A 118,249-nucleotide genomic window follows, 5' to 3' on the forward strand; every position below is an offset into this window, starting at 1 on the left:
GAGGGGACATGGGGATGGTGAGGGGGCACGCGACGGTGAGGGAGAAGGGAACGGTGAGGGGAGAATGGGACGGTGAGGGGACACGGGAGTGGTGAGGGGACACGGGAGTGGTGAGGGGAGAAGGGGTTTCTGAGGGGATATGGGGGGGGTGAGGGAACATGGGGATGGTGAGGGGGCACGGCGACGGTGAGAGGACACGGCGACGGTGGGGGGACAAGGGGGTGGTGAGGGGAGAAGGGGCTGGTGAGGGGATACGGGGGGGGTGAGGGGACATGGGGATGGTGAGGGGGCACGGCGACGGTGAGAGGAGAAGGGGACGGTGAGGGGACACGGGGGGGTGAGGGGATAAGGGGTTGGTGATAGGAGAAGGGGGTGGTGAGGTGACATTGGGATGGTGAGGGGAGAAAGGGGTGGTGAGGGGAAACGGGGCTGGTGAGGGGACACAGGGGTTGTGAGGGGAGAAAGGGGTGCTGAGGGGACACGAGGTGTGTGAGGGGACACGGGGGTGGTGAGGGGAGAAGGGGATGGTCAGGGGACACGGGGGTGGTGAGGGGATACGGGGGTGGTGAGGGGAGATGGGAGTGGTGAGAGGAGAAGGGGATGTTGAGGGGACACGGGGATGGTGAGGGGACACCAGGATGGTGAGGGGAGAAGGGGATGGTGATGGGAGAAGGAGTTGCTGAGGGGACACGGGGGGGATGAGGGGACACGGGGAGGGTGAGGGGAGAAGGGGGTGGTGAGGGCAGAAGGGGGTGGTGAGGGGAGAAGGGGGTGGTGAGGGTACACGGGGGTGGTGACGAGAGAAAGGGATGGTTTGGGGAGAAGGGGATGCTGAGGGGAGAAGGGGATGGTAAGGGGAGAAGGGGAAGGTGAGAAGACACGGGGAGGGTGAGGAGATACGGGGGTTGTGAGGAGAGAAGGGGGTGGTGATGGGAGAAGAGGTTTCTGAGGGGACACGGGGGCGGTGAGGGGACACGGGGGTGGTGAGGGGAGAAGGCGATGGTGAGGGGACACGGGGACAGTGAGTGGACACGGGGGTTGTTAGGGGACACGGGGGTGGTGAGGGGAGAAGAGGTTTCTGAGAGGACACCGGGGGGGGTGAAGGGATACAGGGGCGGTGAGGGGACATGGGGGTGGTGAGGGGAGAAGGAGTTGCTGAGGGGACATGGGGCTGGTGAGGGGACACGGGGGGGTGAGGGGAGAAGGAGTTGCTGAGGGGACATGGGGCTGGTGAGGGGACACGGGGGGGGTGATTGGATAGGGGGGTGGTGAGGGGAGAAGGGGGTGGTGAGGGGACACGGGGGGGTTGAGGGGAAAAGGCGATGGTGAGGGGACCAGGAGGTGGTGAGGGGACATGGGAGGGGTGAGTGGACACGGGGACGGTGAGGGGAGGAGGGGATGGTGAGGGGAGAAAGGGATGGTAAGGGGACACGGGGGTGGTGAGGGGACACGGGGATGTTGAGGGGAGAATGGGATTGTGAGGGGACACGGGGGTGGTGAGGGTAGAAGGGGACGGTGAGGCGACACCGGTATGGTGAGAGGATAAGGGGATGGTGAGGGGAGAACGGGATGGTTAGGGGACACGGGGGTGGTGAGGGGAGAAGGGGATATTGAGGGGACATGGGGCTGGTGAGGGGACGGGGGGGGGTGAGGGGAGAAGAGGATGGTGAGGGGAGAAGTGGATGGTGAGGGGAGAAGGGGATGGTGTGGGGACACGGGAATGGTGAGAGGAGAAGAAAAATGCTTTTCCCAAGTGCCTTCGGGTGACATGGGACGGTGAGGGTGGGGGGCACCCACAGGGGAGGGGGCACCCCAGGAGCACCCATGGGTGGGGAGGGGGTGGGGTGGGACAGGACACCCATCAGAGTCCAGAGATGTATAAAGAGAGTTATTAATTAGAAGCCCCTAATTATCAACCCAGATGCTGATTTCTCCTCGGGGTTGGGGGGGCCATGGAGGGGAAGGGGGGGAGTCCCCAAAGTGGAGGGTCTTCAAGGTGGGTGTCACAAGGAAGGGGGTCCCCAAAGTGGTGGGTGTCCCCAGGGGAGGGGTCCCCAAAGTGGGAGTTCTTAAGGTGGGAGGGGTCCCCAAAGTTGAGGGGGATGTCTCCAAGGTGGAAGGGGGGGGGGGGTCACTGAATGGGAGGGTGTCCTTAAGGTGAGGGGTCCCCAAAGTGAAGGGAGGCGTCCCCAAAGTGGGAGTCCTTGAGGTGGGGGGGGTCCCCAAGGTGGGTGTCACTAAGGTGGGGGTGTCCCCAAAGTAGGGAGGGAGGGTCCCCAGGGTGAGAGGGGATCCCCAAGATGGGTGTCCCCAGGGGGAGGGGAGGTCCTCAAGGTGGGTCACCGAGGTGGGGGGGGTCCCCAAGGCGCAGGGGGTCCCCGAGGTGGATGTCACAGGGTGAGGGGGGTCCCGGGGTGGGGGGACCCCCAGCGCTACCTCCCAGCTCTGCTCACTGCCAGGCGTGGGGGGGAGGGGGCACAGGGGGAGAGTGGGGGGTGACACCGGTGTGTGGGGGGGGTCCCCCAGGGCCGGGAGGGGTCCCCACTTCCTCTGTTCCCATTTAACCCTTCACCCCCTCAGCTTTTGTATTTCCCCTCTCTCTTTTTCCCCTTTTTCCCCCTTTTTTTCCGTTTCAGCCTTTTATTTATTATGAAGCCGACTCCGAGCATCTCCCCGAGCCCCCCCACCCCCGCGGCTGTGGGACCCTCCCCGCGCGTGGGCCGGGGGCGTGGGGGGGGGGGGGATCCAGATTGGGGGGAGGGGTCCAGAGGCACCACCCCCCCGCCCCTCCCCCCACGGCGTGTGAATAAAAAGCGTCTGGCTGGTGCTGCTCGTTCCCTCTGGAGCCCGTCAGTGGGGGGCTACGGGGGGCTATATGGGCTATGGGGGGCTATATGGGCTATAAGGGGGCTATGGGGGGCTGTAGGGGCTATGCTGAGGCTATGGGGGGCTACCAAGATACTATGGGGGCTATGAGGAGGCTATGGGGGGCTATGAAGGGTCTATGGGGGGCTATGAGGGGGATATGAGGAGGCTATGGGGGGCTATGAAGGGGTTATAGGGGATATGAAGCGGCTATATGGGCTATGGGGGGCTATATGGGCTATAAGGGGCTATAGGGGCTATGAGGATGCTATGGGGGCTATGGGAGCTATGAGGGGTTTATAGGGGCTATGAAGAGACCCCCCCAAAAAGGCCCTAAATGGACCCAGGGCAGAGCCTGGATGGATCCCAGACAAACCCCCCCCTCCCCAAAAGGCTCTAAATGGACCCAGGACACAACCTGGATGGATCCCAGCCCAGAAACAAAACAGATCCAGGATAAACCCCCCCAAAAAGACCCTAAATGGAGCCAGGACACAACCTGGATGGATCCCAGCCCAGAGACAAAATAGATCCCGGACAACCCTCCCCCCAAAAGACCCTAAATGGAAACAGGGCAGAGCCTGGATGGATCCCAGACAACCCCCCCCCCCCTCCCCAAAAGGCTCTAAATGGACCCAGGACACAACCTGGATGGATCCCAGCCCAGAGACAAAACGGATCCTGGACAAAACCCCCACAGAAAGACTCTAAATGGACCCAGGGCAGAGCCTGGATGACCCCTGGATGGATCCCAGATGGCCCCTGGATGGGTCCCAGCCAGATCCCATTTGGCCCTTGCACCTGCTTTGGGATTTTGAGGCTTTTCCCCTTTTTTTCTGCAGCTTTTCCTCGATGACACCAAAGTGAAGAACTTCATCACTTGCTTCAAAGGTACTGGGATCCCCCCAAAAGCCCCCCAAATCCTCCCCCTCAAAAATGACCCCTCAAAATGCCCCCAAAAACCAAAATCCCCCCAAAATTATCCCCCAGATCCTCTCTGACCCCTTCCAAAGACCCAAATCCCACCCTAAAACCCCCACAAATAAGCCTCCCAAATCCTCCCAAAAAACCAAACCCCAACTCCCCCCGACCTCAAAAGCCCCCAAATCCCAACAATCCCCCTCAAATCCCCCCAGAGCATCCCAAAACCTCCCAAATCCCCCCCAAAAAGCCTCCAAATTCTCTCCAACCCCCCCAAAAAAGTCAAAATCCACCCAAACCCCCCAAAATATCCCCCCAAACAATCCCCAAAGTCTCCAAATCCCCTCAAATCACCCCAAAAAACACAAAAGCCCCCCAGAAACCCCCAAATCCTCTCCAGCCCCCCCAAAATAAATCCCCCGAAAATCCCCAAAGCCCCCAAATCCCCCCCAAAAAACACCAAATCCCCTCCAACTCTCTCCAAAAGCAATCAAAATCCCCCCAACCCCCCCAAATCTCCTCAGAACCCCTCCAAAAAACCAAATCACCCCAAAATCCCTCCTCCCCATCACCATTCAGTAGCGTTTTAGCCTTAATTAGGGTCTTTAATTAGAGACTCATCTTTATTTGGGGTCTCATCTGTATTGGGGGGGCTGTGGAGTGGGGAGAAGATACTCTCATCCCCTTCATTGCCTTTGTAGGTGCCAAAACATCCTCCTCTCAACCTAATTTGCATATTAATCACCGCCTTAATTAACCACTTCCTGCCCTTAATTGCTCCCAGGCACTTGGTAACACTGATCCCTACTCACCCCCCCGTCCCCCAAACCTCCCTCAGCCCCTTCAAATCGCTTTCCCATTAAGGAACACCCCCCTTTCTCCGGTGTTAATTAGGGGAGGGTTAATTAACGAGGGTGTGAGGTTAATTAACGTTGCCTTCCTCACTCACCTGGAGCTGAACCCCGGCAGCCTCTATGGGAGGGTTCATTATGGAGAATTGGGGGTTAGTTAGGAGGGTTGGGGTTAATTAGGAGGGTGGGAGTTAATTAGGAGGTTTAGGGGTTAATTAGTGGGGTTACTTAGGGTCCATCCTGGCAGGTATCACCTTCCTCTTCCTCACTCCCTTAGCAGTGGTTGTTCTGAGCAGCTTTAATCATGAGAGGACTGAGGGTTGGAGGTTAATTAGGAGGGTTGGAGGTTAAATTAGGAGGGTTGGGGTTAATTAAGAGCACTGGGGGTTAATTGTGGGAAGGGGTTATCCCAGCAGACGTTGCCTTTCTCATCTTCTTCTTCCTCACCCTCCCTTAGAATCGCAGTGGTTGTTTTGAGGGGGTTAACCATGGGGGGACTGGGGGTTAGTTAGGGGCGTTGGAGGTTAATTAGGGGGATTGGAGGTTAATTAGGAGCACAGGGAGTTAATTCAGGGAAGGGGTTAATGATGGTTTATCCCAGCAGACGTTGCCTTCCTCCTCATTTTCTTCTTCCTCACCCTCCCTTAGAACCGCAGTTGTTCCAAGGGGGTTAATCATGGGGACACTGGGGGTTAGTTAGGGGGGGCTGGAGGTTAATTAGGAGGGTTAGGTTAATTAGGAGCACACAGAGTTAATTGTGGGAAGGGGTTAATGATGGTTTATCCCAGCAGACGTTGCCTTCCTCCTCCTCTTCTTCCTCACCCTCCCTTCGCAGCCCCGCAGCGGCCGTTCCCAGCGGGCTAACCACGAGCGGCGATGCGGCTTAATTAAAAGGGGGGGCTGTTAATTAAGGAGAGGCGCGGGTTAATGAGGGTCCATCCCGGCAGACGTGACCTTCCTCACGTTCTTCTTCACGCGGCTGGAGCGGAACCGCAGCGGCCGCTACGAGCGCGAATTCCCGTTCGTGTCCCGCTGCGGCGCGGAGCGCAACCTCCTGCGCTGCGAGCACAGACCCATCGTCTTCACCCGCCTCCTGCCCCCGGACGCCTCCTCCTCAGCCTCCTCCTGCTCCCGCCGCGCCGTGCTGTCGTTCTGCGGCGGCGGGGAGCGGCTGGCCGTGCCGCTCCGGCCCGAGGCGCTGGTGATGCTGCCGGAGAACGGGCGCTTGTACCACCCGGCGCCGGGCCGGGCGGGGGGCGCGGGGCCGGTGCGCTCGGCGCTGGCTCTGGAGTGGGGGTCCCGCTTGGAGTACGAGCAGGGGCCGGAGCAGCCCCCGACTCACTTTTGGTGGGAGGGGAAGAGGTATCGGCTCACGGCGGAGCTGGTGGAGCTGCTGCGGGGAGGGGAAGGGGCGGGGGAGGCGGAGAGCGGCGGGGCCGCGGGGCGGGGGTGAGGCTTGGAGGGGGTGGGAAGGGGCATTGCATGGCCCCGGGCGAGGAGGAGGAGGAGGCGGCAGAGCTGGTGTTCAGCCACACCGTGTGGCTGATGCTGTGGTGAGGTGGGCGTTGCCGGTGCCAGGGATGTGGGTGTTGTGTGTGGGTCCCCCCACTGTGATATTAAAGGTCTCTGGCAATTGAAATGAGCCTAGAGGTGATGGGTGCCACTGCAGCAGTGTGGGTGCAGCTGTGGAGAGGTTGGTGCTGCTATGGTGAGGTTGGTGCAGCTGTGGTGGGTGACACGGTGCTACTGCCACAGTGTGGGTGTCCCCACGGGTGCTGCCACGCTGACAGTGTTGCTGCCACACTGTGGGTGCCACTGTGGTGATGTTGGCTGGTGTGTAGAGGGAAGGGAAGTTCTTCAGAGGGATGTGGCCATGGGCTGAGGTTGCCCGAGGGCAAGGAGCCAGCAGCGTGCCCAAGGGGGCAAGAAGGCCAGTGGCAGCCTGGCTGGGCTGAGCAGTGGGGTGGCAGCAGCCCCAGGGCAGGGATTGTCCCCTGTGCTGGGCCCTGGGGAGGCTGCAGCTCCAGGGCTGTGCTCAGTGCTGGGCCCCTCACTCACTGCCACAGGGACACTGAGGGGCTGCAGGGAGAGAAGATGCACTGGGAAGCTCTGGGCTAAATGAGGGTACCTGAGGCAAAGGTTCAGTCTGCAGAGAACGAGGCTCAGAGGAGACCTGATCACTCTGACTCCCTGGCTGTGGCTGAGAGGGTCGGTCTCTGCTCCCAAGTTAAAAGCTACAGGCCAAGAGGAAAGGGGCTCAGGGTGCCCCAGGGGAGGTTGAGGCTGGAGCTGAGGCAGAACTGTTTCCCTGAGAGGGGTGTCAGCCCCTGTGCCAGGCTGCCCAGGGAGCTGGGGGAGTGCCCAGCCCTGGAGGGGTCCCAGAGCCGTGGGGCTGAGGTGCTTGAGGGCCGTGGCTCAGTGGTGCCTGTGGCACTGTGGGGTCAGGGTTGGACTCCAGCAGCTCAAAGGGCTTTTCCATCTGTAATGATTCTCTGGTCAGTGCCCTGTGTGCCAGAACAGCAGCCAGCTCTCTCCTTGGTCCATTAAAAGCAGAAGAGCTCCATCCCCTCCGCTGAGCTCTGCCACTTCCTCCTGCCAAGCATCCCAGGAGGGGTTGGCTTTAATGAACTCACCATAACCGAGTGGCACAGCCCAGAGCCCGGCACAGCGCCCCGAGGTGAAGCTTCCCTGGGGGGGGGATGCTACAAGCTGAAGTAGTCGATGGCTCCGTAGCGCTGGAGGCTGGTCGCCCACACGGCGTCTGCTCTACCCGCGCTCGCCAGCAGCCGGCACAGCTCCGCCGGGAAACCCTCCTCCCCCTGCGTGGGGGTGTGGTGGCCGGAGCCCCGCGGCGGCTGCGAGTAGCCCACGAGGCGCAGGTCGGGCAGGGCCGGGCAGGGCCGGGCCAGGCCGCCCAGCGCCGCCGCGCTCAGGGGGGTGCCGAGGAGACCGAGGCAGCGCAGGCGGCGGCAGCGGCGCAGCGCCGGCAGCAGCAGCTCCAGCTCCGCGTCCCCCAGCTGACACTCCAGCAGCTCCAGCTGCAGCAGCGAGCACGAAGCGGCTTCCAGCGGCGTCCGCAAGGGTTGCAGGAGGCTGGGGGACGTGAGGTTGTGGCCGCTCAGGTCCAGCTGGAGCAGGGAGGGCGCGTGGAGGCTCGAGGACAGGAAGATGAGGTCGGAGGGGAGCAGGCAGCAGAAGGCCAGCGCCAGACTCTCCAGGGGAGTCTGCAGCTCGCTGGGAGGACAGGATGGGGTGGCAGAGTGGGGAACCCCCAAAGCACCCCCAAACCACCACGAGGCTCCCCCACCTCCAAATCCCCTGAGGCCTTCCCCAAACCAGCCACAGACCCCTAAAACCCTGAGGCTGCCCAAATTCCACCCCCAGGATCCCCCAAAATCCCTCAGCTCCCCCAAAGTCTCCCCCAACCCCCGTGAGGTATCCCCAAACCTCCTGAGACCAGCCCCCTGAGCTGAGGCAGAGCTGCTCTGGGACTCCATCTCCTCATAAGTGTAGACAGTTGCACAGTGCCAAACTGGGCAACTCCCCTAAAACCCCCTGAGCCAAGGCAGAGCTGCTGTGGGACTCCATCCCCTCTTAAATCTTTGCCCACAGGGTGTAGACAGTTCCCCAATGCCAAACCCCAACCCCAAAACACCCTGAGGCTGCCCAAAACATCTTCAGGCACCCCAAACCCCTCTTTTATGCCTCCCCTGAGCCGAGGCAGAGCTGCTGTGGGACTCCATCCCCTCTTAAATCTTTGCCCAAGGGGCAAATGCCAAACCTTCCAAACCTTCCCCCCAAAACACCCTGAGCCCCCCCAAAACCCCCTGAGACCAGCCCCCTGAGGTGAGGCACAGCTGCTGTGGGACTCCCATCTCCTCTTAAATCTTTGCCCACGGGGCAAATGCCAAACCTTCCCCCCAAAACCCCCTGAGACCAGCCCCCTGAGCTGAGGCAGAGCTGCTGTGGGACTCCATCCCCTCTTAAATCTTTGCTCACAGGGCAAATGCCAAACCTTCCAAACCCTCTCCCCAAAACCCCCTGAGACCAACCCCTGAGGTAGTGCAGAGCTACTGTTGGACTCCAGCCCCTCTTAAATCTGCCCCCACAGGGTGTGGGTGATGCCCCAATGCCACCCACCCCCCCCACACACACACATTCCCTCCCGCTGCAGCGTGTGAAGGTTTTGGAGTCCCTCCCCCAGCGGGCAGCTTACCCCAGGAGCTGCCTGAGTCTCCCAGAAAGCCTGGAGGAGTACAAATCGAGTTCCTTGAGGGCAGGCAGGGCCCGGAGGTGAGCGGCCAAGCAGCGGATGCCGGCGTCCGTGCCCGGGGGCCGTGCGGCGCACGTCCACGTTGCTGTAGGGCAGCTTGAGGCTGCGCAGCGCGGGGAAGCGGCTGAGGTGAGGCAGCACTGCGCACAGCCCCGCCAGCCCCAGGTTGTTGAAGCGTGAAACAACTCTGCAGACGGCGGCAGGCTCCAGGGAGTCCAGCAGGGAGACGACGGTGGAGACGGAGAGCTCCTCGGCGTGGAAGTCGCGGCAGAGCAGGCGCAGGGGGGTGCAGGGCGAGCGGAGGGTGGCGCGCAGCAATAGGCGCGTAGCAATAGGGCACCCCTAAGCCAGCCCCCATCAATAGGGCATCCTATAGCACCCCTAACCCAGCCCCCATCAATAGGGCATCCTATAGCACCCCTAACCCAGCCCCCATCAATAGGGCATCTTAGAGCACCCCTAAGCCAGCTCCCATCAATAGGGCATCCTATAGCACCCCTAACCCAGCCCCCATCAATAGGGCATCTTAGAGCACCCCTAACCCAGCTCTTTATCTATAGGGCATCCTATAGCACCTCTAATCCAGCCCCCCATCAATAGGGCACCCCACAGCACCCCTAGATCTGCACCTCATCAATTGGGTACCCCTAACCCAGCCCTCTCTCAATAGGACATCCCATAGCACTCCTAACCCTATCCCCCATTAATAGGGCACCCTATAGCACTCCTAACCCAGCTCCCCATCAATAGGGAACTCCAGGGCAGGACCCCTCTTAATGAGGGGTACCCCCAGCACCCCATAAAGGAAGCCTACAGCAGGATCTCCAACACCCCCCTTCCCTCCCTGGGCCCCCCTGTGCTGCCCTCACACCCCTCGACCCCCCTCAGCTGCCTTCACCCCCCCTCGATCCCCAGGGTCCCCTTCAGCTGCCCTCACCCCCCCCAATCCCCGGGGTCCCCTTCATCTGCCCTCAATCCCCCAGTCCCTGGGGACCCCTTCAGCTGCCCTCACGCCCCCCAATCCCCGAGGCCCCCCTCAGCTGCCCTCACGCCCCCCAATCCCCGGGATCCCCCTCAGCTGCCCTCACGCCCCCAGTCCCCGGGGACCCCTCAGCTCCCCTCACGCCCCCCCAATCCCCGGGATCCCCCTCAGCTGCCCTCACGCCCCCCCAATCCCCGGGATCCCCCTCAGCTGCCCTCACCCCCCACAATCCCCGGGGTCCCCCTCAGCTGCCCTCACGCCCCCAATCCCCGGGATCCCCCTCAGCTGCCCTCACGCCCCCAATCCCCGGGATCCCCCTCAGCTGCCCTCACCCCCCACAATCCCGGGGGACCCCTCAGCTGCCCTCACGCCCCCCAGTCCCCGGGGACCCCTCAGCTCACCTCACGCCCCCAATCCCGGGGGACCCCTCAGCTGCCCTCACGCCCCCAATCCCGGGGGACCCCTCAGCTGCCCTCACGCCCCCCAGTCCCCGGGGACCCCTCAGCTGCCCTCACGCCCCCAATCCCGGGGGACCCCTCAGCTGCCCTCACGCCCCCCAGTCCCCGGGGACCCCTCAGCTGCCCTCACGCCCCCAATCCCGGGATCCCCCTCAGCTGCCCTCACGCCCCCAATCCCGGGGGACCCCTCAGCTGCCCTCATGCCCCCAATCCCGGGGGACCCCTAAGCTGCCCTCACGCCCCCCAGTCCCCGGGGACCCCTCAGCTCACCTCCCGCCCCCAGTCCCCGGGGACCCCTCAGCTCACCTCCCGCCCGCCGCCCCGCTCCCGCCGGGCCCCTCACGGCCGCGCTTCCAGGCATGCGCACTGCACCCCGGCACCGCCCCTCCGCCAATCAGAGCGAGAGTTTCACCACGGAAGGCGGGCCCGGCGTCGTTACTAGGTGCCGCCTGCCATCCTCGCCCGCCCATTGGCTGCCGCCGTGTCTGTCATCGCTTCCTCCCTTCTTATTGGCTGAAGGGCGGCGGCAGCGGGAAGTTCGATCTGAGCCCCAGACGCTGCGGTCCCTGCGCGGCTCCGGGAGGTCTCGGATCGCCCCGGGCCGGGGAACGGCCCCGCTCCGCACGCCATGGAGCGGCAGCGGGAGGTCAAGGCCCTGCTGAAGAGCTGGGAAGCGGCTTTTGTCCGGGAGCAGCGGAGGAAGCCCGGCCAGGTGCCCGCTGCGGGGGGCGGGGATGGGGAGGGGCGGCGGGGCAAAGTGGGGTTTTAATGGGGTTCTGAGGGGAAAGGTGGAGTTTTGAGAGGAAAAGTGAGGGGTTTTGTGAATTTCTGAGGAGCAAGTGGGAATTGGGAGGAGCTTGGAGGGGAAAAGTGGGGTTTTGGTGGAGTGTTGAGGGGAAAAGTAGGGGTTTGGTGGATTTCTGAGATACAAGTGAGATTTTAGTGGAGCTCTGAGGGGAAAAGTGGGGGTTTTGTGGAGTGTTGAGAAGAAAAGGGGTTTTAGTGGAGTTCTGAGTGAACAAGTGGCGATTTGGAGGATTTTTGAGGGTAAAAGTAAGTTTTTGATGTGGTTCTGAGGGGAAAAATGGATTTTGGCAGAGTTTTGAGGGCAAAAGTGGAGGGTTTGTGGACTTCTGAGGAACAAGTGGGAATTTGGAGGAGCTTTGAGGGTATAAATGAAGTTTTGGTGGAGTTTTCAGATGAAAAGTGGAGTTTTGGTGGAGTGTTGAGGGAAAAAGTGGGGTTTTGGTAGAGCTTGGAGTGAAAAAGTGGGGGGTTGGTGGGTTTTTGAGGGTAAAAGTGGGGTTTTGGTGGGGTTTTGAGGGGAAAATGGGTTTTTTGTAGAGTTTTAAGGAGAAAAGAGTGGGATTGGTGGTCTGCTGAGGGGGAACAGTGGAGATTGGTGGGGTTCTGAGGGGAAAAGTGCAGGCTTGGTGGAGTCTGGAGTGGAAAAGTGGAGGTTCGGTGGGGTTTTGAGGGCGAAATTGGGTTTTTGATGGGGTTCTGAGGGGAAAAGTGGAGTTTTGGTGGAGTTTTCAGATGAAAAGTGGGGTTTTTTGTGGAGTGTTGAGAAGAACAGTGGGTTTTACTGGAGTTTGGAGTGAAAAAGTGGGGATTTGATGAATTTTTGAGAGTAAAAGTAGGTTTTCGGTGTGGATCTGAGGTGAAAATGAGTTTTTGTGGGGTTTTAAGGGGAAAAGTAAGGTTCTGGTGGAGTGTTGAGGGCAAAAGTGGGGTTTTGGTGAGATTCTGAGAGGAAAGAATTGGGTTTTGATGGTGTTGTGGGGAGAAAGTGGGATTGTGGTGTAGTCTTGAGAGGAAAACTGGGTTTTGGCAGAGTTTTGAGGGCAAAAGTGGGGGATTTGTGGACTTCTGAGGAACAAGTGGGAATTAGGAGGAACTTTGAGGGGGAAAGTGAAGTTTTGGTGGAGTGTTGAGGGAAAAAGTGGGGTTTTGGTGGAGCTTGGAGTTAAAATTGGCTGTTCAATGGGTTTTTGAGGGCGAAAGTGGATTTTTGATGGGATTCTGAGGGGGAAAATGGATTTTTTGGTGGAGTTTTAAGTGGAAAAGTGGAGGTTTGAGAAGAAAAGTGGGGATTTGGTGGACTTAAGAGGAACAAGTGGGATTTTGGAGGAGCTTTGAGGGGAAAAGTGGAGTTTTGGTGGGGTTTTTAGATTAAAAGTGTGGGTTTGGTGTATTTTTAAGGGCAAATGTGGGATTTTGTGGACTTTGGAGTGGTAAGGTGTGGGTTTGGTGGATATTTGGGGCAAAAGCGGGGTGTCTTGTGGTTCTGAGGGAAAAAGAGAGGGTTTGGTGGTCCACTGAAAGGAAAATGAGTTTTTGTGGAGTTTTAAGGGGAAAAGTGGGGTTTTGGTGGGGTTTTAAGATGAAAAATGCAGTTTTGGTGGAGTTTTCAGATGAAAAGTGGAGTTTTGGCTGCCCTCACGCCCCCCCAATCTCCGGGGTCCCCTTCAGCTGCCCACACCCCCCCCAATCCCTGAGGCCCCCCTCAGCTGCCCTCACGCCCCCCCAATCCCGGGGATCCCCCTCAGCTGCCCTCACGCCCCCCCAATCCCTGAGGCCCCCCTCAGCTGCCCTCAACCCCACAATCCCCGGGGACCCCTCAGCTGCCCTCACGCCCCCCAGTCCTCGGGGACCCCTCAGCTGCCCTCACGCCCCCCCAATCCCTGAGGCCCCCCTCAGCTGCCCTCACCCCCCACAATCCCCGGGGACCCCTCAGCTGCCCTCACGCCCCCCAATCTCAGGGATCCCCTTCAGCTGCCCTCAAGCCCCCCCAATCCCCCGGGACCCCTCAGCTGCCCTCACCCCCCACAATCCCCGGGGACCCCTCAGCTGCCCTCACGCCCCCCAATCTCCGGGATCCCCTTCAGCTGCCCTCACGCCCCCCCAATCCCCCGGGACCCCTCAGCTGCCCTCACCCCCCACAATCCCCGGGGACCCCTCAGCTGCCCTCACGCCCCCCAGTCCCCGGGGACCCCTCAGCTCACCTCCCGCCCGCCGCCCCGCTCCCGCCGGGCCCCTCACGGCCGCGCTTCCAGGCATGCGCACTGCACCCCGGCACCGCCCCTCCGCCAATCAGAGCGAGAGTTTCACCACGGAAGGCGGGCCCGGCGTCGTTACTAGGTGCCGCCTGCCATCCTCGCCCGCCCATTGGCTGCCGCCGTGTCTGTCATCGCTTCCTCCCTTCTTATTGGCTGAAGGGCGGCGGCAGCGGGAAGTTCGATCTGAGCCCCAGACGCTGCGGTCCCTGCGCGGCTCCGGGAGGTCTCGGATCGCCCCGGGCCGGGGAACGGCCCCGCTCCGCACGCCATGGAGCGGCAGCGGGAGGTCAAGGCCCTGCTGAAGAGCTGGGAAGCGGCTTTTGTCCGGGAGCAGCGGAGGAAGCCCGGCCAGGTGCCCGCTGCGGGGGGCGGGGATGGGGAGGGGCGGCGGGGCAAAGTGGGGTTTTAATGGGGTTCTGAGGGGAAAGGTGGAGTTTTGAGAGGAAAAGTGAGGGGTTTTGTGAATTTCTGAGGAGCAAGTGGGAATTGGGAGGAGCTTGGAGGGGAAAAGTGGGGTTTTGGTGGAGTGTTGAGGGGAAAAGTGGGGGTTTGGTGGACTTGTGAGATACAAATGGGATTTGAGTGGAGCTCTGAGGGGAAAAGTGGGGGTTTTGTGGAGTGTTGAGAAGAAAAGGGGTTTTAGTGGAGTTCTGAGTGAACAAGTGGCGATTTGGAGGATTTTTGAGTCTAAAGGTAAGTTTTTGGTGCGGTTCTGAGGGGAAAAATGGGTTTGGGCAGAGTTTTGAGGGCAACAGTGGGTTTTACTGGAGTTTTGAGGGGAAAAGTGGGGGTTTGGTGGAGGTTTGAGGGGAAAAGTGTTTTACTGTGGGGTTCTGAGGGGAATAAAGGTTTTTGTAGAGCTTTAAGGAGAAAAGAGTGGGGTTGGTTGTCTGCTGAGGGGGAACAGTGGAGATTGGTGGGGTTCTGAGGGGAAAAGTGCGGGCTTGGTGGAGTCTGGAGTGGAAAGGTGGAGGTTCGGTGGGGTTTTGAGGGTGAAAGTGGGGTTTTGATGGGGTTCTGAGGGGAAAAGTGGAGTTTTGGTGGAGTGTTGAGGGGAAAAGTGGGGGTTTGGTGGATTTCTGAGATACAAGTGGGATTTGAGTGGAGCTCTGAGGGGAAAAGTGGGGGTTTTGTGGAGTGTTGAGAAGAAAAGGGGTTTTAGTGGAGTTCTGAGTGAACAAGTGGCGATTTGGAGGATTTTTGAGTCTAAAGGTAAGTTTTTGGTGCGGTTCTGAGGGGAAAAATGGGTTTGGGCAGAGTTTTGAGGGCAACAGTGGGTTTTACTGGAGTTTTGAGGGGAAAAGTGGGGGTTTGGTGGGGTTTTGAGGGGAAAAGTGTTTTACTGTGGGGTTCTGAGGGGAATAAAGGTTTTTGTAGAGCTTTAAGGAGAAAAGAGTGCGGTTGGTGGTCTGCTGAGGGGGAACAGTGGAGATTGGTGGGGTTCTGAGGGGAAAAGTGGGGGTTTGGTGGAGTTTTGACGGGAAAAGTGGAGTTTTGGTGGAGTGTTGAGGGGAAAAGTGGTTTTTTTTTGTGGAGCGTTGAGAAGAACAGTGGGTTTTACTGGAGTTTGGAATGAAAAAGTGGGGGTTTTGGTGGAGTGTTGAGGGGAAAAGGGGTTTTAGTGGAGTTTGGAGTGAAAAAGTGGCGATTTGGTGGATTTTTGAGGGTAAAAGTAGGTTTTTGGTGTGGTTCTGAGGGGAAAAATGGGTTTTGGTGGAGTTTTAAGGAGAAAAGAGTGGGGTTGGTTGTCTGGTGAGGGGGAACAGTGGAGATTGGTGGGGTTCTGAGGGGAAAAGTGCGGGCTTGGTGGAGTCTGGAGTTGAAAAGTGGAGGTTCGGTGGGGTTTTGAGGGCGAAATTGGGTTTTTGATGGGGTTCTGAGGGGAAAAGTGGAGTTTTGGTGGAGTTTTGAGAGGAAAAGAGGGGAGTTTGTGAATTTCTGAGGAACAAGTGGGAATTGGGAGGAGCTTGGAGGGGAAAAGTGGGGTTTTGGTGGAGTGTTGAGGGGAAAAGTAGGGGTTTGGTGGATTTCTGAGATACAAGTGAGATTTTAGTGGAGCTCTGAGGGGAAAAGTGGGGGTTTTGTGGAGTGTTGAGAAGAAAAGGGGTTTTAGTGGAGTTCTGAGTGAACAAGTGGCGATTTGGAGGATTTTTGAGGGTAAAAGTAAGTTTTTGATGTGGTTCTGAGGGGAAAAATGGATTTTGGCAGAGTTTTGAGGGCAAAAGTGGAGGGTTTGTGGACTTCTGAGGAACAAGTGGGAATTTGGAGGAGCTTTGAGGGTATAAATGAAGTTTTGGTGGAGTTTTCAGATGAAAAGTGGAGTTTTGGTGGAGTGTTGAGGGAAAAAGTGGGGTTTTGGTAGAGCTTGGAGTGAAAAAGTGGGGGGTTGGTGGGTTTTTGAGGGTAAAAGTGGGGTTTTGGTGGGGTTTTGAGGGGAAAATGGGTTTTTTGTAGAGTTTTAAGGAGAAAAGAGTGGGATTGGTGGTCTGCTGAGGGGGAACAGTGGAGATTGGTGGGGTTCTGAGGGGAAAAGTGCAGGCTTGGTGGAGTCTGGAGTGGAAAAGTGGAGGTTCGGTGGGGTTTTGAGGGCGAAATTGGGTTTTTGATGGGGTTCTGAGGGGAAAAGTGGAGTTTTGGTGGAGTTTTCAGATGAAAAGTGGGGTTTTTTGTGGAGTGTTGAGAAGAACAGTGGGTTTTACTGGAGTTTGGAGTGAAAAAGTGGGGATTTGATGAATTTTTGAGAGTAAAAGTAGGTTTTCGGTGTGGATCTGAGGTGAAAATGAGTTTTTGTGGGGTTTTAAGGGGAAAAGTAAGGTTCTGGTGGAGTGTTGAGGGCAAAAGTGGGGTTTTGGTGAGATTCTGAGAGGAAAGAATTGGGTTTTGATGGTGTTGTGGGGAGAAAGTGGGATTGTGGTGTAGTCTTGAGAGGAAAACTGGGTTTTGGCAGAGTTTTGAGGGCAAAAGTGGGGGATTTGTGGACTTCTGAGGAACAAGTGGGAATTAGGAGGAACTTTGAGGGGGAAAGTGAAGTTTTGGTGGAGTGTTGAGGGAAAAAGTGGGGTTTTGGTGGAGCTTGGAGTTAAAATTGGCTGTTCAATGGGTTTTTGAGGGCGAAAGTGGATTTTTGATGGGATTCTGAGGGGGAAAATGGATTTTTTGGTGGAGTTTTAAGTGGAAAAGTGGAGGTTTGAGAAGAAAAGTGGGGATTTGGTGGACTTAAGAGGAACAAGTGGGATTTTGGAGGAGCTTTGAGGGGAAAAGTGGAGTTTTGGTGGGGTTTTTAGATTAAAAGTGTGGGTTTGGTGTATTTTTAAGGGCAAATGTGGGATTTTGTGGACTTTGGAGTGGTAAGGTGTGGGTTTGGTGGATATTTGGGGCAAAAGCGGGGTGTCTTGTGGTTCTGAGGGAAAAAGAGAGGGTTTGGTGGTCCACTGAAAGGAAAATGAGTTTTTGTGGAGTTTTAAGGGGAAAAGTGGGGTTTTGGTGGGGTTTTAAGATGAAAAATGCAGTTTTGGTGGAGTTTTCAGATGAAAAGTGGAGTTTTGGCTGCCCTCACGCCCCCCCAATCTCCGGGGTCCCCTTCAGCTGCCCACACCCCCCCCAATCCCTGGGGTCCCCTTCAGCTGCCCTCACGCCCCCCCAATCCCCGGGATCCCCCTCAGCTACCCACACACTCCCCCAATCCCTGAGGCCCCCCTCAGCTGCCCTCACGCCCCCCCAATCCCCGGGGACCCCTCAGCTGCCCTCACGCCCCCCCAATCCCCGGGGACCCCTCAGCTCCCCTCACGCCCCCCAATCCCCGGGGACCCCTCAGCTCCCCTCACGCCCCCCAATCCCCGGGGTCCTCCTCAGCTGCCCTCACGCCCCCCACAATCCCCGGGGACCCCTCAGCTCCCCTCACGCCCCCAATCCCGGGGGACCCCTCAGCTGCCCTCACGCCCCCCAATCCCCGGGATCCCCTTCAGCTGCCCTCACGCCCCCCAGTCCCCGGGGACCCCTCAGCTGCCCTCACGCCCCCCAGTCCCCGGGGACCCCTCAGCTGCCCTCACGCCCCCCAGTCCCCGGGGACCCCTCAGCTGCCCTCACGCCCCCCAATCCCCGGGGACCCCTCAGCTCACCTCCCGCCCGCCGCCCCGCTCCCGCCGGGCCCCTCACGGCCGCGCTTCCAGGCATGCGCACTGCACCCCGGCACCGCCCCTCCGCCAATCAGAGCGAGAGTTTCACCACGGAAGGCGGGCCCGGCGTCGTTACTAGGTGCCGCCTGCCATCCTCGCCCGCCCATTGGCTGCCGCCGTGTCTGTCATCGCTTCCTCCCTTCTTATTGGCTGAAGGGCGGCGGCAGCGGGAAGTTCGATCTGAGCCCCAGACGCTGCGGTCCCTGCGCGGCTCCGGGAGGTGGAGTTTTCAGATGAAAAGTGGAGTTTTGGTGGAGTGTTGAGTGGAAAAGTGTGGTTTTAGTGGACCTTGGAGTGAAAAAGTGGAGATTTGGTGGGTTTTTGAGGGCAAAAGTGCGTTTTTTGTGGGATTCTGAGGAGAAAAAGGTTTTTTTGTAGAGTTTTAAGGAGAAAAGAGGGACGTTGGAGTTCTGCTGAGTTGGAAAAGATGCAGATTGGTGGGGTTCTGAGGCACCAGTGGGATTTTGGGGGAGCTTGGAGGGGAAAAGTGGAGTTTTGTTGGTGTTTTCAGATGACAAGTGTGCTTTTAGTGGATTTTGGAGTGAAAAAGTGGGGGGTTGGTGGATATTTGAGGGCAAAGGTGGGTTTTTGATGGGGTTCTGAGGGGAAGATGGGTTTTTGTGGAGTGTTGAGGGGAAAAGTGGTGCTTTGGTGGGGTTCTGACGAAAAAGTTGGGCTTTGGTGTAGTTTTGAGGGGAAAAGTGAGCTTTTTGTGAGTTTTGAAGGGAAATGTTGGGGTTTGGTGGAGTTTTAAGGGGGAAAAAGTGGGATTTTGGTGGAGTTCTGAGGGGAAAATTGGGGAGGTGATTTGAGGGAAAAAAAGTAGTGTTTTTGTGGTGGTGTTTGGACAAAAAGATAGAATATTGGGGTTTTGGTGGTGAAATCTCTACCAGGAGGCTGCAGTGAGCTGGAGGTCGGTCTCTGCTCCCAGCTAGTGAGTGACAGGCCAAGAGGAAAGGGGCTCAGGGTGCCCCAGGGGAGGCTGAGGCTGGAGCTGAGGCAGAACTGTTTCCCTGAGAGGGGTGTCAGCCCCTGTGCCAGGCTGCCCGGGAGCTGGGGGAGTGCCCAGCCCTGGAGGGACCCCAAAGCCCTGGAGCTGAGGTGCTGAGGGCTGTGGGTCAGTGGTGGCCGTGGCAGGGTGAGGGCTCAGGGCTGGGCTCCAGCAGCTCAAAGGGCTTTTCTAACTCAAATGATTCTGTGGTTTGCTACCTGCAGCTGTGGCATCATCACAGATGCCAGTCCTGGGTCGCTCAGCACCATCTGCTGCCACGGCCTCCGCGGCCGCTACGTCACCGTCACCATCCTGGGCCGGGAGGAGCAGTTCACTCTCTGTGAGGTCGAGGTCTACACTGTCCACCCCGAGCCATGACGGGCTTTTAAGGGGGACAAGGTGAGGAGTTTCCCCCCTGGCACCAGGACCCTCTGACATCAGATGCCCCTGGAGGCTCCCTGTCGTCAGAACCACCCTAATAAACATCCCCACGGGGCCTCTTTGTACATCACCATCCCCATCCCATAGGCTCCAGAGGACCATGGCATCACCATCCCCACCCCGTGGGCTCCACAGGACCATGGCATCACCATCCCCACCCCGTGGGCTCCACAGAACCATGGCATCACCATCCCCACCCCGTGGGCTCCACAGGACCATGGCATCACCATCCCCATCCCATAGGCTCCAGAGGACCATGGCATCACCATCCCAACCCCACGGGACCTCCAGCCTCTTTCCATCACCACCCTTGAGGCCCATGGGGTTCCACCATCCTCATCCCCACTCTGTGGCTCCCCAGGACCTGTGGTGGCCACCTTGGGGTGGGGGTGGCCGTGGGAGGTCACTCACTCGCCCGTGAAGCCTTTGGAGATGGAGTGGAAGGAGGTGAGTTCCACCGAGTCCAGGTAGGGCGGCCCCATCTCTGTCAGCACCTTCCTGAAGGAGTGGAAGGCCGAACCCTCAGCATACACGTTGTCCTGGTACACCTGGAGGAGGGGGGAAACTGGTGGGGTTACCTAGATGTTGGGGTCCACCTCACATACCCCCCGAGTCTGAGGGTCCCACTCACCTCGTCAGCCATGAGGAAGAGCCTCTCCTCGAAGGCGAATTTGATGACGGCCTCAATGCACTGACGGCTCTGGACCTGCCCTGGGAGGGGGGAGAAGGGGGGAGGTTGGCATAGCGGAGTGGGGGGGTCCAGTCCCACTCCCACCATGGGTTTGGGGGGCCCAGTCCTGCTCCTGATGGGTTTTGGGGGGCTCAATCCCTTTTCCTGATAGGTTTGGGGGCCCAGTCTTGCTCCCTATGGGTTTGGGGTATGGGCTCAGCCCCACTCCTGATGGGTTTTAGGGGACTCAGTCTAGTTTCCCATGGGTATGGGGGGGCTTAGACCCCCTCTCCTGATAGGTTTGGGGGACCCAAACTGCCTCCCTATAGATTTGGGAGGAGAGTCATCCCCACTCCTGATGGGTTTGGGGGGGCTTAGCCCCTGCTCCTGATGGGTTTTGGGGCCTTCACCCCACTCCTGATGGATTTGAGGGGACTCAGTCCCACTTCCTATGGCTTTTGGAGGGTCTCAACCCAGTTCTTGGGTATGTTTTGGAGGTCTTAGTAGGACCAGTAAAGCACTGGGGGTCTCAGAATGGGACTGGGAGGGCACTGGGAGCTCACAGCCCTGGTACCAGAAGTCCCATCCCAACCTCAGGGTCCCATCCCAGCCCCAGGGTCCTATCCCCAGTGTCCCATCCCAGTCCCAGGATCCCATCCCATCCCTGATATCCCACCCCTGGGGTCCAATCCCACCCCTGGGGTCCCATCCCAGTCTCATCCCACCCCTGGAGTCCCATCCCAGTCCTATCCCGTCCCACCCCTGGGGTCCCATCCCACCCCTGGGGTCCCATCCCATCCTGTCCCATCCCATCCCACCCCACCCCTGGGGTCCCATCCCACCCCTGGAGACTCATCCCATCCCTGTGGTCCCATCCCATCCCTGGGGTCCCATCCCATCCCACCCCTGGGGTCCCATCCCATCCCACCCCTGGGGTCCCATCCCATCCTGTCCCATCCCATCCCACCCCACCCCTGGGGTCCCATCCCACCCCTGGAGACTCATCCCATCCCTGTGGTCCCATCCCATCCCACCCCTGGGGTCCCATCCCATCCCACCCCTGGGGTCCCATCCCACCCCACCCCTGGTTTCCCATCCAGTCCCATCCCACCCCTGGGGTCCCATCCCATCCCACCCCTGGGGTCCCATCCCATCCCACCCCTGGGGTCCCATCCCAACCCTGGTTTCCCATCCAGTCCCATCCCATCCCACCCCTGGGGTCCCATCCCACCCCTGGGGTCCCATCCCACCCCTGGGGTCCCATCCCATCCCACCCCTGGGGTCCCATCCCACCCCTGGGGACTCATCCCATCCCACCCCTGGTGTCCCATCACATCCCAACCCTGGGGTCCCATCCAGTCCCATCCCATCCCACCCCTGGGGTCCCATCCCATCCCAACCCTGGGGTCCCAACCAGTCCCATCCCATCCCACCCCTGGAGACTCATCCCATCCCTGGGGTCCCATCCCATCCCATCCCTGGGGTCCCAACCAGTCCCATCCCATCCCACCCCTGGGGTCCCATCCCACCCCTGGCACCCCATCCCACCCCTGGGATCCCATCCAGTCCCATTCCAATCCTGGGGTCCCATCCCACCCCTGAACTTCAATCCTCGGGGTCCCATCCAAACCTCAGGGTCCCATCCCACCCCTGGGGTCCCACACCTGGGGTCGCATTCCATCCCCGGATGGGACGCCAGGGGTCGGATGGGACCCTAGGGGTGAGATGGCACTGGATGGGACCCCAGGGGTGGGATGGGATGGGACCCCAGGGGTGGCATGGGATGGGTCCCTAGGGGTGGGATGGGATGGATCCCATCTCATCCCACCCCTGGGGTCCCATCCCACCCCTGGGGTCCCATCTCACCCCTGGGGACTCATCCCACCCCTGGAGACTCATCCCACCCCTGGGGTCCCATCCCATCCTGTCCCATCCCACCCCACCCCTGGGGTCCCATCCCACCCCTGGAGACTCATCCCACCCCTGGGATCCCAACCAGTCCCATCCCATCCCAAACCTGGGGTCCCATCCCAACCCGGCGCCCCATCCCACCCCTGGGGCCCCATCCCATCCAATCCCACCCCTGGGGACTCATCCCAACCCTGGGGTCCCATCCAGTCCCATGCCATCCCACCCCTGGGGACCCATCACATCCCATCCCACCCCTGGGGTCCCATCCCATCCCACCCCTGGGGACTCATCCCAGCCCTGGGGTCCCATCCCATCCCATCCCACCCCTGGGGTCCCATCCCATCCCACCCCTGGTTTCCCATCCAGTCCCATCCCATCCCACCCCTAGGGTCCCAACCGATCCCACCCCTGGGGTCCGATCCCAACCCTGGGGTCCCAGCCAGTCCCATCCCATCCCATCCCTGGGTTCCCATCCCATCCCACCCCTGGGGTCCCAACCAGTCCCATCCCAAACCTGGGGCCCCATCCCACCCCTGAGGCCCCATCCCATCCCTAGGGTCCCATCCCACCCCTGGGGCCCCATCCCACCCCTGGGGCCCCATCCCATCCCACCCTTGGGGTCCCATCCCATCCCACCCTTGGGGTCCCATCCCATCCCACCCCTGGGGTCCCAACCAGTCCCATCCCATCCCAAACCTGGGGTCCCATCCCATCCCACCCCTGGGGACTCATCCCAACCCTGGGGTCCCATCCAGTCCCATGCCATCCCACCCCTGGGGTCCCATCCCATCCCACCCCTGGGGACTCATCCCAGCCCTGGGGTCCCATCACATCCCATCCCACCCCTGGGGACTCATCCCAGCCCTGGGGTCCCATCCCATCCCAGCCCTGGGGTCCCATCCCATCCCACCCCTGGGGACTTATCCCACCCCTGGGGTCCCATGCAGTCCCATCCCACCCCTGGGGTCCCATCCCACCCCTGGGGTCCCATCCTACCCCTGGGGACTCATCCCTTCCCACCCCTGGTTTCCCATCACATCCCATCCCACCCCTAGGGTCCCATCCCCTCCCAACCCTTGGGTCCCAGCCAGTCCCATCCCACCCCTGGGGTCCCATCCCATCCCACCCCTGGGGACTCATCCCAGCCCTGGGGTCCCATCCCATCCCATCCCACCCCTGGGGTCCCATCCCATCCCACCCCTGGTTTCCCATCCAGTCCCATCCCATCCCACCCCTAGGGTCCCAACCGATCCCACCCCTGGGGTCCGATCCCAACCCTGGGGTCCCAGCCAGTCCCATCCCATCCCATCCCTGGGTTCCCATCCCATCCCACCCCTGGGGTCCCAACCAGTCCCATCCCAAACCTGGGGCCCCATCCCACCCCTGAGGCCCCATCCCATCCCTAGGGTCCCATCCCATCCCACCCCTGGGGCCCCATCCCACCCCTGGGGCCCCATCCCATCCCACCCTTGGGGTCCCATCCCATCCCACCCTTGGGGTCCCATCCCATCCCACCCCTGGGGTCCCAACCAGTCCCATCCCATCCCAAACCTGGGGTCCCATCCCATCCCACCCCTGGGGACTCATCCCAACCCTGGGGTCCCATCCAGTCCCATGCCATCCCACCCCTGGGGTCCCATCCCATCCCACCCCTGGGGACTCATCCCAGCCCTGGGGTCCCATCACATCCCATCCCACCCCTGGGGACTCATCCCAGCCCTGGGGTCCCATCCCATCCCAGCCCTGGGGTCCCATCCCATCCCACCCCTGGGGACTTATCCCACCCCTGGGGTCCCATGCAGTCCCATCCCACCCCTGGGGTCCCATCCCACCCCTGGGGTCCCATCCTACCCCTGGGGACTCATCCCTTCCCACCCCTGGTTTCCCATCACATCCCATCCCACCCCTAGGGTCCCATCCCCTCCCAACCCTTGGGTCCCAGCCAGTCCCATCCCACCCCTGGGGTCCCATCCCATCCCACCCCTGGGGTCCCATCCCATCCCAACCCTGGAGACCCATCCCATCCCTGAAGTCCTATCCCTGGGGTCCCATCCCAACCTAGGGTCCTGTCCCACCCCTGGGGTCGCATCCCACCCCTGGGGTCCCATCCCAGTCTCATCCCACCCCTGGATTCCCATTCCAGTCCTATCCTATCCCACTCCTGAGGTCCCACCCCTGGGGTCCCATCCCAACCCTGGGTCCCATCCACTCCCATCCCACCCCTGGGGTCCCATCCCAACCCTGGGTCCCATCCACTCCCATCCCATCCCACCCCTGGGGTCCCATCCCAACCCTGGGTCCCTTCCACTCCCATCCCATCCCACCCCTGGGGTCCCATCCCAGCCCTGGGGTCCCATCACATCCCACCCCTCGGGGTCCCATCCCAACCCTGGGGTCCCAGCCAGTCCCATCCCACCACACCCCTGGGGTCCCATCCGATCCCTGAGGTCCCATCCCACCCGTGGGATCCCATCCCATCCATCCCATCCCATCCCTAGGGTCCCCTCCCATCCCACCCCTGGGGTCCCATTCCATCCCCTCCCATCCCACCCCTGGGGTCCCATCCCATCCCACCCCTGGGGACTCATCCCATCCCTGGGGTCCCATCACATCCCATCCCACCCCTGGGGTCCCATCCCAATCCTGGAGACCCATCCCACCCTTGAAGTCCTATCCCTGGGGTCCCAACCCAACCTAGGGTCCCATCCCACCCCTGGAGACGCATCCCACCCCTGGGGTCCCATCCCAGTCTCATCCCACCCCTGGATTCCCATCCCAGTTCTATCCGATCCCACTCCTCAGGTCCCACCCCTGGGGTCCCATCCCACCCCTGAGGTCCCATCCCATCCCACCCCTGGGGTCCCATCCCACCACTGGAGACGCATCCCACATCTGGGGTCCCATCCCAAGCCTGGGGTCTCATCCATTCCCATCCAATCCCGTCCCATCCCAGCCCTGGGGTCCCATCCCATCCCAGCCCTGGGGTCCCATCCCAGCCCTGGGGTCCCATCCAGTCCCATCCAATCCCATCCCATCCCACCCCTGGGGACTCATCCCAACCCTGGGGTCCCATCACATCCCATCCCACCCCTGGGGACTCCTCCCAGCCCTGGGGTCCCATCACATCCCATCCCACCCCTAGGGTCCCATGCCATCCCACCCCTGGGGTCCCATCCAGTCCCATCCCATCCCACCCCTGGGGTCCCATCCCATCCCACCCCTGGGGTCCCACCCAACCCTGGGGTCCCAGCCAGTCCCATCCCATCCCACACCTGGGGTCCCATCCCATCCCACCCTTGGGGTCTCATCCCATCCCTGAGGTCCCATCCCACCCGTGGGATCCCATCCCATCCATCCTATCCCTCCCTTAGGGTTCCCTCCCATCCCACCCCTGGGGTCCTATTCCATCCCCTCCCATCCCACCCCTGGGGTCCCATCCGAACCCTGGGGTCCCATCCAGTCCCATCCAATCCCATCCCATCCCACCCCTGGGGTCCCATCCCATCCCAACCCTGGAGACCCATCCCACCCCTGAAGTCCTATCCCTGGGGTCCCATCAAACCTCAGGGTCCCGTCCCACCCCTGGGGTCGCATCCCACCCCTGGGTCCCATCCCAGTCTCATCCCACCTCTGAATTCCCATCCCAGTCCTATCCCATCCCACTCCTGAGGTCCAAGCCCTGGGGTCCCATCCCACCCCTGGGGTCCCATCCCATCTCACCCCTGCGGTCCCATCCCACCACTGGGGTCCCCTCCCATCCCACCCCTGGGGTCCCATCCCATCCCCTCCCATCCCACCCCTGGGGACTCATCCCACCCCTGGGGTCCCATCCCAGTCTCATCCCACCCCTGGATTCCCATCCCAGTCCTATCCCATCCCACTCCTGAGGTCCCACCCCTGGGGTCCCATCCCAACCCTGGGGTCCCATCCCATCCCACTCCTGGCATCCCATTCCACCCCTGTGGTCGCATCCCATCCCACCCCTGGGGTCCCATCCCACCCCTGGGGTCCCATCCCAACCCTGAAGTCCCATCCCTGGGGTCCCATCCCAACATAGGGTCCCATCCCACCCCTGGGGTTCCACCCCTGAGGTCCCATCCCACACCTGGGGTCCCACGCAGTCCTATCCCACCCCTCGGGTCCCATCCCACCCCTGGGGTCCCATCCCATCCCACCCCTGGGGACTCATCCCAGCCCTGTGGTCCCATCACATCCCATCCCACCCCTGGGATCCCATCCCATCCCACCCCTGGGGACTCATCCCATCCCAGCCCTGGGGTCCCATCCCATCCCACCCCTGGGGTCCCATCCCATCCCACCCCTGGGGACTCATCCCACCCCTGGGGTCCCATCCAGTCCCATCCCACCCCTGGGGTCCCATCCTACCCCTGGGGACTCATCCCTTCCCACCCCTGGTTTCCCATCACATCCCATCCCACCCCTGGGGTCCCATCCCATCCCAACCCTTGGGTCCCAGCCAATCCCATCCCATCCCACCCCTGGGGTCCCATCCCATCCCAACCCTGGAGACCCATCCCATCCCTGAAGTCCTATCCCTGGGGTCCCATCCCAACCTAGGGTCCTGTCCAACCCCTGGGGTCGCATCCCACCCCTGGGGTCCCATCCCAGTCTCATCCCACCCCTGGATTCCCATTCAGGTCCTATCCTATCCCACTCCTGAGGTCCCACCCCTGGGGTCCCATCCCAACCCTGGGTCCCATCCACTCCCATCCCATCCCATCCCACCCCTGGGGTCCCATCCCAGCCCTGGGATCCCATCACATCCCACCCCTCGGGGTCCCATCCCACCCCTGGGGTCCGATCCAGTCCCATCCCATCCCACCCCTGGGGTCCCATCCCATCCCACCCCTGGGGTCCCATCCCACCCCTGGGGTCCCACCCAACCCTGGGGTCCCAGCCAGTCCCATCCCATCCCACCCCTGGGGTCCCATCCCATCCCACCCTTGGGGTCTCGTGCCATCCCACCCGTGGGATCCCATCCCATCCATCCTATCCCTCCCTTAGGGTTCCCTCCCATCCCACCCCTGGGGTCCTATTCCATCCCCTCCCATCCCACCCCTGGGGTCCCATCCGAACCCTGGGGTCCCATCCAGTCCCATCCAATCCCATCCCATCCCACCCCTGGGGTCCCATCCCATCCCAACCCTGGAGACCCATCCCACCCCTGAAGTCCTATCCCTGGGGTCCCATCAAACCTCAGGGTCCCGTCCCACCCCTGGGGTCGCATCCCACCCCTGGGTCCCATCCCAGTCTCATCCCACCTCTGAATTCCCATCCCAGTCCTATCCCATCCCACTCCTGAGGTCCAAGCCCTGGGGTCCCATCCCACCCCTGGGGTCCCATCCCATCTCACCCCTGCGGTCCCATCCCACCACTGGGGTCCCCTCCCATCCCACCCCTGGGGTCCCATCCCATCCCCTCCCATCCCACCCCTGGGGACTCATCCCACCCCTGGGGTCCCATCCCAGTCTCATCCCACCCCTGGATTCCCATCCCAGTCCTATCCCATCCCACTCCTGAGGTCCCACCCCTGGGGTCCCATCCCACCCCTGTGGTCGCATCCCATCCCACCCCTGGGGTCCCATCCCACCCCTGGGGTCCCATCCCACCCCTGGGGTCCCATCCCAACCCTGGAGTCACATCCCAACCCTGGAGTCACATCCCACCACTGAAGTCCCACCCCTGGGGTCCCATCCCAACCTGGGGTCCCATCCCACCCCTGGGGTCCCATCCCATCTCACCCCTGCGGTCCCATCCCACCACTGGGGTCCCCTCCCATCCCACCCCTGGGGTCCCATCCCATCCCCTCCCATCCCACCCCTGGGGACTCATCCCACCCCTGGGGTCCCATCCCAGTCTCATCCCACCCCTGGATTCCCATCCCAGTCCTATCCCATCCCACTCCTGAGGTCCCACCCCTGGGGTCCCATCCCACCCCTGTGGTCGCATCCCATCCCACCCCTGGGGTCCCATCCCACCCCTGGGGTCCCATCCCACCCCTGGGGTCCCATCCCAACCCTGGAGTCACATCCCACCACTGAAGTCCCACCCCTGGGGTCCCATCCCAACCTGGGGTCCCATCCCACCCCTGGGGTTCCACCCCTGAGGTCCCATCCCACCCCTGGGGTCCCACGCAGTCCTATCCCACCCCTGGGGTCCCATCCCACCCCTGGGGTCCCATCCCGTCCCATCCAGTCCCATACCATCTCACCCCTGGGGTCCCATCCCATCCCACCCCTGGGGTCCCATCCCACCCCTGGGGTCCCATCCCGTCCCATCCAGTCCCATCCCATCCCACCCCTGGGGTCCCATCCCACCCCTGGGGTCCCATCCCAGCCCTGGGGTCCCATCACATCCCACCCCTCGGGGTCCCATTCCAACCCTGGGGTCCCATCCAGTCCCATCCCATCCCACCCCTGGGGTCCCATCCCATCCCACCCCTGGGTCCCATCCACTCCCATCCCATCCCACCCCTGGGGTCCCATCTCAACCCTGGAGTCCCATCCCACCCCTGAAGTTCCACCCCTGAGGTCCCATCCCACCCCTGGGGTCCCATCCCATCCCACCCCTGGAGTCCCATCCCATCCCAACCCTGGCGTCCCAGCCAGTCCCATCCCATCCCACCCCTGGGGTCCCATCCCACCCCTGGGGTCCCATCCCACCCCTGGGTTCCCTTCCAGTCCCATCCAACCCCTGAGGTCCCATCCCAACCCTGGGGTCCCATCCCATCCCACCCCTGGGAACTCATCCCACCCCTGGGGTCCCATCCCATCCCACCTCTGGGGACCCATCCCATCCCAACCCTGGTTTCCCATCCCGTCCCATCCCACCCCTGGGGTCCCAACCCATCCCATCCAGTCCCATCCCAACCCTGGGGTCCCATCCCACCCCTGAAGTCCCATCCCTGGGGTCTCATTCCAACCTCAGGGTCCCATCCCACCCCTGGGGTTCCATCCCTAGGGTCCCATCCCATCCCAACCCTGGTGTCCCATCCAGTACCATCCCATCCCATCCCACCCCTGGGGTCCCGTCCCAGCCCTTGGTGCCGCAGGGTACCGGTGGGGTTGCCAGGGTTGATGATGCACAGCACCCGTGGGCAGCAGTGCCGGCGGCCCTCGGCCAGCGCCCGCCGCAGCTCACTCAGCGCCAGTGCCCAGCAGCGTTCGTCGTCCAGGTAGTAGCCGAGCTGCACGGCCCCCAGCTCGGCGATGGTGGCCGAGTACAGCGGGTACTGCAGGATGGGCATCAGCACCCGCGTGCGAGAGGGCGCCCAGCCCGTCACCAGCAGCTTCAGGATTGTCTGAGGGCATAGGCATGGCATGATGGGGGGCGACGGGGGGCTGCGGACACGATGGGGGGGGACACGGGGATGGTGACGGGAAAAGGGGGTGGTGCGGGGAGAAGGGGGTGGTGAGGGGCACAGTGTGAGCACAGGGATGGTGAGGGTACACGGGGGGGGTGAGGGGACATGCGGCTGGTGAGGGGACACGGGGGTGGTGAGGGGAGAAGGGGAAGGTGAGAGGACATGGGGGTGGTGAGGGGATAAGGGCATGTTGAGGGGACATGGGGATTGTGAGGGGACACGGGGCTGGTGAGGGGACAAGGGCGTGGTGAGGGAAGAAAGGGATGATGAGGGGATACCGGGGTGGTGAGGGGAGAAGGGGATGGGGAGGGGACACGGGGATGGTGAGGGGACATGGTATGGGCATAGGGATGGTGTGGAGCACGGTGTGGGCACAGGGATGGTGTGGGACACTGTTTGTACATGGACAATGAGGGGACATTGTGTGGGCATAGGGACAGTGTGGGGGCACAGTGTGGGCACAGGGATGGTGAGGGACATGGTGTCGGCACAGGGATGTTATGGGTCATGGTGTGGGCACATTGATAGTGAGGGGACACAGTGTGGGCATAGGTAAGGTGGGGGGACACGGTGTGGGCACAGGGACAATGAGGGGACACGGTGTGGGTACAGGGATGGTGAGGGGACATGGTGTCCGGGCACAGGGATGGTGGGGGGCCACAGTGTGGGCACATGGATTGGGAGGGGCACAGTGTGGTCATAGGGATGGTGTGGGACATGGTGTGGGTACAGGGATGGTGAGGGCACACTGTGGGCACAGGGACAATGAGGGGACACGGTGTGGGCACAGGGATGGTGTCGGACATGGTGTGGGCATAAGGATGGTGTGGGACAAGGTGTGGGCACAGCGATGGTGTGGGACACGATGTCGGTACAAGGATGGTGTGGGACACGGTGTGGGCACAGTGACAATGAGGGGACACGCTGTGGGCACAGGGATGGTGTGAGACACAGTGTGGGCACAGGGATGGTGAGGGTCACAGTGTGGGCACAGGAACAATGAGGGTCCCATCCCAGTCTCATCCCACCCCTGGAGTCCCATCCCAGTCCTATCCCATCCCATCCCACCCCTGAGGTCCCACCCCTGGGATCCTATCCCATCCCAACCCTAGGGTCCCATCCAGTCCCATCCCATCCCATTCCATCCCACCCCTGGGGACTCATCCCACCCCTGGGGTCCCATTCCATCCCATCCCAACCATTGGGTCCCATCCCAAACCTGGGGTCCCATCCCACCCCAACCCTGGGGTCGCATCCAATCCCAACCCTGGGGTCCCATCCCACCCCTGGGGTCCCATTCCATCCCACCCCTGAAGACCTATCCCACCCCTGGGTTCCCATCCCATCCCACCACACCCCTGGGTTCCCATCCCATCCCACCACACCCCTGGGTTCCCATCCCATCCCACCACAACCCTGGGGTCCCATCCCACCCCTGGGGTCCCATCCAATCCCACCCCTGGGGTCCCATCCCACCCCTGGGGTCCCATCCCATCTCAACCCTGGGGTCTCATCCCACCTCTGAGGTCGCATCCCACCCCTGCGGTCCCCTCCCATCCCACCCCTGGGGACTCATCCCACCCTTGGGGTCACATCCCATCCCACCCCTGGGTTCCCATCCCATCCCAACCCTGGGGTCACATCCCATCCCACCCCTGTGGTCGCATCCCACCCTTGGGGTCCCATCCTAGTCTCAATCCACCCCTGGAGTCCCATCCCAGTCCTATCCCATTCCATCCCATCCCACCCCTGGGATCCCATCCCATTCCATCCCATCCCACCCCTGGGGTATCATCCCATCCCAACCCTGGGGTCCCATCCAGTCCCATCCCACCCCTGTGGACCCCTCCCACCCCTGGGGTCCAATCCCACCCCTGGGGACCCATCCCAACCCTGGGGTCCCATCCAGTCCCATCCCATCCCACCCCTGGGGTCCCATCCCACCCTTGGGGTCCCATCCCATCCCACCCCTGGGGACTCATCCCACCCCTAGGGTCCCATCCCAACCCTGGGATCCCATCCAGTCCCATCCCAACCCTGGGATCCCATCCCACCCCTGAGGTCGCATCCCACCCTTGGGGTCCCATCCCATCCCACTCCTGGGGACTCATCCCACCCCTGGAATCCCATCCAGTCCCATCCCAACCCTGGGGTCCCATCCCACCCCTGAAGTCCCATCCCTGGCGTCCCATTCGAACCTCAGGGTCCCATCCCACCCTTGGGGTCCCACCCCTGGGGTCACATCCCACCCCTGGGGTCCCATCCCACTCTCATCCCATCCCTAGGGTACCATCCAGTTCCATCCCATCCCATCCCACCCCTGGGGTCCCATCCCATCCCACCCCTGGGGTCCCATCCCACCCCTGGGGTCCCATCCCACCCTTGGGGTCCCATCCCATCCCACCCCTGGGGACCCATCCCATCCCACCCCTGGGGTCCCATCCCAACCCTGAGGTCCCATCACACCCCTGGAGTCCTATCCCATCACACTATTGGGGACTCATCCCACCCCTGGGGTCCCATCCCATCCCAACCCTGGGGTCCCATCCAGTCCCATCCCAACCCTGGGATCCCATCCCACCCCTGAGGTCGCATCCCACTCCTGGGGTCCCATCCCATCCCACCCCTGGGACCCATCCCACCCCTAAGTTCCCATCCCTGGGGTCCCATCCCAACCTCCGGGTCCCATCCCACCCCTGGCTCCCACCCCTGGGGTCGCATCCCACCCCTGGGGTCCCATCCCAGTCTCATCCCACCCCTGGAGTCCCAATCCAGGTCCCATCCCATCCCAACCCTAGGGTTCCATCCAGTCCCATCCCATCCTATTCCATCCCACCCCTGGGTACCCATCCCATCCCACACCTAGGGTCCCATCCCATCCCACCCCTGGGTACCCATCCCATCCCACCCCTGGGTACCCATCCCATCCCACACCTGGGGTCCCATCCCAACCCTGGGGTCCCATCCCATCCCACCCCTGGGGACCCATCCCAACCCTGGGGTCCAATCCAATCCCATCCCACCCCTGGGGTCCCATTCCATCCCACCCCTGAAGACTCATCCCACCCCTGGGGACTCATCCCACCCCTGGGGAACTATCCAACCCTGGTGTCCCATCCAGTCCCATCCCACCCCAGGGGTCCCATCCAGTCCCATCCCACCCCTGGGGTCTCATCCCACCCCTGAAGTCCCATCCCTGGGGTCCCATTCCAACCTCAGGGTCCCATCCCACCCTTGGGGTCCCACCCCTGGGGTCGCATCCCACCCCTGGGGTCCCATCCAGTCTCATCCCACCCCTGGAGTCCCATCCCAATCCTATCCCATCCCACCCCTGAGGTCCCACCCCTAAGGTCCCATCCCATCCCAACCCTAGGGTCCCATCCAGTCCCATCCCATCCCATCCCACCCCTGGGGTCCCATCCCATCCCACCCCTGGGGTCCCATCCCATCCCATCCAACCCCTGGGGACCCATCCCAACCCTGGGGTCCAATCCAGTCCCATCCCATCCCACCCCTGGGGTCCTATCCCACCCCTGGGGTCCCATTCCATCCCACCTTTGGGGACTCATCCCACCCCTAGGGTCCCATCCCATCCCAACCCTGGGATCCCATCCCACCCCTGAGGTCGCATCCCGCCCCTGGGGTCCCATCCCATCCCACTCCTGGGGACTCATCCCACCCCTGGGGACCCATCCAGTCCCATCCCACCCCTGGGGACTCATCCCAACCCTGGGGTTCCATCCAGTCCCATCCCAAACCTGGAGTCCCATCCCACCCCTGAAATCCCACCCCTGGGGTCCCATTCCAACCTCAGGGTCCCATCCCACCCTTGGGGTCCCACCCCTGGGGTCGCATCCCACCCCTGGGGTCCCATCCCAGTCTCATCCCACCCCTGGAGTCCCATCCCAGTCCTATCCCATTGCACCTCTGAGGTCCCACCCCTAAGGTCCCATCCCATCCCAACCCTGGTGTCCCATCCAGTCCCATCCCATCCCATCCCACCCCTGGGGTCCCATCCCACCCCTGGGGTCCCATCCCATCACCCCCTGAGGACTCATCCCACCCCTGGGGTCCCGTCCCATCCCACCCCTGGGGTCCCATCCCATCCCACCCCTGGGGTCCCATCCCATCCCACCCCTTGGGACCCATCCCAACCCTAGGGTCCCATCCCATCCCAACCCATCCCATCCCACCCCTTGGGTCCCATCCTATCCCAACCCTGAGGTTCCATCCAGTCCCATTCCATCCCACCCCTGGGGTCCCATCCCATCCCAGCCCTGGGGTCCCATCCCATCCCACCCCTGGGGTCCCATCCCAGTCTCATCCCACCCCTGGAGTCCCATCGCAGTCCTATCCCATCCCACATCTGAGGTCCCACCCCTGGGGTCCCATCTCATCCCAACCCTTGGGTCCAATCAAGTCCCATCCCATCCCATTCGATCCCAACCCTGGGGTCCCATCCCATTCCATCCCAATCCTGGGGTCCCATCCCATCCCTGAACTCCCATCCCTGGGGTCCCATCCCAACCTCAGGGTCCCATCCCACCTCTGGAGTCCCACCCCTGGGGTCGCATCCCACCCCTGGAGTCCCATCCCAGTCCTATCCCATCCCACCTCTGAGGTCCCACCCCTGGGGTCCCATCCAGTCCCATCCCGTCCCATCCCTGGGGTCCCATCCCACCCCTCGGGTCCCATCCCATCCCACCCCTGGGGTCCCATCCCATCCCAACCCTGGGGTGCCATCCCACCCCTGAAGTCCCATCTCTGGGGTCCCATCCCAACCTCAGGGTCCCATCCCAGTGTCATCCCACCCCTGGAGTCCCATCGTAGTCCTATCCCATCCCACCCCTGAGGTCCCACCCCTGCGGTCCCATCCCATCCCACCCCTGGGGTCCCATCCCATCCCACCCCTGGGGTCCCATCTCATCCCACCCCTGGGGTCCCATCCCACCCCTGGAGTCCCATCCCATCCCACCCCTGGGGTCCCATCCCACCCCTGGAGTCCCATCTCATCCCACCCCTGGGGTTCCATCCCTAGGGTCCCATCCCATCCCAACCCTGGTGTCCCATCCAGTACCATCCCATCCCATCCCACCCCTGGGGTCCCATCCCATCCCAACCCTGGCGTCCCAGCCAGTCCCATCCCATCCCATCCCTGGGGACCCATCCCACCCCTGGGGACCCATCCCTCCCCTGGGGACTCATCCCACCCCAAGGATCCCATTCTACCCCTGGGGTCCAATCCCATTCCACCCCTGGGGTCCCATCCCATCCCACCCCTTGGGACCCATCCTATCCCAACCCTGAGGTTCCATCCAGTCCCATTCCATCCCACCCCTGGGGTCCCATCCCATCCCACCCCTGGGGTCCCATCCCACCCCTGGGGTCCCATCCCACCCCTAAGTTCCCATCCCTGGGGTCCCATCCCAACCTCCGGGTCCCATCCCACACCTGGCTCCCACCCCTGGGGTCCCATCCCACCCCTGGGGTCCCGTCCCAGTCTCATCCCACCCCTGGAGTCCCATCGCAGTCCTATCCCATCCCACATCTGAGGTCCCACCCCTGGGGTCCCATCACATCCCAACCCTTGGGTCCAATCAAGTCCCATCCCATCCCATTCGATCCCAACCCTGGGGTCCCATCCCATTCCATCCCATCCCACCCCTGAGGTCCCATCCCACCCCTGGGGTCCCATCCAGTCCCATCCCAATCCTGGGGTCCCATCCCATCCCTGAACTCCCATCCCTGGGGTCCCATCCCAACCTCAGGGTCCCATCCCTCCTCTGGAGTCCCACCCCTGGGGTCGCATCCCACCCCTGGAGTCCCATCCCAGTCCTATCCCATCCCACCTCTGAGGTCCCACCCCTGGGGTCCCATCCAGTCCCATCCCATCCCATCCCTGGGGTCCCATCCCACCCCTCGGGTCCCATCCCATCCCACCCCTGGGGTCCCATCCCATCCCAACCCTGGGGTGCCATCCCACCCCTGAAGTCCCATCTCTGGGGTCCCATCCCAACCTCAGGGTCCCATCCCAGTGTCATCCCACCCCTGGAGTCCCATCGTAGTCCTATCCCATCCCACCCCTGAGGTCCCACCCCTGGGGTCCCATCTCATCCCACCCCTGGGGTCCCATCCAGTCCCATCCCATCCCATTCCATCCCATCCCACCCCTGGGGTTCCATCCCTAGGGTCCCATCCCATCCCAACCCTGGTGTCCCATCCAGTACCATCCCATCCCATCCCACCCCTGGGGTCCCGTCCCAGCCCTTGGTGCCGCAGGGTACCGGTGGGGTTGCCAGGGTTGATGATGCACAGCACCCGTGGGCAGCAGTGCCGGCGGCCCTCGGCCAGCGCCCGCCGCAGCTCACTCAGCGCCAGTGCCCAGCAGCGTTCGTCGTCCAGGTAGTAGCCGAGCTGCACGGCCCCCAGCTCGGCGATGGTGGCCGAGTACAGCGGGTACTGCAGGATGGGCATCAGCACCCGCGTGCGAGAGGGCGCCGAGCCCGTCACCAGCAGCTTCAGGATTGTCTGAGGGCACAGGCATGGCATGATGGGGGGCGACAGGGGGCTGCGGACACGATGGGGGGGGACACGAGGATGGTGAGGGGAGAAGGGGATGGTGAGGGGACACGGGGATTGTGGAGGGGAGAAGGGGGTGGGGAGGGGACACGGGGGAGATGAGGGGACATCGAGATGGTGAGGGAACACGGGGCTGGTGAGGGAACACGGGGCTGGTGAGGGAACACGGGGCTGGTGAGGGAACATGGGGCTGGTGAGGGAACACGGGGGTTTTGGAGGGGAGAAGGGGGTGGTGAGGGGACACAGGGATGGTGAGGGGAAAACGGGGTTGGTGAGGGGACAGGGGGTGGTGAGGGTAAAAGGGTTGGTGAGGGGACACAGGGGTGGTGAGGGGAAAATGGGTTAGTGAGGGGACACGGGGGGCGTGAGGGGACATGGGGGGGTGAGGGGACACGGGGACGGTGAAGGGAGTAGGGGATAGTGAGGAGACACAGGGGTGGTGAGGGGAGAAGGGTTGTGAGGGGAGAAGGGGATGGTGAGGGGACATGGGGGTGGTGAGGGGACACGGGGGGGGGTGAGGGGAAAAGGGGCTCGTGAGGGGGCCACGGGGCAGTTGAGGGGACACGGGGGTGGTGAGGGGACACGGGGGTGGTGAGGGGACAAGGGGGTGGTGAGGGGACATTTGGCAGGTGAGGGGACACGGGGGTCGTGAGGGGTCACGGGGCTGGTGAGGGGACACGGGGATGGTGAGGGGAGAAGGGGGTGGTGAGGGGAGAAGGGGGGTGGTGAGGGGAGAAGGGGGTGGTGAGGGGAGAAGGAGGTTGAGGGGAAAAAGGGGTGGTGAGGGGACACGGCGGGGGTGAGGGGACACTGGGATGGTGAGGGGACACTGGGGTGGTGAATGGACACGGGGATGGTGAATGGACACGGGGATGGTCAGGGGACAATGGGATGGTGACGGGTACAGTGTGGGCACAGGGATGGTGAGGGGACATGGGACTGGTGAGGGGACACAGCGGGTGGTGAGGGGACACGGGGGTTGGTGAGGGGAGATGGGGATGGTGAGGGGAGAACGGGGTGGTGAGGGGACACGGGGATGGTTAGGGGACAAGGGGATAGTGAGAGGACACAAAGGTGTGGGCACAGGGATTGTGAGGGGCACAGTGTGGGCACAGGGATGGTGAGGGGACATGGTATGGGCACAGGGATGGTGTGGAGCACGGTGTGGGCACAGGGATGGTGTGGGACACTGTACATGGACAATGAGGGGACATTGTGTGGGCATAGGGACGGTGTGGGGGACACAGTGTGGGCACAGGGATGGTGAGGGGACATGATGTGGGCACAGGAACAATGAGGGTCCCATCCCAGTCTCATCCCACCCCTGCAGTCCCATCCCCAATCCTATGCCATCCCACCCCTGAGGTCCCACCCCTGGGGTGCCATCCCATCCCAACCCTGGGGTCCCATCCAGTCCCATCCCATCCCACCCCTGGGGTCCGATCCCATCCCTAGGGACCCATCCCACCTCTGGGGTCCAATCCAGTCCCATCCCACCCCTGGGGTCCCATCCCATCCCATCCCACCCCTGGGGACTCATCCCACCCCTGGGGTCGCATCCAATCCCAACCCTGGGGTCCCATCCCATCCCCAGCCATTGGGGTCCCATAGCACCCCTGAAGTCCCATCCCACCCCTGGGGTCCCATCCCATCCCACCCTGGGGTCCCATCCCACCCCACCCCTGGATACTCATCCCACCCCTGGGGTCCCATCCCATCCCACCCCTGGGGTCCCATCCCACCCCTGGGGTCCCATCCTATCTCACCCCTGGGACTCATCCCACCCCTGGGGTCCCATCCCATCCTACCCCTGGGTCCAATCCAGTCCCATCCCATCCCACCCCTGGGGTCCCATCCCATCCCACCCCTGGGGTCCCATCCCACCCCACCCCTTGGGACCCATCCCAACCCTAGGGTCCCATCCCATCCCACCCCTTCGGTCCCATCCTATCCCAACCCTGAGGTTCCATCCAGTCCCATTCCATCCCACCCCTGGGGTCCCATCCCATCCCACCCCTGGGGTCCCATCCCACCCCTGGGGTCCCATCCCACCCCTAAGTTCCCATCCCTGGGGTCCAATCCCAACCTCCGGGTCCCATCCCACCCCTGGCTCCCACCCCTGGGGTCGCATCCCACCCCTGGGGTCCCGTCCCAGTCTCATCCCACCCCTGGAGTCCCATCGCTTGTCCTATCCCATCCCACATCTGAGGTCCCACCCCTGGGGTCCCCATCACATCCCAACCCTTGGGTCCAATCAAGTCCCATCCCATCCCATTCGATCCCAACCCTGGGGTCCCATCCCATTCCATCCCATCCCACCCTGGGGTCCCATCCCACCCCTGGGGTCCCATCCAGTCCCATCCCAATCCTGGGGTCCCATCCCATCCCTGAACTCCCATCCTTGGGGTCCCATCCCAACCTCAGGGTCCCATCCCAGTGTCATCCCACCCCTGGAGTCCCATCCCAGTCCTATCCCATCCCACCTCTGAGGTCCCAACCCTCGGGTCCCATCCAGTCCTATCCCATCCCATCCCACCCCTGGAGTCCCATCCCATCCCAACCCTGCGGTGCCATCCAGTCCCATCCCAACCCTGGGGTCCCATCCCACCCGTGAAGTCCCATCTCTGGGGTCCCATCCCAACCTCAGGGTCCCATCCCAGTGTCATCCCACCCCTGGAGTCCCATCGTAGTCCTATCCCATCCCACCCCTGAGGTCCCACCCCTGGGGTCCCATCTCATCCCACCCCTGGGGTCCCATCCAGTCCCATCTCATCCCATTCCATCCCATCCCATTCCATCCCATCCCACCCCTGGGGTCCCATCCCATCCCACCCCTGGAGTCCCATCCCACCCCTGGAGTCCCATCCCATCCCACCCCTGGGGATCCATCCCACTCCTGGGGTCCCGTCCCAGCCCTTGGTGCCGCAGGGTACCGGTGGGGTTGCCAGGGTTGATGATGCACAGCACCCGTGGGCAGCAGTGCCGGCGGCCCTCGGCCAGCGCCCGCCGCAGCTCACTCAGCGCCAGTGCCCAGCAGCGTTCGTCGTCCAGGTAGTAGCCGAGCTGCACGGCCCCCAGCTCGGCGATGGTGGCCGAGTACAGCGGGTACTGCAGGATGGGCATCAGCACCCGCGTGCGAGAGGGCGCCCAGCCCGTCACCAGCAGCTTCAGGATTGTCTGAGGGCACAGGCATGGCATGATGGACGGCGACGGGGGGCTGCGGACACGATGGGGGGGGACACGGGGATGGTGAGGGGAGAAGGGGGTGGTGAGGGGAGAAGGGGGTGGTGCGGGGAGAAGGGGATGGTGAGAGGACACAATGGTGAGGGCACAGGGACGGGGAGGGGACACGGTGTGGGCACAGGGATGGTGTGGGGAACAGTGTGGGCATAGGGATGGTGAGGGGACACGGGGATGGTGAGGGGACATGGGGCTGGTGAGGGGAGAAGGGGCTGGTGATGGGATACGGGGGTGGTGACGGGAGAAGGGGCTGGTGAGGGGACATGGGGATGGTGAGGGGGCACGCGACGGTGAGGGAGAAGGGAACGGTGAGGGGAGAATGGGACGGTGAGGGGACACGGGGACGGTGAGGGGACACGGGAGTGGTGAGGGGAGAAGGGGTTTCTGAGGGGATATGGGGGGGGGTGAGGGAACATGGGGATGGTGAGGGGGCACGGCGACGGTGAGGGGACACGGGGGTGGTGGGGGGACAAGGGGGTGGTGAGGGGAGAAGGGGCTGGTGAGGGGATACGGGGGGGGTGAGGGGACATGGGGATGGTGAGGGGGCACGGCGACGGTGAGAGGAGAAGGGGACGGTGAGGGGACACGGGGGGGTGAGGGGATAAGGGGTTGGTGATAGGAGAAGGGGGTGGTGAGGTGACATTGGGATGGTGAGGGGAGAAAGGGGTGGTGAGGGGAAACGGGGCTGGTGAGGGGACACAGGGGTTGTGAGGGGAGAAAGGGGTGCTGAGGGGACACGAGGTGTGTGAGGGGACACGGGGGTGGTGAGGGGAGAAGGGGATGGTCAGGGGACACGGGGGTGGTGAGGGGATACGGGGGTGGTGAGGGGAGACGGGAGTGGTGAGAGGAGAAGGGGATGGTGAGGGGACACCAGGATGGTGAGGGGAGAAGGGGATGGTGATGGGAGAAGGAGTTGCTGAGGGGACACGGGGGGGATGAGGGGACACGGGGAGGGTGAGGGGAGAAGGGGGTGGTGAGGGCAGAAGGGGGTGGTGAGGGGAGAAGGGGGTGGTGACGAGAGAAAGGGATGGTTTGGGGAGAAGGGGATGCTGAGGGGAGAAGGGGATGGTAAGGGGAGAAGGGGAAGGTGAGAAGACACGGGGAGGGTGAGGAGATACGGGGGTTGTGAGGAGAGAAGAGGGTGGTGATGGCAGAAGAGGTTTCTGAGGGAACACGGGGGCGGTGAGGGGACACGGGGGTGGTGAGGGGAGAAGGCGATGGTGAGGGGACACGGGGACAGTGAGTGGACACGGGGGTTGTTAGGGGACACGGGGGTGGTGACGGGAGAAGAGGTTTCTGAGAGGACACGGGGGGGGGTGAAGGGATACAGGGGCGGTGAGGGGACATGGGGGTGGTGAGGGGAGAAGGAGTTGCTGAGGGGACATGGGGCTGGTGAGGGGACACGGGGGGGTGAGGGGAGAAGGAGTTGCTGAGGGGACATGGGGCTGGTGAGGGGACACGGGGGGGGTGATTGGATAGGGGGGTGGTGAGGGGAGAAGGGGGTGGTGAGGGGACACGGGGGGGGTGAGGGGACACGGGGGTGGTGACGAGAGAAGGGGGTGGTGATGGGACACGGGGAGGGTGAGGGGAGAAGGGGGTGGTGATGGGAGAAGGGGTTTCTGAGGGGATACATGGGGGGGTCAGGGGACACGGGGGCGGTGAGTGGACATGGGGGAGGTGAGGGGACACGGGTGTGGTGATGGGACACGGGGACGGTGAGGGGACACGGGGGGGGTGAGGGGACACGTGGGTGGTGAGGGGAAAAGGCGATGGTGAGGGGACCAGGAGGTGGTGAGGGGACATGGGAGGGGTGAGTGGACACGGGGACGGTGAGGGGAGGAGGGGATGGTGAGGGGAGAAAGGGATGGTAAGGGGACACGGGGGTGGTGAGGGGACACGGGGATGTTGAGGGGAGAATGGGATTGTGAGGGGACACGGGGGTGGTGAGGGTAGAAGGGGATGGTGAGGCGACACCGGTATGGTGAGAGGATAAGGGGATGGTGAGGGGAGAACGGGATGGTTAGGGGACACGGGGGTGGTGAGGGGAGAAGGGGATATTGAGGGGACATGGGGCTGGTGAGGGGACGGGGGGGGGTGAGGGGAGAAGAGGATGGTGAGGGGAGAAGAGGATGGTGAGGGGAGAAGGGGATGGTGTGGGGACACGGGAATGGTGAGAGGAGAAGAAAAATGCTTTTCCCAAGTGCCTTCGGGTGACATGGGACGGTGAGGGTGGGGGGCACCCACAGGGGAGGGGGCACCCCAGGAGCACCCATGGGTGGGGAGGGGGTGGGGTGGGACAGGACACCCATCAGAGTCCAGAGATATATAAAGAGAGTTATTAATTAGAAGCCCCTAATTATCAACCCAGATGCTGATTTCTCCTCGGGGTTGGGGCGGCCATGGAGGGGAAGGGGGGGGGTCCCCAAAGTGGAGGGTCTTCAAGGTGGGTGTCACAAGGAAGGGGGTCCCCAAAGTGGTGGGTGTCCCCAGGGGAGGGGTCCCCAAAGTGGGAGTTCTTAAGGTGGGAGGGGTCCCCAAAGTTGAGGGGGATGTCTCCAAGGTGGAAGGGGGGGGGGGGGGTCACTGAATGGGAGGGTGTCCTTAAGGTGAGGGGTCCCCAAAGTGAAGGGAGGCGTCCCCAAAGTGGGAGTCCTTGAGGTGGGGGGGGTCCCCAAGGTGGGTGTCACTAAGGTGGGGGTGTCCCCAAAGTAGGGAGGGAGGGTCCCCCAGGGTGAGAGGGGATCCCCAAGATGGGTGTCCCCAGGGGGAGGGGAGGTCCTCAAGGTGGGTCACCGAGGTGGGGGGGGGTCCCCAAGGCGCAGGGGGTCCCCGAGGTGGATGTCACAGGGTGAGGGGGGTCCCGGGGTGGGGGGACCCCCAGCGCTACCTCCCAGCTCTGCTCACTGCCAGGCGTGGGGGGGAGGGGGCACAGGGGGAGAGTGGGGGGTGACACCGGTGTGTGGGGGGGTCCCCCAGGGCCGGGAGGGGTCCCCACTTCCTCTGTTCCCATTTAACCCTTTCCCTCCCTCAGCTTTTGTATTTCCCCTCTCTCTTTTCCCCCTTTTTCCCCTTTTTCCCCCTTTTTTTCCGTTTCAGCCTTTTATTTATTATGAAGCCGACTCCGAGCATCTCCCCGAGTCCCCCCCCCCCGCGGCTGTGGGACCCTCCCCGCGCGTGGGCCGGGGGCGTGGGGGGGGGGGGGGGGATCCAGATTGGGGGGAGGGGTCCAGAGGCACCACCCCCCCGCCCCTCCCCCCACGGCGTGTGAATAAAAAGCGTCTGGCTGGTGCTGCTCGTTCCCTCTGGAGCCCGTCAGTGGGGGGCTATGGGGGGCTATATGGGCTATAAGGGGGCTATGGGGGGCTGTAGGGGCTATGCTGAGGCTATGGGGGGCTACCAAGATACTATGGGGGCTATGAGGAGGCTATGGGGGGCTATGAAGGGTCTATGGGGGGCTATGAGGGGGATATGAGGAGGCTATGGGGGGCTATATGGGCTATAAGGAGGCTATGGGGGGCTATAGGGGCTATGAAGGGGTTATAGGGGATATGAAGGGGCTATATGGGCTATGGGGGGCTATATGGGCTATAAGGGGCTATAGGGGCTATGAGGATGCTATGGGGGCTATGGGAGCTATGAGGGGTTTATAGGGGCTATGAAGAGACTATGGGGGGCTATGAGGGGGCTATAGGGGCTATGGGGGGCTATGAAGGGGCTATAGGGACTATGAGAAGGCTGTGGGGGGCTATGAAGGGGCTATAGGGACTATGAGAAGGCTATGGGGGGCTATGAAGGGGCTATAGGGACTATGAGAAGGCTATGGGGGGCTATGAGGAGGCTATAGGGGCTATGAGAAGGCTATGGGGGGATATATATGGTGTCTATAGGCTTCGGGGATGCCTATAGGGATATATGTGGGTGCCTACAGAGTTATGGGGGTGTCTGTATGGTCATGTGTGTGTCTATAGGGATACGTGTGTGTGTGTCAGTAGGGTTATGGGGGTGTCTATAGGGATATATGTGGGTGCCTATATGGTTATGGGGGATGCCTATAGGGATCTATGGGGGTGTCTATAGGGTTAAGGGGGTGTCTGTAAGGTTATGGGAGTGTCTCTAGGGGTACGTAGGAGTGTCAGTAGGGTTATGGGGGTGTCTGTAGGGATATATGTGGGTGTCTATAGGGTTAAGGGGGTGTCTGTATGAGTGTCAGTAGGGTTATGGGATGTCTCTAGGGATATATGTGGGTGTCTATAGGGTTAAAGGGGTGTCTGTAAGGATCCGAGAGGATCCCCAATGGATCCTGGGCAGAACCCCCCAAAAAAAAGACCTCAACGGACCCAGGACAGAGGCTGGATGGATGCCGGATGGATCCCAACCGGATCCCAGCACAGAACCCAAACAGATCCTGGACAGTCTCCCCCAAAAAGACCTAAATGGACCCAGAGCAGAGGCTGGATGGATCCCAAATGGATCCCAGGCAACCTCCCCCTCCCCAAAAGGCTCTGAATAGACCCAGGATACAGCCTGGATGGATCCCAGCCCAGAGACAAAACAGATCCTGGACAACCCCCCCCCAAAAAGACCCTAAATGGACCCAGGACACAACCTGGATGGATCCCAGCCCAGAGACAAAACAGATCCTGCACAACCCCCGCCCCCCCAAAAAGACCCTAAATGGACCCAGGACACAACCTGGATGGATCCCAGCCCAGAGACAAAACAGATCCTGCACAACCCCCGCCCCCCCAAAAGACCCTAAATGGACCCAGGGCAGAGCCTGGATGGATCCCAGACAAACCCCCCCCTCCCCAAAAGGCTCTAAATGGACCCAGGACACAACCTGGATGGATCCCAGCCCAGAGACAAAACGGATCCTGGACAAAACCCCCATGAAAAGACTGTAAATGGACCCAGGGCAGAGCCTGGATGGCCCCTGGATGGATCCCAGATGGCCCCTGGATGGATCCCAGCCAGATCCCATTTGGCCCTTGCACCTGCTTTGGGATTTTGAGGCTTTTCCCCTTTTTTTCTGCAGCTTTTCCTGGATGACACCAAAGTGAAGAACTTCATCACTTGCTTCAAAGGTACTGGGATCCCCCCAAAAGCCCCCCAAATCCTCCCCCTCAAAAATGACCCCTCAAAATGCCCCCAAAAACCAAAATCCTCCCAAAATTATCCCCCAGATCCTCTCTGACCCCTTCCAAAGACCCAAATCCCACCCTAAAACCCCCACAAATAAGCCTCCCAAATCCCCCCAAAAAACCAAACCCCAACTCCCCCCGACCTCAAAAGCCCCCAAATCCCAACAATCCCCCTCAAATCCCCCCAGAGCATCCCAAAACCTCCCAAATCCCCCCCAAAAAGCCTCCAAATTCTCTCCAACCCCCCCAAAAATGTCAAAATCCACCCAAACCCCCCAAAATATCCCCCCAAACAATCCCCAAAGTCTCCAAATCCCCTCAAATCACCCCAAAAAACACAAAAGCCCCCCAGAAACCCCCAAATCCTCTCCAGCCCCCCCAAAATAAATCCCCCGAAAATCCCCAAAGCCCCCAAATCCCCCCCAAAAAACACCAAATCCCCTCCAACTCTCTCCAAAAGCAATCAAAATCCCCCCAACCCCCCCAAATCTCCTCAGAACCCCTCCAAAAAACCAAATCACCCCAAAATCCCTCCTCCCCATCACCATTCAGTAGCGTTTTAGCCTTAATTAGGGTCTTTAATTAGAGACTCATCTTTATTTGGGGTCTCATCTGTATTGGGGGGGCTGTGGAGTGGGGAGAAGATACTCTCATCCCCTTCATGGCCTTCGTAGGTGCCAAAACATCCTCCTCTCAACCTAATTTGCATATTAATCACCACCTTAATTAACCACTTCCTGCCCTTAATTGCTCCCAGGCACTTGGTAACACTGATCCCTACTCACCCCCCCCCCCCCCCCCCCCCCCCCCAACCTCCCTCAGCCCCTTCAAATCGCTTTCCCATTAAGGAACACCCCCCTTTCTCCGGTGTTAATTAGGGGAGGGTTAATTAACGAGGGTGTGAGATTAATTAACGTTGCCTTCCTCACTCACCTGGAGCTGAACCCTGGCAGCCTCTATGGGAGGGTTCATTATGGAGAATTGGGGGTTAGTTAGGAGGGTTGGGGTTAATTAGGAGGGTGGAAGTTAATTAGGAGGTTTAGGGGTTGATTAGTGGGGTTACTTAGGGTCCATCCTGGCAGGTATCACCTTCCTCTTCCTCACTCCTTTAGCAGTGGTTGTTCTGAGCAGGTTTAATCATGAGAGGACTGAGGGTTGGAGGTTAATTAGGAGGGTTGGGGTTAATTAAGAGCACTGGGGGTTAATTGTGGGAAGGGGTTATCCCAGCAGACGTTGCCTTTCTCATCTTCTTCTTCCTCACCCTCCCTTAGAATCGCAGTGGTTGTTTTGAGGGGGTTAACCATGGGGGGACTGGGGGTTAGTTAGGGGCGTTGGAGGTTAATTAGGGGGATTGGAGGTTAATTAGGAGCACAGGGAGTTAATTCAGGGAAGGGGTTAATGATGGTTTATCCCAGCAGACGTTGCCTTCCTCCTCCTCATCTTCTTCCTCACCCTCCCTTAGAACCGCAGTTGTTCCAAGTGGGTTAATCATGGGGACACTGGGGGTTAGTTAGGGGGGCTGGAGGTTAATTAGGAGGGTTGGAGGTTAATTAGGAGCACACGGAGTTAATTGTGGGAAGGGGTTAATGATGGTTTATCCCAGCAGACGTTGCCTTCCTCCTCCTCTTCTTCCTCACCCTCCCTTCGCAGCCCCGCAGCGGCCGTTCCCAGCGGGCTAACCACGAGCGGCGATGCGGCTTAATTAAAAGGGGGGGCTGTTAATTAAGGAGAGGCGCGGGTTAATGAGGGTCCATCCCGGCAGACGTGACCTTCCTCACGTTCTTCTTCACGCGGCTGGAGCGGAACCGCAGCGGCCGCTACGAGCGCGAATTCCCGTTCGTGTCCCGCTGCGGCGCGGAGCGCAACCTCCTGCGCTGCGAGCACAGACCCATCGTCTTCACCCGCCTCCTGCCCCCGGACGCCTCCTCCTCAGCCTCCTCCTCCTCCCGCCGGGCCGTGCTGTCGTTCTGCGGCGGCGGGGAGCGGCTGGCCGTGCCGTTCCGGCCCGAGGCGCTGGTGATGCTGCCGGAGAACGGGCGCTTGTACCACCCGGCGCCGGGCCGGGCGGGGGGGCGCGGGGCCGGTGCGCTCGGCGCTGGCTCTGGAGTGGGGGTCCCGCTTGGAGTACGAGCAGGGGCCGGAGCAGCCCCCGACTCACTTTTGGTGGGAGGGGAAGAGGTATCGGCTCACGGCGGAGCTGGTGGAGCTGCTGCGGGGAGGGGAAGGGGCGGGGGAGGCGGAGAGCGGCGGGGCCGCGGGGCGGGGGTGAGGCTTGGAGGGGGTGGGAAGGGGCATTGCATGGCCCCGGGCGAGGAGGAGGAGGAGGAGGCAGAGCTGGTGCTCAGCCACACCGTGTGGCTGATGCTGTGGTGAGGTGAGCGTTGCCGGTGCCAGGGATGTGGGTGTTGTGTGTGGGTCCCCCCACTGTGATATTAAAGGTCTCTGGCAATTGAAATGAGCCTAGAGGTGATGGGTGCCACTGCAGCAGTGTGGGTGCAGCTGTGGAGAGGTTGGTGCTGCTATGGTGAGGTTGGTGCAGCTGTGGTGGGTGACACGGTGCTACTGCCACAGTGTGGGTGTCCCCACGGGTGCTGCCACGCTGACAGTGTTGCTGCCACACTGTGGGTGCCACTGTGGTGATGTTGGCTGGTGTGTAGAGGGAAGGGAAGTTCTTCAGAGGGATGTGGCCATGGGCTGAGGTTGCCCGAGGGCAAGGAGCCAGCAGCGTGCCCAAGGGGGCAAGAAGGCCAGTGGCAGCCTGGCTGGGCTGAGCAGTGGGGTGGCAGCAGCCCCAGGGCAGCGATTGTCCCCTGTGCTGGGCCCTGGGGAGGCTGCAGCTCCAGGGCTGTGCTCAGTGCTGGGCCCCTCACTCACTGCCACAGGGACACTGAGGGGCTGCAGGGAGAGAAGATGCACTGGGAAGCTCTGGGCTAAATGAGGGTACCTGAGGCAAAGGTTCAGTCTGCAGAGAAGGAGGCTCAGAGGAGACCTGATCACTCTGACTCCCTGGCTGTGGCTGAGAGGGTCGGTCTCTGCTCCCAAGTTAAAAGCTACAGGCCAAGAGGAAAGGGGCTCAGGGTGCCGCAGGGGAGGTTGAGGCTGGAGCTGAGGCAGAACTGTTTCCCTGAGAGGGGTGTCAGCCCCTGTGCCAGGCTGCCCAGGGAGCTGGGGGAGTGCCCAGCCCTGGAGGGGTCCCAGAGCCGTGGGGCTGAGGTGCTTGAGGGCCGTGGCTCAGTGGTGCCTGTGGCACTGTGGGGTCAGGGTTGGACTCCAGCAGCTCAAAGGGCTTTTCCATCTGTAATGATTCTCTGGTCAGTGCCCTGTGTGCCAGAACAGCAGCCAGCTCTCTCCTTGGTCCATTAAAAGCAGAAGAGCTCCATCCCCTCCGCTGAGCTCTGCCACTTCCTCCTGCCAAGCATCCCAGGAGGACTTGGGTTAATCGGGCAAGGTGGGGTTGGCTTTAATGAACTCACCATAACCGAGTGGCACAGCCCAGAGCCCGGCACAGCGCCCCGAGGTGAAGCTTCCCTGGGGGGGGGATGCTACAAGCTGAAGTAGTCGATGGCTCCGTAGCGCTGGAGGCTGGTCGTCCACACGGCGTCTGCTCTACCCGCGCTCGCCAGCAGCCGGCACAGCTCCGCCGGGAAACCCTCCTCCCCCTGCGTGGGGGTGTGGTGGCCGGAGCCCCGCGGCGGCTGCGAGTAGCCCACGAGGCGCAGGTCGGGCAGGGCCGCGCAGGGCCGGGCCAGGCCGCCCAGCGCCGCCGCGCTCAGGGGGGTGCCGAGGAGACCGAGGCAGCGCAGGCGGCGGCAGCGGCGCAGCGGCGGCAGCAGCAGCTCCAGCTCCGCGTCCCCCAGCTGACACTCCAGCAGCTCCAGCTGCAGCAGCGAGCACGAAGCGGCTTCCAGCAGCGTCCGCAAGGGTTGCAGGAGGCTGGGGGACGTGAGGTTGTGGCCGCTCAGGTCCAGCTGGAGCAGGGAGGGTGCGTGGAGGCTCGAGGACAGGAAGATGAGGTCGGAGGGGAGCAGGCAGCAGAAGGCCAGCGCCAGACTCTCCAGGGGAGTCTGCAGCTCGCTGGGAGGACAGGATGGGGTGGCAGAGTGGGGAACCCCCAAAGCACCCCCAAACCACCACGAGGCTCCCCCACCTCCAAATCCCCTGAGGCCCTCCCCAAACCAGCCACAGACCCCTAAAACCCTGAGGCTGCCCAAATTCCACCCCCAGGATCCCCCAAAATCCCTCAGCTCCCCCAAAGTCTCCCCCAACCCCCGTGAGGTATCCCCAAACCTCCTGAGACCAGCCCCCTGAGCTGAGGCAGAGCTGCTCTGGGACTCCATCTCCTCATAAGTGTAGACAGTTGCACAGTGCCAAACTGGGCAACTCCCCTAAAACCCCCTGAGCCAAGGCAGAGCTGCTGTGGGACTCCATCCCCTCTTAAATCTTTGCCCACAGGGTGTAGACAGTTCCCCAATGCCAAACCCCAACCCCAAAACACCCTGAGGCTGCCCAAAACATCTTCAGGCACCCCAAACCCCTCTTTTATGCCTCCCCTGAGCTGAGGCAGAGCTGCTGTGGGACTCCATCCCCTCTTAAATCTTTGCCCACGGGGCAAATGCCAAACCTTCCAAACCCTCTCCCCAAAACCCCCTGAGACCAACCCCTGAGGTAGTGCAGAGCTACTGTTGGACTCCAGCCCCTCTTAAATCTGCCCCCACAGGGTGTGGGTGATGCCCCAATGCCACCCACCCCCCACACACACACACATTCCCTCCCGCTGCAGCGTGTGAAGGTTTTGGAGTCCCTCCCCCAGCGGGCAGCTTACCCCAGGAGCTGCCTGAGTCTCCCAGAAAGCCTGGAGGAGTACAAATCGAGTTCCTTGAGGGCAGGCAGGGCCCGGAGGTGAGCGGCCAAGCAGCGGATGCCGGCGTCCGTGCCCGGGGGCCGTGCGGCGCACGTCCACGTTGCTGTAGGGCAGCTTGAGGCTGCGCAGCGCGGGGAAGCGGCTGAGGTGAGGCAGCACTGCGCACAGCCCCGCCAGCCCCAGGTTGTTGAAGCGTGAAACAACTCTGCAGACGGCGGCAGGCTCCAGGGAGTCCAGCAGGGAGACGACGGTGGAGACGGAGAGCTCCTCGGCGTGGAAGTCGCGGCAGAGCAGGCGCAGGGGGGTGCAGGGCGAGCGGAGGGTGGCGCGCAGCAATAGGCGCGTAGCAATAGGGCACCCCTAAGCCAGCCCCCATCAATAGGGCATCCTATAGCACCCCTAACCCAGCCCCCATCAATAGGGCATCCTATAGCACCCCTAACCCAGCCCCCATCAATAGGGCATCTTAGAGCACCCCTAAGCCAGCCCCCATCAATAGGGCATCCTATAGCACCCCTAACCCAGCCCCCATCAATAGGGCATCCTATAGCACCCCTAAGCCAGCCCCCATCAATAGGGCATCCTATAGCACCCCTAACCCAGCCCCCATCAATAGGGCATCTTAGAGCACCCCTAACCCAGACCCCATCAATAGGGCATCCTATAGCACCCCTAACCCAGCCCCCATCAATAGGGCATCTTAGAGCACCCCTAAGCCAGCCCCCATCAATAGGGCATCCTATAGCACCCCTAAGCCAGCCCCCATCAATAGGGCATCCTGTAGCACCCCTAACCCAGCCCCCATCAATAGGGCATCTTAGAGCACCCCTAAGCCAGCCCCCATCAATAGGGCATCCTATAGCACCCCTAACCCAGCCCCCATCAATAGGGCATCTTATAGCACCCCTAACCCAGACCCCATCAATAGGGCATCCTATAGCACCCCTAACCCAGCCCCCATCAATAGGGCATCCTATAGCACCCCTAAGCCAGCCCCCATCAATAGGGCATCTTATAGCACCCCTAAGCCAGCCCCCATCAATAGGGCATCCTATAGCACCCCTAACCCAGACCCCATCAATAGGGCATCCTATAGCACCCCTAACCCAGACCCCATCAATAGGGCATCCTATAGCACCCCTAAGCCAGCCCCCATCAATAGGGCATCCTATAGCACCCCTAACCCACCCCCCATCAATAGGGCATCCTATAGCACCCCTAAGCCAGCCCCCATCAATAGGGCATCTTATAGCACCCCTAAGCCAGCCCCCATCAATAGGGCATCCTATAGCACCCCTAACCCAGACCCCATCAATAGGGCATCCTATAGCACCCCTAACCCAGACCCCATCAATAGGGCATCCTATAGCACCCCTAACCCAGCCCCCATCAATAGGGCATCCTATAGCACCCCTAACCCAGACCCCATCAATAGGGCATCCTATAGCACCCCTAACCCAGACCCCATCAATAGGGCATCTTATAGCACCCCTAAGCCAGCCCCCATCAATAGGGCATCCTATAGCACCCCTAACCCAGACCCCATCAATAGGGCATCTTATAGCACCCCTAAGCCAGCCCCCATCAATAGGGCATCCTATAGCACCCCTAACCCAGACCCCATCAATAGTGCATCCTATAGCACCCCTAAGCCAGCCCCCATCAATAGGGCATCCTATAGCACCCCTAACCCAGACCCCATCAATAGGGCATCCTATAGCACCCCTAACCCAGCCCCCATCAATAGGGCATCCTATAGCACCCCTAAGCCAGCCCCCATCAATAGGGCATCCTATAGAACCCCTAAGCCAGCTCCCATCAATAGGGCATCCTATAGCACCCCTAAGCCAGCCCCCATCAATAGGGCATCCTATAGCACCCCTAAGCCAGCCCCCATCAATAGGGCATCCTATAGCACCCCTAACCCAGACCCCATCAATAGGGCATCTTAGAGCACCCCTAACCCAGACCCCATCAATAGGGCATCCTATAGCACCCCTAACCCAGACCCCATCAATAGGGCATCCTATAGCACCCCTAACCCAGCCCTCTATCTATAGGGCATCCTATAGCACCCCTAAGCCAGCCCCCATCAATAGGGCATCCTATAGCACCCCTAACCCAGACCCCATCAATAGGGCATCCTATAGAACCCCTAAGCCAGCCCTCTATCTATAGGGCATCCTATAGCACCCCTAAGCCAGCCCCCATCAATAGGGCATCCTATAGCACCCCTAAGCCAGCCCCCATCAATAGGGCATCCTGTAGCACCCCTAACCCAGCCCCCATCAATAGGGCATCTTAGAGCACCCCTAACCCAGCCCCCATCAATAGGGCATCCTATAGCACCCCTAAGCCAGCCCCCATCAATAGGGCATCCTATAGCACCCCTAAGCCAGCCCCCATCAATAGGGCATCCTATAGCACCCCTAACCCAGCCCCCATCAATAGGGCATCCTATAGCACCCCTAAGCCAGCCCCCATCAATAGGGCATCTTATAGCACCCCTAAGCCAGCCCCCATCAATAGGGCATCCTATAGCACCCCTAACCCAGACCCCATCAATAGGGCATCCTATAGCACCCCTAACCCAGCCCCCATCAATAGGGCATCCTATAGCACCCCTAACCCAGACCCCATCAATAGGGCATCCTGTAGCACCCCTAACCCAGCCCCCATCAATAGGGCATCCTATAGCACCCCTAAGCCAGCCCCCATCAATAGGGCATCCTATAGCACCCCTAACGCAGCCCCCATCAATAGGGCATCCTATAGCACCCCTAAGCCAGCCCCCATCAATAGGGCATCCTATAGCACCCCTAAGCCAGCCCCTATCAATAGGGCATCCTATAGCACCCCTAAGCCAGCCCCCATCAATAAGGCATCCTATAGCACCCCTAAGCCAGCCCCCATCAATAGGGCATCCTATAGCACCCCTAACCCAGACCCCATCAATAGGGCATCTTAGAGCACCCCTAACCCAGACCCCATCAATAGGGCATCCTATAGCACCCCTAACCCAGACCCCATCAATAGGGCATCCTATAGCACCCCTAACCCAGCCCTCTATCTATAGGGCATCCTATAGCACCCCTAAGCCAGCCCCCATCAATAGGGCATCCTGTAGCACCCCTAACCCAGACCCCATCAATAGGGCATCCTATAGCACCCCTAAGCCAGCCCTCTATCTATAGGGCATCCTATAGCACCTCTAATCCAGCCCCCCATCAATAGGGCACCCCACAGCACCCCTAGATCTGCACCTCATCAATAGGGTACCCCTAACCCAGCCCTCTCTCAATAGGACCTCCCATAGCACTCCTAACCCTATCCCCCATTAATAGGGCACCCTATAGCACTCCTAACCCAGCTCCCCATCAATAGGGAACTCCAGGGCAGGACCCATGACCCACCCCTCTTAATGAGGGGTACCCCCAGCACCCCATAAAGGAAGCCTACAGCAGGATCTCCAACACCCCCCTTCCCTCCCTGGGCCCCCCTGTGCTGCCCTCACACCCCTCGACCCCCCTCAGCTGCCCTCACCCCCCCCAATCCCCGGGGTCCCCTTCATCTGCCCTCAATCCCCCAGTCCCTGGGGACCCCTTCAGCTGCCCTCACGCCCCCCAATCCCCGAGGCCCCCCTCAGCTGCCCTCACGCCCCCCCAATCTCCGGGGTCCCCTTCAGCTGCCCTCAACCCCCTAATCCCCGGGGTCTCCCTCAGCTGCCCTCACGACCCCAATCCCCGGGGACCCCTCAGCTGCCCTCACGCCCCCCAGTCCCCGGGGACCCCTCAGCTGCCCTCACGCCCCCAGTCCCCGGGGACCTCTCAGATGCCCTCACGTCCCCCAATCCCCGGGATCCCCCTCAGCTGCCCTCACGCCCCCAATCCCTGAGGACCCCTCAGCTGCCCTCACGCCCCCCAATCCCCGGGATCCCCCTCAGCTGCCCTCACGCCCCCAGTCCCCGGGGACCCCTCAGCTCCCCTCACGCCCCCCCCATCCCCGGGATCCCCCTCGGCTACCCTCACACTCCCCCAATCCCCGGGGACCCCTCAGCTGCCCTCACCCCCCACAATCCCCGGGGTCCCCCTCAGCTGCCCTCACCCCCCACAATCCCCGGGGTCCCCCTCAGCTGCCCTCACGCCACCAATCCCCGGGATCCCCCTCAGCTGCCCTCACGCCCCCAATCCCCGGGATCCCCCTCAGCTGCCCTCACCCCCCACAATCCCGGGGGACCCCTCAGCTGCCCTCACGCCCCCCAGTCCCCGGGGACCCCTCAGCTGCCCTCACGCCCCCAATCCCGGGGGACCCCTCAGCTGCCCTCACGCCCCCCAGTCCCCGGGGACCCCTCAGCTGCCCTCACCCCCCCAGTCCCCGGGGGACCCCTCAGCTGCCCTCACGCCCCCCAGTCCCCGGGGACCCCTCAGCTGCCCTCACGCCCCCAATCCCGGGGGACCCCTCAGCTGCCCTCACCCCCCCAGTCCCCGGGGACCCCTCAGCTGCCCTCACGCCCCCAGTCCCCGGGGACCCCTCAGCTGCCCTCATGCCCCCAGTCCCCGGGGACCCCTCAGCTGCCCTCATGCCCCCAATCCCGGGGGACCCCTCAGCTGCCCTCACGCCCCCCAGTCCCCGGGGACCCCTCAGCTGCCCTCACGCCCCCAGTCCCCGGGGACCCCTCAGCTGCCCTCATGCCCCCAGTCCCCGGGGACCCCTCAGCTGCCCTCACGCCCCCCAGTCCCCGGGGACCCCTCAGCTGCCCTCACGCCCCCCAGTCCCCGGGGACCCCTCAGCTGCCCTCACGCCCCCCAATCCCGGGGGACCCCTCAGCTGCCCTCACGCCCCCCAGTCCCCGGGGACCCCTCAGCTGCCCTCACGCCCCCCAGTCCCCGGGGACCCCTCAGCTCACCTCCCGCCCGCCGCCCCGCTCCCGCCGGGCCCCTCACGGCCGCGCTTCCAGGCATGCGCACTGCACCCCGGCACCGCCCCTCCGCCAATCAGAGCGAGAGTTTCACCACGGAAGGCGGGCCCGGCGTCGTTACTAGGTGCCGCCTGCCATCCTCGCCCGCCCATTGGCTGCCGCCGTGTCTGTCATCGCTTCCTCCCTTCTTATTGGCTGAAGGGCGGCGGCAGCGGGAAGTTCGATCTGAGCCCCAGACGCTGCGGTCCCTGCGCGGCTCCGGGAGGTCTCGGATCGCCCCGGGCCGGGGAACGGCCCCGCTCCGCACGCCATGGAGCGGCAGCGGGAGGTCAAGGCCCTGCTGAAGAGCTGGGAAGCGGCTTTTGTCCGGGAGCAGCGGAGGAAGCCCGGCCAGGTGCCCGCTGCGGGGGGCGGGGATGGGGAGGGGCGGCGGGGCAAAGTGGGGTTTTAATGGGGTTCTGAGGGGAAAGGTGGAGTTTTGAGAGGAAAAGTGAGGGGTTTTGTGAATTTCTGAGGAGCAAGTGGGAATTGGGAGGAGCTTGGAGGGGAAAAGTGGGGTTTTGGTGGAGTGTTGAGGGGAAAAGTGGGGGTTTGGTGGATTTCTGAGATACAAGTGCGATTTTAGTGGAGCTCTGAGGGGAAAAGTGGGGGTTTTGTGGAGTGTTGAGAAGAAAAGGGGTTTTAGTGGAGTTCTGAGTGAACAAGTGGCGATTTGGAGGATTTTTGAGTCTAAAGGTAAGTTTTTGGTGCGGTTCTGAGGGGAAAAATGGGTTTGGGCAGAGTTTTGAGGGCAACAGTGGGTTTTACTGGAGTTTTGAGGGGAAAAGTGGGGGTTTGGTGGAGGTTTGAGGGGAAAAGTGTTTTTTTGTGGGATTCTGAGGGGAATAAAGGTTTTTGTAGAGCTTTAAGGAGAAAAGAGTGGGGTTGGTTGTCTGCTGAGGGGGAACAGTGGAGATTGGTGGGGTTCTGAGGGGAAAAGTGGGGGTTTGGTGGGGTTCTGAGGGGAAAAGTGCGGGCTTGGTGGAGTCTGGAGTGGAAAGGTGGAGGTTCGGTGGGGTTTTGAGGGTGAAAGCGGGTTTTTGATGGGGTTCTGAGGGGAAAAGTGGAGTTTTGGTGGAGTGTTGAGGGGAAAAGTGGGGGTTTGGTGGATTTCTGAGATACAAGTGCGATTTTAGTGGAGCTCTGAGGGGAAAAGTGGGGGTTTTGTGGAGTGTTGAGAAGAAAAGGGGTTTTAGTGGAGTTCTGAGTGAACAAGTGACGATTTGGAGGATTTTTGAGTCTAAAGGTAAGTTTTTGGTGCGGTTCTGAGGGGAAAAATGGGTTTGGGCAGAGTTTTGAGGGCAACAGTGGGTTTTACTGGAGTTTTGAGGGGAAAAGTGGGGGTTTGGTGGAGTTTTGAGGGGAAAAGTGTTTTACTGTGGGGTTCTGAGGGGAATAAAGGTTTTTGTAGAGCTTTAAGGAGAAAAGAGTGCGGTTGGTGGTCTGCTGAGGGGGAACAGTGGAGATTGGTGGGGTTCTGAGCAGAAAAGTGGGGGTTTGGTGGAGTTTTGAGGGGAAAAGTGGAGGTTCGGTGGGGTTTTGAGGGTGAAAGTGGGGTTTTGATGGGGTTCTGAGGGGAAAAGTGGAGTTTTGGTGGAGTGTTGAGGGGAAAAGTGGGTTTTTTTTGTGGAGTGTTGAGAAGAACAGTGGGTTTTACTGGAGTTTGGAATGAAAAAGTGGGGGTTTTGGTGGAGTGTTGAGGGGAAAAGGGGTTTTAGTGGAGTTTGGAGTGAAAAAGTGGGGATTTGATGAATTTTTGAGGGTAAAAGTAGGTTTTTGGTGTGGTTCTGAGGGGAAAAATGGGTTTTGGTGGAGTTTTAAGGAGAAAAGAGTGGGGTTGGTTGTCTGGTGAGGGGGAACAGTGGAGATTGGTGGGGTTCTGAGGGGAAAAGTGCGGGCTTGGTGGAGTCTGGAGTTGAAAAGTGGAGGTTCTGTGGGGTTTTGAGGGCGAAAGTGGGTTTTTGATGGGGTTCTGAGGGGAAAAGTGGAGTTTTGGTGGAGTTTTGAGAGGAAAAGAGGGGAGTTTGTGAATTTCTGAGGAACAAGTGGGAATTGGGAGGAGCTTGGAGGGGAAAAGTGGGGTTTTGGTGGAGTGTTGAGGGGAAAAGTAGGGGTTTGGTGGATTTCTGAGATACAAGTGAGATTTTAGTGGAGCTCTGAGGGGAAAAGTGGGGGTTTTGTGGAGTGTTGAGAAGAAAAGGGGTTTTAGTGGAGTTCTGAGTGAACAAGTGGCGATTTGGAGGATTTTTGAGGGTAAAAGTAAGTTTTTGATGTGGTTCTGAGGGGAAAAATGGATTTTGGCAGTTTTGAGGGCAAAAGTGGAGGGTTTGTGGACTTCTGAGGAACAGTGGGATTTTGGAGGAGCTTTGAGGGTATAAATGAAGTTTTGGTGGAGTTTTCAGATGAAAAGTGGAGTTTTGGTGGAGTGTTGAGGGAAAAAGTGGGGTTTTGGTAGAGCTTGGAGTGAAAAAGTGGGGGGTTGGTGGGTTTTTGAGGGTAAAAGTGGGGTTTTGGTGGGGTTTTGAGGGGAAAATGGGTTTTTTGTAGAGTTTTAAGGAGAAAAGAGTGGGATTGGTGGTCTGCTGAGGGGGAACAGTGGAGATTGGTGGGGTTCTGAGGGGAAAAGTGCAGGCTTGGTGGAGTCTGGAGTGGAAAAGTGGAGGTTCGGTGGGGTTTTGAGGGCGAAATTGGGTTTTTGATGGGGTTCTGAGGGGAAAAGTGGAGTTTTGGTGGAGTTTTCAGATGAAAAGTGGGGTTTTTTGTGGAGTGTTGAGAAGAACAGTGGGTTTTACTGGAGTTTGGAGTGAAAAAGTGGGGGTTTTGTGGAGTGTTGAGAAGAAAAGGGGTTTTAGTGGAGTTTGGAGTGAAAAAGTGGGGATTTGATGAATTTTTGAGAGTAAAAGTAGGTTTTCGGTGTGGATCTGAGGTGAAAATGAGTTTTTGTGGGGTTTTAAGGGGAAAAGTAAGGTTCTGGTGGAGTGTTGAGGGCAAAAGTGGGGTTTTGGTGAGATTCTGAGGAAAGAATTGGGTTTTGATGGTGTTGTGGGGAGAAAGTGGGATTGTGGTGTAGTCTTGAGAGGAAAACTGGGTTTTGGCAGAGTTTTGAGGGCAAAAGTGGGGGATTTGTGGACTTCTGAGGAACAAGTGGGAATTAGGAGGAACTTTGAGGGGGAAAGTGAAGTTTTGGTGGAGTGTTGAGGGAAAAAGTGGGGTTTTGGTGGAGCTTGGAGTTAAAATTGGCTGTTCAATGGGTTTTTGAGGGCGAAAGTGGATTTTTGATGGGATTCTGAGGGGGAAAATGGATTTTTTGGTGGAGTTTTAAGTGGAAAAGTGGAGGTTTGAGAAGAAAAGTGGGGATTTGGTGGACTTAAGAGGAACAAGTGGGATTTTGGAGGAGCTTTGAGGGGAAAAGTGGAGTTTTGGTGGGGTTTTTAGATTAAAAGTGTGGGTTTGGTGTATTTTTAAGGGCAAATGTGGGATTTTGTGGACTTTGGAGTGGTAAGGTGTGGGTTTGGTGGATATTTGGGGCAAAAGCGGGGTGTCTTGTGGTTCTGAGGGAAAAAGAGAGGGTTTGGTGGTCCACTGAAAGGAAAATGAGTTTTTGTGGAGTTTTAAGGGGAAAAGTGGGGTTTTGGTGGGGTTTTAAGATGAAAAATGCAGTTTTGGTGGAGTTTTCAGATGAAAAGTGGAGTTTTGGCTGCCCTCACGCCCCCCCCAATCTCCGGGGTCCCCTTCAGCTGCCCACACCCCCCCCAATCCCTGGGGTCCCCTTCAGCTGCCCTCACGCCCCCCCAATCCCCGGGATCCCCCTCAGCTACCCACACACTCCCCCAATCCCTGAGGCCCCCCTCAGCTGCCCTCACGCCCCCCAATCCCCGGGGACCCCTCAGCTGCCCTCACGCCCCCCCAATCCCCGGGGACCCCTCAGCTGCCCTCACGCCCCCAATTCCCGGGGACCCCTGAGCTGCCCTCACCCCCCCCAATCCCCGGGGACCCCTCAGCTGCCCTCACCCCCCCCCAGTCCCCGGGGACCCCTCAGCTCACCTCCCGCCCGCCGCCCCGCTCCCGCCGGGCCCCTCACGGCCGCGCTTCCAGGCATGCGCACTGCACCCCGGCACCGCCCCTCCGCCAATCAGAGCGAGAGTTTCACCACGGAAGGCGGGCCCGGCGTCGTTACTAGGTGCCGCCTGCCATCCTCGCCCGCCCATTGGCTGCCGCCGTGTCTGTCATCGCTTCCTCCCTTCTTATTGGCTGAAGGGCGGCGGCAGCGGGAAGTTCGGTCTGAGCCCCAGACGCTGCGGTCCCTGCGCGGCTCCGGGAGGTCTCGGATCCCCCCCGGGCCGGGGAACGGCCCCGCTCCGCACGCCATGGAGCGGCAGCGGGAGGTCAAGGCCCTGCTGAAGAGCTGGGAAGCGGCTTTTCTCCGGGAGCAGCGGAGGAAGCCCGGCCAGGTGCCCGCTGCGGGGGGCGGGGATGGGGAGGGGCGGCGGGGCAAAGTGGGGTTTTAATGGGGTTCTGAGGGGAAAGGTGGAGTTTTGAGAGGAAAAGAGGGGAGTTTGTGAATTTCTGAGGAACAAGTGGGAATTGGGAGGAGCTTGGAGGGGAAAAGTGGAGTTTTGGTGGAGTGTTGAGGGGAAAAGTGGGGGTTTGGTGGATTTCTGAGATACAAGTGCGATTTTAGTGGAGCTCTGAGGGGAAAAGTGGGGGTTTTGTGGAGTGTTGAGAAGAAAAGGGGTTTTAGTGGAGTTCTGAGTGAACAAGTGGCGATTTGGAGGATTTTTGAGTCTAAAGGTAAGTTTTTGGTGCGGTTCTGAGGGGAAAAATGGGTTTGGGCAGAGTTTTGAGGGCAACAGTGGGTTTTACTGGAGTTTTGAGGGGAAAAGTGGGGGTTTGGTGGAGGTTTGAGGGGAAAAGTGTTTTACTGTGGGGTTCTGAGGGGAATAAAGGTTTTTGTAGAGCTTTAAGGAGAAAAGAGTGGGGTTGGTGGTCTGCTGAGGGGGAACAGTGGAGATTTGTGGGGTTCTGAGGGGAAAAGTGCGGGCTTGGTGGAGTCTGGAGTGGAAAGGTGGAGGTTCGGTGGGGTTTTGAGGGCGAAAGTGGGTTTTTGATGGGGTTCTGAGGGGAAAAGTGGAGTTTTGGTGGAGTGTTGAGGGGAAAAGTGGGGGTTTGGTGGATTTCTGAGATACAAGTGCGATTTTAGTGGAGCTCTGAGGGGAAAAGTGGGGGTTTTGTGGAGTGTTGAGAAGAAAAGGGGTTTTAGTGGAGTTCTGAGTGAACAAGTGGCGATTTGGAGGATTTTTGAGTCTAAAGGTAAGTTTTTGGTGCGGTTCTGAGGGGAAAAATGGGTTTGGGCAGAGTTTTGAGGGCAACAGTGGGTTTTACTGGAGTTTTGAGGGGAAAAGTGGGGGTTTGGTGGAGTTTTGAGGGGAAAAGTGTTTTTTTGTGGGGTTCTGAGGGGAATAAAGGTTTTTGTAGAGCTTTAAGGAGAAAAGAGTGGGGTTGGTTGTCTGCTGAGGGGGAACAGTGGAGATTGGTGGGGTTCTGAGGGGAAAAGTGGGGGTTTGGGGTTTTGAGGGGAAAAGTTTTTTTTTGTGGGGTTCTGAGGTGAATAAAGGTTTTTGTAGAGCTTTAAGGAGAAAAGAGTGGGGTTGGTTGTGTGCTGAGGGGGAACAGTGGAGATTGGTGGGGTTCTGAGGGGAAAAGTGCGGGCTTGGTGGAGTCTGGAGTGGAAAAGTGGAGGTTCGGTTGGGTTTTGAGGGTGAAAGTTGGTTTTTGATGGGGTTCTGAGGGGAAAAGTGGAGTTTTGGTGGAGTTTTCAGATGAAAAGTGGGTTTTTTTTTGGAGTGTTGAGAAGAACAGTGGGTTTTACTGGAGTTTGGAGTGAAAAAGTGGGGGTTTTGTGGAGTGTTGAGAAGAAAAGGGGTTTTAGTGGAGTTTGGAGTGAAAAAGTGGGGATTTGATGAATTTTTGAGAGTAAAAGTAGGTTTTCGGTGTGGATCTGAGGTGAAAATGAGTTTTTGTGGGGTTTTAAGGGGAAAAGTAAGGTTCTGGTGGAGTGTTGAGGGCAAAAGTGGGGTTTTGGTGAGATTCTGAGAGGAAAGAATTGGGTTTTGATGGTGTTGTGGGGAGAAAGTGGGATTGTGGTGTAGTCTTGAGAGGAAAACTGGGTTTTGGCAGAGTTTTGAGGGCAAAAGTGGGGGATTTGTGGACTTCTGAGGAACAAGTGGGAATTAGGAGGAACTTTGAGGGGGAAAGTGAAGTTTTGGTGGAGTGTTGAGGGAAAAAGTGGGGTTTTGGTGGAGCTTGGAGTTAAAATTGGCTGTTCAATGGGTTTTTGAGGGCGAAAGTGGATTTTTGATGGGATTCTGAGGGGGAAAATGGATTTTTTGGTGGAGTTTTAAGTGGAAAAGTGGAGGTTTGAGAAGAAAAGTGGGGATTTGGTGGACTTAAGAGGAACAAGTGGGATTTTGGAGGAGCTTTGAGGGGAAAAGTGGAGTTTTGGTGGGGTTTTTAGATTAAAAGTGTGGGTTTGGTGTATTTTTAAGGGCAAATGTGGGATTTTGTGGACTTTGGAGTGGTAAGGTGTGGGTTTGGTGGATATTTGGGGCAAAAGCGGGGTGTCTTGTGATTCTGAGGGAAAAAGAGAGGGTTTGGTGGTCCACTGAAAGGAAAATGAGTTTTTGTGGAGTTTTAAGGGGAAAAGTGGGGTTTTGGTGGGGTTTTAAGATGAAAAATGCAGTTTTGGTGGAGTTTTCAGATGAAAAGTGGAGTTTTGGCTGCCCTCACGCCCCCCCAATCTCTGGGGTCCCCTTCAGCTGCCCACACCCCCCCCAATCCCTGGGGTCCCCTTCAGCTGCCCTCACGCCCCCCCAATCCCCGGGATCCCCCTCAGCTACCCACACACTCCCCCAATCCCTGAGGCCCCCCTCAGCTGCCCTCACGCCCCCCAATCCCCGGGGTCCCCCTCAGCTGCCCTCACGCCCCCCAATCCCCGGGGTCCCCCTCAGCTGCCCTCACGCCCCCCAATCCCCGGGGTCCCCCTCAGCTGCCCTCACGCCCCCCAATCCCCGGGGACCCCTCAGCTCCCCTCACGCCCCCAATCCCGGGGGACCCCTCAGCTCCCCTCACGCCCCCAATCCCGGGGGACCCCTCAGCTCCCCTCACGCCCCCAATCCCGGGGGACCCCTCAGCTGCCCTCACGCCCCCCAATCCTCGGGATTCCCCTCAGCTGCCCTCACGCCCCCCAGTCCCCGGGGACCCCTCAGCTGCCCTCACGCCCCCCAATCCCCGGGGTCCCCCTCAGCTGCCCTCACGCCCCCCAATCCCCGGGGACCCCTCAGCTCCCCTCACGCCCCCAATCCCGGGGGACCCCTCAGCTCCCCTCACGCCCCCAATCCCGGGGGACCCCTCAGCTGCCCTCACGCCCCCCAATCCTCGGGATTCCCCTCAGCTGCCCTCACGCCCCCCAGTCCCCGGGGACCCCTCAGCTCACCTCCCGCTCGCCGCCCCGCTCCCGCCGGGCCCCTCACGGCCGCGCTTCCAGGCATGCGCACTGCACCCCGGCACCGCCCCTCCGCCAATCAGAGCGAGAGTTTCACCACGGAAGGCGGGCCCGGCGTCGTTACTAGGTGCCGCCTGCCATCCTCGCCCGCCCATTGGCTGCCGCCGTGTCTGTCATCGCTTCCTCCCTTCTTATTGGCTGAAGGGCGGCGGCAGCGGGAAGTTCGATCTGAGCCCCAGACGCTGCGGTCCCTGCGCGGCTCCGGGAGGTGGAGTTTTCAGATGAAAAGTGGAGTTTTGGTGGAGTGTTGAGGGGAAAAGTGTGGTTTTAGTGGACCTTGGAGTGAAAAAGTGGAGATTTGGTGGGTTTTTGAGGGCAAAAGTGCGTTTTTTTGTGGGATTCTGAGGAGAAAAAGGTTTTTTTGTAGAGTTTTAAGGAGAAAAGAGGGACGTTGGAGTTCTGCTGAGTTGGAAAAGATGCAGATTGGTGGGGTTCTGAGGCACCAGTGGGATTTTGGGGGAGCTTTGAGGGGAAAAGTGGAGTTTTGTTGGTGTTTTCAGATGACAAGTGTGCTTTTAGTGGATTTTGGAGTGAAAAAGTGGGGGGTTGGTGGATATTTGAGGGCAAAGGTGGGTTTTTGATGGGGTTCTGAGGGGAAGATGGGTTTTTGTGGAGTGTTGAGGGGAAAAGTGGTGCTTTGGTGGGGTTCTGACGAAAAAGTTGGGCTTTGGTGTAGTTTTGAGGGGAAAAGTGAGCTTTTTGTGAGTTTTGAAGGGAAATGTTGGGGTTTGGTGGAGTTTTAAGGGGGAAAAAGTGGGATTTTGGTGGAGTTCTGAGGGGAAAATTGGGGAGGTGATTTGAGGGAAAAAAAGTAGTGTTTTTGTGGTGGTGTTTGGACAAAAAGATAGAATATTGGGGTTTTGGTGGTGAAATCTCTACCAGGAGGCTGCAGTGAGCTGGAGGTCGGTCTCTGCTCCCAGCTAGTGAGTGACGGGCCAAGAGGAAAGGGGCTCAGGGTGCCCCAGGGGAGGCTGAGGCTGGAGCTGAGGCAGAACTGTTTCCCTGAGAGGGGTGTCAGCCCCTGTGCCAGGCTGCCCGGGAGCTGGGGGAGTGCCCAGCCCTGGAGGGACCCCAAAGCCCTGGAGCTGAGGTGCTGAGGGCTGTGGGTCAGTGGTGGCCGTGGCAGGGTGAGGGCTCAGGGCTGGGCTCCAGCAGCTCAAAGGGCTTTTCTAACTCAAATGATTCTGTGGTTTGCTCCCTGCAGCTGTGGCATCATCACAGATGCCAGTCCTGGGTCGCTCAGCACCATCTGCTGCCACGGCCTCCGCGGCCGCTACGTCACCGTCACCATCCTGGGCCGGGAGGAGCAGTTCACTCTCTGTGAGGTCGAGGTCTACACTGTCCACCCCGAGCCATGACGGGCTTTTAAGGGGGACAAGGTGAGGAGTTTCCCCCCTGGCACCAGGACCCTCTGACATCAGATGCCCCTGGAGGCTCCCTGTCGTCAGAACCACCCTAATAAACATCCCCACGGGGCCTCTTTGTACATCACCATCCCCATCCCATAGGCTCCAGAGGACCATGGCATCACCATCCCCACCCCGTGGGCTCCACAGGACCATGGCATCACCATCCCCACCCCGTGGGCTCCACAGAACCATGGCATCACCATCCCCACCCCGTGGGCTCCACAGGACCATGGCATCACCATCCCCATCCCATAGGCTCCAGAGGACCATGGCATCACCATCCCAACCCCACGGGACCTCCAGCCTCTTTCCATCACCACCCTTGAGGCCCATGGGGTTCCACCATCCTCATCCCCACTCTGTGGCTCCCCAGGACCTGTGGTGGCCACCTTGGGGTGGGGGTGGCCGTGGGAGGTCACTCACTCGCCCGTGAAGCCTTTGGAGATGGAGTGGAAGGAGGTGAGTTCCACCGAGTCCAGGTAGGGCGGCCCCATCTCTGTCAGCACCTTCCTGAAGGAGTGGAAGGCCGAACCCTCAGCATACACGTTGTCCTGGTACACCTGGAGGAGGGGGGAAACTGGTGGGGTTACCTAGATGTTGGGGTCCACCTCACATACCCCCCGAGTCTGAGGGTCCCACTCACCTCGTCAGCCATGAGGAAGAGCCTCTCCTCGAAGGCGAATTTGATGACGGCCTCAATGCACTGACGGCTCTGGACCTGCCCTGGGAGGGGGGAGAAGGGGGGAGGTTGGCATAGCGGAGTGGGGGGGTCCAGTCCCACTCCCACCATGGGTTTGGGGGGCCCAGTCCTGCTCCTGATGGGTTTTGGGGGGCTCAATCCCTTTTCCTGATAGGTTTGGGGGCCCAGTCTTGCTCCCTATGGGTTTGGGGTATGGGCTCAGCCCCACTCCTGATGGGTTTTAGGGGACTCAGTCTAGTTTCCCATGGGTATGGGGGGGCTTAGACCCCCTCTCCTGATAGGTTTGGGGGACCCAAACTGCCTCCCTATAGATTTGGGAGGAGAGTCATCCCCACTCCTGATGGGTTTGGGGGGGCTTAGCCCCTGCTCCTGATGGGTTTTGGGGCCTTCACCCCAGTCCTGATGGATTTGAGGGGACTCAGTCCCACTTCCTATGGCTTTTGGAGGGTCTCAACCCAGTTCTTGGGTATGTTTTGGAGGTCTTAGTAGGACCAGTAAAGCACTGGGGGTCTCAGAATGGGACTGGGAGGGCACTGGGAGCTCACAGCCCTGGTACCAGAAGTCCCATCCCAACCTCAGGGTCCCATCCCAGCCCCAGGGTCCTATCCCCAGGGTCCCATCCCAGTCCCAGGATCCCATCCCATCCCTGATATCCCACCCCTGGGGTCCAATCCCACCCCTGGGGTCCCATCCCAGTCCCATCCCATCCCATCCCTGGGGTCCCATCCTAACCTCAGGGTCTAATCCCACCCCTGAGATCCCATCCCTGGAGTCCCATTCCATCCCTGGGGTCCCATCACATCCCACCCCTGAAGTCCCATCCCTGGGGTCCCATCCCAACCTCAGGGTCCCATCCCACTCCTGGAGTTCCAACCCTGGGGACGCATCCCACCCCTGGGGTCCCATCCCAGTCTCATCCCACCCCTGGAGTCCCATCCCAGTCCTATCCCGTCCCACCCCTGGGGTCCCATCCCACCCCTGGGGTCCCATCCCACCCCTGGGGTCCCATCCCATCCCAACCCTGGAGACCCATCCCATCCCTGAAGTCCTATCCCTGGGGTCCCGTCCCACCCCTGGGGTCCCGTCCCACCCCTGGGGACTCATCCCATCCTGTCCCATCCCATCCCACCCCACCCCTGGGGTCCCATCCCACCCCTGGAGACTCATCCCATCCCACCCCTGGCGCCCCATCCCACCCCTGGGGACTCATCCCACCCCTGGGGTCCCATCCAGTCCCATGCCATCCCACCCCTGGGGACCCATCACATCCCATCCCACCCCTGGGGTCCCATCCCATCCCACCCCTGGGGACTCATCCCAGCCCTGGGGTCCCATCACATCCCATCCCACCCCTGGTGTCCCATCCCATCCCACCCCTGGTTTCCCATCCAGTCCCATGCCATCCCACCCCTGGGGTCCCATCCCATCCCACCCCTAGGGTCCCATCCCATCCCACCCCTGGGGTCCGATCCCAACCCTGGGGTCCCAGCCAGTCCCATCCCATCCCACCCCTGGGGTCCCATCCCATCCCACCCCTAGGGTCCCATCCCATCCCACCCCTGGGGTCCAATCCCAACCCTGGGGTCCCAGCCAGTCCCATCCCATCCCACCCCTGGGGTCCCATCCCATCCCACCACTGGGGTCCGATCCCATCCCCTCCCATCCCACCCCTGGGGTCCCATCCCACCCCTGGGGTCCCATCCCATCCCACCCCTGGGGTCCCAACCAGTCCCATCCCATCCCAACCCTGGAGACCCATGCCATCCCTGAAGTCCTATACCTAGGGTCCCGTCCCACCCCTGGGGTCCCGTCCCACCCCTGGGGACTCATCCCACCCCTGGGGTCCCATCCCATCCTGTCCCATCCAATCCCATCCCACTCCTGGGGTCCCATCCCACCCCTGGAGACTCATCCCATCCCTGGGGTCCCATCCCATCCCACCCCTGGCGCCCCATCCCACCCCTGGGGACTCATCCCAACCCTGGGGTCCCATCCAGTCCCATGCCATCCCACCCCTGGGGACCCATCACATCCCATCCCACCCCTGGGTTCCCATACCATCCCACCCCTGGGGACTCATCCCAGCCCTGGGGTCCCATCACATCCCATCCCACCCCTGGGGTCCCATCCCATCCCACCCCTGGTTTCCCATCCAGTCCCATCCCATCCCACCCCTAGGGTCCCATCCCATCCCACCCCTGGGGTCCGATCCCAACCCTGGGGTCCCAGCCAGTCCCATCCCATCCCATCCCACCCCTGGGGTCCCATCGCATCCCACCCCTAGGGTCCCATCCCATCCCACCCCTGGGGTCCGATCCCAACCCTGGGGTCCCAGCCAGTCCCATCCCATCCCACCCCTGGGGTCCCATCCCAAACCTGGGGTCACATCCAGTCCCATCCCATCCCACCCCTGGGGTCCCATCCCACCCCTGGGGACTCATCCCATCTTACCCCTGGTGTCCCATCACATCCCATCCCACCCCTAGGGTCCCATCCCCTCCCAACCCTTGGGTACCATCCAGTCCCATCCCATCCCACCCCTGGGGTCGCATCCCATCCCACCCCTGGGGTCCCATCCCATCCCTGGGGTCCCATCCCATCCCACCCCTGGGGCCCCATCCCACCCCTGGGGTCCCATCCCATCCCATCCCATCCCATCCCTGGGGACTCATCCCACCCCTGGGGTCCCATCCCATCCTGTCCCATCCCACCCCACCCCTGGGGTCCCATCCCACCCCTGGAGACTCATCCCATCACTGTGGTCCCATCGCATCCCACCCCTGGGGACTCATCCCACCCCTGGGGCCCCATCCCATCCCATCCCATCCCACCCCTGGGGACTCATCCCAACCCTGGGGTTCCATCCAGTCCCATCCCACCCCTGGGGTCCCATCCCATCCCACCCCTGGGGACTCATCCCAGCCCTGGGGTCCCATCCAGTCCCATCCCACCCCTGGGGTCCCATCCCACCCCTGGGGACTCATCCCATCCCACCCCTGGTGTCCCATCACATCCCATCCCACCCCTGGGGTCTCATCCCCTCCCAACCCTTGGGTCCCATCCAGTCCCATCCCATCCCACCCCTGGGGTCCCATCCCATCCCACACCTGGGGTCCCATCCCATCCCAACCCTGGAGACCCATCCCATCCCTGAAGTCCTATCCCTGGGGTCCCGTCCCACCCCTGGGGTCCCGTCCCACCCCTGGGGTCCCATCCCATCCCTGGGGTCCCATCCCAGTCTCATCCCACCCCTGGATTCCCATCCCAGTCCTATCCTATCCCACTCCTGAGGTCCCACCCCTGGAGTCCCATCCCACCCCTGGAGTCCCATCCCACCCCTGGGTCCCATCCACTCCCATCCCATCCCACCCCTGGGGTCCCATCCCATCCCACCCCTGGGGTCCCATCCCAACCCTGGATGCCACCCACTCCCATCCCATCCCACCCCTGGGGTCCCATCCCACCCCTGGGGTCCCATCCCACCCCTGGGGTCCCAGCCAATCCCATCCCACCCCACCCCTGGGGTCCCATCCCACCCCACCCCTGGGGTCCCATCCGATCCCTGAGGTCCCATCCCACCCGTGGGATCCCATCCCATCCATCCCATCCCATCCCATCCCTAGGGTCCCCTCCCATCCCACCCCTGGGGTCCCATCCGAACCGTGGGGTCCCATCCAATCGCATCCCATCCCATCCCTGGGGTCCCATCACATCCCATCCCACCCCTGGGGTCCCATCCCACCCCTGGGGTCCCATCCAGTCCCATCCAATCCCATCCCACCCCTGGGGTCCCATCCCATCCCACCCCTGGGGACTCATCCCATCCCTGGGGTCCCATCACATCCCATCCCACCCCTGGGGTCCCATCCCAACCCTGGAGACCCATTCCACCCCTGAAGTCCTATCCCTGGGGTCCCAACCCAACCTAGGGTCCCATCCCACCCCTGGGGTCGCATCCCACCCCTGGGGTCCCATCCCAGTCTCATCCCACCCCTGGATTCCCATCCCAGTCCTATCCCATCCTACTCCTGAGGTCCCACCCCTGGGGTCCCATCCCGTCTCACCCCTGGGGTCCCATCCCGTCTCACCCCTGGGGTCCCGTCCCACCCCTAAGGTCCCATCCCATCCCTCCCCTGGGGTCCCATCCCATCCCTGGGGACGCATCCCACATCTGGGGTCCGATCCCAACCCTGGGGTCCCAGCCAGTCCCATCCCATCCCACCCCTGGGGTCCCATCCCAAACCTGGGGTCCCATCCAGTCCCATCCCACCCCTGGGGACTCATCCCATCCCACCCCTGGTGTGCCATCACATCCCATCCCACCCCTAGGGTCCCATCACCTCCCAACCCTTGGGTCCCATCCAGTCCCATCCCATCCCACCCCTGGGGTCCCATCCTACCCCTGGGGACTCATCCCTTCCCACCCCTGGTTTCCCATCACATCCCATCCCACCCCTAGGGTCCCATCCCCTCCCAACCCTTGGGTCCCAGCCAGTCCCATCCCACCCCTGGGGTCCCATCCCATCCCACCCCTGGGGTCCCATCCCATCCCAACCCTGGAGACCCATCCCATCCCTGAAGTCCTATCCCTGGGGTCCCATCCCAACCTAGGGTCCCGTCCCACCCCTGGGGTCGCATCCCATCCCATCCCTGGGGTCCCATCCCATCCCTGGGGTCCCATCCCACCCCTGGGGTCGCATCCCATCCCACCCCTGGGGTCGCATCCCATCCCACCCCTGGGGCCCCATCCCACCCCTGGGGTCCCATCCCATCCCGTCCCATCCCATCCCTGGGGACTCATCCCACCCCTGGGGTCCCATCCCATCCTGTCCCATCCCACCCCACCCCTGGGGTCCCATCCCACCCCTGGAGACTCATCCCATCACTGTGGTCCCATCCCATCCCACCCCTGGGGACTCATCCCACCCCTGGGGCCCCATCCCATCCCATCCCATCCCACCCCTGGGGACTCATCCCAACCCTGGGGTTCCATCCAGTCCCATCCCACCCCTGGGGTCCCATCCCATCCCACCCCTGGGGACTCATCCCAGCCCTGGGGTCCCATCCAGTCCCATCCCACCCCTGGGGTCCCATCCCACCCCTGGGGACTCATCCCATCCCACCCCTGGTGTCCCATCACATCCCATCCCACCCCTGGGGTCCCATCCCCTCCCAACCCTTGGGTCCCATCCAGTCCCATCCCATCCCACCCCTGGGGTCCCATCCCATCCCACACCTGGGGTCCCATCCCATCCCAACCCTGGAGACCCATCCCATCCCTGAAGTCCTATCCCTGGGGTCCCATCCCAACCTAGGGTCCCGTCCCACCCCTGGGGTCCCATCCCATCCCTGGGGTCCCATCCCAGTCTCATCCCACCCCTGGATTCCCATCCCAGTCCTATCCTATCCCACTCCTGAGGTCCCACCCCTGGAGTCCCATCCCACCCCTGGGTCCCATCCACTCCCATCCCATCCCACCCCTGGGGTCCCATCCCATCCCACCCCTGGGGTCCCATCCCAACCCTGGATGCCACCCACTCCCATCCCATCCCACCCCTGGGGTCCCATCCCACCCCTGGGGTCCCATCCCACCCCTGGGGTCCCAGCCAATCCCATCCCACCCCACCCCTGGGGTCCCATCCCACCCCACCCCTGGGGTCCCATCCGATCCCTGAGGTCCCATCCCACCCGTGGGATCCCATCCCATCCCATCCCTAGGGTCCCCTCCCATCCCACCCCTGGGGTCCCATCCGAACCGTGGGGTCCCATCCAATCGCATCCCATCCCACCCCTGGGGTCCCATCCCATCCCACCCCTGGGGACTCATCCCATCCCTGGGGTCCCATCACATCCCATCCCACCCCTGGGGTCCCATCCCAACCCTGGGGTCCCATCCAGTCCCATCCAATCCCATCCCATCCCACCCCTGGGGTCCCATCCCATCCCACCCCTGGGGACTCATCCCATCCCTGGGGTCCCATCACATCCCATCCCACCCCTGGGGTCCCATCCCAACCCTGGAGACCCATTCCACCCCTGAAGTCCTATCCCTGGGGTCCCATCCCACCCCTGGGGTCGCATCCCACCCCTGGGGTCCCATCCCAGTCTCATCCCACCCCTGAATTCCCATCCCAGTCCTATCCCATCCTACTCCTGAGGTCCCACCCCTGGGGTCCCATCCCGTCTCACCCCTGGGGTCCCATCCCGTCTCATCCCTGGGGTCCCGTCCCACCCCTAAGGTCCCATCCCATCCCTCCCCTGGGGTCCCATCCCATCCCTGGGGACGCATCCCACATCTGGGGTCCCATCCCAACCCTGGGGTCACATTCAGTCCCATCCAATCCCATCCAGTCCCACCCCTGGGGTCCCATCCAGTCCCACCCCTGGGGTCCCATCCCACCCCTGGGGTCCCATCCCATCCCAGCCCTGTGGTCCCATCCCAGCCCTGGGGTCCCATCCAGTCCCATCCAATCCCATCCCACCCCACCCCTGGGGTCCCATCCGATCCCTGAGGTCCCATCCCACCCGTGGGATCCCATCCCATCCATCCCATCCCTAGGGTCCCCTCCCATCCCACCCCTGGGGTCCCATCCGAACCGTGGGGTCCCATCCAATCGCATCCCATCCCACCCCTGGGGTCCCATCCCATCCCACCCCTGGGGACTCATCCCATCCCTGGGGTCCCATCACATCCCATCCCACCCCTGGGGTCCCATCCCAACCCTGGGGTCCCATCCAGTCCCATCCAATCCCATCCCATCCCACCCCTGGGGTCCCATCCCATCCCACCCCTGGGGACTCATCCCATCCCTGGGGTCCCATCACATCCCATCCCACCCCTGGGGTCCCATCCCAACCCTGAAGTCCCATCCCTGGGGTCCCATTCCAACCTCAGGGTCCCATCCCACCCCTGGGGTTCCATCCCCAGGGTCCCATCCCATCCCAACCCTGGTGTCCCATCCAGTACCATCCCATCCCATCCCACCCCTGGGGTCCCATCCCACCCCTGGGGTCCCATCCCATCTCAACCCTGGGTTCCCATCCAGTCCCATCCCACACTTGGGGACTCATCCCACCCCTGGAGTCCCATCTCATCCCATCCCATCCCACCCCTGGGGTCCCGTCCCAGCCCTTGGTGCCGCAGGGTACCGGTGGGGTTGCCAGGGTTGATGATGCACAGCACCCGTGGGCAGCAGTGCCGGCGGCCCTCGGCCAGCGCCCGCCGCAGCTCACTCAGCGCCAGTGCCCAGCAGCGTTCGTCGTCCAGGTAGTAGCCGAGCTGCACGGCCCCCAGCTCGGCGATGGTGGCCGAGTACAGCGGGTACTGCAGGATGGGCATCAGCACCCGCGTGCGAGAGGGCGCCCAGCCCGTCACCAGCAGCTTCAGGATTGTCTGAGGGCATTGGCATGGCATGATGGAGGGTGACGGGGGGCTGCGGACACGATGGGGGGGGGACACGGGGATGGTGAGGGGAGAAGGGGATGGTGACGGGAGAAGGGGGTGGTGAGGGGCACAGTGTGAACACAGGGATGGTGAGGGTACACGGGGGGGGTGAGGGGACATGCGGCTGGTGAGGGGACACGGGGGTGGTGAGGGGAGAAGGGGAAGGTGAGAGGACATGGGGGTGGTGAGGGGATAAGGGCATGTTGAGGGGACACGGGGGTGGTGAGGGGAGAAGGGGCTGGTGAGGGGACACGGGGATTGTGAGGGGACACGGGGGTGGTGAGGGGAGAAGGGGATAGTGAGGGGAGAAGGGGCTGGTGAGGGGACACGGGGATGGTGAGGGGAGAAGGGGATGGTGAGGGGACACGGGGATGGTGAGGGGACATGGGACTGGTGAGGGGACACAGCGGATGGTGAGGGGAGATGGGGATGGTGAGGGGAGAAGGGGAGGTTGAGGGGACAAGGGAGTGGTGACGGGGCGTGGGGCAGGTGCGGGGACACGGGGGTGGTGAGCGGAGAAGGGGACGGTGAGGGGACACGGGGATGGTGAGGGGACATGGTATGGGCATAGGGATGGTGTGGAGCACGATGTGGGCACAGGGATGGTGTGGGACACTGTACATGGACAATGAGGGGACATTGTGTGGGCACAGGGACGGTGTGGGGGCACAGTGTGGGCACAGGGATGGTGAGGGACATGGTGTCGGCACAGGGATGTTATGGGTCATGGTGTGGGCACATTGATAGTGAGGGGACACAGTGTGGGCATAGGTAAGGTGGGGGGACACGGTGTGGGCACAGGGACAATGAGGGGACACGGTGTGGGTACAGGGATGGTGAGGGGACATGGTGTCCGGGCACAGGGATGGTGGGGGGCCACAGTGTGGGCACATGGATTGGGAGGGGCACAGTGTGGTCATAGGGATGGTGTGGGACATGGTGTGGGTACAGGGATGGTGAGGGCACACTGTGGGCACAGGGACAATGAGGGGACACGGTGTGGGCACAGGGATGGTGTCGGACATGGTGTGGGCATAAGGATGGTGTGGGACAAGGTGTGGGCACAGCGATGGTGTGGGACACGATGTCGGTACAAGGATGGTGTGGGACACGGTGTGGGCACAGTGACAATGAGGGGACACGCTGTGGGCACAGGGATGGTGTGAGACACAGTGTGGGCACAGGGATGGTGAGGGTCACAGTGTGGGCACAGGAACAATGAGGGTCCCATCCCAGTCTCATCCCACCCCTGGAGTCCCATCCAGTCCTATCCCATCCCACCCCTGAGGTCCCACCCCTGGGATCCTATCCCATCCCAACCCTAGGGTCCCATCCAGTCCCATCCCATCCCATTCCATCCCACCCCTGGGGACTCATCCCACCCCTGGGGTCCCATTCCATCCCATCCCAACCATTGGGTCCCATCCCAAACCTGGGGTCCCATCCCACCCCAACCCTGGGGTCGCATCGAATCCCAACCCTAGCGTCGCATCCAATCCCACCCCTGGGGTCCCATCCCACCCCTGGGGTCCCATCCCATCCCACCCCTGAAGATTCATCCCACCCCTGGGTTCCCATCCCATCCCACCACACCCCTGGGTTCCCATCCCATCCCACCACAACCCTGGGGTCCCATCCCAACCCTGGGGTCCCATCCAATCCCACCCCTGGGGTCCCATCCCACCCCTGGGGTCCCATCCCATCTCAACCCTGGGGTCTCATCCCACCTCTGAGGTCGCATCCCACCCCTGCGGTCCCCTCCCATCCCACCCCTGGGGACTCATCCCACCCTTGGGGTCACATCCCATCCCACCCCTGGGTTCCCATCCCATCCCAACCATTCGGTCCCATCCCAAACCTGGGGTCCCATCCCACCCCAACCCTGGGGTCGCATCGAATCCCAACCCTAGGGTCGCATCCAATCCCACCCCTGGGGTCCCATCCCACCCCTGGGGTTCCATCCCATCCCAACCCTGGGGTCCCATCCAATCCCACCCCTGGGGTCCCATCCCATCTCAACCCTGGGGTCTCATCCCACCTCTGAGGTCGCATCCCACCCCTGCGGTCCCCTCCCATCCCACCCCTGGGGACCCATCCCACCCCTGGGGTCCCATCCCATCCCAACCCTTGGGTACCATCCAGTCCCATCCCATCCCACCCCTGGGGTCGCATCCCATCCCACCCCTGGGGTCCCATCCCATCCCTGGGGTCCCATCCCATCCCACCCCTGGGGCCCCATCCCACCCCTGGGGTCCCATCCCATCCCATCCCATCCCATCCCTGGGGACTCATCCCACCCCTGGGGTCCCATCCCATCCTGTCCCATCCCACCCCACCCCTGGGGTCCCATCCCACCCCTGGAGACTCATCCCATCACTGTGGTCCCATCGCATCCCACCCCTGGGGACTCATCCCACCCCTGGGGCCCCATCCCATCCCATCCCATCCCACCCCTGGGGACTCATCCCAACCCTGGGGTTCCATCCAGTCCCATCCCACCCCTGGGGTCCCATCCCATCCCACCCCTGGGGACTCATCCCAGCCCTGGGGTCCCATCCAGTCCCATCCCACCCCTGGGGTCCCATCCCACCCCTGGGGACTCATCCCATCCCACCCCTGGTGTCCCATCACATCCCATCCCACCCCTGGGGTCTCATCCCCTCCCAACCCTTGGGTCCCATCCAGTCCCATCCCATCCCACCCCTGGGGTCCCATCCCATCCCACACCTGGGGTCCCATCCCATCCCAACCCTGGAGACCCATCCCATCCCTGAAGTCCTATCCCTGGGGTCCCGTCCCACCCCTGGGGTCCCGTCCCACCCCTGGGGTCCCATCCCATCCCTGGGGTCCCATCCCAGTCTCATCCCACCCCTGGATTCCCATCCCAGTCCTATCCTATCCCACTCCTGAGGTCCCACCCCTGGAGTCCCATCCCACCCCTGGAGTCCCATCCCACCCCTGGGTCCCATCCACTCCCATCCCATCCCACCCCTGGGGTCCCATCCCATCCCACCCCTGGGGTCCCATCCCAACCCTGGATGCCACCCACTCCCATCCCATCCCACCCCTGGGGTCCCATCCCACCCCTGGGGTCCCATCCCACCCCTGGGGTCCCAGCCAATCCCATCCCACCCCACCCCTGGGGTCCCATCCCACCCCACCCCTGGGGTCCCATCCGATCCCTGAGGTCCCATCCCACCCGTGGGATCCCATCCCATCCATCCCATCCCATCCCATCCCTAGGGTCCCCTCCCATCCCACCCCTGGGGTCCCATCCGAACCGTGGGGTCCCATCCAATCGCATCCCATCCCATCCCTGGGGTCCCATCACATCCCATCCCACCCCTGGGGTCCCATCCCACCCCTGGGGTCCCATCCAGTCCCATCCAATCCCATCCCACCCCTGGGGTCCCATCCCATCCCACCCCTGGGGACTCATCCCATCCCTGGGGTCCCATCACATCCCATCCCACCCCTGGGGTCCCATCCCAACCCTGGAGACCCATTCCACCCCTGAAGTCCTATCCCTGGGGTCCCAACCCAACCTAGGGTCCCATCCCACCCCTGGGGTCGCATCCCACCCCTGGGGTCCCATCCCAGTCTCATCCCACCCCTGGATTCCCATCCCAGTCCTATCCCATCCTACTCCTGAGGTCCCACCCCTGGGGTCCCATCCCGTCTCACCCCTGGGGTCCCATCCCGTCTCACCCCTGGGGTCCCGTCCCACCCCTAAGGTCCCATCCCATCCCTCCCCTGGGGTCCCATCCCATCCCTGGGGACGCATCCCACATCTGGGGTCCGATCCCAACCCTGGGGTCCCAGCCAGTCCCATCCCATCCCACCCCTGGGGTCCCATCCCAAACCTGGGGTCCCATCCAGTCCCATCCCACCCCTGGGGACTCATCCCATCCCACCCCTGGTGTGCCATCACATCCCATCCCACCCCTAGGGTCCCATCACCTCCCAACCCTTGGGTCCCATCCAGTCCCATCCCATCCCACCCCTGGGGTCCCATCCTACCCCTGGGGACTCATCCCTTCCCACCCCTGGTTTCCCATCACATCCCATCCCACCCCTAGGGTCCCATCCCCTCCCAACCCTTGGGTCCCAGCCAGTCCCATCCCACCCCTGGGGTCCCATCCCATCCCACCCCTGGGGTCCCATCCCATCCCAACCCTGGAGACCCATCCCATCCCTGAAGTCCTATCCCTGGGGTCCCATCCCAACCTAGGGTCCCGTCCCACCCCTGGGGTCGCATCCCATCCCATCCCTGGGGTCCCATCCCATCCCTGGGGTCCCATCCCACCCCTGGGGTCGCATCCCATCCCACCCCTGGGGTCGCATCCCATCCCACCCCTGGGGCCCCATCCCACCCCTGGGGTCCCATCCCATCCCGTCCCATCCCATCCCTGGGGACTCATCCCACCCCTGGGGTCCCATCCCATCCTGTCCCATCCCACCCCACCCCTGGGGTCCCATCCCACCCCTGGAGACTCATCCCATCACTGTGGTCCCATCCCATCCCACCCCTGGGGACTCATCCCACCCCTGGGGCCCCATCCCATCCCATCCCATCCCACCCCTGGGGACTCATCCCAACCCTGGGGTTCCATCCAGTCCCATCCCACCCCTGGGGTCCCATCCCATCCCACCCCTGGGGACTCATCCCAGCCCTGGGGTCCCATCCAGTCCCATCCCACCCCTGGGGTCCCATCCCACCCCTGGGGACTCATCCCATCCCACCCCTGGTGTCCCATCACATCCCATCCCACCCCTGGGGTCCCATCCCCTCCCAACCCTTGGGTCCCATCCAGTCCCATCCCATCCCACCCCTGGGGTCCCATCCCATCCCACACCTGGGGTCCCATCCCATCCCAACCCTGGAGACCCATCCCATCCCTGAAGTCCTATCCCTGGGGTCCCATCCCAACCTAGGGTCCCGTCCCACCCCTGGGGTCCCATCCCATCCCTGGGGTCCCATCCCAGTCTCATCCCACCCCTGGATTCCCATCCCAGTCCTATCCTATCCCACTCCTGAGGTCCCACCCCTGGAGTCCCATCCCACCCCTGGGTCCCATCCACTCCCATCCCATCCCACCCCTGGGGTCCCATCCCATCCCACCCCTGGGGTCCCATCCCAACCCTGGATGCCACCCACTCCCATCCAATCCCACCCCTGGGGTCCCATCCCACCCCTGGGGTCCCATCCCAACCCTGGGGTCCCAGCCAATCCCATCCCACCCCACCCCTGGGGTCCCATCCCACCCCACCCCTGGGGTCCCATCCGATCCCTGAGGTCCCATCCCACCCGTGGGATCCCATCCCATCCCATCCCTAGGGTCCCCTCCCATCCCACCCCTGGGGTCCCATCCGAACCGTGGGGTCCCATCCAATCGCATCCCATCCCACCCCTGGGGTCCCATCCCATCCCACCCCTGGGGACTCATCCCATCCCTGGGGTCCCATCACATCCCATCCCACCCCTGGGGTCCCATCCCAACCCTGGGGTCCCATCCAGTCCCATCCAATCCCATCCCATCCCACCCCTGGGGTCCCATCCCATCCCACCCCTGGGGACTCATCCCATCCCTGGGGTCCCATCACATCCCATCCCACCCCTGGGGTCCCATCCCAACCCTGGAGACCCATTCCACCCCTGAAGTCCTATCCCTGGGGTCCCATCCCACCCCTGGGGTCGCATCCCACCCCTGGGGTCCCATCCCAGTCTCATCCCACCCCTGAATTCCCATCCCAGTCCTATCCCATCCTACTCCTGAGGTCCCACCCCTGGGGTCCCATCCCGTCTCACCCCTGGGGTCCCATCCCGTCTCATCCCTGGGGTCCCGTCCCACCCCTAAGGTCCCATCCCATCCCTCCCCTGGGGTCCCATCCCATCCCTGGGGACGCATCCCACATCTGGGGTCCCATCCCAACCCTGGGGTCACATTCAGTCCCATCCAATCCCATCCAGTCCCACCCCTGGGGTCCCATCCAGTCCCACCCCTGGGGTCCCATCCCACCCCTGGGGTCCCATCCCATCCCAGCCCTGTGGTCCCATCCCAGCCCTGGGGTCCCATCCAGTCCCATCCAATCCCATCCCACCCCACCCCTGGGGTCCCATCCGATCCCTGAGGTCCCATCCCACCCGTGGGATCCCATCCCATCCATCCCATCCCTAGGGTCCCCTCCCATCCCACCCCTGGGGTCCCATCCGAACCGTGGGGTCCCATCCAATCGCATCCCATCCCACCCCTGGGGTCCCATCCCATCCCACCCCTGGGGACTCATCCCATCCCTGGGGTCCCATCACATCCCATCCCACCCCTGGGGTCCCATCCCAACCCTGGGGTCCCATCCAGTCCCATCCAATCCCATCCCATCCCACCCCTGGGGTCCCATCCCATCCCACCCCTGGGGACTCATCCCATCCCTGGGGTCCCATCACATCCCATCCCACCCCTGGGGTCCCATCCCAACCCTGAAGTCCCATCCCTGGGGTCCCATTCCAACCTCAGGGTCCCATCCCACCCCTGGGGTTCCATCCCCAGGGTCCCATCCCATCCCAACCCTGGTGTCCCATCCAGTACCATCCCATCCCATCCCACCCCTGGGGTCCCATCCCACCCCTGGGGTCCCATCCCATCTCAACCCTGGGTTCCCATCCAGTCCCATCCCACACTTGGGGACTCATCCCACCCCTGGAGTCCCATCTCATCCCATCCCATCCCACCCCTGGGGTCCCGTCCCAGCCCTTGGTGCCGCAGGGTACCGGTGGGGTTGCCAGGGTTGATGATGCACAGCACCCGTGGGCAGCAGTGCCGGCGGCCCTCGGCCAGCGCCCGCCGCAGCTCACTCAGCGCCAGTGCCCAGCAGCGTTCGTCGTCCAGGTAGTAGCCGAGCTGCACGGCCCCCAGCTCGGCGATGGTGGCCGAGTACAGCGGGTACTGCAGGATGGGCATCAGCACCCGCGTGCGAGAGGGCGCCCAGCCCGTCACCAGCAGCTTCAGGATTGTCTGAGGGCATTGGCATGGCATGATGGAGGGTGACGGGGGGCTGCGGACACGATGGGGGGGGGACACGGGGATGGTGAGGGGAGAAGGGGATGGTGACGGGAGAAGGGGGTGGTGAGGGGCACAGTGTGAACACAGGGATGGTGAGGGTACACGGGGGGGGTGAGGGGACATGCGGCTGGTGAGGGGACACGGGGGTGGTGAGGGGAGAAGGGGAAGGTGAGAGGACATGGGGGTGGTGAGGGGATAAGGGCATGTTGAGGGGACACGGGGGTGGTGAGGGGAGAAGGGGCTGGTGAGGGGACACGGGGATTGTGAGGGGACACGGGGGTGGTGAGGGGAGAAGGGGATAGTGAGGGGAGAAGGGGCTGGTGAGGGGACACGGGGATGGTGAGGGGAGAAGGGGATGGTGAGGGGACACGGGGATGGTGAGGGGACATGGGACTGGTGAGGGGACACAGCGGATGGTGAGGGGAGATGGGGATGGTGAGGGGAGAAGGGGAGGTTGAGGGGACAAGGGAGTGGTGACGGGGCGTGGGGCAGGTGCGGGGACACGGGGGTGGTGAGCGGAGAAGGGGACGGTGAGGGGACACGGGGATGGTGAGGGGACATGGTATGGGCATAGGGATGGTGTGGAGCACGATGTGGGCACAGGGATGGTGTGGGACACTGTACATGGACAATGAGGGGACATTGTGTGGGCACAGGGACGGTGTGGGGGCACAGTGTGGGCACAGGGATGGTGAGGGACATGGTGTCGGCACAGGGATGTTATGGGTCATGGTGTGGGCACATTGATAGTGAGGGGACACAGTGTGGGCATAGGTAAGGTGGGGGGACACGGTGTGGGCACAGGGACAATGAGGGGACACGGTGTGGGTACAGGGATGGTGAGGGGACATGGTGTCCGGGCACAGGGATGGTGGGGGGCCACAGTGTGGGCACATGGATTGGGAGGGGCACAGTGTGGTCATAGGGATGGTGTGGGACATGGTGTGGGTACAGGGATGGTGAGGGCACACTGTGGGCACAGGGACAATGAGGGGACACGGTGTGGGCACAGGGATGATGTCGGACATGGTGTGGGCATAAGGATGGTGTGGGACAAGGTGTGGGCACAGCGATGGTGTGGGACACGATGTCGGTACAAGGATGGTGTGGGACACGGTGTGGGCACAGTGACAATGAGGGGACACGCTGTGGGCACAGGGATGGTGTGAGACACAGTGTGGGCACAGGGATGGTGAGGGTCACAGTGTGGGCACAGGAACAATGAGGGTCCCATCCCAGTCTCATCCCACCCCTGGAGTCCCATCCAGTCCTATCCCATCCCACCCCTGAGGTCCCACCCCTGGGATCCTATCCCATCCCAACCCTAGGGTCCCATCCAGTCCCATCCCATCCCATTCCATCCCACCCCTGGGGACTCATCCCACCCCTGGGGTCCCATTCCATCCCATCCCAACCATTGGGTCCCATCCCAAACCTGGGGTCCCATCCCACCCCAACCCTGGGGTCGCATCGAATCCCAACCCTAGCGTCGCATCCAATCCCACCCCTGGGGTCCCATCCCACCCCTGGGGTCCCATCCCATCCCACCCCTGAAGATTCATCCCACCCCTGGGTTCCCATCCCATCCCACCACACCCCTGGGTTCCCATCCCATCCCACCACAACCCTGGGGTCCCATCCCAACCCTGGGGTCCCATCCAATCCCACCCCTGGGGTCCCATCCCACCCCTGGGGTCCCATCCCATCTCAACCCTGGGGTCTCATCCCACCTCTGAGGTCGCATCCCACCCCTGCGGTCCCCTCCCATCCCACCCCTGGGGACTCATCCCACCCTTGGGGTCACATCCCATCCCACCCCTGGGTTCCCATCCCATCCCAACCATTCGGTCCCATCCCAAACCTGGGGTCCCATCCCACCCCAACCCTGGGGTCGCATCGAATCCCAACCCTAGGGTCGCATCCAATCCCACCCCTGGGGTCCCATCCCACCCCTGGGGTTCCATCCCATCCCAACCCTGGGGTCCCATCCAATCCCACCCCTGGGGTCCCATCCCATCTCAACCCTGGGGTCTCATCCCACCTCTGAGGTCGCATCCCACCCCTGCGGTCCCCTCCCATCCCACCCCTGGGGACCCATCCCACCCCTGGGGTCCCATCCCATCCCAACCCTGGGGTCCCATCCAGTCCCATCCCATCCCACCCTTGGTGTCACATCCCATCCCACCCCTGTGGTTGCATCGCACCCTTGGGGTCCCATCCTAGTCTCAATCCACCCCTGGAGTCCCATCCCAGTCCTATCCCATCCCATTCCATCCCATCCCACCCATGGGGTCCCATCCCATTCCATCCCATCCTACCCCTGGGTCCCATCCCATCCCACCCTTGGGGTATCATCCCATCCCAACCCGGGGGTCCCATCCAGTCCCATCCCACCCCTGTGGACCCCTCCCACCCTTGGGGTCCCATCCCATCCCACCCCTGGGGACTCATCCCACCCCTAGGGTCCCATCCCAACCCTGGGGTCCCATCCAGTCCCATCCCAATCCTGGGATCCCATCCCACCCCTGAGGTCGCATCCCACCCTTGGGGTCCCATCCCATCCCACTCCTGGGGACTCATCCCACCCCTGGAGTCCCATCCCACCCCTGGGGTCCCATCCAGTCCCATCGCAACCCTGGGGTCCCATCCCACCCCTGAAGTCCCATCCCTGGGGTCCCATTCAAACCTCAGGGTCCCATCCCACCCTTGGGGTCCCACCCCTGGGGTCACATCCCACCCCTGGGGGTCCCATCCCACTCTCATCCCACCCCTGGAGTAACATACCAGTCCTATCCCATCCCACCCCTGAGGTCCCACCCCTAAGGTCCCATCCCATCCCATCCCTACGGTCCCATCCAGTCCCATCCCATCCCATCCCATCCCACCCCTGGGGTCCTATCCCACCCCTGGGGTCCCATCCCGTCCCACCTTTGGGGACTCATCGCACCCCTAGGGTCCCATCCCAACCCTGGGGTCCCATCCAGTCCCATCCCAACCCTGGGATCACATCCCACCCCTGAGGTTGCATCCCGCCCCTGGGGTCCCATCCCATCCCACTCCTGGGGACTCATCCCACCCCTGGAGTCCCATCCCAGTCTCATCCCACCCCTGGAGTCCCATCCCAGTCCTATCCCATCGCACCCCTCAGGTCCCAACCCTAAGGTCCCATCCCATCCCAACCCTAGGGTTCCATCCAGTCCCATCCCATCCATCCCATCCCACCCCTGGGGTCCCATCCTATCCCACCCCTGGGGTCCCATCCCATCCCACCCCTGGGTACCCATCCCATCCCACACCTGGGGTCCCATCCCAACCCTGGGGTCCCATCCCATCCCACCCCTGGGGACCCATCCCAACCCTGGGGTCCAATCCAGTCCCATCCCATCCCACCCCTGGGGTCCCATTCCATCCCATCCCAACCCTAGGGTCCCATTCAGTCCCATCCCATTCCATCCCACCCCTGGGGTCCCATCCCATCCCACCCCTGGGATCCCATCCCATCCCATCCCACCCCTGGGTACCCATCCCACCCCTGGGGTCCCATCCCATCCCACCCCTGGGTACCCATCCCAACCCTGGGGTCCAATCCAGTCCCATCCCATCCCACCCCTGGGGTCCTATCCCACCCCTGGGGTCCCATCCCGTCCCACCTTTGGGGACTCATCGCACCCCTAGGGTCCCATCCCAACCCTGGGGTCCCATCCAGTCCCATCCCAACCCTGGGATCACATCCCACCCCTGAGGTCGCATCCCGCCCCTGGGGTCCCATCCCATCCCACTCCTGGGGACTCATCCCACCCCTGGAGTCCCATCCCAGTCTCATCCCACCCCTGGAGTCCCATCCCAGTCCTATCCCATCGCACCCCTCAGGTCCCAACCCTAAGGTCCCATCCCATCCCAACCCTAGGGTTCCATCCAGTCCCATCCCATCCATCCCATCCCACCCCTGGGGTCCCATCCTATCCCACCCCTGGGGTCCCATCCCATCCCACCCCTGGGTACCCATCCCATCCCACACCTGGGGTCCCATCCCAACCCTGGGGTCCCATCCCATCCCACCCCTGGGGACCCATCCCAACCCTGGGGTCCAATCCAGTCCCATCCCATCCCACCCCTGGGGTCCCATTCCATCCCATCCCAACCCTAGGGTCCCATTCAGTCCCATCCCATTCCATCCCACCCCTGGGGTCCCATCCCATCCCACCCCTGGGATCCCATCCCATCCCATCCCACCCCTGGGTACCCATCCCACCCCTGGGGTCCCATCCCATCCCACCCCTGGGTACCCATCCCAACCCTGGGGTCCAATCCAGTCCCATCCCATCCCACCCCTGGGGTCCTATCCCACCCCTGGGGTCCCATCCCATCCCTCCTTTGGGGACTCATCCCACCCCTAGGGTCCCATCCCATCCCAACCCTGGGGTCCCATCCAGTCCCATCCCAACCCTGGGATCCCATCCCACCCCTGAGGTCGCATCCCACCCCTGGGGTCCCATCCCATCCCACCCCTGGGGACCCATCCAGTCCCATCCCACTCCTGGGGTCCCATCCCATCCCACCCCTGGGGACTCATCCCACCCCTGGAGTCCCATCTTATCCCATCCCATCCCACTCCTGGGGTCCCATCCCAACCCTGGGGTCCCATCCAGTCCCATCCCAACCCTGGGGTCCCGTCCCACCCCTGAAATCCCATCCCTGGGGTCCCATTCCAACCTCAGGGTCCCATCCCACCCTTGGGGTCCCACCCCTGGGGTCGCATCCCACCCCTGGGGTCCCATCCCAGTCTCATCCCACCCCTGGAGTCCCCTCCCAGTCCTATCCCATCGCACCCCTGAGGTCCCCCCCCTAAGGTCCCATCCCAACCCTAGGGTCCCATCCAGTCCCATCCCATCCCATCCCATCCCACCCCTGGGGTCCCATCCCATCCCAACCCTGGGGTCCTATCCCACACCTGGGGTCCCATCCCACCCCTGGGGTCCCATCCCATCACCCCTTGAGGACTCATCCCACCCCTGGGGTCCCATCCCATCCCACCCCTGGGGACCCATCCAGTCCCATCCCACTCCTGGGGTCCCATCCCATCCCAACCCTGGGGACTCATCCCACCCCTGGAGTCCCATCTTATCCCATCCCATCCCACTCCTGGGGTCCCATCCCAACCCTGGGGTCCCATCCAGTCCCATCCCAACCCTGGGGTCCCATCCCACCCCTGAAATCCCATCCCTGGGGTCCCATTCCAACCTCAGGGTCCCATCCCACCCTTGGGGTCCCACCCCTGGGGTCGCATCCCACCCCTGGGGTCCCATCCCAGTCTCATCCCACCCCTGGAGTCCCCTCCCAGTCCTATCCCATCGCACCCCTGAGGTCCCCCCCCTAAGGTCCCATCCCAACCCTAGGGTCCCATCCAGTCCCATCCCATCCCATCCCATCCCATCCCATCCCATCCCATCCCACTCCTGGGGTCCCATCCCATCCCAACCCTGGGGTCCTATCCCACACCTGGGGTCCCATCCCACCCCTGGGGTCCCATCCCATCACCCCCTGAGGACTCATCCCACCCCTGGGGTCCCATCCCATCCCAACCCTGGGGACCTATCCAACCCTGGGGTCCCATCCAGTCCCATCCCACCCCTGGGGTCTCATCCCACCCCTGAAGTCCCATCCCTGGGGTCCCATTCCAACCTCAGGGTCCCATCCCACCCTTGGGGTCCCACCCCTGGGGTCACATCCCACCCCTGGGGGTCCCATCCCACTCTCATCCCACCCCTGGAGTCCCATACCAGTCCTATCCCATCCCACCCCTGAGGTCCCACCCCTAAGGTCCCATCCCATCCCATCCCTACGGTCCCATCCAGTCCCATCCCATCCCATCCCATCCCACCCCTGGGGTCCTATCCCACCCCTGGGGTCCCATCCCGTCCCACCTTTGGGGACTCATCGCACCCCTAGGGTCCCATCCCAACCCTGGGGTCCCATCCAGTGCCATCCCAACCCTGGGATCACATCCCACCCCTGAGGTCGCATCCCGCCCCTGGGGTCCCATCCCATCCCACTCCTGGGGACTCATCCCACCCCTGGAGTCCCATCCCAGTCTCATCCCACCCCTGGAGTCCCATCCCAGTCCTATCCCATCGCACCCCTCAGGTCCCAACCCTAAGGTCCCATCCCATCCCAACCCTAGGGTTCCATCCAGTCCCATCCCATCCATCCCATCCCACCCCTGGGGTCCCATCCCATCCCACCCCTGGGGTCCCATCCCATCCCACCCCTGGGTACCCATCCCATCCCACACCTGGGGTCCCATCCCAACCCTGGGGTCCCATCCCATCCCACCCCTGGGGACCCATCCCAACCCTGGGGTCCAATCCAGTCCCATCCCATCCCACCCCTGGGGTCCCATTCCATCCCATCCCAACCCTAGGGTCCCATCCAGTCCCATCCCATTCCATCCCACCCCTGGGGTCCCATCCCATCCCACCCCTGGGATCCCATCCCATCCCATCCCACCCCTGGGTACCCATCCCAACCCTGGGGTCCAATCCAGTCCCATCCCATCCCACCCCTGGGGTCCTATCCCACCCCTGGGGTCCCATCCCATCCCCCCTTTGGGGACTCATCCCACCCCTAGGGTCCCATCCCATCCCAACCCTGGGGTCCCATCCAGTCCCATCCCAACCCTGGGATCCCATCCCACCCCTGAGGTCGCATCCCACCCCTGGGGTCCCATCCCATCCCACCCCTGGGGACCCATCCAGTCCCATCCCACTCCTGGGGTCCCATCCCATCCCACCCCTGGGGACTCATCCCACCCCTGGAGTCCCATCTTATCCCATCCCATCCCACTCCTGGGGTCCCATCCCAACCCTGGGGTCCCATCCAGTCCCATCCCAACCCTGGGGTCCCGTCCCACCCCTGAAATCCCATCCCTGGGGTCCCATTCCAACCTCAGGGTCCCATCCCACCCTTGGGGTCCCACCCCTGGGGTCGCATCCCACCCCTGGGGTCCCATCCCAGTCTCATCCCACCCCTGGAGTCCCCTCCCAGTCCTATCCCATCGCACCCCTGAGGTCCCCCCCCTAAGGTCCCATCCCAACCCTAGGGTCCCATCCAGTCCCATCCCATCCCATCCCATCCCACCCCTGGGGTCCCATCCCATCCCAACCCTGGGGTCCTATCCCACACCTGGGGTCCCATCCCACCCCTGGGGTCCCATCCCATCACCCCCTGAGGACTCATCCCACCCCTGGGGTCCCATCCCATCCCAACCCTGGGGACCTATCCAACCCTGGGGTCCCATCCAGTCCCATCCCACCCCTGGGGTCTCATCCCACCCCTGAAGTCCCATCCCTGGGGTCCCATTCCAACCTCAGGGTCCCATCCCACCCTTGGGGTCCCACCCCTGGGGTCGCATCCCACCCCTGGGGTCCCATCCCAGTCTCATCCCACCCCTGGAGTCCCATCCCAGTCCTATGCCATCCCACCCCTGAGGTCCCACCCCTGGGGTCCCATCCCATCCCAACCCTAGGGTCCCATCCAGTCCCATCCCATTCCATCCCACCCCTGGGGTCCCATCCCATCCCACCCCTGGGATCCCATCCCATCCCATCCCACCCCTGGGTACCCATCCCACCCCTGGGGTCCCATCCCATCCCATCCCACCCCTGGCTACCCATCCCAACCCTGGGGTCCAATCCAGTCCCATCCCATCCCACCCCTGGGGTCCTATCCCACCCCTGGGGTCCCATCCCATCCCCCCTTTGGGGACTCATCCCACCCCTAGGGTCCCATCCCATCCCAACCCGGGGGTCCCATCCAGTCCCATCCCAACCCTGGTATCCCATCCCACCCCTGAGGTCGCATCCCACCCCTGGGGTCCCATCCCATCCCACCCCTGGGGACCCATCCAGTCCCTTCCCACTCCTGGGGTCCCATCCCATCCCACCCCTGGGGACTCATCCCACCCCTGGAGTCCCATCTTATCCCATCCCATCCCACCCCTGGGGTCACATCCCACCCCTGGGGTCCCATCCAGTCCCATCCCAACCCTGGGGTCCCGTCCCACCCCTGAAGTCCCATCCCTGGGGTCCCATTCCAACCTCAGGGTCCCATCCCACCCTTGGGGTCCCACCCCTTGGGTCGCATCCCACCCCTGGGGTCCCATCCCAGTCCCATCCCATCCTACCCCTGAGGTCCCAACCTTAAGGTCCCATCCCATCCCAACCCTAGGGTTCCATCCAGTCCCATCCCATCCTATTCCATCCCACCCCTGGGGTCCCATCCCATCCCACCCCTGGGGTCCCATCCCATCCCACCCCTGGGTACCCATCCCATCCCACACCTGGGGTCCCATCCCAACCCTGGGGTCCCATCCCATCCCATCCTACCCCTGGGAACCCATCCCAACCCTGGGGTCCAATCCAGTCCCATTCCATCCCACCCCTGGGGTCCCATTCCATCCCACCCCTGAAGACTCATCCCACCCCTGGGGACTCATCCCACCCCTGGGGAACTATCCAACCCTGGTGTCCCATCCAGTCCCATCCCACCCCAGGGGTCCCATCCAGTCCCATCCCACCCCTGAGGTCTCATCCCACCCCTGAAGTCCCATCCCTGGGGTCCCATTCCAACCTCAGGGTCCCATCCCACCCTTGGGGTCCCACCCCTTGGGTCGCATCCCACCCCTGGGGTCCCATCCCAGTCCCATCCCATCCTACCCCTGAGGTCCCAACCTTAAGGTCCCATCCCATCCCAACCCTAGGGTTCCATCCAGTCCCATCCCATCCTATTCCATCCCACCCCTGGGGTCCCATCCCATCCCACCCCTGGGGTCCCATCCCATCCCACCCCTGGGTACCCATCCCATCCCACACCTGGGGTCCCATCCCAACCCTGGGGTCCCATCCCATCCCATCCTACCCCTGGGAACCCATCCCAACCCTGGGGTCCAATCCAGTCCCATCCCACCCCTGGGGTCCCATTCCATCCCACCCCTGAAGACTCATCCCACCCCTGGGGACTCATCCCACCCCTGGGGAACTATCCAACCCTGGTGTCCCATCCAGTCCCATCCCACCCCAGGGGTCCCATCCAGTCCCATCCCACCCCTGAGGTCTCATCCCACCCCTGAAGTCCCATCCCTGGGGTCCCATTCCAACCTCAGGGTCCCATCCCACCCTTGGGGTCCCACCCCTGGGGTCTCATCCCACCCCTGGAGTCCCATCCCAGTCCTATGCTATCCCACCCCTGAGGTCCCACCCCTAAGGTCCCATCCCATCCCAACCCTAGGGTCCCATCCAGTCCCATCCCATCCCATTCCATCCCACCCCTGGGGTCCCATCCCATCCCACCCCTGGGGTCCCATCCCACCCCTGGGGTCCCATCCCATCCCATCCAACCCCTGGGGACCCATCCCAACCCTGGGGTCCAATTCAGTCCCATCCCATCCCACCCCTGGGGTCCTATCCCACCCCTGGGGTCCCATCCCATCCCACCTTTGGGGACTCATCGGACCCCTAGGGTCCCATCCCAACCCTGGGGTCCCATCCAGTCCTATCCCAACCCTGGGATCCCATCCCACCCCTGAGGTCGCATCCCGCCCCTGGGGTCCCATCCCATCCCACTCCTGGGGACTCATCCCACCCCTGGAGTCCCATCCCAGTTCTATCCCATCCCACCCCTGAGGTCCCAACCCTAAGGTCCCATCCCATCCCAACCCTAGGGTTCCATCCAGTCCCATCCCATCCATCCCATCCCACCCCTGGGGTCCCATCCTATCCCACCCCTGGGGTCCCATCCCATCCCACCCCTGGGTACCCATCCCATCCCACACCTGGGGTCCCATCCCAACCCTGGGGTCCCATCCCATCCCACCCCTGGGGACCCATCCCAACCCTGGGGTCCAATCCAGTCCCATCCCATCCCACCCCTGGGGTCCCATTCCATCCCATCCCAACCCTAGGGTCCCATCCAGTCCCATCCCATTCCATCCCACCCCTGGGGTCCCATCCCATCCCACCCCTGGGTACCCATCCCACCCCTGGGTACCCATCCCACCCCTGGGGTCCCATCCCATCCCACCCCTGGGTACCCATCCCAACCCTGGGGTCCAATCCAGTCCCATCCCATCCCACCTCTGGGGTCCTATCCCACCCCTGGGGTCCCATCCCATCCCTCCTTTGGGGACTCATTCCACCCCTAGGGTCCCATCCCATCCCAACCCTGGGGTCCCATCCAGTCCCATCCCAACCCTGGGATCCCATCCCACCCCTGAGGTCGCATCCCACCCCTGGGGTCCCATCCCATCCCACCCCTGGGGACCCATCCAGTCCCATCCCACTCCTGGGGTCCCATCCCATCCCACCCCTGGGGACTCATCCCACCCCTGGAGTCCCATCTTATCCCATCCCATCCCACTCCTGGGGTCCCATCCCAACCCTGGGGTCCCATCCAGTCCCATCCCAACCCTGGGGTCCCGTCCCACCCCTGAAATCCCATCCCTGGGGTCCCATTCCAACCTCAGGGTCCCATCCCACCCTTGGGGTCCCACCCCTGGGGTCGCATCCCACCCCTGGGGTCCCATCCCAGTCTCATCCCACCCCTGGAGTCCCCTCCCAGTCCTATCCCATTGCACCCCTGAGGTCCCCCCCCTAAGGTCCCATCCCAACCCTAGGGTCCCATCCCATCCCATCCCATCCCATCCCATCCCACCCCTGGGGTCCCATCCCATCCCAACCCTGGGGTCCTATCCCACCCCTGGGGTCGCATCCCACCCCTGGGGTCCCATCCCAGTCTCATCCCACCCCTGGAGTCCCCTCCCAGTCCTATCCCATCGCACCCCTGAGGTCCCCCCCCTAAGGTCCCATCCCAACCCTAGGGTCCCATCCAGTCCCATCCCATCCCATCCCACCCCTGGGGTCCTATCCCATCCCAACCCTGGGGTCCTATCCCACACCTGGGGTCCCATCCCACCCCTGGGGTCCCGTCCCATCCCACCCCTGGGGTCCCATCCCATCCCACCCCTGGGGACTATCCAACCCTGGGGTCCCATCCACTCCCATCCCACCCCTGGGGTCTTATCCCACCCCTGGGGTCCCATCCCTGGGGTCCCATTCCAACCTCAGGGTCCCATCCCACCCTTGGGGTCCCACCCCTGGGGTCGCATCCCACCTCTGGGGTCCCATCCCATCCCACCCCTGGGGACTATCCAACCCTGGGGTCCCATCCAGTCCCATCCCACCCCTGGGGTCTTATCCCACCCCTGGGGTCCCATCCCTGGGGTCCCATTCCAACCTCAGGGTCCCATCCCACCCTTGGGGTCCCACCCCTGGGGTCGCATCCCACCCCTGGGGTCCCATCCCAGTCTCATCCCACCCCTGGAGTCCCATCCCAGTCCTATCCCATCCCACCCCTGAGGTCCCACCCCTAAGGTCCCATCCCATCCCAACCCTGGTGTCCCATCCAGTACCATCCCATCCCATCCCATCCCTGGGGACCCATCCCATCCCAACCCTGGGTTCCCAACCCTGGGGTCCCATCCCAACCCTGGGGTCCCATCCCAACCCTGGAGTCCCATCCCATTCCACCCCTGGGGTCCCATCCCATTCCACCCCTGGGGTCCCAACCCGTCCCATCCAGTCCCATCCCAACCCTGGGGTCCCATCCCAGCCCTTAATTCCCATCCCTGGGGTCCCATCCCAACCTCAGGGTCCCATCCCACCTCTGGAGTCCCACCCCTGGGGTCGCATCCCACCCCTGGGGTCCCATCCCAGTCCTATCCCATCCCACCCCTGAGGTCCCACCCCTGGGGTCCGATCCCAACTCTGGTGTCCCATCCAGTACCATCCCATCCCGTCCCACCCCTGGGGTCCCATCCCATCCCACCCCTGGAGTCCCATCCCATCCAACCCCTGGGGACTTATCCCAACCCTGTGGTCCCATCCCATCCCACCCCTGGGGACTCATTCCACCCCTGGAGTCCCATCTCATCCCATCCCATCCCACCCCTGGGGTCCTATCCAGTTCCATCCAATCCCACCCCTGGGGTCCCGTCCCACCCCTGGGGTCCCGTCCCAGCCCTTGGTGCCGCAGGGTACCGGTGGGGCTGCCGGAGTTGATGATGCACAGCACCCGTGGGCAGCAGTGCCGGCGGCCCTCGGCTAGCGCCCGCCGCAGCTCACTCAGCGCCAGTGCCCAGCAGCGTTCGTCGTCCAGGTAGTAGCCGAGCTGCACGGCCCCCAGCTCGGCGATGGTGGCCGAGTACAGCGGGTACTGCAGGATGGGCATCAGCACCCGCGTGCGAGAGGGTGCCGAGCCCGTCACCAGCAGCTTCAGGATTGTCTGAGGGCACAGGCATGGCATGATGGGGGGCGACGGGGGGCTGCGGACACGATGGGGGGGGGACACGTGGACGGTGAGGGGAGAAGGGGATGGTGAGGGGCACAGTGTGAGCACAGGGATGGTGATGGTACACGGGGGGGGATGAGGGGACATGTGGCTGGTGAGGGGACACGGGGGTGGTGAGGGGAGAAGGGGAAGGTGAGAGGACATGGGGGTGGTGAGGGGTGAAGGGGATAGTGAGGGGAGAAGGGGCTGGTGAGGGGACACGGGGCGGGTGAGGGGACATTGGGCAGGTGAGGGGACACGGGGATGGTGACGGGTACAGTGTGGGCACAGGGATGGTGAGGGGAGATGGGGATGGTGAGGGGAGATGGGGATGGCGAGGGGACATGGGGCTGATGAGGGGGCACAGCGGGTGGTGAGGGGACACGGAGTGGGCACAGGGATGGTGTGGGACATGGTGTGGGCACAGGGACGGTGAGGGCACACAGTGTGGGCACAGGAATTGTGGGGGGACACGGTGTGGGCAAAGGGATTGTGAGGGTACACTGTGTGGGCACAAGGATGGTGTGGGACATGGTGTGGGCACAGGGACAATGACGAGACACGGTGTGGGCACAGGGATGGTGAGGGAACATAGTGTGGGCATAATGATGGTGTGGGACTCGCTGTGGGCACAGTGATGGTGAGGGCACGGTGTGGGCACAGGGACAATGAGGGGAAACGGTGTGGGCACAGGGATTGTGTGGGGCACGGTGTGGGCACAGGGATGGTGAGGGGCACAGTGTGGGCACAGGGATGGTGAGGGTACACGAGGGGGCTGAGGGGACATGGGTGAGGTGAGGGGACAAGAGGGGGGTGAGGGGACACGGGGGTAGTGAGGGGAGAAGGGGTGGTGAGGGGAGAAGGGGGTGGTGAGGGGACACGGGGATGGTGAGGGGACACGGGGGGGTGAGGGGACACGGGGGGGGTTAGGGGACTTGGGGTTGTTAGGGGACAAGGGGATGGTGAGGGGCACGGTGTGGGCACAGGGATGGTGAGGGGAGAAGGGGATGGTGAGGGGACACAGGGGTGGTGAGGGGACAAGGGCGTGGTGAGGGGACAAGGGGACGGTGAGGGGACACAGAACGGTGAGGGGACACGGGGACGGTGAGGGGAGAAGGGGCTGGTGAGGGGAGAAGAGGTTGCTGAGGGGACATGGGGCTGGTGAGTGGACCCGGGGGGATGAGCGGACACGGGGGGATGAGCGGACACGGGGGGGGTGAGCGGACATGGAGGAGGTGAGGGGACACGGGGGGGGTGAGGGGAGAAGGGGCTGGTGAGGGGACACGGGGGTGGTGAGGGGAGAAGGGGATGGTGAGGGGACACGGGGGTGGTGAGGGGAGAAGGGGATGGTGAGGGGACACGGGGGTGGTGAGGGGAGAAGGGGATGGTGAGGGGACACGAGGGTAGTGAGGGGACATGGGGGTGGTCAAGGGAGAAGGGCATGTTGAGGGGACATGGGAATGGTTAGGGGAGACGGGGATGGTGATGGGAGAAGGGGAGGGTGAGGGGACACGGGGGTCGTGAGGGGAGAAGGGGGTGGTGAGGGGACACGGGGGGGGTGAGGGGACATGGGGGTGGTGAGGGGAGAAGGGCTTGTTGAGCGGACACGGGGAAGGTTAGGGGACATGGGGATGGTGAGGGGACAAGGGGATGGTGAGGGGAGAAGGGGATGGTGAGGGGACACAGGGGTGGAGAGGGTACACGGGGATGGTGAGGGGCACAGTGTGGGCACAGGGATCGTTAGGGGACACCGGGATGTTGAGGGGATAAGGGTGATGGTGAGTGGAGAAGGGGAGGGTGAGGGGACAAGGGGGTGGTGAGGGGACATTGGGCAGGTGAGGGGATACGGGGGTGGTGAGGGGAAAAGGGGATGGTCAGGGGACACGGGGGTGATGAGGGGACACCTGGGAGAGGAGGGGACACGGGGATGGTGAGGGGACATGGGGATGGTGAGGCGAGAATGGTGTGAGGAGAAAAGGGGTTGGTGAGGGGACATGGGGCTGGTGAGGGGAAACGGAGGTGGTGAGGGGACAAGGGGATGGTGAGAGGACATGGGGGTGGTGAGGGGATAAGGGCATGTTGAGGGGACACGGGGATGGTGAGGGGACACGGGGGTGGTGAGGGGAGAAGGGGATGGTGAGGGGAGTGGGCACAGGGATGGTGTGGGACACGGTGTGGGCACAGGAATGGGGAGGGGACATGGTGTGGGGGCACAGGGATGGTGAGGGGAAACTGTGGGTATAGGGATGGTGAGGGGACATGGTTTGGGCACAGGGATGATGTGGGACATGGTGTGGGCACAAGGATGGTGTGGGACACAGTGTGGGCACAGGGACAATGAGGGGACATGGTGTGGGCACAGGGACGGTGGGGGGACACGGTGTGGGCACAGGGATTGTGAGGGGACACGGTGTGGGCACAGGGATGGTGAGGGCACGGTGTAAGCACAGGGACAATGAGGAGACATGGTGTGGGCACAGGGATGGTGAGGGCACAGTGTGGGCACAGGGACAATGAGGGGACATGCTGTGGGCACACGGATGGTGTGGGACACGGTGTGGGCACAGGGATCATGAGGGGACACAGTGTGAGCACAGGAATGATGGGGGGACACGATGTGGGCACAGGGATTGTGTGGGACACGATGTGGGCACAGGGACAATGAGGGGACACGGTGTGGGCAGAAGGATGGTGAGGGGATATGGTGTGGGGGCACAGGGATGGTGGGGGGACACAATGTGGGCACAGGGATGGTGAGGGGACATGGTGTGCTTACAGGAACAATGAGGGGACACGCTGTGGGCACAAGGATAGTGTGGGACACGATGTGGGCACATGAATGGTGACGGGACACAGTGTGGGCATAGGGATCGTGAGGGGACATGGTGTGGGCATAGGGATGGTGTGGGACACGGAGTGGGCACAGGGATGGTGTGGGACATGGTGTGGGGGCACAGGGATGGTGGGGGGCTACAGTGGGGGCACAGGGATGGTGTGGGACATGGTGTGGGCACAGTGACAATGAGGGGACATGGTCTGGGAATAGGGATGGTGTGGGACACGGAGTGGGCACAGGGATGGTGTGGGACATGGTGTGGGCACAGGGATGATGAGGGGACATGGTGTGGGCCTAGGGACAATGAGGGGACACGCTGTAGGCGTAAGGATGTTGTGGGACACCGTGTGGGCACAGGGATGGTGAGGGGACACAGTGTGGGCACAGGGATGGTGTGGGACACAGTGTGGGCACAGGGACAATCAGGGGACATGATGTGGGCACAGGGGTGGTGGGGGGACACGGTGTGGTCATAGGGATAGTGGGGGGACACAGTGTGGGCACAGGGATGTTGAGGGGACATGGTGTGTGGGCACAGGGATGGTGAGGGGACACAGTGTGGGCACAGGGATGGTGAGGGGACACAGTGTGGGCAGAGGGATGGTGTGGGACATGGTGTGGGCACAGGGACAATGAGGGGACATGGTGTGGGCACAGGGATGGTGAGGGGACATGGTGTGGGCACAGGGATAGTAGGGGGACACGGTGTGGGCACAGGGATGGTGAGGGCACGGTGTGGGCCCAGGGACAATGAGGGGACATGGTGTGGTCACAGGGATGGTGTGGGACACGGTATGGGCAAAGGGATGGTGAGGGCACATGGTGTGGGCACAGGGATAGTAGGGGGACATGGTGTGGGCACAGGGATGGTGTGGGGACATGGTGTGGGCACAGGGATGGTGAGGGACACAGCGTGGGCACAGGGATGGTGTGGGACAAGGTGTGGGCACAGGGACGGTGTGGGGACATGGTGTGGGCACAGGGATGGTGAGGGACACAGCGTGGGCACAGGGATGGTGTGGGACAAGGTGTGGGCACAGGGACGGTGTGGGGACATGGTGTGGGCACAGGGATGGTGAGGGACACAGTGTGGGCACAGGGATGGTGGGGGTACACGGTGTGGGCACAGGGACAATGAGGGGCCAGAGCTGCGGGTGGCACCGGGACAGGAGGTGGTGGTGACTATCGTACCTTTTCCCTCTTTGTCTCCCTCTCATTCTTTTCTTTGCTTCTCCCACTTTCTATTGTTGATTGTTGTGGGGAAAATAAAGTAATTCAGCACTCGACTCCCCAACCAACTTTTCAGGAGCTTACAGTAAACAATTTGCTTTGTGACCAGAGACATTTTTGAGAAGGGATTCTCGCAGGGCCTAATTCTGTTCTGTCATTCTATCCTCTTTGGGACATAGCTCCACCGCAACACAGGTGGTACAGACTAAAAGCACGGAAACTAAAGCATGTTATGCAGGGGGAGTTGAAAAGAATTACTTAAACTATAGACAAGGGTGCGAAGTGTTGGAATAGACAAATCTCTCAGTTTATTTTATATATAAAGGGCACGGGGCCTCAGAGCAGACTCACCGCTGGCATTTCTATCGGACGTAAAGGCACAACCATTCACCATCTCCTTTGTGCCTCGGGCCACGTTTCCAGCTGCTGGGCTCGGGGTGAGCGCCTGCGGTTGGGTCTGGGCGAGAGGGTGAAGTGCTGCGGGGCTGAAGCCCTGGCCTTCTGTTCCCAAAGAACGGAACCCGGGCTGCTTAGATTTCTGTTCTGCGTATCCATTGTAGTTCACCGATTCTAATTTTCAATGTTTTTATTATTTCCTTAGTCATCTTTGCCTTTAAATTTGTCTGTTGCCTTGTATTCATTTGCTGTCTTTGCTCTATTTGTTTTCCTTTTCCCTTGCCTTTCCTTGTTTTTTTTCTTTCTAGATCCATTTTAGTTTCTGATCCCATTTCGTAACCTTTTCCCTTTATTTGCCTAATATCCACTGATTTTATTTGTTCCTTCTGTGCCTGCTTTTGTTCCATTTGCCACTCCTAATTTTTTTCATTATTTATATTGAAGCTGCTAAATGAGCGTTACCAAGTGAACAAATGTTTAAACCTACTGACTTTCATGGCAACCATATGCTCAGTCTGTAGAAGAATCAAGGTGAAAAACAAATGCATCTACTGACCCTCAGATACTTCTCCAAACTAACTCTTTCTTCCCTAATCTAAGAAGTCGTAAATAGTGATGGACCACGAGGCATTTTTGCAGAGACAGCCACCAGCAAGGGGAAGAGAAAGATAACCGGGCGATGATAACAAAAGGAGTGCCTGTGCCGAAGTGAGCAGAATCCAGGAGTTCATCCAGCAGATAACTGAGGAAGACCATCAGAAAGACCCCCTAGAGGAAGCAAGTGACCACCGCAGCGACTGCAAAAATGTGAAATAGACGCAATTCCTGTGAAGTGATGAACTGTAAAGATGTTTAAATAGGCACATTTATAGCAAATAACCCCTTGAAAAGTGTCGAGTGTTCACGTTTTGACATATAAAAGAAGCATACTTCAGTCTTTCCACACGCACGTTTGGCGGAAGGATCCTCCGAGCATCCGGCGCCACATTAAAGAATACCTGCTTCATAACAGCTCTGTTGTTACCGAGTCTTTATTTGGTATTGGCATTTGGGAATATACTTGGTTCCATACAACAGGAATTTGAATCCCTTTTACAATAAGCTGGCTGCTAAGTTCAGAACATTCTGGCAGCTCTAGTATCAGCCGGTGAGTTCTGCAGTATACAGAACTGTCTTTGGTATGTTAACATTAGTTGTAATTTGGCTTTTGACTACTCGTGTTCCATTCACTGGATTATAGTTGTCCTGCAGTATCGATTGTCAAGATTGATGTGGATATCAGTCAGAGTCTAAGCCCAGCCGCCCCCGGCCCCTCTGACACCCCATGACAAGCTGGAACACAGGGGGACTTATTTTCTACCAAAATTGCCTTGCCTTCTAACAATTATTGTGGGTAATGTAACTGAAGATGCACCGCCCCACCACCTCCAGGGCTTTGACAGAGTGCCCGCCTTACGGCCCGTTAGTGCAGCTCCGCAGCCGCGCGCTGCACCGTCGACCCTGACAATTTACCCGGTGCCTTCGCTCCGTGGCGAAAAGCCGGTACCGCAGCCCCTGTCGATGGCCGATAGCCGGTAGCGCCATCCCGTGGCGAAGAGCCGGTACCGCAGCCCCTGTCGATGGCCGATAGCCGGTAGCGCCATCCCGTGGCGAAGAGCCGGAACGGCCGTGCCCGGTAATAGCTGGTGCTCGGTACCGCCGCCATGTGGACAAACTGCGGTCCTGCGACCCGAGACACGCGCATGCGCAGTGACGCCCGTGACAGCGCTGCAGCTGCGCATGCGCAGCGGCGTCTGTAACACCAGCAGCAGGGATCTTTTCAGCTATATTTCGTAAATTATTAGGGTTACAGCTCTATTAGCAATGGCATTTGGTTTAATTGTATACGCACTAGCAGACAGAGCGTAAATTTAGGGTTAAAAGGAGCGAATTTGAGTACAATTTAGAGAGATAGCTCAGTCCTCCGAACCACCATCGTATGGTCCGGAAGTCCTCCGGAGCGTGTAAGCGACTGTCAGTCCTCCGGAAGTCACACTCTACGGGCCGAGAGACCCTCCTAGCGCCCGGAAGCGACCCTCCGTCCTCCGGAAGTGACGGTTTACGTTGCGGAAGTCCTCCAGACCCCGGAAGCGACTATCAGTTTTCCAGCAGGTGCACTCCATGCGCCGGAAGTCCTCCAAGGACCACTAGTGCTCGTCAGCCCCCCAGAACACGCGCTACAAGGACAGTTCCTACCAAAGTAGGAAAAAAGGAGCAAAAAATCTAAAAAAAAAAAGAAAAAAAAAAAAGAAAAAGGAAACAAATCCCAACCCGAGCTCCCCCTCAGCCCCTGCCACTGCCCGAACAGGTCCATGCTGCAGGGCAGAGTCTATTGCTGCTTTGGCTGGGCAGTTTAGAATTCTGTTAGAATGCCATTGTTCATTTTGCTGCTGTTCTTCTGTTTTATGTTTTCCCATGAACTTCTCTGTCTTGTTGATTTGCAATTTTTATGCTAACCCTTTTTTTTACTATCTGTTTTTAAATGTTTGTAACAGCTCGGTGCTATCTCCAGTGGAGATTTTTATGTCTCCATTTCATTTGTTTCTTGCCCCTATTGTAGTTTCTGTGGTGCAAATTGGTGTCTTACAGTCTCCATTCAATTTTCAACATCCTCACTGAGGTTTGGGGGAACTGATGGGGCTTTGTGGCCCAAATCAGGCTTGCAGCACAGTATTCTCAGAAAAAGCCACAAGGCACCATGAAAGGCAGAGAGATCCTACCAGGCTCTACAGAGCCCAGAAAGAACATCATGGCAATCTGGTGTGCAGTAAGGCTTCCTTCCTCTTTTGTGGCCTCTAGCACTTCAGTTTTCTATGTTAATTTTTAATTGTAATAAACCAAAACAACCTACTTCCCTACAGTTTAGTATAACAGCTGTTTCTTTTCTACCTTGACAGCTACTCCTAGACAGCTAAGTTTCAGTCCTTACCCGGTCACAGCGCTGACAGTGGAGGCATATTGGTGCTATAAAAATACTATCATAATTTTCAGGCAGAACAGCTTCTTCTATCCAGCACTCTACACACTAGAAACCTAGGCCTTCTTCACCTGGAAGCTTTTATGACTCCCTGCAGTCTCCCCTCCCCTTTCCCAGGTGTCAGCACTGAGAGCAGTGGGAGGGACCTGGTGTATAAGAGCCACAGGCCCTGGCAAGAGAGCTCATTGGGCTCTTGGGCTGCTATAGAGTAAATTATCTGCTAGTTTTTCAGTTAGAATGCAAACTGAGGTTAAGCTATTCAGAGCAGATGCATTTTGCTCTTAAAATGAGCAAAGATGACTGACTGAGAGCCAACCTTCAGGACTGCTCGAAGTCAAGCGTTTATTAGAATGTACAATTCAATGGATGTTTTTCAGGTCAGTAATTTTGCATTTCCCATTTGGAGGTATTGAGAGAATTTAACAAAATGCTTTCTCTTTTTTTTTTCAGGCGTGTCCCATTTTCTCAAAGATTGACGTGACTGAATGCAATACTTTTCAACCCTTTTGTTTTAAGATGTAGAAGTTGCTGGTATCAATCTCTTTAGCGGGATGGAAGGTAAAATAATCTCAACAGCATTACGGTATGTATCTTCTATGCACGTGTCTGCGTTTTTGTGACCTACTGTAGGAGTTCCCGCTCTGTCAGGGAGCCGGACTACGTGATTTTTTGAGGTCTCTTCCGACCCTCATGATTCTGTGAAAGCAGCCAGCAGGGAACGTAGAGCACCTGTCAGTATACAGGAGAACAGCTCTTGTCTTTTTCACATTGCCCAGAACCCTCTGTCACACTCAGAACTTCTTCAGCAGCTTGCAGAAGACTCCTCAGAGATGAATCGACGTCAGAAATTCATTTACTTAGTGCCTTCTGAGCAAGACTCAGAGTCCAGGGGAAGATGGAAGATGAGAAGCACCCACAGACTCCAGTCAGAATAACAGAGTTCCGGGCTGTGACTTCCAAGGACAGGGGTGTCAGGCAGGAGCGGGTTTTTTTTCCTGAGAGATCAGAGGAGGAAAAACGCTTTTCAAGTGTGGGGGCCCAAGTGCAGCAAGGGAAGGGAGGTCACAGGGTCTGGGTGTGGAAGGAGGTGAATGGACAGCCACAGCCATTCCCAGAGGATGTGCGGTAGGAGGGGCCGGCTCCAGAGATGCGGCCCATGGGTTCTGTCTGCGGTTTGTGTCTTTTTTTAGATGTCTAAGAGGGAGCCGGTGACTGCAGGAACACGTCAGCTGACGTGGTCAGAATCGACCCTTTGGCCCTGTGAAAGCAAAGTATAGGGAGGGGGAGGTGGGGTTGGGGATTGCAGGTTTGGGGTTTAAAGGGAGCAGAGGGGAGCAGCCATTTGGGAGCCATCTCCTCTGGGCAAGGAAGGGGAGAGGGTCAACTTTTAGCAGGTAGCCAGTGTACACCGGGCCGGGTGGCTCCAGCCTCTGTGTGTCATATACCAGAGTCTGTCTTCTGTGTCTTGGGACTTTCTCGAGTCCCCTAATCCTTTTTGTGCTCAAGGCTCAGATATCATCGCTACTGTCTCAAAGGATGATTCTCAGCATTCTGGTGCCGATCTGGAGCTGCTTTTCTTGCATTAGAAGCTTAAACTTCAGGTTGATTTTTGTCTCTTGAAGTTTTCTTTTGGTCCCGTTCCACAGCATCAGCCACTGCGCTTCCGAATCATCCTTTTTCAGTCTAGTTCCCTTCATCTTCTCGTTCTTCAGTCTCGAAGCCACACTTCTCGTGCATTTATCATCTGTCTGGACAGGAACTTGTCATCCCTGGCCGTTGCTTTTGCCTCTGCGTGCGGCTGCCCTAGAACCTCCTCACTTTACCATCGCAGTCCCACGAGCCTTTTTGCTCAATGACATTTCCATTTCGGTGTTCTGTTACCGGGACTCGTCTCCTATTTCTGTGTCAGCATCCACGTTCCCTGCAGTGTTGGTCTCAGCACCTGGGCGTCGGGCTCGGAGCCGCTCTGCCCAGGGGACGTGGGGCCCAGCATTAGGGATTTGCTGTAATGCCAGCCTGGAGTTGAGTTCTGAACAGCTTTGTAGAGTGTCGAGCTTTGGAACTGTTGGTCTGTGGTTGGGCTCTTGGGTGATTTGTTTTCTATCTGTTTTCGCAGACGCAGAGAAAAAAGCTGTAATCCAGAGAGTGACCTGAGGATCGAGCGGATCACCGAGAGAAAGTGGGCGATGGCATGGGGAGAGCAAGAAAATGGGGATGGGCAGATGTACCGCTACATGATGCTGTGTTTGTGTTCTGTTTTGAAGGTTCGAAGGCATGAGGGAGCCAGGTAATTGGCACCGGAGAGGACTCGGCCAGGTGAGCAGAGACCAGGGGTCTAAAGCTGCTGTTTTCAGGGGCCATTGGTGATGAAGTTACAAGATTTCCTCATTTGTATCTCGCAGGAGGTCCCCGAGCCTGACGCAGCAGGATGGAATGACCCACGTGGAGGGCTAGAGGCCAAGGTAAAGGAGCCAGAGATGGGGATCCCTGTGGGTTTGTTCAGTATCTCGTTATGTGTTTTAGTTTCTTATTTGTGTTTCTTGCAGATGCTATAAGATGCCTCGGAGAGGTGAAGCCACACACTGAGGAGGAGGCTGAAAAGGTGAGGCAGATGTGATCCCTGTTGGTGTTTAAAACTCTCCTGCTGCAAAGCAGTGAAGCATTTTCCTTGTTTTTCAGGGGCCGTGAGGACAGCCTCCGGAGCTTTCGAGATGAGCCAGGCCGGTTGCAAGGAGGGTGTTGGGGCCGGTGCTTTTGAAGAAGCGCCAGAGTTATTTTCTTTGAGTCTCAGACACCTAAGGTATGACAGCAGCAGCATTGGACTGTGGAACAAACAGGTAAGCAAACCTCTTGGGCTATCGGGGATGACTGTCAGAGCGGAGGTTGACATCTGTCACCTCCAATGCTCGCCACTTGCCCCATTTGTGGGGTTTCTTTTTATATCTTTGCAGATGCCCAAGAGGAGCGTGGCACCCACAGGCAGACCCTGGTTTTAGCGAAGATGGGCTTTAGACTATACGAGAGTTAAGTTGAGGGACGGGATCGGGGAGGGGGAGATGAGGGGCAGACCGTGTCGGGCATCGTAAGGTGGGGGTTCTAGGGGAGCAGAGGAGAGAGGCTCTTTGGGAACCATCTGCTTTGGGGAAAGGGAAGGGCTAGGGTGAGCTTTTAGGAGACAGCTAACATAGGCCGAGCAGGGCGGCTGCAGCCTCTGTGTGTGTTGTCCTGTAGTCTGTTTTCTGTGTCTCAGAACTTCCTCAGGTCCTGAAATCCTCCTTGTGTTCAAGGAGCATGGCACGTGACTCGGGCGTCTCTCATCGTCGTTCTCACCATTCCTGTGGCGATCCGCCACCGCTTTTCTGGCATCAGAAACCATGGATCGGTTTCACATCTTGAAGTTTTCTATCGGTCCCGTTCCACGACATCAGCCGCTGCTTTCTCGAGTCATCCTTTTTCAGACAGAGTCTAGTTCCCTTCATCTGTGACTTTCTCAGCCTTGAAGCCAGACTTCTCATGCATCCATCATCTGTCTGGACAGGAACTTCTCATCCCAGGCCATTACCTTTGCCCGTGTGTGGGGCTGCTCCAGGATCCTCTGGCTTCAGCATCTCGGCCCCACGGGCCTTTTTGCTCAATGGCATTTCCATTTTGGCGTTCTGTCACCGGGACTCGTCTCCTAGTTGTATGTCAGTGTCCACGTTCCCTGCAGTGTCGGTCTCAGCACGTGGGCGTCGGGCTCGGAGCCGCTCTGCCCGGTGGACGTGAGGCCCAGCTTTAGGGATTTGCTGTAATGCCAGCCTGGAGTTGAATTCTGAACAGCTTTGTAGAGTGTCGAGCTTTGGAACTGTTGCTCTGTGGTTGGGCTCTTGGGTGATTTGTTTTCTATCTGTTTTCGCAGACGCAGAGAAAAAAGCTGTAATCCAGAGAGTGACCTGGGGATCGAGCGGATCGCTGAGAAAAAGTGGGCGATGGCATGGGGAGAGCAAGAAAATGGGGATGGGCAGATGTACCGCTACATGATGCTGTGTTTATGTTCTGTTTTGAAGGTTCAAAGGCACGAGGGAGGCAGGACACGGGCATTGGAGAGGACTCGGCCAGGTCAGCAGAGATTGGGGGCTAAAGCAGCTGTTTTCAGGGGCCATGGGTGATGAAGTTAAAAGATTTCCTCATTTGTATCTCGCAGGAGGTCCCCGAGCCTGACACAGCAGGATGGAATGACCCACGTGGAGGGCTAGAGGCCAAGGTAAAGGAGACAGAGTTGGGGATCCCTGTGGGTTTGTTCAGTATCTCATTATGTGTTTTAGTTTCTTATTTGTGTTTTTTGCAGATGCCATAAGATGCCTGGAAGGAGTGAAGCCACACACTGAGGAGGAGGCTGAGAAGGTGAGGCAGATGTGATCCCTGATGGTGTTTAAAACTCTCTTGCTGAAAGGCAGTGAATTGTTTTTCTTGTTTTTTAGGGGCCGTGAGGACAGCCTCCAGAGCATTCGAGGTGAGCCAGGCTGGTAGCGAGGAGACGGTCAGGGCCGGTGCTTTTGGAGAAGCGCCATGGTTATTTTCTGTCTTTGAATCTCAGACGCCTAAGGGACAACAGCAGCGGCGTCGGATTCTGGAACGAACCGGTGAGCGGAACCACTCAGGCTATCGGGGATGGTTGTCAGAGCAGAGGTTGACATCTGTCACCCCAATGCTCACCACTTGCCCCATTTGTGGGGTGTCTCTTTCTATGCAGATGCCCAAGAGGAGCGTGGCGCCTGCAGGCAGACCCTGGTTTTAGCGAAGATGGGCTTTAGACTATACGAGAGTTAAGTTGAGGGACGGGATCGGGGAGGGAGAGACGAGGGGCAGACCATGTCGGGCATCGTAAGGTGGGGGTTCTAGGGGAGCAGAGGAGAGAGGCTCTTTGGGAACCATCTGCTTTGGGAAAGGGAAGGGCTAGGGTGGGCTTTTAGAAGACAGCTAACATAGGCCGGGCAGGGCGGCTGCAGCCTCTGTGTGTGTTGTCCTGTAGTCTGTTTTCTGTGTCTCAGAACTTCCTCAGGTCCTGAAATCCTCCTTGTGTTCAAGGAGCATGGCACGTGACTCGGGCGTCTCTCATCGTCGTTCTCACCATTCCTGTGGCGATCCGCCACCGCTTTTCTGGCATCAGAAACCATGGATCGGTTTCACATCTTGAAGTTTTCTATCGGTCCCGTTCTACGACATCAGCCGCTGCGTTCTCGAGTCATCCTTTTTCAGACAGAGTCTAGTTCCCTTCATCTGTGACTTTCTCAGCCTTGAAGCCAGACTTCTCATGCATCCATCATCTGTCTGGACAGGAACTTCTCATCCCAGGCCATTACCTTTGCCCGTGTGTGGGGCTGCTCCAGGGTCCTCTGGCTTCAGCATCTTAGCCCCACGAGCCTTTTTGCTCAATGACATTTCAATTTTGCCGTTCTGTCACCGGGACTTGTCTCCTATTTGTATGTCAGTGTCCATCTTCCGTGCAGTGTCGGTCTCAGCACATGGGCGTCGGGCTCGGAGCCGCTCTGCCCGGCGGACGTGAGGCCCAGCTTTAGGGATTTGCTGTAATGCCAGCCTGGAGTTGAATTTTGAACAGCTTTGTAGAGTGTCGAGCTTTGGAACTGTTTGTCTGTGGTTGGGCTCTTGGGTGATTTGTTTTCTATCTGTCTTCGCAGACGCAGGGGACACAAGCCGCATCCCAGATAGCGACCTGAGGACGGACCGGATCGCCAAGAGAAGGTTAGCGATGATGTGAGGTGAGAGGCAAGAGTGTGATGGGCAGATGTACCGCTACATGATGCTGTGTTTTGCCTTCTGTTTTGAGGGTTCGAAGGCACGAGGGAGGCAGGACACGGGCATTGGAGAGGACTCGGCCAGGTCAGCAGAGATTGGTGGCTAAAGCAGCTGTTTTTAGGGGCCATCGGTGATGAAGTTACCAGATTTCCTCTTTTGTGTCTCACAGGAGGACCCTCAGCCTGATGCAGCAGGATGGAATGACCCCAGTGGAGGGCTAGAGGCCAAGGTAAAGGAGCCAGAGATGGGGATCCCTGTGGGTTTGTTCAGTATCTCATCATGTGTTCTAGTTTCTTGTTTGTATCTTTTTGCAGGTGCCATAAGATGCCTGGAAGTGTGAAGCCACACACTGAGGAGGAGGCTGAAAAGGTGAGGCAAGTGTGATCCCCGATGGTGTTTAAAGCTGTCTTGCTGCAAGGCAGTGAATTGTTTTTCTTGTTTTTCAGGGGCCATGAGGGCAGCCTCCAGAGCATTTGCAGTGAGCCGGGCGGGGTAGCGACGAGGGTGTGAGGGCCGGCGCATTCGAAGAAGCGCCACAGTTATTTTCTGTCTTTGAATCTCCGGTGCCTAAGGGATGACGACAGCCGTGTCGGACTCCGGAAGGAGCAGGGTGAGCGGGACACCTCTGCCTTTGGAGGGAGTGGTTGTCGGAGCAGAGATCGGTGTAGACTGATGCGATGCTCACCATTTGCCCCATTTGTGGGATTTCTTTTGATCAGGTTGCCGACCCCCAGGAAGAACATGGCACCCGAAGAAAGGCCTCAGTGAGCGATGTAATTTCCACAGAGATGGACTTCAGAGCATCACGCAAGTTAAGTTGAGCGAAAGGGTCGGGCAGGGGCAAGGAGGGGGAGGTGATGTTGAGAATTGCAGGATGGGGTTTTTAGGGTAGCAGTGGAGAGAGATTGTTTGGGAACCCCCTCCTTTAGGGAAGGAAATAGTTAGGGTTAGGTTTTAAGAGGCAGTCAGGATGTGCCGGGCAGGGCGGTTCCAGCTTCTGTGTGGGTTGTCGTGTTGTCTGTCCTTTCCATCTCAGGATTTCCTCGAATCTCAAATTCTTCTTTGCACTTGAGGACCACGGCACGTGACTTGAGCACCTTCCCTGAGGTCTCGAAGAACAAACCTCATGATTCAGTGCCGGTCAGGTGCCGCTTTTCTTGCATAAGGAACTTAAACTGTGGATCGGCTTCACATCTTGAAGTTCTCCGTCAGTTGTTTTCTCCAGTACGATGTTCCAGGCTGCGTCAGCAGCTCTTCGCAGTAGGCATCCCTGTTCTGAGATTTGGTCTCATTCCCTTCATCGCCGCATTCTCTAGGACTCACAATCAGGCTTCTTGCACATCCATCATCCCAGTCTTCACAGTTACTTCTCATCCCGGGCTGTTCCCTCAGCCTCTTTGCGTGGCTGCCGTGGAGCCTCGCTTCTTTGTCACAGCCCCGTAGGTCTCTGTGCTTGAGGGTATCCCCGGTCCAGGCATCGTGTCACCGAGTCTTCTCACTTCTGTGTCGTGTCGTCTGTGTTCTGTGTGGTGTCGGTGTTTGTGTGTGTGTTTACCTTAGAGCCCCTCTGCCCGGGGGTGTAGAGTCAAGAGCAGATGGAGGAGCACTGAGTGTATGTCACTTTACTTTTGGCACATGGGCTTTGGGGTTTTGTTTACCGAGTGGGGTTTTTGGGTTTTGTGGAGTGAGTGGCCTTTTTGGGGTGTGGGCTTTTTGGGGTGTGGGCTTTTTGGGGTGTGGGCTTTTTGGGGTGTGGGCTTTTTGGGGTGTGGGCTTTTTGGGGTGTGGCTGGGCTTTGTATCTGGGTGACTTGTTCTGTTCTATTTCCCGAGACAGAAGCTGTGTTCAGAATAACACCACGAGGGGCAAGCAAAGTGCCTCGGTGCTGCCGTCATGTGGACACAGTGCAGTACTGCAGCTCAGGAGCAGCGCATCGCAGCAGCACCCGACACAACTTTTGGAATCAGACCTGTGGCTCTGCACAAGTTAAGTACCGGGATAATGCCATACTGGGGCTGGGGGGAGGGGATAAAGTTAGGAGTTACAGGGAGGGGTTTTGTGTAGTGCCTGGGCTTTTGGGTTTTGGCTTTCAGGGGTTTTGTGTAGTGACTGGGCTTTGGAGTTGTGGCTTTCAGAGGTTTTGTGTAGCTCATGGGTTTTGGAGTTTTGGCTGTCAGGGGTTTTGTGTAGTGACTGGGCTGTCAGCGGTTTTGGCTGTCAGGGGTTTTGTGTAGCGAGTGTGGTTTTGACCTTGGGCTTTGGGATTGTGTTTAGTTGAGTGGACTTTTTGGGTTTTGGCTTAGGGGTTTTGTTACAATAATGTGGTTTTTCCTTTGGTATTTTGTTGAGGGAGTCGGCTTTTGGCTTTGGGGTTCTCTTTGGTGAATGGACCTTTTGGGTTTTGGCTGTGGTATTTTGAGTGAGTGTGGTTTTTGACTTCATGGGTTTGTTATGCGAGTGTGGTTTTGACTTAAGGGTTTTGTGTAGGGACTGGACTTTTGGGGTTCTATTTTGTGAGTGTGACTTTGGACTTTGGGTCAGTCAGTTTGCCTTTGGGCTTTGGCAGTTAAGGATAATTCTGTGTTGGGGCTGGGAGGAGGGGATAAGGTCGGGAGTCACAGGGAGGAATTACAAAGGTTGTGTAGAGGAATGTTCTGTAGCGAGTCCCCATTAGGCAAGGAAAGGAAGTTACTTCTCAGGACAAGGGCAGTGTGTGGCAGGCAGAGTGGCTCCAGTGTCTGTGTGGGTTGTTGTGTTGTCTGTCTTTCACATCTCAGGATTTCCTCGAGTCCCAAAGTCTTTTTTTGCACTTGAGGCACACGGCACATGACTCGGCCACTTTCCTTGAGGTCTCAAAGAACAAACCTCCTCATTCCGGTGCCCATCAGTGCCACTTTTCTTTCATAAGAAGCTTAAACTGTGGATCATCTTCACACCTTGAAATTCTTTGTCGGTCATTTTCCACGGTGCAGCGTTCCAGGCTGCGTCAGCAGCTCTTCTCAGCAGGCATCCCTGTTCTGAGATTTGTTCTCATTCCCTTCATTGCTACATTCTCTGGGACTCATGGTCAGGATTCTTGCACATCCATCATCACAGTCCTGATCCTGGGCTGTTCCCTTAGCCTCTTTGCATGGCTGCCGTGGAGCCTCGCTTCTTTGTCACAGCCCCGTAGGTCTTTACTTTAGGGCATCTCCAGTCCCAGCATCGTGTGACCGAGTCTCCTCAGTTCTGTGTTGTGTTGTCTGTGTTCTGTGTGGTGTTGGTGTTTATATGTGTGTGTTTATCGTAGAGGTGCTCTGCCTGGGGATGTAGAGTCAAGGGCAGGTGGAGGAGCACTGAGTGCATGTCAGTTTGCTTTTGACACATCGGTGTTGGGGCTCTAACTACCGAGTGAGTTGGGGCTTTGTATAGCAGGTGAGCTTTTGGGGGTTTTGCTCAGTGACTTGGTTTTGCATCTGGGTCACTTGTTTTGTTCTATTTCCAGAGACAGAAGCTGTTCTCCAAATAACAACACAAGGGGCAAGCAGAGCCCGTCAGTGCTGTTGTCATGTGGACAGAGTGTGGTATTGCAGTAGCACCCGATAGCATTTTTTGAATCGGACCTGTGGCTCTCTGCAAGTTAAGTACTGGGATCATGTTGTCCTGGGGCTGGGAGAAGGGGACCAAGGTAGGAGTTACAGGGAGGGGTTTTGTGTAGTGCCTGGACTTTGGAGTTTTGGCTTTCAGGGGTTTTGTGCAGTGCCTGGTCTTTCAGGGCTTTTGGCTTTGGGGCGTGCCTGGGGCTTTTGGCTTTGGGGCGTGCCTGGGGCTTTGTGGAGTGAGTATGGTCTTGGGCTTCAGTAGTGACTTTTTTTTTGCTGTGTTTTCAAGTTTCTATTGTGCTTGCTAGTTAAATACAGGGACAATGCTGTGTTGGGGCAGGGAGGAGGGAACAAGGTTGCAAGTCACAGTGAGGTGTTTCAAAGGTCGTGTAGAGGAGAGTAATGTTCCATAGCCAGTCCCCACCAGTTAAGGAAAGGGAGGCAGTTAGTTCTTTTTTGGCAGCATGTACCGGGCAGAGTGACTCCAGCCTCTGTGTTGTCTGTGTTCTCCACGTCCACTTACTCGGGCTTCCTCATTCATCGCTCTTTGCTCTTTGGTGGCAAGGTCTGGATCTTGGGCAGCATCCTCAGGGTCTTGAACACTGTATGCAGTGATGCAGTGTGAATCAAGCTCTTCTGGTGTCACCATCCTTAAGCGTAGATCCATCTCGCACCTTGGAAGATTCCCGACCGTACTCTTCTGTGGTACCACTTCTGGCCGCATTGGCGGCTCCGCTCTTCAGCCATCTCTTTGCACGGACCCAGACTTCTTCCTCATGTCCTCAGGATCTTGGGTCTGGGGCGTTCCTCTGGCGCAGGCCCGGTCTGTTACATCTGCCCTCTTCAGGCAGGCCACTATAGAGCCTTCTCCCTTCAATGTAGCATCCTGTAGGTCTTTCCGGTCAACATCATCTGTGGCCGGGGCATCTCTGAGCCGAGTTCCCTGTTGTCTTTATGTTGTCTATGTGTTCTTTCACGTGGTGTCGGTGTTTGCCCACGGGTGTGGAGCGGAGCCACTCTGCCCGAGCGTGTAGGGTAAAGCAGAGAGCGAGGTCAGTGTCAGGGGCCTGTTGGGATTCCCAGGGAGATCGCTTGTGTCAAGTTTCTCAGAATCGAAGCAAAGCCAAGGGTTCCGGGGGTTGATGTGAAGCAGCGTGTCACTCGGTTATTACTTTGAAGCGTGACGCTTTGTCCGCAGATGGAGCTGTGTAGCATCAAGGCTGTGGGAGAAGGGTCTAGTTGGTAGAATGTTTAGGTGTTGGTGTGGCAGAACTGTGCCTTGTTTTTGCCTTTAGGGTGTGTACGATGAAACCTATAGTAATGAGGCTGGTCTTGGGTGGGGTTTGTTTTCTCTTACCCTGTATGTAGTTGTCTTAGTTGTGGCTCACTTGAGGTGATGTTTGCAGCCAAGCTTTGGCAGGCAGGCCCCCTTCGAGGCCCTCGCAAAGGATGTTTCTGGGGAGCGACGTAGCTTTGAGGCGCCATCGTTGTGGGTGGGCAGGAGGAGGGTGGAGTGGAGGCAGGGTTCGGTGGGGTGGAGGGGAGGGGGTTATGGGGTTGAATTGCAATTTGAAATTGTTTCTCTTTCAGGTTTTTCAATTTCTACATTTTTAATAGAATAAAAAATCCCCAGCCGGGGGGTTTTTTTTTTTTTCCCTCCGGCTGGGGTTTTTTTTCCTCGGTCCCGGTCGCTCTGCGAGGCGATGATCATCGCCAAAGTTTGGGCTCGGAGTGACCAGGGGCCGGGGTTTTCGTCAGGCAGGGCCATGGATTCTCCACTCCTCCGGGAACGCCGTTCCCGAGGAGCATTTTCCTGGCAGGTGTATTTTTCGAGGGAAGCCAACTCGGGAGGCCAGCTGGTGGAACTGGCTGTGGGTGTTGGTAGCAAGACGTAGAATTGGGCAGGAGCAGATATTGAAGGGAGTTGGCACAATTTTTAGGAACCAAAAGCTTTTGCTGTGAGTGTTGTCACTTCTGAGGTAGTAATATTGCTCCACTTTTGTTTCCCTGCAGAGGTATGGAAACGGAGAGCTTCCAGAGTCCAGGGGCAACGGGGCATCTTCATCCCAGAGATGGATTTGCAGGTGATATGGTCTTTGAAGAAGGAAAGAAGCATCAAGGGTAATATAAAGACTGGCACGTGTTGTCAATTGCTAGGGAGGCAGGTGTACAATGGACTGTTGATAGATACATGAAAACTGTCTGTAACCTTTTAAAAATGTAGATGCAGTTCTGGATTTGCGCTCCCTGTAACGAGATTTGCGCCCCCTGTATTGCATTTGCAGCCTCTGTATTGGTCTTGGTAAAAGGAACTGGCTATAATAAAAGCTTCAATAAAGATGACTTGGGGCAGTGGGAATAAAGGTGGTTTTGCTCTGTCATGTGCCGTGTTTATTGGCATCTGAGTCTTTTATTGGTGTCTGAGTCTCTTATTTGAAATGTTCCCCTTTGCAATGTGCCATCTGTGTTTTTGTGGTGTCTGAGAGACCTATTGTGTCTGTGTATCGTCCAATGTGGTTTTGTGTTTGTCTCTGTCTTTCTGTCACTCTGTCTGTCCTGGTCTCTTATTTCCTTTTCTGTTTGTCTTAGTCTTTTCTCTTTCTGTCTCTCCCTGTCTGACTGTAGTCTCTTTTCTCTCCCTCTATATCTTAGTATATTTTCTATATTTCTGTGTCACTTAATCTCTTTTCTGTTTTTTTTCCATCCCAGTCTCTTACTCTTTTCTCAGTTTATCTGACTTAGTCTCTTTTCTCTCTCTTTCTGTCTCAATCTGTTTTCTCTGTTTCTCTTTGTTTCTCTTCCTTTTTTTTCTGTTTCTCTTCCTTTTTTTTCTGTTTCTCTTCCTTTTTTTTCTGTTTCTCTTCCTTTTTTTTCTGTTTCTCTTCCTTTTTTTTCTGTTTCTCTTCCTTTTTTTTCTGTTTCTCACTTTGTTCTGTTGATTTCAACAGAACTTTTAAATTTAAAAATTACACTGAATTTAAAAGCAGCAGAAAATGGCCCCTCTCTGGGAGTAAAAAAAAAAAAAAAAAAAAAAATTAAAAAAAAAAAAATTACTCCCAGAGAATTTTTTTGGGCCATTTTCTGCTGCACCAGACTTATTATTTTTCTTCTTTTTCTATACTATATACCCCCACACCTGCTCACCATTACTAATCCACCCACATGAATAATTAACTACTGACCCCTAACCCCACCACGTCATTCAACCACTCCCACCACACCCCCCAACCCAGCCACACCCTCCCCACAACCACACCACACCTCCAACACACCTCCCTCATCAACCACACCCCAACCCCACCCCCCAACCCCACCACGCCCCCTCCCGCGACGACCACGCCCCCTCACACCGCCACGCCCCGACCACACCCCCCGACTGTGCCACGCCCCCAACCCCTCCTCCCAATCAGGCCACGCCCCCTGATTCCACCATACCATCCCCTCAACCAGACCACACCTCCAACCCCGCCTCCACCACGCCCCCTATCCGGACACACCCCCACAGTACACCTCCTCATTTCAACCCCTCCCCCCAACCCCACCTCCCACAAAAACCACACCCCTAACCCCACCTACCAAGGAAACCACACAACTTAAAATTATAAATAAATTATGCACGCGAATAAATTATGCGTCTGAATAAATTAGGGTTACATGTTAGGGTTGCGGTTAGGGGTTAGGGGTTAGGGGTTAGGGTCAGGGTTAGGGTTAGGGTTAGGGTTAGGGGTTAGGGGTTAGGGTTAGGGTTAGGGTTAGGGTTAGGGTTAGGGTTAGGGTTAGGGTTAGGGTTAGGGTTAGGGTTAGGGTTAGGGTTAGGGGTTAGGGTTAGGGTTAGGGTTAGGGTTAGGGTTAGGGTTAGGGTTAGGGTTAGGGTTAGGGTTAGGGTTAGGGTTAGGGTTAGGGTTAGGGTTAGGGTTAGGGTTAGGGTTAGGGTTAGGGTTAGGGTTAGGGTTAGGGTTAGGGTTAGGGTTAGGGTTAGGGTTAGGGTTAGGGTTAGGGTTAGGGTTAGGGTTAGGGTTAGGGTTAGGGTTAGGGTTAGGGTTAGGGTTAGGGTTAGGGTTAGGGTTAGGGTTAGGGTTAGGGTTAGGGTTAGGGTTAGGGTTAGGGTTAGGGTTAGGGTTAGGGTTAGGGTTAGGGTTAGGGTTAGGGTTAGGGTTAGGGTTAGGGTTAGGGTTAGGGTTAGGGTTAGGGTTAGGGTTAGGGTTAGGGTTAGGGTTAGGGTTAGGGTTAGGGTTAGGGTTAGGGTTAGGGTTAGGGTTAGGGTTAGGGTTAGGGTTAGGGTTAGGGTTAGGGTTAGGGTTAGGGTTAGGGTTAGGGTTAGGGTTAGGGTTAGGGTTAGGGTTAGGGTTAGGGTTAGGGTTAGGGTTAGGGTTAGGGTTAGGGTTAGGGTTAGGGTTAGGGTTAGGGTTAGGGTTAGGGTTAGGGTTAGGGTTAGGGTTAGGGTTAGGGTTAGGGTTAGGGTTAGGGTTAGGGTTAGGGTTAGGGTTAGGGTTAGGGTTAGGGTTAGGGTTAGGGTTAGGGTTAGGGTTAGGGTTAGGGTTAGGGTTAGGGTTAGGGTTAGGGTTAGGGTTAGGGTTAGGGTTAGGGTTAGGGTTAGGGTTAGGGTTAGGGTTAGGGTTAGGGTTAGGGTTAGGGTTAGGGTTAGGGTTAGGGTTAGGGTTAGGGTTAGGGTTAGGGTTAGGGTTAGGGTTAGGGTTAGGGTTAGGGTTAGGGTTAGGGTTAGGGTTAGGGTTAGGGTTAGGGTTAGGGTTAGGGTTAGGGTTAGGGTTAGGGTTAGGGTTAGGGTTAGGGTTAGGGTTAGGGTTAGGGTTAGGGTTAGGGTTAGGGTTAGGGTTAGGGTTAGGGTTAGGGTTAGGGTTAGGGTTAGGGTTAGGGTTAGGGTTAGGGTTAGGGTTAGGGTTAGGGTTAGGGTTAGGGTTAGGGTTAGGGTTAGGGTTAGGGTTAGGGTTAGGGTTAGGGTTAGGGTTAGGGTTAGGGTTAGGGTTAGGGTTAGGGTTAGGGTTAGGGTTAGGGTTAGGGTTAGGGTTAGGGTTAGGGTTAGGGTTAGGGTTAGGGTTAGGGTTAGGGTTAGGGTTAGGGTTAGGGTTAGGGTTAGGGTTAGGGTTAGGGTTAGGGTTAGGGTTAGGGTTAGGGTTAGGGTTAGGGTTAGGGTTAGGGTTAGGGTTAGGGTTAGGGTTAGGGTTAGGGTTAGGGTTAGGGTTAGGGTTAGGGTTAGGGTTAGGGTTAGGGTTAGGGTTAGGGTTAGGGTTAGGGTTAGGGTTAGGGTTAGGGTTAGGGTTAGGGTTAGGGTTAGGGTTAGGGTTAGGGTTAGGGTTAGGGTTAGGGTTAGGGTTAGGGTTAGGGTTAGGGTTAGGGTTAGGGTTAGGGTTAGGGTTAGGGTTAGGGTTAGGGTTAGGGTTAGGGTTAGGGTTAGGGTTAGGGTTAGGGTTAGGGTTAGGGTTAGGGTTAGGGTTAGGGTTAGGGTTAGGGTTAGGGTTAGGGTTAGGGTTAGGGTTAGGGTTAGGGTTAGGGTTAGGGTTAGGGTTAGGGTTAGGGTTAGGGTTAGGGTTAGGGTTAGGGTTAGGGTTAGGGTTAGGGTTAGGGTTAGGGTTAGGGTTAGGGTTAGGGTTAGGGTTAGGGTTAGGGTTAGGGTTAGGGTTAGGGTTAGGGTTAGGGTTAGGGTTAGGGTTAGGGTTAGGGTTAGGGTTAGGGTTAGGGTTAGGGTTAGGGTTAGGGTTAGGGTTAGGGTTAGGGTTAGGGTTAGGGTTAGGGTTAGGGTTAGGGTTAGGGTTAGGGTTAGGGTTAGGGTTAGGGTTAGGGTTAGGGTTAGGGTTAGGGTTAGGGTTAGGGTTAGGGTTAGGGTTAGGGTTAGGGTTAGGGTTAGGGTTAGGGTTAGGGTTAGGGTTAGGGTTAGGGTTAGGGTTAGGGTTAGGGTTAGGGTTAGGGTTAGGGTTAGGGTTAGGGTTAGGGTTAGGGTTAGGGTTAGGGTTAGGGTTAGGGTTAGGGTTAGGGTTAGGGTTAGGGTTAGGGTTAGGGTTAGGGTTAGGGTTAGGGTTAGGGTTAGGGTTAGGGTTAGGGTTAGGGTTAGGGTTAGGGTTAGGGTTAGGGTTAGGGTTAGGGTTAGGGTTAGGGTTAGGGTTAGGGTTAGGGTTAGGGTTAGGGTTAGGGTTAGGGTTAGGGTTAGGGTTAGGGTTAGGGTTAGGGTTAGGGTTAGGGTTAGGGTTAGGGTTAGGGTTAGGGTTAGGGTTAGGGTTAGGGTTAGGGTTAGGGTTAGGGTTAGGGTTAGGGTTAGGGTTAGGGTTAGGGTTAGGGTTAGGGTTAGGGTTAGGGTTAGGGTTAGGGTTAGGGTTAGGGTTAGGGTTAGGGTTAGGGTTAGGGTTAGGGTTAGGGTTAGGGTTAGGGTTAGGGTTAGGGTTAGGGTTAGGGTTAGGGTTAGGGTTAGGGTTAGGGTTAGGGTTAGGGTTAGGGTTAGGGTTAGGGTTAGGGTTAGGGTTAGGGTTAGGGTTAGGGTTAGGGTTAGGGTTAGGGTTAGGGTTAGGGTTAGGGTTAGGGTTAGGGTTAGGGTTAGGGTTAGGGTTAGGGTTAGGGTTAGGGTTAGGGTTAGGGTTAGGGTTAGGGTTAGGGTTAGGGTTAGGGTTAGGGTTAGGGTTAGGGTTAGGGTTAGGGTTAGGGTTAGGGTTAGGGTTAGGGTTAGGGTTAGGGTTAGGGTTAGGGTTAGGGTTAGGGTTAGGGTTAGGGTTAGGGTTAGGGTTAGGGTTAGGGTTAGGGTTAGGGTTAGGGTTAGGGTTAGGGTTAGGGTTAGGGTTAGGGTTAGGGTTAGGGTTAGGGTTAGGGTTAGGGTTAGGGTTAGGGTTAGGGTTAGGGTTAGGGTTAGGGTTAGGGTTAGGGTTAGGGTTAGGGTTAGGGTTAGGGTTAGGGTTAGGGTTAGGGTTAGGGTTAGGGTTAGGGTTAGGGTTAGGGTTAGGGTTAGGGTTAGGGTTAGGGTTAGGGTTAGGGTTAGGGTTAGGGTTAGGGTTAGGGTTAGGGTTAGGGTTAGGGTTAGGGTTAGGGTTAGGGTTAGGGTTAGGGTTAGGGTTAGGGTTAGGGTTAGGGTTAGGGTTAGGGTTAGGGTTAGGGTTAGGGTTAGGGTTAGGGTTAGGGTTAGGGTTAGGGTTAGGGTTAGGGTTAGGGTTAGGGTTAGGGTTAGGGTTAGGGTTAGGGTTAGGGTTAGGGTTAGGGTTAGGGTTAGGGTTAGGGTTAGGGTTAGGGTTAGGGTTAGGGTTAGGGTTAGGGTTAGGGTTAGGGTTAGGGTTAGGGTTAGGGTTAGGGTTAGGGTTAGGGTTAGGGTTAGGGTTAGGGTTAGGGTTAGGGTTAGGGTTAGGGTTAGGGTTAGGGTTAGGGTTAGGGTTAGGGTTAGGGTTAGGGTTAGGGTTAGGGTTAGGGTTAGGGTTAGGGTTAGGGTTAGGGTTAGGGTTAGGGTTAGGGTTAGGGTTAGGGTTAGGGTTAGGGTTAGGGTTAGGGTTAGGGTTAGGGTTAGGGTTAGGGTTAGGGTTAGGGTTAGGGTTAGGGTTAGGGTTAGGGTTAGGGTTAGGGTTAGGGTTAGGGTTAGGGTTAGGGTTAGGGTTAGGGTTAGGGTTAGGGTTAGGGTTAGGGTTAGGGTTAGGGTTAGGGTTAGGGTTAGGGTTAGGGTTAGGGTTAGGGTTAGGGTTAGGGTTAGGGTTAGGGTTAGGGTTAGGGTTAGGGTTAGGGTTAGGGTTAGGGTTAGGGTTAGGGTTAGGGTTAGGGTTAGGGTTAGGGTTAGGGTTAGGGTTAGGGTTAGGGTTAGGGTTAGGGTTAGGGTTAGGGTTAGGGTTAGGGTTAGGGTTAGGGTTAGGGTTAGGGTTAGGGTTAGGGTTAGGGTTAGGGTTAGGGTTAGGGTTAGGGTTAGGGTTAGGGTTAGGGTTAGGGTTAGGGTTAGGGTTAGGGTTAGGGTTAGGGTTAGGGTTAGGGTTAGGGTTAGGGTTAGGGTTAGGGTTAGGGTTAGGGTTAGGGTTAGGGTTAGGGTTAGGGTTAGGGTTAGGGTTAGGGTTAGGGTTAGGGTTAGGGTTAGGGTTAGGGTTAGGGTTAGGGTTAGGGTTAGGGTTAGGGTTAGGGTTAGGGTTAGGGTTAGGGTTAGGGTTAGGGTTAGGGTTAGGGTTAGGGTTAGGGTTAGGGTTAGGGTTAGGGTTAGGTTAGGGTTAGGGTTAGGGTTAGGGTTAGGGTTAGGGTTAGGGTTAGGGTTAGGGTTAGGGTTAGGGTTAGGGTTAGGGTTAGGGTTAGGGTTAGGGTTAGGGTTAGGGTTAGGGTTAGGGTTAGGGTTAGGGTTAGGGTTAGGGTTAGGGTTAGGGTTAGGGTTAGGGTTAGGGTTAGGGTTAGGGTTAGGGTTAGGGTTAGGGTTAGGGTTAGGGTTAGGGTTAGGGTTAGGGTTAGGGTTAGGGTTAGGGTTAGGGTTAGGGTTAGGGTTAGGGTTAGGGTTAGGGTTAGGGTTAGGGTTAGGGTTAGGGTTAGGGTTAGGGTTAGGGTTAGGGTTAGGGTTAGGGTTAGGGTTAGGTTAGGGTTAGGGTTAGGGTTAGGGTTAGGGTTAGGGTTAGGGTTAGGGTTAGGGTTAGGGTTAGGGTTAGGGTTAGGGTTAGGGTTAGGGTTAGGGTTAGGGTTAGGGTTAGGGGTTAGGGTTAGGGTTAGGGTTAGGGTTAGGGTTAGGGTTAGGGTTAGGGTTAGGGTTAGGGTTAGGGTTAGGGTTAGGGTTAGGGGTTAGGGTTAGGGTTAGGGTTAGGGTTAGGGTTAGGGTTAGGGTTAGGGTTAGGGTTAGGGTTAGGGTTAGGGTTAGGGTTAGGGTTAGGGTTAGGGTTAGGGTTAGGGTTAGGGTTAGGGTTAGGGTTAGGGTTAGGGTTAGGGTTAGGGTTAGGGTTAGGGTTAGGGTTAGGGTTAGGGTTAGGGTTAGGGGTTAGGGTTAGGGTTAGGGTTAGGGTTAGGGTTAGGGTTAGGGTTAGGGTTAGGGTTAGGGTTAGGGTTAGGGTTAGGGTTAGGGTTAGGGTTAGGGTTAGGGTTAGGGTTAGGGTTAGGGTTAGGGTTAGGGTTAGGGTTAGGGTTAGGGTTAGGGTTAGGGTTAGGGTTAGGGTTAGGGTTAGGGTTAGGGTTAGGGTTAGGGTTAGGGTTAGGGTTAGGGTTAGGGTTAGGGTTAGGTTAGGGTTAGGGTTAGGGTTAGGGTTAGGGTTAGGGTTAGGGTTAGGGTTAGGGTTAGGGTTAGGGTTAGGGTTAGGGTTAGGGTTAGGGTTAGGGTTAGGGTTAGGGTTAGGGTTAGGGTTAGGGTTAGGGTTAGGGTTAGGGTTAGGGTTAGGGTTAGGGTTAGGGTTAGGGTTAGGGTTAGGGTTAGGGTTAGGGTTAGGGTTAGGGTTAGGGTTAGGGTTAGGGTTAGGGTTAGGGTTAGGGTTAGGGTTAGGGTTAGGGTTAGGGTTAGGGTTAGGGTTAGGGTTAGGTTAGGGTTAGGGTTAGGGTTAGGGTTAGGGTTAGGGTTAGGGTTAGGGTTAGGGTTAGGGTTAGGGTTAGGGTTAGGGTTAGGGTTAGGTTAGGGTTAGGGTTAGGGTTAGGGTTAGGGTTAGGGTTAGGGTTAGGGTTAGGGTTAGGGTTAGGGTTAGGGTTAGGGTTAGGGTTAGGGTTAGGGTTAGGGTTAGGGTTAGGGTTAGGGTTAGGGTTAGGGTTAGGGTTAGGGTTAGGGTTAGGGTTAGGGTTAGGGTTAGGGTTAGGGTTAGGGTTAGGGTTAGGGTTAGGGTTAGGGTTAGGGTTAGGGTTAGGGTTAGGGTTAGGGTTAGGGTTAGGGTTAGGGTTAGGGTTAGGGTTAGGGTTAGGGTTAGGGTTAGGGTTAGGGTTAGGGTTAGGGTTAGGGTTAGGGTTAGGGTTAGGGTTAGGGTTAGGGTTAGGGTTAGGGTTAGGGTTAGGGTTAGGGTTAGGGTTAGGGTTAGGGTTAGGGTTAGGGTTAGGGTTAGGGTTAGGGTTAGGGTTAGGGTTAGGGTTAGGGTTAGGGTTAGGGTTAGGGTTAGGGTTAGGGTTAGGGTTAGGGTTAGGGTTAGGGTTAGGGTTAGGGTTAGGGTTAGGGTTAGGGTTAGGGTTAGGGTTAGGGTTAGGGTTAGGGTTAGGGTTAGGGTTAGGGTTAGGGTTAGGGTTAGGGTTAGGGTTAGGGTTAGGGTTAGGGTTAGGGTTAGGGTTAGGGTTAGGGTTAGGGGTTAGGGTTAGGGTTAGGGTTAGGGTTAGGGTTAGGGTTAGGGTTAGGGTTAGGGTTAGGGTTAGGGTTAGGGTTAGGGTTAGGGTTAGGGTTAGGGTTAGGGTTAGGGTTAGGGTTAGGGTTAGGGTTAGGGTTAGGGTTAGGGTTAGGGTTAGGGTTAGGGTTAGGGTTAGGGTTAGGGTTAGGGTTAGGGTTAGGGTTAGGGTTAGGGTTAGGGTAGGTTAGGGTTAGGGTTAGGGTTAGGGTTAGGGTTAGGGTTAGGGTTAGGGTTAGGGTTAGGGTTAGGGTTAGGGTTAGGGTTAGGGTTAGGGTTAGGGTTAGGGTTAGGGTTAGGGTTAGGGTTAGGGTTAGGGTTAGGGTTAGGGTTAGGGTTAGGGTTAGGGTTAGGGTTAGGGTTAGGGTTAGGGTTAGGGTTAGGGTTAGGGTTAGGGTTAGGGTTAGGGTTAGGGTTAGTGGTTAGGGTTAGGGTTAGGGTTAGGGTTAGGGTTAGGGTTAGGGTTAGGGTTAGGGTTAGGGTTAGGGTTAGGGTTAGGGTTAGGGTTAGGGTTAGGGTTAGGGTTAGGGTTAGGGTTAGGGTTAGGGTTAGGGTTAGGGTTAGGGTTAGGGTTAGGGTTAGGGTTAGGGTTAGGGTTAGGGTTAGGTTAGGGTTAGGGTTAGGGTTAGGGTTAGGGTTAGGGTTAGGGTTAGGGTTAGGGTTAGGGTTAGGGTTAGGGTTAGGGTTAGGGTTAGGGTTAGGGTTAGGGTTAGGGTTAGGGTTAGGGTTAGGGTTAGGTTAGGGTTAGGGTTAGGGTTAGGGTTAGGGTTAGGGTTAGGGTTAGGGTTAGGGTTAGGGTTAGGGTTAGGGTTAGGGTTAGGGTTAGGGTTAGGGTTAGGGTTAGGGA

At 59.8% G+C, this 118,249-nt stretch overlaps 3 protein-coding genes across 3 annotated transcripts; 1 reads left to right on the plus strand and 2 right to left on the minus strand.

Moving 5' to 3' along the window:
• Nucleotides 1–4,623: 4,623 nt before the first annotated feature.
• LOC133625679 (leucine-rich repeat-containing protein 14-like) lies at nucleotides 4,624–21,370 on the minus strand. Its single transcript, XM_061998846.1, is given in 7 exon segments — nucleotides 4,624–7,871; nucleotides 8,854–8,978; nucleotides 8,980–9,252; nucleotides 18,876–18,960; nucleotides 19,431–19,567; nucleotides 19,651–19,730; nucleotides 21,352–21,370. Coding segments are annotated over 7 exon segments (1,251 nt in total). The 3' UTR covers nucleotides 4,624–7,339.
• A 19,648-nt stretch (nucleotides 21,371–41,018) lies between these two features.
• LOC133625680 (UPF0598 protein C8orf82 homolog) lies at nucleotides 41,019–47,383 on the plus strand. The gene is given in 6 exon segments (XM_061998848.1): nucleotides 41,019–41,026; nucleotides 43,841–43,887; nucleotides 45,707–46,011; nucleotides 46,013–46,155; nucleotides 46,383–46,453; nucleotides 47,361–47,383. Coding segments are annotated over 6 exon segments (597 nt in total).
• LOC133625681 (leucine-rich repeat-containing protein 14-like) lies at nucleotides 47,380–96,942 on the minus strand. The gene is given in 9 exon segments (XM_061998849.1): nucleotides 47,380–48,018; nucleotides 48,767–48,882; nucleotides 48,884–49,165; nucleotides 62,601–62,685; nucleotides 63,156–63,292; nucleotides 63,376–63,455; nucleotides 94,736–94,885; nucleotides 96,293–96,573; nucleotides 96,821–96,942. Coding segments are annotated over 9 exon segments (1,785 nt in total). The 3' UTR covers nucleotides 47,380–47,486.
• Nucleotides 96,943–118,249: the final 21,307 nt, after the last annotated feature.

Source organism: Colius striatus, chromosome 6 (assembly GCF_028858725.1).
Source record: "Colius striatus isolate bColStr4 chromosome 6, bColStr4.1.hap1, whole genome shotgun sequence".
NCBI classification, from domain to species: Eukaryota; Metazoa; Chordata; class Aves; order Coliiformes; family Coliidae; genus Colius; species Colius striatus.